This window comes from Eleutherodactylus coqui, chromosome 9, assembly GCF_035609145.1.
Source record: "Eleutherodactylus coqui strain aEleCoq1 chromosome 9, aEleCoq1.hap1, whole genome shotgun sequence".
Lineage (NCBI taxonomy): Eukaryota > Metazoa > Chordata > Amphibia > Anura > Eleutherodactylidae > Eleutherodactylus > Eleutherodactylus coqui.
In genome coordinates this window covers 73,548,743-73,668,052 of record NC_089845.1, presented here as the reverse complement: position 1 = coordinate 73,668,052, position 119,310 = coordinate 73,548,743, and the positions used below count along the sequence as shown (strand labels likewise).

The window sequence follows — 119,310 nt, the reverse complement described above, 5'->3', positions numbered from 1 at the left end:
GGTGGGTGGTCCCCCAAGCTCATCAAGAACATAGGTTCTTACACTCCTTCGAGTATACTTAATCCAATAGTTCCATGTTGTTGAGAACTTTTCCTGTGTGTCTTTGATCAATGCTGTAAGGTCCTCTATCTCCATAATCTCCTGTACCTTACAGAACCACATTGAAATAGAGGGAGGCGACGATTGTCGCCAAAGTTTCAGAATGCATGTCCTTGCTGCATCAACCAGATATCCCACCACAGAGTGCTTATGGAGTACGAGGGAATCTTGCTGAGATGTAGGAGAAAGAATGCAGGAGAATTTGTGAATGCGTACTCCATGAATTTGGAGGAGATATGCCATACTTCGGCCCAGAAACCTGCTAGCACCGCGCATTTCCAAAATACATGCAATATAATCTCTTGGCGTGTGCCGCACCTCCACAAGAGGGGGGGAAACAGCGGCTATCATTTTATGTAGTCGGGACGGCACACTCTACCAACGCAAGAGAATCTTGAAACCCGTTTCCTGAGTCTTACTTGAAATGGAGGATTTATGTGTAAAGGTATAGATTTTATTTAGCTGTTCTGGTGTAAATGATACTGACAAGTCCCTTTCCCAGGCAATAACACATGATGTTGGTGGAGTCTCAGTTTCCGTAGTTAATATCTTATAAACATGTGAAAGGGTATATCAGGAGGAGCCCATCTCACTACAGAGTTGCTCAAATGGAGTTTTTGTTCTTGGGAATCCCAAGGCGGGGGGGAGGGGAATGAAAGGAGGGAGCATCTAATTTGAAGGATTTGCCAGTATGTCAGGGGCGTGGGTTCTGTGATATTTGCTAGCGCATCTACAGATAACCAGTATCCATCTGATAGAAAGTGGGTTGCTCTACATCTCCCACTGCGGATCCAAAGATGGAGCCCACCTCCCTCTAAACTAGATGGAAAGGCTGGGTTCCCCAAAATGGGAAACAGTGAAGGCCTGAGTGAAATGCCCTGATTTGATAAAATGCGGGAGAGGAAGCTGAGAGTAGGACCTATTGTAGGGTGCAAACTGGCCTCCAGGGAAATGTCGTCCTGTATCCAGGGTAAGGCGGACAGGGGTACAAAGGAAAACGTCTGTTCCAGCGAGACACACTGCTTAAACTCTGTGTGCCTATACCAGTCCACCGCACGCAGTAGATGGTAGGCTTGATGGTAGGCCGCAATATCTGGTAGGCCCAGACTCCCCCTCTCTTTAGGCCTCGTCAAGGCACAACGGGCTATGTGGGAAGGCTTGTCTGCCCAGACAAATCCTGAGAGTAGGGAATGTAAATGCTGGAAAAATTAGCTGGGGATGTGAATAAGCAAGGCTTGGAGAATGTACAATATTCTGGGCAGGACATTCATCTTAACTATTGAGCATCTCCCAAACCCAGAGCAAAGGTCTTTAGTCCATGATGTCAGATCCTTTTTGATGTTATTTAATAGGAGAGAGGGCTCTCTTCAGCTCTTTATAAACATGCATACATGTTTATTTAGATAAAAAGAGAAGAGTAAACAGTTGCCAGAACCCCTGGTGGAGACATATTGCACATGGGGAACAAAGGATATGACGTATTAAAAACCAACATGCTTAAATCTTTTCTCTCTCGACATCTGCTGTTGGAAAGAATTGGGAATGCTTTAAATACATGAGGTTGTCAATGAATCCTCATGAAATCAGTTTGTTCAACTAAGTTTTGTGCAAGATGCATGAGCAACCGTATGGCTGCCTGTCCACGGGCGCTTTTGTATTGTGTTCCCCGCGGCAATAATCCGGCCGCGGGGAATGCAGTGCATGCTTTCCATAGCTTTGCTATGGAAAGCGCAGCCTCCCTGTCCATGAGCGGAAAATCATAGCGATTCTCCGCTTGCGGGCGGCAAATCGCAGCATGCTGCAAATTGCCATGATTCTCTGCAGTGAGCCTATCAGGCTCACCGTGGAGATGCGTTTGCTGGCTCCTGCTCTCGGGTGGCGGCTCTGGCAGCGGAGATCTGCCGCAAGATTTCACAACGCCCGTGGACAGGCAGCCTATGGGGTATTCCTATCTGATAAAGTGATAGCATAATGATACACATGATTGGAATACAAGGCTTGAAGGATACAACTTACTTATAAGAAACAGACTTAATAAAAGGAGAGGATGTGTTGCATTGTATGTTAGGAAAGCATACATCTCCACAGAGATTCAAGCTTTGGAGAATAGTAGTTCTGTAGAAACTGTTTGGGTAAGAATACAAGACAGAACAACAGAAAGGACACCATTGTAGGCATTTACTATAGACCGCCTGGAGAAGCAGAAGATATTGATGAACTCTTTCTACATCAGATGGCCAAGCTCTCAAAATAGCATGACATAGTGATTATGGGAAATTTTAACTATCCAGACATTTGTTGGGAATCTCTTTCAGGCAAAAGTAATGTATCCAATAAATTCTTATCTATTCTTGCTGACAACGTTATCTTCCAAAAGCTGGAAGAGAAAACAAATGTGCTCTCTTGGACCTAATTCTTACCAACATGGAGGAAATGGTTGAGGAAGTAAGGGTGGCTCGAACCTTAAGAGGCAGTGATCATGTTATCCTTGAATTGAATAACAAAGGACGGAAGACCTGAGAAAACTCAGACTTCAAGGTTGGATTTCAGAAATGCAGATTTGAATGGAATGAGAAAGAGGATAGGAAGAATCCAATGGCTGGATGTTCTTAAGGACAGAAATGTCTAAGAGGGTTGGGAAATATTGCGAAATGAGATTCTCAAAGCAGAATTGTAAACAATCTCTAAAAGATGGAAGAGTGGGAAGCGCTTATAGAGACCAGGATGGATGAACACAGAACTTACACACATGCTAAAAAGGTCAAAAGAATTGTTTATCAAATAAAAAGAAGGGGTATATCTAAAGAAGAATTTAATGCAGTCTTCAGAAACTGTAGGGCAAGTATCACTTGGAGTACTGTATACAGTTTAAAAAAGAAATTGACAAGTGGTCCTGCCCAAGAGTCAAAAGACTCAGGATTAGGGGATATTTCCTCATTTATACAGTAACCAATCATTTGTTGTTTATTCGTTCGGTCGCTTCCAACTCTTTGTGACCTTGTGGACCAGCCCACGTGACCTTGTGGACGAGCCCACGATAGAGCTTCCTGTCAGCTGTCGCCATCCCCAACTTCACCAATCATATTTTCGTAAAATCCCATGGGAAGCCCTGGTGAAAAAACAGATTGAAAATATACCTCTAAGCTCTAGAAAGTTGATCTCCTTCTTCCTAGCCACAAAACAAACTACTCAATCCTGGCGAAAGGCCTCCTTGGACTTTTCTGAGGTTAAACGCCGAATGAACTGGTACTTGATCAACGAAAAACTAACATTGATAAATAACAGGTATGACAGATTTCTGAATATCTGGGCCCCCTAGAGAGATTACACTCTCCCTACAACGGAGACTGGCCTATCAACTTCTCTTTCAATACAATGCCCAAAATATAGCCTTGCAACTCCCCACACTCTTAGAACATCCCTTCCTCCGGTCCTGACCTGCAATTTGGCCCTGGCCAGGTCGCTGTTATTTGTGAACCATATATTTTCCTATTGTTATATTCTTCTATATAATGGAAAATTTTCAATAAAAATTATTGTTTAAAAAAAAAAGACATCGACAAACTGGAATAAGTTTAGAGAAGAGTTACCAGGATGGCAAGCAATCTGACCTACAAAGTATGGTGAAAGGATCTGTGAATGTTTAGCTTGCACAAAGGAAGGCTGAGAGGAGACTTAGGGTCGATTTAGATCGAAAGAATGTCAGGCAAATGATGCCTGACACTCGTGCCTGTGTGTCCTCGCTCTCGTGCTCTTGCACAGGATTTAGTAGTGCTGGCTTGCTCACAGAGCGGCCAGCAGGGGGGCGGTGCGGCTGCAGGAGATTTCACTCCTCGTGCTCCCCCATCCCTCTCCATTGAAATAATACTGAACGGACGCTATTTACATTGAATGATGAGCGATCAGCTCATCATCCATCGTTTATGCTGCATAAACAATGGACGATGAGCTGATCGCTCATTGTTCAGTGTAAATAGAAGCCGTTCAGTATTCAACAGCCGCTATGTTATGTCAATGGAGAGGGGCAGGGGAGCACGAGGAGAGAAATCTTCTGCAGCCTTCCCGCTGAGAGCTAATGATACTAGCTCCAGTGCAGCAGCACGAGAGCGAGTATGTGCAGGGACGACTGTTGGGCATCATTTGCCTGACATTTGTCCCATCTAAAAGGGCCTTTAATAGCTGTCTGCAAGAGTCTGAAGGGATGTCACAGTGCAGAGGGATCAGACCTATTCTCATTTCTACAAGGAAAGACTAGAAAAAATGGGATAAAACTGAAAGGGGGGGGGGTGGAGATTAGATATTAGAAAAAACTTTTTGACAATGAGGGTGATCAATGAGTGGAACAGGTTGCCATGGGAGGTGGTGAGTTCTCCTTCAATGGAAGTCTTTAAACAGAGGCTGGACAGACATCTGTCTGGGATAATTTAGTGAATACTGCATTGAGCAAGAGGATGGACCTGATGACGCTGGAGGTCCCTTCCAACTCTATGATTCTATGGCATGCACCTAGGACATGCTATCACTTAATGAATGTGGGCATAACACTTCTGAACCCTTCCGATTCTGCAAATGTTTATTTCTGTACAGTAGTGGCTTGCCACCCATTGTGCAGAGAACTGCGGTGTGGTCCCATTCCATTTCACTTTACAGTGTGTATTTTGGCCATATCAGCCTGAACCCTTCTACTGAGATCACAGTAGAGTTCTATTCTGATCTATTGTTCTATAGAACCATAGAGGGTCTGGGTGCTACAGCCAAAATGTTAGGGTTGAGTGCAGAGGAAGGACATATGACTGAGCTGTGGATTTATTTAATCTAGAATGCCATCAGCTCTGCTTGCTGTCTCCTAGTTGGACTGATTAACAATGAAAATGATGATTATATAGACATATCCTTTCACGATTTTCTCAGTAAAGAGATGCTTCCGGTTTAATACGTGAACAGTATGTGTGCTGCTTTGCCAATTGGGAAGTACAGATTTACTATGAACACACATTGTTTCAAGAAGGAAGAAACTCTGAAAGATTGAGAGTTTAAAATCTGATCAATTATTCTTTCAGTAAACCCCAATCTATCCCTCCTTTCTCTGTCTGTCATCATTGCATGGAGTCTGATCTCAGCTGTGTCTTTATGACTCAGACGAGCTGATGAAAGTTTCTCTTCTGTTTTGTGATCTTCATCGTGCCAAAAATTCTCCAGACTATGCAGTCAAACTCCACCAAAGTTTTGCTCTGTGTCTCCTATTATAAAGACTACACTTATTACGGCACAAGGACATACCAGGCCCTCTGTGATCTATAAGCCATTTGAAAAGCTGTCATATAAGACTACATATTGTAGGGAAATCTGAGACCAACAGAAACCAGAGATGATATCTAAATAGAAGTGTGTTTTTCTCATTCAACTTTCTTTCACTGCATGCAAATACTTTGAACAAGACAGTATAGCTTGTTACCCCTCGCTCACCTCACTACCCAGCACCTGGGGCACATGCCCCATTAGCCACCCCCTACAGCTACAATCTAGAATCAATTCTTTAATCAATAGAAACTATAGACAGAGGCTATTTTACCCAAGACATATGTTACGGATTACGGAATGTGGATCCACTGGACCAACCAACCAAGCCTAGAGAGGTCCTGGTGTGGTTGGCAGCTGACTTCTTAGATAGAGGGACTGTTGCCAGGAAAAGGTAGACTGACCTTTGGCTGCAGAGGGAATGGACGACCCCCTACCTAAAGAAAGGTGATCACCCTGATAAGGGCGGCCCTGCGCTCAAACCTCGGGTCTTTTCCTGATGGGATAGCGAATGTAGGAACTGGCAGCAGACAAAAGAGCACACAAATGCAGGACAGTGCAAGGGCAAACCATAGACAGGAATGGGAACTGACAGAAAACAAACGTACAGACAGATGCAGAGCTCAGACAGCATAAACAGAATCCAGACACAAACTAAGGGATACAGACAAGACTCAGACTGCATACACAGACAGAAGTAGGTGACCAGAGTAAGCTAAGTGTAAGAACACACACCAACACACAACAATTTTGAGGCTATGGGGAGGTGCCACAGCTCAGCTTCAATAGCGGAGTAATGCCTATTTAACCCCACAGGTGAGCTGAGAGCCAGAGAGCTGGTTAACCCTCTAAGTGCTGGACAAAAGCAGACAGGGAGAGCAGATCGGAGCTTGCAGCTGCCCAGAATCGCATGAGAGCAGCAGATACAAGTAGCTACCTTACAATATAAGTCTTCAACAGAGCAGTGTGCAGGTTAAACCTAACCAGGTTCATGTTGTAATATTGGAAAGGGGATATACTTGGCTAGAGAGCCATATTATGAAATCAGTTATGCACCTTGTATAGTAACAGTGATAGGAGGTACACTTTAAATAAGCGGTAAAATAGCTTGATAGCATAGACAAACAGTAGAATGCAGGACAAATGGTTTTTCTAGGAACATATTTTATGAAAGGGGATACAAAATAAAAGTGTATGTTATAATCATAAATACACAATGTGAACACCACTGTCATTGCTACTATGTTAAACTTTGGAAATAGTCTTTTGGATGTATATTTAATACTCTTGGCATAATGTAATGCAGCTTTTGTTTTTCCAGTGCAGATTATGAAATGAATGAAATAATCCAATTAGTTGCAATTAATTTTTATATTTGAGGCCTTTTTGGTATAAAGAAGGGAAAGCAAGGTTAATAATGTGATGGTGGTTTGGCCACTGATGAAGAATGAGATACCTTTCTGAAGAGATGCCATAAAGGTTAGATGATATTTTGGAGTAAAACGTGCCACAATGGATGCAAATACAGTAGTTTGAGAAATGTGGGCCTGTGTGTGCACTAATTAGTCCATGGAGACGCAGAATACATAAAAAGAAGATATCTGTGGAACCTATTTATTTTCAAAATGTATACTAGCGAGACAACAAGAAAATGATCTATAAGTAAGCTAATGATGATATTTTAGAGAACAGAAGAACACAATCAATCTAGACCAGGGAGTAACAGGATGTTACCCCATAATTGTGAAGAGAAGACGTTTATGAGTAAGTTTTGATATTACAACAATTATGCTGTTTTTACATGAATGTATCAAATTTTTATGAAAAAAATAAGACTATGCAAGTATGATAATTACTGCTCCTTTGTGAGCACTGGACTATGTACTATAAACAATGACTACTCCTGTTTAAGGCTGATACCCTGGTTAAAAACTCACTGAACAATTCTGGGACATAATGAGAACATTATACTGGAAGAGCTTCTGCCTAGGGAAGGAGTTTCACTAGTGGGTGTACATGACATCATGAGCCGTGTAATTACAGACAACTATGAATGGCATTATTATTAATAACCCGCCTCCTATTCTCTCCTTACATTGTTTGCATGAAATGTAAGCACCATAAAACACAAGTTTTTTGTTGGCGTGACAGTGAACAGAGGGCAAACATAATATTGACCCACATGTTTCAGGGTGTGAAATATCTGCAGCACCACATTTTATATTATCATAGGGTTGTATATAATTTAATAGGGTGGAAACCAGACAGGGTTTGTCTAGTTCTTCGCTGAAAAACAAATACCACTCATCTTAATCAAATGCATTGATACAATCTAATATTACAATGTAGAACGTCCATAGCAGTAATTTGAGAGCCGAAATTATGTTCTTAGTGTCTTTAGTTTAATTGTATCATGTCAGTAGAAAGACACATAGAAACCATATGTGAGGAATGGTTGTTAAAAGTACTTTGAAAAGAAAAGAGAAGCAGTTGTCCAACACAACCAATTAGTTTATACTTTCTTGATTGCTATGCTTTTCCCATGCACTAATTTTAATAAATCTCCTCTATTGTTGCTACTGTGGGCAGCTGTTTTGCTCCCTGAGATGAAAAGAAAAATGGTGCTCATGTGGTGAACCATACAGGAATGGAGGTATATCTGGTCCTGTATTTAGGGGTCACAACAAGAACCAGGACATGGGGTAGGCAGTAGAGGAGGCTGTCTAGGGCAACACAGTATCCTGGCTTGTTGAAGTTATTGCTTACCTAGAACTCCTGGTTATGACGTAGTAACTGTACCATACTTATGCTATGGGTGTAAAAGTGCCCATACAACTTAGCTTGTGGTATTCCATTCGACATTCCCATACATGCGCACTCGACACAGCCGAACAGGCAAGTATTTTCTATGAGTAGAGGAGAACGAAAAATATTCCAAGTTAGAATCCAACACGTCTGATCATTCTTTCCCCTTACATTTGCTGTAGGAGGACACTCAGGACAAACCCATGCACATTCAATAGTCTGCCGGTAGTGTTGAGCGAACTTTTGAAAAGTTTAGTTCAGCTAGTTTGTCGAACTTTTGCAAAAAGTTCAGTTTATTCCAAATTAGGTTGAAGCAAACCGGAACTTTACAATACCCCTATAATCCTGTCTAAGAGCCATAGAACTCCTCCTCCCCCTTAGCTCAGTGGTTAGCACTGTGTTACCATACAGCGCGGCACGGGGTCCCGCGGTCGGTGCGCGTCGCTCCGGCGGCCTGGAGCCCTGTGTCGAGGTTATCCCAGCAGCTTGGGGCGGCCGGTGGGCGGCGGCGTGGGCGTGTCCGCCCGTAGGGTGCCGCCCGCACTCCTCCGTTCTTCTTATACAGCAGTGGGTGGAGTTGCCTCCTCCCACTCTCCGCCCCTGGGCGGAACCTTGTGGTTAAAAGACTGGCAGTGAAGTGAGCTCACTGCCAGTTATTGGTTTTGCATGCACCTAGCCAGTCTGTCTGCGGTTATCCTCAGCCAGTCCCTAGTTGCCGGTCAGCTCCTTCTGGTTCCCTATTGTTCTGTTTGTTCTTGTTAGTTCGTTTAGCCTCTAGTCTAGTCTGGCCCAGTCAGCACTAGTTGCTATCCAGCATCCTTCCAGTTTTCCTGTGAGCTCCATCTCCAGCCTTGTAAGTTTTGTTGGTCTGATCCATCTGCCTCCCCTGTCGGCACTCTGTTCCCCCCATTAGGTAGCTTTCTTCTTGTCAGCCGCCAGGTCCCTAGCCAGGGCAGGGACCGCCGTCCAGTTGTCCGCCTGGGGTTAGCCAGGGCCGAGGCAAGTAGGCAGGGACAGTGGGGTGCGGGAAGATCAGGGCACCCCACTTGGCGCTCGGGGGGCAGAGTACTGTAACACACTGTTGCCTAGCAGCATTTGGATCCTAGTCTCCTGAACATACGACACCAGTAGTGCAAGGCAATGGTGCTAACCACTGAGCCACTGTGCTTCTGCCGCTTCCTCTTTCTGCCTCTGGAAGAGGAAGAGAAGATCTTCCCGTGGAAGAAAGAACACAGTGGCTCAGTGGTTAACACTGTTGGAGGAGGAGAAAGAGGAATTTTAGTGGGTTCAAAGTGCCAAGGTTCGAGTTTGCAATAAACTGAACTTTTAGAAAAGTTTGACATGAAACAAGGCTTGACAATTCAGGTTCGCTCAACAATAGTTGAGATCATAAGTCTATGAAAAACTGGTTAACAAAAGTGATACAAAAGAAAATTAAGCAGATAACTAACATAGGTAAAGCAAGTCCTTATATATAACAGAAAGAGCTGTTGGAAGATGTAAGTCACTTTCTATGTAGAAGACAGGAATTTACTTGGGGTCATTTACAGTATACACAGTATGAGTGAAAAATAATGTGGAGCCGCTTCACCTGGTGGCCAAAGGAGCAGTTCAATCCTGCACAGAACATGTAGTACTACACAGTACTGTAGAGAGACGCTACTGTAGCGCCAATTAGCCAATCATTGCACACACTTCAGTAGCATATGAGTTTTACCCATGAAATCGCCCAAGCTGATTGGCTGAATTTTCCAGCAAAATATACATGTCTGTTTCATTGTATGCTGAATCTGTTTTTTTGGAATCGGGAAAGACGATTGTATAGTAAATTCCAAACATATTTCAAAGCTATTCCCGCGTATAACCACTCTTTAATTTACCAATGTTATTAGATGTATTAAAGAGGTTGTCCAGTTGCCAGCTGATTTGTATTTTTAATTATAGGCACATGTGTTAAAATAACAATCAATGGTGGGTACTTGTTCTCAGCCCTGGGGATCCAGCACTGCAGCCCCTTGGTTCTTCTGTTCTTTGTTGTGTAACGGCTACCACCTGACCTCTGCAGTCAATTAGAGGCCGCAGAGGTCAGATGCCATTCTCATGGCTTCATGGCTCCCAGCATCTGAGCAGTGAAGCAAGGAGAAGGCATGTGTGGATCAAGTATGCATGCCTCTTCAGATCCATTTCATTATGCTTTGATGAAGGACTCGGAGTAGGTCCAAAAGCTTGCATTAACATCATATATTTTTGTTAGCCATGAAAACGTATCATATCTACAAGATTACTTGGTTTCTCTTGCTGGGAACAATCACATTTTCCTCTACTGGCTAACACAGTAATAAACTTTTTTCATTGGATCAAGTTAAAATGACAAGTAAATGAATCTCAGACAAGAGATGGTTATTGTTAAAATCTCACTCTTGTTGCTGTCAGGGCTCAGTGTGGAATCCTAGAATGGTAGAGTTGGAAGGGACCTCCAGGTTCATCGGGTCCAACCCCCTGCTCAGTGCAGGATTCACTAAATCATCCCAGACAGATGTCTGTCCAGCCTTTGTTTGAACACTTCCATTGAAGGAGAACTCATCACCTCCCGTGGTAATCTGTTCCACTCGTTGATCAACCTCACTGTCTAATATCTAATTTGTGTCTCCTCCCTTCCTTTTACATCCCATTGCTTCTAGTCTTTCCTTGTACAAATGATAATATGGCTGATCCCTCTGCACTGTGACAGCCTTTCAGATATTTGCAGACAGCTATTAAGTCTCCTCTCAGCCTTCTTTACAAGCTAAACCTTCCCTGATCCTTTAACCGTTCCTCATAGGACATGATTTGCTGACCGCTCATCATCTTGGTAACTATTCTCTGAACTTGCATTATAGGTGTACAACAAATTGTAAAGAGAACCTTAAGCCTTATTGAGTAAATAGTCAACCATACAAGCTGGATGCGTAGTGTATGTAGTCTATAAAGCGCAACGCATTCTGAGCAGAAATGTAAATTGTTCATTTTTCCTTGCCACGTATATTGTAATAAGATGTCTATTGTATTGGAGAATTACCTTTGTAATCCTGATGCAGCTTAGAAGGAAGAAGAAAAAATATTCAGTGTATAAAATCTATTATGTGTGCAATACAGAGGCAAGGGAATGCAAGATTTCTAAGAAGAAGGACCAACATATGGCGAAGGAGGAGGAAAGAATTTTTGTGGGTTAGGTCAAGACAAACCGCCCAAAGTTTAGATTTGCACTGAACTGAACTTTTAGTAAAGTTTCAACCTGAAACAGGGTTCGACTGTTTCAGTTCGCTCAACGCTATCAGCTGGTCTCACTGAAATCAAGAGTTTGGCCAACTTTCAGCTAATATGTAGGAGCAACTTTAGAGTACCTATAAGTGATAACTGCTCATATCTCCATCAGAGCAGGAATAGGAAATATCTGTTACCAGTCTATCCATATCAGAGCAAGTCAGTAGGTAGAAGACGACCAGAAACTGGGCAAACCACCACAGAATGTAAAACACATATTTGCACCATTATGCACTAATTTATATGAAATGTTTTAAAAATTACATTCTTCTAGGGAAATGCTAAACTACCTACATGTGCATTATAAATACATTATATTAACTGCAGCTTATACAGGAATAAAAAGTAATGCTGGAACAGTCTTGTGTCTCCACCTGTGCAATGTTAGAAGACCAGGGGCGAACTCTCCTAAAGATTCCCTGTAAGAGTAGAAGGTAAGATTTGGAATATACCAAATGCAATAGATATTGTGCAGAAAAGAACAAATATCTTGATTATAGGGGTTTTGAGACTCAGCACATAATCAGCCCCCGCTCTGTACCACCGAGGCAACTGTCCCTCTCCAATTACTGCTCTGGAAGAAATGTCATTCCTCGCTGCTCCATCTGGTCTTAGTACAAGCATTGTAGAGAAGGCCTCGGCTTTTGGCCTGACTGCAGCCTATTTTTATATGTAAGGCAACAAAAGACCTGTGTGATTTAGAGCCGTGTCAGAATGTTATCCTGATCTCATATAAACAGCTGAGGTGACCGTTCAGTATATGAGATGACTTCCAGGCATTTTCTAGTACACATTTGTGTTTTTGTCAAAGGACTGAAGTTCATTTGATTGAAAAGATCAGTATGAAAAAAAAACTTTTAATGTTTGTAGGGCTGCAGTTTATGCGGATCTGGTTTATGTACAGAAGTAGAAATTGTTTTCCCTGTCCTGCTTTGTCACATGAAAAATAATGTTTACAGTTAAATCTAACCCATAATTATACACGTTTTGTATTTAAACTTATTAAAAAAATGTTTCTATTTCAATGTGGTTCCTCATGATCTGTGAGATGATGGAGATGAGGACCTCATGGCATCCATTAAAGACTCACAGGACAAGTTCACCAAAGCTTGGCACCACTGGATTAAGTTCCTAAACTCACAGGAGTACAAAAATCTACAAGGTCAATTACTTCCCTGATCAATTATTGGGGACTCATGTACAGGTTGAATAGATCTTTCACTCACACACCCCTCCCCCCAAGAGGGTTAGGTCTGTGGGATTGTCTTAGTTTCCCATTCCCCCCCCCCCTACCTTTTTTTCCCTTCTTTCTCCCTCTTCTTCTTCTTTCCATCAACCCTCCTCGGGTTCGAGTAGACCAACAGTCAACTACCAGAATGTAGGAATTCCGGACTCAACATTCCTGTTGGAGCATGGGTTCCAAATTCTCTTAACCTCTACAACAATGTAACCCATCTCTCACATGTAATTAGTAGCTTTTTATGGCTCATTTACATGGGTTTATGCACTCGTATGTGTGCATATTTGTTGCGTATGTGATTTTTTTTTTTGGGGACTGCGGCACTATTTTTTTCTGGTAGAATGTAGTAACATTTGTACAGAACTGGATGCAACCCATGATAGATAATGGGTTTTGTCACATGCCGCTGGGTTCTGTCATTTTGACAGATATGGCGGCTGTTTTATTTTCGTTACTCTGCTCATTAATGGAAAAAAGAACTGAAACATGAAAAGAATCTTAGGCCTCCCTCACACAGGGGCTGCTGAAAGTGCCATGCTTTAGTTTAGTTTTCGGACGCAGTGATACTATGACCAACACCAGCTTTTAGCACTCCTTATCATTGATGAGGAGCACTAGAGGCCTCAAAATAAAACAGACTCCACTCAAAAATCGAATGGGAGAGGGAGGGAGAGAGGGAGAGAACCAAAAAAAAAAAGCTCGGCACCCGGTGGGCCCCATACAAAATCTGGAAGAAGTGGTGGGCGGTCATGTGCCATACATTGTGTATGTGACCACTCAGCCACTCATAGGCTTAAGTGGCCATAGAAGAATCACTGCTGAAGCTTGTGAGTAGCTGAGCGGTCACATGCGCAATGAATGGACCCTTTCTCCTGGTTCCGTGCAGTGGGCATCGGGTCTGCAGCACTGGATGACGATAGGCAAGTATTCAATTTTTCTTTGTTATGTCACAGAAAACCCTCTTAAAGGCACAATGCCTCCCACATACGGCCGGCAAAACGTTCCTGCCTCCGACTGCAGGATTTACCGCACCACATCATTGTGCATTAAACACGGTAAAATAGAGCAGACAGCATTCAAGAATTGCGGTGTTAGAAAACCGCATTATGGAGCGCCTGTCTGTGATACCCCATTGAAATCAATAGGAGCGTTATACCACAATTACCTGGTTCAAAATACCTCGGTAATCACTGTAAAAAGCGCATTTGTGAGAGTGGCCTTACTCTCTAATGAAAGAGATTTAAACACGTTTTAAAATAAAACATACAGGAAGAGTAAATATTAAGGCTGCTCTCAAACGGCCCGCTTTTTACAGCGCTATCCGTGGTACAACGCTCCCATTGATTTCAATAGGGCTTTGCAGACCGACGCTCGAACGTGGTGCTTCTGACACTGCGATTTTAAAGCATTGTCTGCTCTATTTTCGCATGTTTTAGTGCTTTTTAACGCACCTCATCACCCATCACAATGATTGGGTACGTTAAAAAACGCTGTAACAAGCATTAGAAAATGCAGTAAAAGACCACAGTTTCGGATGCTGCGTTTTGTGAACGCATGTATGAGAGCAGCCTTAATCTGATGACTCTTTTTACTTTTCTTCTCCATTCAGCCTAGATCATCGTGGCAATTTCTCCTGAACACTGCACAGTTTGCTGAAAAGTCTTTGTCCAGAAACATATCTAGCAGTTGCTCCTGGGCCCTGAAGCCAGATGGCTCCAAACAGGAGCGTAGCTAAAGGCTCATGGGCCCAGGTGCAAAAGTTTATCTTGGGCCCTACCAACTTATCTTAACCCCTTAACACAGATACGTAACTTGAAGCTCCTGGGCCCTAATGCAAAACTTGTACCAGGGCCCACAATTATAATGCTTTGTTCATAGTAATGGGCTCTCAAATGGAGAAGAGAGGCCTTATGGGCCCCCTAAGGCTTCTGGACCTAGGTGCAACCGCATCCCCTGCATCCCCTATACACACCAGTGGGTCCAAAGGCCTCTATGTCAGATCAGAACCCATAATTAAAAGACACTCAGACACTCCAAGCCAGATCAGAGCCCATAGTTAAGAGACCCCAGATCAGACCCCATAACGAATATAGCTTCAAACCCCTTTCAAACCTCAGACTGACCAAAACAAAAAAAGAATTACTCACCTCTCCTCACCCCTTACTGGGTGCCACTCCTACTGCTCTGTGCATGCTTTGTATGCCACTGCTGATTTCACCCCAGTTCTCTGCAGCCTCCTATGTTGTAGGCATTGTGCAGTGTCCTGACACTGAAGCACAATATGTCCTGGTGTGGCTGGCATCGGGACTCAGTGCAGCGTCAGCACCCAAAGCAGAGGAGGACCAGTTGGGAGCAAGGAGTGGTAAGCAATACGAACCATGCTCACCACTCCTCCAGAACTCCTATAGCAATAAGTGCTTTCATCTCTGGTGGACGTACTCATTGTATAGAATATCAAGTGTCAAAAAGAATTTTTGGTACTTGTGGATTATCTGTCACCACTTTTTAAATTAATTTCACAAATGTTTCACCAATACATATGCGTAAAAAAAGACACTTTTTTATTAAACTCTTTTTACTTCTCCAAAACATAAATATTTATATTATTTGGGTGGTATAAATGCAGCAATAGTCTGTAAGATAGCAATAAAGGGTATATATTAAAAAAGTGGTGACAGATAACCCACAAGTACCATATTTTTTTACCAATAAAACAGTGATCCCCCCCTCTCTCTAGTGACGAGGAGGCACCATAGGCAGTCATTTACCCTTGCCTACCCTTCATCCTGGCTCTGATGGTAGGTACCCGTCAATAGATTTCATCATACGCCTTCATATAGCCAAATGTCCATGTTTGTGGGAGAATACACACTCCTGTTTTATGTTTATGACCAGCCTATGCAGTACTGTACAAACATTTTAGGTAGGTGTGGAAACAATGTTGCAAAGTAAGAATGGTTTCAACAAGAGAAGGCTTCTGATCGGCTCCAAATTTATTTTGCAGCAGGACAATCCCAAACATAAAGCCAATGTCATTAAGAACTATCTTCAGAGTAAGGGTGCATCCAGATGACCGTATATCGGCTGGGTATTCACGCCAGCCGATATACAGCGTCTCTATCTGCAGGGGGAGGAGGCTGGAAGAGCCGGGAGCAGTGCTCTGAGCTCCCGCCTCCTCTCCACCCCTCTGCACTATTTGCAATGAGAGGAGGCGGAACGGGGGCAGGGCTAAATGCTGTGAATTAGCTCCGCCTTCATCCCGTCTCTCCTCATTGAAAATAGTGCAGGGGGTGGAGAGGAGGCAGAGAGGGGCGGGAGCTCAGTGCACTGCTCCCGGCTCTTCCAGCCTCCTCCCCCTGCAGAGAAACGCCGTATATCGTCTGGGCTTGAAAACCCAGCCGATATACGGTCGTCTGAATGCGCCCTAAAGAAGAACAGGGGATCCTGGAAGTACTGATATGGCCCCCACAGAACCCTGATCCCAACATTATCAAGTCTATCTGGGCCTACATGACAAGACAGAAGGAATTGAGTAAGGGTGGTTTCACATCTACTAGGACATCTGGTCAGAGGTTCAGTCGCGGATCTGGCACAAAATACTGGAAGAAAAAGTATTTTTTTTCTTTAGGATAAAAAAAATGGGCAGCTGAGCGGAAGGTGAACGGGTCCAGTTGTAATCAATGAGGTGTGTTTGGCGCGGTTTAGTCATAGCAATTCCCCTTTTCTGTTCCCCGAAGGAAAGTTCAACCCAAAACAGGTGTGAAACCACCCTAAACCTACATCCACAGATCATCTGTGGTTAATTGTCCAAAATATTTGGAATAACCTCCCTGCCGAGTTCCTTCAAAGCCTCTGTGCGATTGTACTTAGAAAAATTTAGGCTGTTTCGAAGACAAAAGGTGGTCACACCAAATATTGATTTGATTTAGGCCGGACTCACACAAGCGTATGATTACCGCTAATTACGTGTGTGATGTATGTGCGTATGATACACAGTTCCGCTCACATTTTCAAGTAGAAATTGCGTAATACGTGAGTACAAAAAAAAATGCAGCATGTTCTATTTTGCAGCATATTATGCAAGAGAGAGCCCATTGTTCTCTATGGGCGTGTATACACGCCGTTGCGAAGCGACAGCACGGGAAATTAAATAAAAATGGTGGACTGTGCATGACAGCGTAGTACAGCCTAGTACAATAGGTATGGGACTCTAGTGGCTCCACAGTGGTAAAACGCTGTGTGGCTCACTCAGCATGTTACGCTTACGGCCGTGTGAGCCCGGCTAAAGACTTCTCTTTTGTTTTTTCAATTTCCACTTTGTTAACTGACAAAAATAAACTACTAAGCCCACCTGCAAGAAGCAGAGCTGGATTCTGCATGCGGGAGCCTGATGCGGCATCCGACTCTGACAGCAGCGGCGTCCGCGCCTACTTGTATTTTCACTTCTTCATCTGTACAACAGATAGACCCGGCCGCTCGCCATCGGACATATGCAGCACTGATTTTTTTTCTCTAAATTTTATTTTTCCCACGCCGTCGCTAGGCGATGAACGCAATCCGCAACCTGTCTGCGTCGACTTCAATGGAAGCTTTCCGTGCGGAGATGGAGCATGCTGCAATTTTTCCTACACTTGTGGAAACTGCAACTGGCTTCCGCAAATGTGCAGGAAAATGTGTTTTTCCACAGCATGCTATGGACGGTACTTGCTGCAGATCCGCAGTGCGGACACCGGTTGCGGATTCCGCACAAAAAAATCTGCTTGTGTGCAGGCGGCCTAACACTTCTACTTTGAAAACATTCTTTCTTTGCATTTTTTTTCCAAACCTGCCTAAAACTTTTGCACAGTACTGTGAGAAGTTAAATTAGTCAGGAGGGGTGAGAGGTTATGCCTGTTAGTCACAGTATACTAAGGCACTGTGTAGGTAAAAGACATATAAAGTATCTTCACTTCTTGTCTGTTAGTTTTCTGCCCTCTTCCAGAGTTTTCATGCACTTCCAGCCTGTTTGCTGCTCCTATGTAATAACTCAGGATCTGTTCCTAAAAGCTGACAAAGTTGGATCTGTTCATTTCCCTCTATGGAAAAGACTCTGCCCAAATCCCCACCCATTGTCCCGACTCTCCAGGGCTCCGGCTGTCAGATCCAGCCCTCTGTAGGCTGAGCCTCGGCCAGGGTGAGTGTGCAGCGGCGAGCGCGGAGGAGCAGTCATCCACAGCACAGCAGCGGAGTAACGGAACACAGACCGGACCCGGCAGACCATGAGGGAGATCGTCCACATCCAGGCCGGCCAGTGCGGCAACCAGATCGGCACCAAGGTAATCACCACTCCTCTACAATGCCCGGACGAGCCCTGTCAGCGCAGACGCTTCTATTCTGATTGCAGCAATCAGATCGATCGATATCATCTATTGCTAAGAAGTTGCTCTTAGCGCTGATGGGGGGCGCACACAGCGCTGGGATGGAGCACACAGAACTTTTACATTGGGCTGGGTGTGTCTGACTGCTGACAACTCCATTCCTACAGCCTCAAGTGTGTTTCCCCTTCCTGATCTAGAATAATGGGAATGAGCAGACTGTGTGAATCCATGGGTTTCTCTGAATCCTTGCACTGTGGAGGATGGGAGTGGGAATAGATAGGTTTTCATAGGTGATGCAGGGCGATCTTTTCTGCTGCAATTTCCCCGCATGTCCAATGCATTTTTGCATTAAAAACACACAATTTACATCAAATTTACTTGCCTTTTTGACATAAATGGTTCCAATTGTAAAACGCTAGAAAAACGCACTGCACTCTCATGCAAACTACATGGCACTTGGGTGTGATGCATTTTGTACAGGCTTCCATAGGAAATAAAGAGCTATTCTTTGAACAGAATCTCCCAAAAATAGCAAATGTTGCCATTTTTCGAGGACAGATTATCAATCCAAAAGACAAATCGCTCATGTATTAACCCATTGAAGTCAATGGGTTCTTTTCCTGTGCGATTTCTGTCTATATCACAATTGGATGGAACTTGCGTGGAAATATTGCCTGTGTCAATACAGCCTTGGGGTCTCTTTATGTCTTCACTTGACTGTCTGCAGTAACTTTGGCCAAACTTGTAATTAAGGGCATTTTTGACATATTGCTGGGTATGTATTTCTGCCATTACCTTCTTTTGATTCATTAGTGAGAAGGGTTATGGTAGAAAAATACTGGCAGCTAGATGGAAACTGTCAATTGTTTCTGGATCTCCCATGGAGAGTAATGGAGCGGTTTGACACTTCTCTTCTACGAACTGGATACAAGGTACCCCAGTCTTATGATCAGTGAGGTTATCAGTAGTTAGAGCCACACCAATTAAACATTGATGATCTGTCCAGTGCATATAGAAAGTTCATTCTAAATAGGGAGGAATGCAATGGCATGTTTCTTCCCCCATTCTGCACATGCACTGACAAGTAATTCCATAATATCAATGCTGAACTGCAACGCTGGTGATTTGGGCAGTACATGACTAAGAAGGTGTCAGAACAGCTTTGCTGGGACTTTTGTTAGAGGAGATCCATGTAGATGAGTCTCACAGGAACTCATTTTATAGTATATGTTTGATAACTTCCATAACTCTTTCGGGTTCATGTTTTAACTCAGTGTAACACTTGCGTAACTCCCATTTTAAAAGCTGAGCATCAGATATAAAATAAGCACAGATATCCTTGTGAATATGAAGCTGATTTTCAGCAAAAGCTGAAGTTAAAGGTCACATGATGTGGCTGAAGTGTAATATCCTGGCAAATGACTCACTAGTTTTTCAAAATCTGCTGCATCAAAAAAAAAAAACTAGAAGCTTATCATAGGTTACTTGTGTACTGCAGACTTCTAGTTATGGCTGCAGCTCACAGGAGGTGTCAAGGAAGTGTTCTTGTTCAGGGAAATGGCTCTCTCATCCTCTTGGAATTCTAAAAAGCCCCCACAATCTCTATCGGACAGCAGGGAGTGTCCTGGGTGCTTCTGATATGCCAGGAATGCCACCAGCTGCTGTGCACCCACATCACACTATCTGCCATGTTACAGCCGGCACATTTGTTGAGGTGATAGTGTATCATATTCATACAATGAGTAAGGCAAGACATAAATACTAGATGGCAAACTTTTAAGAACAGTGTTTTATTTTTGGATACTTTGTATTGTTAACTGGCTTTAAAACGTCACCGTCTATTATTGACCTTATACAAGTGAAGTCAATTATGAATCTACTGTAGTGTTGCTCACAATGACCAATCAAATTACATTCGGTAACCATTACCAGCAAAATAAGTTTTGGAATCTGGCTCATGAGTTGCATTACTGTTCTTGTGATATCATTTAGACATAACCCTCACTATGTATTATTAGGTTGGCCACTCATTGATTATGTTGGACGATGAATGGGGCTCCTGTACTGTTAGGACCCTTTTACATGGCTAGATAAGTTGGAGTGAGCATGCAACCAGCAGTGAGGTAGCAATCATATATTGTTTGCTGGATATGCATTTAGACTGAACAATAATTGGACAGGAAGTGTTCTGTGGGTAGTAAAATAACTTCCTCCTCAGTCATAAAGTTACCTCCAGATATATTTTTTGTTTCACTCTAGTAACTGTGAATGCAAACTTTATTCTATTCTTTTTAGAGACTTGTCTGTAAGTAATGTTGGAAGGGAAGTTCAGGTACTGATTGCCCCATCAATCTTTCAAGGGGACCCCACTTCATCTGGGAGCAATTCTGTAGCATTATTATAGTCCATGGGACACCTATGTTTCTCTATGTTGAGCCCAAATGGGCACAGAAGTCTTCAGAGCAACAAAGTTAACTAATTCTAGCGATAGTTGTTTAGTCATACCTGTGTCTGGAATAGTTGAGTGACCTTCATAGTCATTTTGCTTCCTTAGACAATTTTATGGCAAGTCTGACTAGTTATACGGCTATTCATAGTTATATATCAACATAAACTTGGCTTTCAGGACTCCAGAAAAGCTAGGTAGAAGGAATAATGCTATTTAACGGATCTCTATATTTTAGTGGCTCAGACTGAACACAGTATTGATTATTTCCCAATTTGGCATTTTGAAATGTATTATGATAATTTAAGTACAGTGAAACGTCATGAGCTTCTGAAATGATATAATTGTTTGCTGTAGAAGTTGTTTGTTCATGTTCTAATCGGGATTCTTCCCATCTCTTTTTGTTTTTATTGTTCTTCATTCCAAGTTTTGGGAGGTGATCAGCGATGAGCATGGCATTGATCCAGCAGGAAGCTATGTCGGTGATTCAGCCCTACAGCTTGAGAGGATTAACGTGTACTACAATGAATCATCTTGTGAGTGCATCAGAAACCGTACCAGGATAAGTCAGGATGTCAGCTGTACTGTACAGTGCCTTTCTGACATTCTACATACATCAAAAAGTCATTTAGCACTAGGTGTGATACAGTAGAGTGTTCCAAGTAGGCAACGTGTGGGAATCATTTAGAGTATGCTCATACATACAGTAAATGCTGCGGATTCCGGTAAGATGTTAACAAATCTCAGGCTATGTTCAGATCTGTGCTAGAAGCCCAGTTTGTGCCTCCAACATAAAATGCCAGACTAAATGCTGGAAGGCATGTAGGAAGCCTGATGGACCCCATTATAATCAATAGTAACCAGAAAAAGATTACCAGTTCAACCAGTCTCACTGTTTTTCTCCCATTAAGTAGATAGACACATGAAGCTGCTGTTTGAGCACCATGAGAAAGGAAGGAGTTGCAGCCCCTCAGAAATGTGAAAATATTTTATTCTGTATGCATAATCGTAAAGTAAAAACTGGGCATAGGGTATAACAAGACTACATGTTTCGAGCAGAGCTCGAGCATATGCCATAATTAAAAGTTATGCTCAAAACATGTAGGACTGTCATATTCCTTGCAAAGTTTTTACTCTATGATTATGCACATGGACTAAAGTTGGATTTGGCACTTCCACTTTTACTGTTGTTCACTCCCATGTCCGAGCCAAACCAAAAGGACCTCAGGAGCACCAGTGTGAACCAAGACTCATTCACATGATTTGGAAAAGTATTTGTGCAGAATCTGCAGCAACATTGTCATACATTGTTGATTTTTTTTGTTGTTGCGGATTTCACTGTTTGTAATGACGGTAGAATTCCTAAAAGCTTAGAAATTCGGGAATGATTGCAGATAATCCCAATATTCCATTTATTGCTGTATTGGTCCAGGAAGCAGAGATAGGAGATGTTTGGTTGTCTCTTTAAGGCCGCTCTCGCATGGCCATGAATCTCACGCAAGCATGAACCCCATCCTTTTGAATGGAGTCATATATATGAGTAATTTTTTTCCCCTCACTTTGCAGTGCAGGAAAAAATCGTGGCATGTCCTATCTTTGGGCTTTCCTTCAGAATGCATCGCATATTGTTCTCAATAGGGCTGAAAAACACATTGCACGGAGTGCGATGCGAGGTTTCTTATTGAAAACAACGGGAAATGCTTGCTGCTCCTCCAGCATGGCTGAAAGCTGCGCAGGACGATTACAACTGCACAGAAGTCATGGGAGGCGTTTTTGAAACAAAAACACCTCGCATCCACTGGGCCATCACATGAGTGTGATATCGAGCCAAGTTTCACTGCCTAGTATCACACTCGGAGGTGTCAAACTAGCCTAACGGAGACACATGAACCGCTTCGGTAGTGTGTGGACCCTGCGGTTATTTTTTAACTATTAGGTTTTAGGGTTCCTGCACACGGAAAAAGCTGGATTGCACATGCGGAATCCCGCAGCAAAATCCGGGCCTGTGAGCAATGGTGTCCACGACAGTGTCACTTTCGTTTTCATCTGTACTACGGATGGCCTGCACGGCGCGCTGTCGCACATGTGCAGTACAGTTTTTTTTGTTTTTTTTTTAAACAACTGGTTTTCCCACAGAATCGCCTAGCGACGACACTGAATCCACGATCTTTTCGCAATGTCATTGTGGAAGGGCTGCAGAACGGGCGGCTTCCATTGACTTCAATGGAAGCCGTGCCAGCGGAATCTGTGGAAAAATAAAGCATGCTGCGTTTTTTATTTTTTTCCCTCCGCTTGCGGAAACCGCAATTGGTTTCCACAAGTGTGGAGGAAGAATCGATTTCCAATAGCATTCTGTGGGCGCTATTTGGTGCGGACGACCGCTGCGGATTTAGCAGTGGATTCTGCAGCAAATATCCATCCGTAGGGCAGGAGCCGTTAGGGAGACTTAGAAGTTATATTGTGTGCATCTGCTTTAATAAATAGTTACATGTTAAATCGGTTGTACCAGAATTGACCTTTATCACCTATCCACAGGATAAGTGATAAGCGTCTGATCAGTGAGGGTCAAGCATACACACTGCCACTCCATTCATTTCAATACTACTGCCTCCTAAACTCTTATCTCCAGTAGTCCGCAGGCTCTACAATCCCTCCATTGAAGCTCCTCCTCACTGCAGTGATACAGTGCATAGGAGAGGGAGACACAGAACCCCCATTTTCGGGATTGACCGAGACCTCCACTGATCAGACTTTCATGTGTGGATAGGTGATACGAGTCAATTCCGGTACAACCCCTTTAAAGTCTAAGAGATAAAATAGTCTAAACTTTTACACATCCTCTACATCAGGGGTCCCCAACTCCAGTCCTCAAGGACCACCAACAGGTCATGTTTTCAGGATCTCCTATAGTAAGCAAACCTGTGGCAATGTGTGAGGCACTGACAATAATTACATCACCTGTGCAATACTGAGGAAATCCTGAAAACATGACCTGTTGGTGGTCCCTGAGGACTGGAGGTGGGGAACACTGCTCTACATAACCAGGGTCCACTGCACGGATCAACAGCTGTATGCTAACAGGGTTATCGTATTGCTACATGATGCGCTTCTAATTCTCCTTGTGTAGTCATAGCTGTCTCCTCAGATGTGTGCTGTCTTCTCAGATATGTAAGGCTTCTGAACGCAGCATCTATTTCTCATAACTAAGCAGGATGCAGCCATGAAAGCTGTTTACATGTGTAGTAACTGTTCATTCAAACTGCAAGCAGCTATAATTCCTTTATAGGATGAATTTTCAAAAAATGCTGCGCCTCTTGTACTCGTCTCCAAGTAAATGTAGTTCCACTCAGCAATATTTAGGTTGGCTGCGCTCCCGCTGGCGCAGCTCGGAGCTCTGCTGTCTTGGCATACTTCCTTCTCTCATCTGCTCTATGTGAGACACAGCTTTCTGCATATATCAGTTAGAGTTCTAACGGCGCATTTCAGACCTCGATGAACTTTTATTTAAAAAAAAAAATGACCACAATCTGCTTACGGCTTATACTAAAATAAATCGTGGGTGGTTGTCCGGAACTGGCTAACATTTGTGATGCTAAGAATTCAAAGAAACCGCTCCAGTTCTGTAATGCCGCTAGAAGCCCAGCAGTTGTGTAAGCTGTGGCTGTAACGATGTGTACCTGCTATCAGTGGCCTGATATATTCTCCTTGTTACACTTGGAATGCCCGCTGGTTAGGGATCGCACCAGATACGTGCCATGACGTCAACAAATTTTTCCATAGAAAATTGTATACCATATTGCCATGTGGCTTACACAATTTGTTTTCTGATTACAGCCAGGGTCGTATTCCACGATGCGATTGGAACGAGTGAACAAGTCGTTTGCTTTCATTTGATTTCATGTGCAGATAATCAGTTACAATATTTTTTTTTTACAAAGAGTATTTTCTGAGCATAAGGCTGGGTTCACACGGGGCGGATTTGCCGCGGAGTTTCGTTGCGGCAAATCCGCATGCGGCCGCTAATCCCGGGATTAGCCAGCCATGTGAACGAGATTTCTCAGAAATCTCGTCCACACGAGACGGCAAATACGCTGCGGCTAAGCCGGCAGCAGATTTGCCGACCGCAGCATGTCCATTTTTTTTTTTCTGCTGCGGCCGCGCTCTCCTCTATGGGACCGCCAGCCGCAGCGGAAGAGCGAGCGGCCGGGCCGCTTCAAAGCCGCCATGGGTTTTGCAGCAGCGGTTCTCCTTTTCGCTGCAGCCAAACCGCGAGATTTCCACTGAGAATCCGCCCTGTGAGAACCCAGCCTTAGTGTATTCCTGTAATGTCTCTGGGAGTCTAATGTATCCTACTAGTTAATAATCATCATCTCTGATGGTCTAGGACTATGGTGGCGAGTCTATGGCACACGGTCAGCCGTGCAAATAACTGCACACGCGGACATCACCTCTACGCGATAATCGTCCTGCGTAAATGGCCGTATTGGCACTTTGTGATAAAGAAGTGGGTTTTGGGTTGCAGTTTCGGCACTCCGTCACTAAACGTTTGGCCATCACTGGCCTAGGATGGTAAAAGGTTGATATTAACATCCATGGATGGTTATAGGTTAGGATTAAATAGACCTGAAAGTATAGGGTGGTTTAATGGTTAATATATAATTATAGTGCTGTGAAATTGTGGCATTCTACAGCATTTACTGTGGGTATAAATGGCGTCTACTTTTAATTTTGTGTAGCGCCACAATTACAGTTATACACTGTTTATATAGTTTTTATATGCCTACAGTTTGTGCCACCATATTCTGGGAGCCATAGCTCGTTTTTTTGTAGGACGACCTTATGCTGTCATTAGTGCTATTTTGGGGTAAGGTGACTTTTTATTGTGCTTGAGAGCTGAAAATAAAACAAAAAAAAAACAACTCTGACATTGATTTATTTTTTTTTTTTTGTACATGCTCTTCATCGTGATGTATAATTGACTTGTTTTGTGGGTCAGAACAATTATGGGGATACTACTTTTTTTTCTCAAGGTTTATAACTCTTAGATTACTACCTCTGCACAGTAAAAGCATTTATCATACATCTCCAGATGTAGAGACATTACTTTTTTTCTTCCTTTCTTTAATAAATTCTTTGTTTTAAAGGTTTTTCTCTCCCCCCCCCCCCCCCCCAAAATATCATGTAAAACTGTTATAGCGCATATAAGGGTAATAACTATAGATGAGCGAGTATACTCGCTAAAGGCAATTGCTCGAGCGAGCATTGCCTTTAGTGAGTATCTCCCCCGCTCAAGACTGCGGGTTCGGGTGCCGGCAGCTGGCACGGAGCTGCAGGGCGGAACATGGGGGAGATCTCTCTTTCTCCTCTCCCCCCCCCCCCCCCGCTGACAGCCGCTACTCGCCAGCACCTGAACCTTCTGTCTCGAGCGGGGAGATACTCGCTATACTCACTAAAGGCAATGCTCGCTCGAGCAATTGCCTTTAGCGAGTATACTCGCTCATCTCTAGTAATAACCAATCAAAACAAACTTGGGCCCATCTAGTTCTCGATCATGGAACTAGTCGGATGGAAAATATAGTAATGTGGGGGTGAAGTAAGGCCCCAGCAGGGACCGGTTTTAAGTAATGAAAAGGTGATCCCCCAGAAAAGAAAATCCACACTGCACTGGTTCCTACCTATAGTTGACTTTAACCTACCTAAAAACTAAAACTCTCCCCTTCTGTGGGACAACTGTCCTTATTTTCTACGTATTTCTGGGGGTGGGAATGCTCATATGCTTAAAAAATGTCAGATTTTTGACTAAGGCCATAATAGAACTAAGGAGAACAGAACCCATTGATTTCAATGGCATCATTCATATGCACTATTTCCCTGTGCATTTGTGCACCAAAAATTCCCATAGAAGTCAATGGGAATGTGCAAATGCATGCAAAATACGCTAGGATATCCATGAAACGCTGCGTAATTGCACTGGAATAAGAACAGATCTGGAAGTCATTAGACTAATTAGCCATTTAAATTGGCGCATATTTTTTTTTTTTTCAAATGCACATGCCTTGCGTGTGGAAAACGGAAACATTGTTCTACAAAAACTCCAGAAGTGGGTTGTGTGCTGTACACCAGGCGCACAGTGAAACTGAAAAATTAAGACCGCCAGCCGTTATAAGGGGTATATGAAAAAATAAATCTTGCTTTAAAAAAAAAAAAAAAAAAAAAATCTACAGTTCAGAATGGATATCTGAATATGGCAAATGTGCTCAGGAGTAGATATATGTATGTATGCTTCCTTTCATCGACCACATTTGCTGGCGCTTTATGAAAAGGCGGCCAGAGTAACCAACCCATTTTTTTCCGTCAATGTTTAGCTCAAGCAACGACAATTCCCAAATAGGTTAGACCAATGCAACATAACATTAAAGGGAGAATTCTGTAATTCCGCATTTGTGTGAGATGTTTAGCATAAATAGACAGCGGGAGCCCAATATTGGTCCTGAAATACAGGAAACCATAGTTATCATATTTCCATACGTGGACGTCATATGAAGTCTGTTGACTTTATATTGATGGCAGCCTAAATGGGTTTTGTGTACATAAAGCACAGTATAATGAAACGTTCTGTAACTTTCTAATACATGTTGTCTTTTCCTTTTTCCCCATTTCCAAGATCTCTGCTGTAGGTAGATAGGAACATTCTTGTTTAGATCTGTAACTTGTCAGCTTCTGGTGATAGACTTGTTCCCTGCTAAGAAGTAGACAAGATTTTATCCAGTCTAGACAATCCTCTGTGAGCTAAACACATCGGCTGCAGCACAAATTCTCTGTCCTAATAGTTTGCCAGAATACATCAATCAGTTTACTCCGTTACAATATACTCCTTGGTCACACACAGGTTTTTCATTTGTATTTTTTCCAGATAGCAAAGTCTTTGGGAAAATACCTTAAAGGGGTTGTCTCGCGGCAGCAAGTGGGTCTATACACTTCTGTATGGCCATATTAATGCACTTTGTAATGTACATCGTGCATTAATTATGAGCCATACAGAAGTTATTCACTTACCTGCTCCGTTGCTAGCGTCCCCGTCTCCATGGATCCGTCTGATTCTGATGTCTTCGTGCTTTTTTAGACGCGCTTGCGCTGTGCGGTCTTCTTCCTGGTGAATGGGACCGCTCGTGCCGGAGAGCTGGTCCTCGTAGCTCCGCCCCGTCACGTGTGCCGATTCCAGCCAATCAGGAGGCTGGAATCGGCAATGGACCGCACAGAGCCCACGGTGCACCATGGGAGAAGACCCGCGGTGCATCGTGGGTGAAGATCCCGGCAGCCATCTTGGTGAAGGAAGAAGACGTCGCAGAGCGGGGATTCGGGTAAGTAATAAAAATTTTTTTTTTAACACATCCTTTGGGGTTGTCCTGCGCCAAACGGGGGGCCTATGGAAAAAAAACAAAAACATTTTGGCGCGAGACAACCCCTTTAAAAAAAATAAATAAATCAGGTTCGGATCATGCTGGAGTTTAGAAAAAATGCAACGCATCCAAAAACACCTCTAAAAAATGCAATGTTGGTAGGGTTTTTCATATTTTACTATTGCCCTACAGCTAACATGTGGATGTTAGCTGTAGGGCAATAGTTTAATAAACGGTCAATTATATGAAATGACAACATGGTGAATATAGCAAAAGTCACACGTACAACTGTGAGAACTAGTAAGCAGTCGGAGGCTGTGTTTCCACTAGTGTTTTTAAGTTTCTGGCAGGAGTACCAGTATTTATATATAATATGTGAAATTATATATATATATATATATATATATATATATATATATATATATATATATATATATATATATATATATATATATATATATATATAAAATGGCAAAGTAGTCTGTAGCTCTATTCCTGCTTTCAAACACGGGAACCTCCAATAGAAACTTTATAGATCCCTTTAAGGGTCAATCAGATCCAGTCGAAAACTGATCCAGCATGGCTGTTGTCTGCGTTGTGTTATGTACTGAACAATGACTGCAGGAATCATTATGCTTTTCTGTATCAGGAACCAAAAGGTATTGTATTTACGTAGTAATGCTAATGTGAAAAGAACCCTGGGTTCTGAATGGTAGCAGTGAAAGGAATACCTAAGTGGGAAAGGATACTAAGAAATACAATCTAATTGTGTTCTCTCTTTCCAAACAGCCCAGAAATATGTGCCAAGAGCAGTGCTAGTCGATCTGGAACCAGGTACCATGGATAGTGTCAGGTCTGGCCCATTTGGACAACTCTTCAGACCCGATAATTTTATTTTCGGTGAGTATTAATTAATTTAGGTTCATAATGTACAGTCACATCTGATGCTTAATCCCTCAACTGGATATGATACCATATTCACAAAAACCTTTGAGAAAGATAAGTGGGATTGTACATTGCTTGATATGGCCTGCAAGCCGCATCTATATATATATATATATAAAGCTGGAAGGACTGACTGAAGGACTGACTGAAGGACTGACTGAAGGACTGACTGAAGGACTGACTGAAGGACTGACTGAAGGACTGACTGAAGGACTGACTGAAGGACTGACTGAAGGACTGACTGAAGGACTGACTGAAGGACTGACTGAAGGACTGACTGAAGGACTGACTGAAGGACTGACTGAAGGACTGACTGAAGGACTGACTGAAGGACTGACTGAAGGACTGACTGAAGGACTGACTGAAGGACTGACTGAAGGACTGACTGAAGGACTGACTGAAGGACTGACTGAAGGACTGACTGAAGGACTGACTGAAGGACTGACTGAAGGACTGACTGAAGGACTGACTGAAGGACTGACTGAAGGACTGACTGAAGGACTGACTGAAGGACTGACTGAAGGACTGACTGAAGGACTGACTGAAGGACTGACTGAAGGACTGACTGAAGGACTGACTGACTGGCCAAAAGTTCTCCAACTTCCTGATGTCGTAGAAACATGAAATTTGGCGCAAGCATAGATTATCTCCAAAATAGGAAAAGAAATTGGGTCCCAACTCGATTATTCAATTCTAGCGCAAAAGAATTGGCGTCGAAATTTTACGTACATAATCTAAATCTCTCACTTCCCAATGTCCTAGAAACGTGAAATTTGGCAGGAGCATTGATTATGTCATAAATAGGAAAAGTTAATATGTCCCAACTCGATTGTTCAATTCTATGCGCAAAAGAATTAGCGTCCAAATTTTACATGCGGAATGTAATTTTCTCACTTTCCGGTGTCATAGAAACAGGAAATTTGGCACGAGCATTGATTATGTTATAAATAGGAAAAGTTAATAGGTCCCAACTCCATTATTAATTCTAGCGCAAAAGAATTGGCGTCGAAATTTTACGTGCGGAATGTAATTTCTTCACTTTCCAGTGTCATAGAAACAGGAAATTTGGCACAAGCATTGATTAGTCATAAATAGTAAAAGCTAATGGGTCCCAACTCCATTATTCAATTCTAGCGCAAAAGAATTGGCGTCGAAATTTTACGTGCGGAATGTAATTTTCTCACTTTCCGGTGTCATAGAAACAGGAAATTTGGCACGAGCATTGATTATGTCATAAATAGGAAAATTTAATAGGTCCCAATTCGATTATTCAATTCTAGCGCAAAAGAATTGGCGTCGAAATTTTACGTGCGGAATGTAATTTTTTCACTTTCCGGTGTCATAGAAACAGGAAATTTGGCACGAGCATTGATTATGTCATAAATAGGAAACGCTAATGGGTCCCAACTCCATTATTCAATTCTATGCGCAAAAGAATTAGCGTCCAAATTTTACGTGCGGAATGTAATTTTCTCACTTTCCGGTGTCATAGAAACAGGAAATTTGGCACGAGCATTGATTATGTCATAAATAGGAAAATTTAATAGGTCCCAATTCGATTATTCAATTCTAGCGCAAAAGAATTGGCGTCGAAATTTTACGTGCGGAATGTAATTTTCTCACTTTCCGGTGTCATAGAAACAGGAAATTTGGCACGAGCATTGATTATGTCATAAATAGGAAAATTTAATAGGTCCCAATTCGATTATTCAATTCTAGCGCAAAAGAATTGGCGTCGAAATTTTACGTGCGGAATGTAATTTTCTCACTTTCCGGTGTCATAGAAACAGGAAATTTGGCACGAGCATTGATTATGTCATAAATAGGAAAATTTAATAGGTCCCAATTCGATTATTCAATTCTAGCGCAAAAGAATTGGCGGCGAAATTTTACGTGCGGAATGTAATTTTTTCACTTTCCGGTGTCATAGAAACAGGAAATTTGGCACGAGCATTGATTGTCATAAATAGTAAAAGCTAATGGGTCCCAACTCCATTATTCAATTCTATGCGCAAAAGAATTAGCGTCGAAATTTTACGTACGGAATCTAATTTTCTCACTTTCCGGTGTCCTAGAAACGGGAAATTTGGCACGAGCATTGATTATGTCATAAGTAGGAAAAGCTAATGGGTCCCAACTCGATTATTCAATTCTATGTGCAAAATAATTAGCGTCCAAATTTTACGTGCGGAATGTAATTTTCTCACTTTCCGGTGTCATAGAAACGGGAAATTTGGCACAAGCATTGATTATATCATAAATAGGGAAAGCTAATGGGTCCCAACTCCATTATTCAATTCTATGCGCAAAAGAATTAGCGTCCAAATTTTACGTGCATAATCCAAATCTCTCACTTCCCAATGTCATAGAAACATGAAATTTGGCACAAGCAAATAAATATGAAAAGTTAATAGGTCCCAACTGGATTATTCAATTCTAAGCGCAAAAGAATTAGCATCCAAATTTTATGTAGGTAATCTAATTCTTTCACTTCCTGATGTCATTTTATATAAAGGAAACGTTGCATGGTTACCTTCACGTGGTGTTTCCTGGGTAACGCAGAGAACTATGCAAAATGGTGAACATATGTTTTTCCTCAGTATCTCTAAAGTAACCACGACTTCATAAGACTTTCCGTGTGAACACCAGATAAACACCAGTACCAAATTAACTCGGGCGAAGCCGGGTATATCAGCTAGTTCTTATATATACACTTATGAATAGGGATACTATTAGAAATCATTATAAAAGTTTGTCAATCGGCTACATAAATGTGTGCATCTGAGGAGACTGCAGTACTGTACACCAAATTTACTGTTTTCGGTGCTTTGTGTACAAGTAGACTATGTGAACAAAAAGTTTTCAAAAACAAGTGTTCATCGTAGGATAAGTTTCTTTGTGATTCTACATGTCTTTGGGAGTTCTTCATTAAAAGTTTACTTTGGTTACAGGACAAACGGGAGCAGGGAATAACTGGGCCAAGGGACATTATACAGAAGGTGCAGAGCTGGTAGATTCTGTTCTGGATATAGTCAGAAAGGAATGTGAACATTGTGACTGTCTGCAAGGATTTCAGCTCACGCATTCTCTTGGAGGAGGAACGGGCTCCGGCATGGGCACACTGCTCATAAGCAAGATAAGAGAAGAATATCCTGATAGGATAATGAACACATTCAGTGTCATGCCCTCACCCAAAGTATCGGACACAGTCGTAGAGCCGTATAACGCCACCTTGTCTGTGCACCAACTGGTTGAGAACACAGATGAAACCTATTGTATTGACAATGAAGCCTTGTATGACATTTGCTTCCGCACCTTGAAACTAACTACACCCACCTATGGCGATCTCAATCATCTAGTGTCTGCCACTATGAGTGGTGTAACCACCTCATTACGTTTCCCAGGTCAGCTCAATGCAGATCTTCGAAAGTTAGCTGTAAACATGGTCCCATTCCCACGTCTTCACTTCTTCATGCCTGGCTTTGCACCCCTGACAGCTAGAGGAAGCCAACAATATCGAGCACTCACCGTACCGGAACTTACCCAGCAGATGTTTGATGCCAAGAACATGATGGCAGCTTGTGATCCCCGCCATGGTCGGTATCTAACTGTGGCTACAGTCTTTAGGGGGCCAATGTCTATGAAGGAGGTAGATGAACAAATGCTAGCAGTCCAAAACAAAAACAGTAGTTACTTCGTAGAATGGATTCCAAACAACGTGAAGGTGGCTGTGTGTGACATTCCACCCAGAGGGCTTAAGATGGCCTCCACATTCATTGGGAACAGCACCGCAATCCAAGAATTATTTAAGAGGATCTCAGAACAGTTTTCTGCCATGTTTAGGAGAAAGGCCTTCCTACACTGGTTCACTGGTGAAGGGATGGATGAAATGGAATTCACAGAGGCGGAGAGCAACATGAATGATCTAGTCTCGGAGTACCAACAGTATCAAGAAGCTACAGCCAACGATGCCGAGGAAGCATTTGAGGAAGACGAGGAAGAAATCCATGAATGAAACAATCTATTCCGGTGATCTTATTGAGTCTAGGAATAGCATATTTGCCTAGTTTCCATGTACTGTGAAAGATGGCTGCCTCTGTGCACTGAAGTTGCAGAGTAACTCATTTGTATGGACAAGATCTTACTATTGGACAAGTACCGGGAAAAGATTTGGCACTGTGTTTTTATATTCTTAGAAATGTTTGTATAGATTTCCTCAACTTCTGTATTTTAATACAGTCAAATTTATCTGCTCTGCAAGTAATCTGGTTTAATAAAAAAAAATAATGCCAGCATGCCAGGCGTGAATTCTGATTCAAATCCACATTCACAAAACTTCAATGCCTCTGGTCAACCTTAAAAATCATTTTACTCTTATTTTGTTTATACATTAAAATAATCTTCTGGTTTCGGGACAAAATTCCGTCCAGAGGGGGCAGGTGGAATATTACCTGCACTTGTTCTCTACCGGTCATCGGACCTGCCGCTTTCAGGTCCCATTTTCAGGGATGCATTGGTAAGGTTTGACTACCAATCTATTTATACCTGCTCTCTTACTGGGCAGTGCTGCTCATGTGATCAGCAGAAGAAGAAGTGCATGTACTATATCCCCTGGTTCATCAGGTGTCGGGATATAATTTTCTCCCAAAACCAGAAGGCCACTTTAAAGGGTAGTCCGTCCCCTAATGTTTTGGACACAATATACTGTTATGAGGAATCCATTGTTACCTTTATTTGTTTTCAGTGTTTTTGCACTCTGCAGATATTGCATCTTAAGTTTGTTGCACACCATATGCAAATCAGCAGTGGACAGACCCATGGGCGATTCACCTCTGCCTGCGGACCAGGCTTTCTCCCTTCCTCCTGACTGTATATGTATGGTCTGTAGCTTATTTAGGTGAATATTGAAGGTAATCATAATTAAACTGTGCCCCCCAGCAGGCAAAAATGGTATACTCTCAGCTAATGCTGTGCTGATGCATCATGGGATAGATGTGAAACTGAAAAAAAAAATCTCACTTTCAAGGTGGTATTTGACAAGCATCAGACAGGCAGCTGCACTCCAAGGAAGTAGCTACAATACACAGGAGATCTCCAGAGTGTGACAGGTAAGGTGTGCACAGCTAGAAGAAAAAAAAAATTATACAGATTTTTTTTTTTTTTTTTGCTGGAGTGGCCCTTTAAAGTTAGTGACTGCTGAGAAAATAATGGACTCTCTACTACCTGTTGCATCCCCTGCCGCTTTGGTCCCCACTCACTTCCAGGTACAGCTGGTCACCTGACAACTAAGTGTGTAAAAAGCAAACCCCCCAAAAATTTACAATGTCCCCCATACAGAATAAAAAAAATGCATTTAATTTACTGTATAGCTCATTATGGGTGCAACAATACTAGATGGGTATGTTGTAATTTTTCTGATTACAAAAGTTTTTTTCTCACTGGAATATTTTTACAATGTTTTTTCTTAGCCTCTATTGGGAACATGAATGTTGGTTCCCGACCACAGCGCCATCGAACTGGTAAAGCTGACATCACTATGTTAGAGCTGCAAGAAGGGCTCAAATGAATCTTCTACTAAACGGTCTCTACAGAGCAATGGATTACAGATCCTTCAGCAGCTTCAAGCGGATGCAATTAGGAACAATAAGGTTTATGGCAGGATAGTCAAACAGGCTTTTTAGTTTATAGAATCCAAGTGATCTATGGTAGCAGCTAGAGAGGAGGTAAAAACCCAAGGTAGCTTATATATAAACATTAAATCCACCAATCAAAACAATAGGATAAGATTGATTACGTTTTGGCAATGAAACACTTCCACAGTCGTAGCCTTTCCACATACAAACTAGCCACTTGGATTCTATTGCAATTGGAGTGGAATTAATGCCTCTTGCGTGGGCAGACCTATATACCTCTCCATCCAGTTTTTCCTTTTTTTATACTCTGTTACACATATCCCATTTTTCTGTTTTATCATTTTAAGTTTACCTTAACCCCTTACTGATGTCCAATTTTTTTGGGCCGCCCTCACTAATGGGGTTTAAACCTACACCTCCTCTTAAGGATCCATTCACACGAGCGTGTGCTAGTTCGTACATAGGTGCGCAGGTCCATGCAGCATTGCTTTCAATGAGGCCGTGGCTGCTGCCGGCGGCCCAATTGAGTGCAATGGGCTACCAGCACCCCTGCAGTGATTTTCAGGGAAAGGGCTTTAAATATAAGCCCTTTCCTGAAAACCTTTTCTATCTGGTGTAAATACTCACCTCTCCGACCGAGTCCCAGCACTGTAATGAAAGTTCTTTCAGCAAAAAGGGCAACTGATTGGCTGAGCGCTCAGCCAATCACAGGCAGTGCTCGGCCATTCATTCAATTCAGCCTGTGATTGATTGGGTGAACGCTCAGCCAGACGCAGCCCTTCAAGAACTTCATTATAGTGACGGGACCCAAGCAGCTAGACGTGCCTGAGCCCCGGCAGTGGTGGAGAGGTGAGTATTTTTTTACACCAGATAGGAATGATTTTCAAGGAAGGTCTTCTATTTAAAGCCCTTCTCTGAAAATCACTGCAGGGGTGCCGGCAGCAGCGGCAACCCCATTCAATGCAATGGGAGAACATCAAGATCCTCTGTCACAGCTGTGGCAGGGGATTCTTTATTCCCCGTGGGAAGTCCCCCTTCTCACTAAACACTGACAAGGAGACTCCCCGCTGGGCAATATTGACACACCCCACGGACCGATGGTGCACGCATGTCCTATGTTTTGCAAGTATGTGCGTTTGTGCGCCTGTAAAACACGGACATGTGAACACACCATAGGGAACCAATGGTTCTAGTAGATGCGTGGTTATGTGTGCACGTATGTACGCACATAAACATGCTCATCTGAATGCACCCTAAGGCAGTGTGGCTTGGCGGACTTCTGCCAGACAGGCTCCTGCTCTAACCACGAGGAGGGGAAAACTCTTGCTCCTGGCAGTTTAACCTTTCACATGCCACAATCAATAGCAACGGCAGCATGTAAAATAGTTCAATAAAATGTTTAAAGATGAAAAAAAAAAAATCATAAAAAAAAAACAAAACACTTTACTGTGCATTCACACCTAGCAGAAATGCTACGGATGCGCACCAAAATCTGCAGCATTTCTGCATAATAAAAAAAAAACAAACACACATCCGCAGCACTGGTGCAGATTGTTACGTGGATTCAACTGCGGATTCGCAGGTAACTAATTGCTGCAGCTGAAAGTCTGATGCCAACTGCGAATCCATGCCACAATCTGTACCACTGGTAGAGATTGTGACATATCAGCCACTCAGCTGCAGCAATTACAAAGCCTCCGCTCACTGTTTTCACAAAGAGCGCCGCTGACTGCCTGCACCCGGAACAGCTACTAAGCGCACTTCCACATCACGCGTTTTTGGTCAGATGATGCACAAGTGCCATCAGGTGTCATGGTACTCTAAGTATCTATACTTGCTGCTGACATCAGACTTTCAGCTGCAGCATTTAGTAAATAGCAGCAAGAAGAGATACTTAAACAAGTACTTTCACTTTCCATCTGCAGCGCTTTTACTTAGTCGGCCATTTTAGGCTCCTCTCGGCAGCTGAAGACGGCCACATATAGCGTTCTATCGGGCAGTCTTCCGCTGCCGGGTGGAGCTTGAGCGCTGTAGACTGCAAGTCCAGGCACTCTAACAAATCACAGCTCACGGCCTGCACCCATCACAACTGGTGGCACTTATGCATCTGACCAAAAGCATGTGATTTTGGTCAGGTGATGTGGAAGTGCACTCAGCAGTGGGTCCGGGTGCGGGCAACTCACCCATAAAATGGATAAATTACGAATAAAAAAATTTTTTAGAAAGCAACACATAATGGTCATTACGAATGTGCCAATACCTACAGAGAATGAAAATATTGTATTTATCTCACTTGGTGAACACTAAAAATAAATGTAAAAGTAATGACTTTTCGCTAGGGTTGGAAAAACTTTTCAATAAAAAAAAAAAAAAAAAAATAGCAATTCTATCATTACTTTTTTTTTGTTCACCTCTCAAAAGATGCAATAAAAAGCAATCCAGAAGTCACATAGGTCTCAAAATGGTAGCAATAAAAACTACAGCTCTTCCTGCAAACAAGCATAGCTCCATTGCTGAAAAAATACAGTGATGCCGATTCAATTGGTTTTCTTCAAAAGTGTGTTTCCATTGTGCAAAAACAGTAAAAATAAAAAAATTCTATATAAACTTGGTATTGCAGTAATCGTGCTAATCAACATAAGTTATGTCATTTTTACCGAGTGGTGAATGCTGCAAAGACAACCCCCCACCCCACCCCAAAAAAACCAGCGGAATTTGTCCTACACCACATTATATGGACGCCAGAGTTGTGCCTTAATTTAAAAATACAACTCGGCCCACAAAGAAACAAGCCCTCATACGGCTATGGAAACGAATTATGGCTCTTGCAATGAGATGATGAAAACCGCTTGGTCCTTAATGGCGGCCTCACACTAGAGCATATACGCTCGTTATCACGGGACGTATATGCGTCATGCATGGCGTACGATTGTGTGCTATTGTGCTCGCATTGGCGCATTTTACTGTACTTTATTGCGCTGCAGGGACCGCTCACATCGCGCGTTGCCAGCAGCACCATGTTTGAGTAGACAGGGCAGCCTAAACTTAGTAAGCAGGTCAGCTGACCTACTAGGCCCAGGTGTTTTAGTTTAGGCCCGAGAAATTGCACAGTTCCCAATGCAATTTCACGCAGGCGGGGGCCTTCCGTGCGCAATTGTGCAGAAAAAAAGAGCATTTTTTTTGTTTTCCCCCCTGTGCTCAAAATGCGCACAGAAAGAAAACACGAAATGTGAAGGAACCCATTGAAATCATTAGATATTTGCTGCACATTGCAGGCGCAGATTTTGTGGCCACAAATGCGCTTATGAGGCCGCCCATGGCCAAAGAAAAAATACGCTCGTCACCAAGGTGTTAGAATGGGCAGTGTGAATAGTTTCACAGAGAAGGGGGGAGTATCTACACGTTCAATTTCCCAGATTAAAAATTGCACCAAGACATCAAATTCTAATTTTTATATGTTATCCTTTAGGGATTGTCCCATAATCAAAACGTCTTCATCTATCCACAGGACAGGTCCCTCACCGAGCACAAGAATAGGGATTCAGTGTCCCCCATTTGAGGGCGTGCAGATAGGTGATATGTTTAAATATTTGGAAAGTCTTTTAATGCCGCCATCTACTGCATGGTGTGATCTGCAGCGACTTCTTTGTGCATTAAATAAAAGCATCACCGTTATAAGCGGCCATCATGGAGGTTTTATCAGAAACACTCGGACAGCAGATTGTGTAAAACAAGGCAATTCGATTTTAGCAGTTTTATTAGTCCACATAAGCAACGTAGACCTCCGATATAACATTTGCCTCTAATCAGAACGACGATTAATAAAAATCAATGGTAACCCTCCCTTTATAGGATTTTATCTTTTGTTGCCTTTACAGAAGACCGTAGTCCAAACTTCGGATATTTCAATAAGGATGTAGTAGTTTTGCTTCTGCACCCGTCTTCCAAACCAATAAATAACAGTATGATTGCATTGATAAAGCTTTGCCTGCCCATGAGTAGGACAAAGTATAGTCATAGTAGGCAAATGTACTGTCTTCACTTTACTAGTTTTGAGGTGAACGATCTTAGACAGGATGTAAAGAAATTAAAGAGAAGAAAAATACCGTCCAAATTCTCTTAAAATCCAGGTATTGTAGAGTCAATCAAAACGGCATTCCTCCACTGATGTGGCGGGCTATCTGCTCATCATTCGTTTCCTCCTTATCCTTTTCCCGATCTCTGTTCCAGTCTTTTAGGCCTTCAGGAAGTGTAGTATCCTCTTCCATACTCCCAGTACCTTCTACAAATTCCTCATATGTGGATTTTTCTGCAAATGGCCTTGGCCCCAAAAGTTCAACCATATCACTCTTATCCAGCACCTCCTTCTCCAGAAGACGAAGAGCAATCTAAGAAAACAGGGGGTGGGGGTGGAAATCGGATGTTTGTTTCAAATTAGTCTGCAACTTAAAGAGAATAAAAATAAATACTTGCAATGTGGTACCTTACCTTCTCTATATCAGATTTCTTCTCTGTTAGCAGTTTCACAGTCCTTTCATATGCAGAGCTAATGAGTTTCCGAACTTCATCATCAATGAGTCTTGCAGTGGCCTCGCTGTAAGGTTTCTCCAACACCATTTCCCCTTGACGGGGAAGGTCAAATGAAACTTGGCCAACTTTATCACTCATACCAAATTGGACAACCTAAAATACAAATATGGACTTTTTGGAGGAAAATGTATTAAATGGATAAAATAATTGCACCAGGTATTAAGAAATGTACAAGATGTTAAGACACAACTGTATACAACAGCTAGAAAGATTTTAGCAGAAACTTAAAAAGGGGTTATTCTCTTTTAAACAAACTGCAGTAAAAGTTCTAAAAAAAAAATGCAAGTGCCAATGCTCCTCCCCAGTCTGTCTTGCAGCGATGACACTGCACACTGTCCAGGTGCTTGCTGCGGCCACTCACCGACTTCAGGGACCACATACTGTACAGGTTTATGTGAGCATCTCTGCTGAGGCTAATGATGGCTACAGAGGCTATATGGATGCAAGGCATGTCATTGCTGCAGGAAAGATAAACTAGAAGTTGGCGGAGACCACTGTAGTAGTGGCAGATTTAAAAGAGAATTACTTTTTAAAATTGCCCACAAAGTTAATTGACTTTTTAAAGTTTGTATTAAACATTTCTGCTTACTTTAAATAGTTATGGCATCTTGTGTTTAGGTGAAAGCCAGTATAATAACAAAAGTGCAAATCCCTTTATTTACCTAAAATCACTTTTTTGTGCTGATAAATTCCTCTAAAGTATTGGCCACCAGGGGTCTCCCTCCCTTCCAATTTGCTTGTCAAGAGAAGTTTCATGTTGCCTATAAAAGTCTATCGAGAGGAAGAGGGAAGGAGCAAGCTGTTGCAGGTAGAGAAACTGACACAAACATGGCTGCTGCAACTAATAGCGAGTGTCTACTGTGTCTGATAGTTCCTGGAATCACATCTACACTGCTCATTACTGCTGTACATTCTCCTTCATGATGCTGTTATTTCTATATGTGCTATGTGGAGCAGAAACTGCCGTTTTCTCGGTAGTTGCGTAAACAGCGTAGCTTTTGCAGTGCTATGCTGTTTTAGTAACTCCATTTATTTCTAGGTTATTAACATAAACAGCATTCAGTTCAGCAGTTTCCATAATCCGGGCCAACTCTGGTCACAGTGAAGGGGCTGGCATTTCCATCTCTGCCATCTGAGGATAGGAGTCTTAAAAAAAAAAAGGCAGAAACTGCTGAATACTTCAAAACAAGATTTTTTTTACTTGCTACAAAAGCTTTCTCATCTCGTTCATTGGGGGGTTGGGGGTGAGGGGTAAAGAGAGTCATAACTGTGGACCATGGGTGTAGCTACTGGCACTAGGAGGCAGTCACTAAGTAGAAAGAGTGTTAGCTCCTCTTATTAGCTATATCCTCCCTGCAAGCACCAAGCTAAGCAGGTTGTACACAAACAGTAGGAGCAGCCAAGTAGGATACAAAAAACAGTTAATATAACATGAATAAAACTATGAAAAGGTTAACCCGGAGTAGTATCATGTGCAAATGGAACCCTCCAACAAGTAGGAGTGTGTATGTGAAAGTACTAATTAACAGACTAGGTGGATGCAGTGTTCCCTAATGAACGAAACTAGAAAGCTTTTACAGTAAATATAAAAATCTTGTTTTCTAGATTGGGGAACACAGTTGAGGACCGTAGGACACTCCAGAGCAATCCCTTGGGATTGGGAAGATATAAAAGGAGGCATGTGGTCAGATTATAGCCTCCTGTAAAACTCTCCGATTGAGGGAGGCGTCCGCGGATGCAAAAGTATGTACTCGGTAAAACATTGAAAAAGTGTGCAAAGAGCGCCATGTAGCAGTCTTACACACCCGCATTGTGGAAGTCCCATTGCATACTGTCCACGAAACACCCACTGCCAAAGTAGAATGTGCTGCAATGCCATGGATGTGCTTTGCCTTGGCATGGTAGGCCTCTACCACAGTCGATTGGATCCAGCGAGAAATGCCGGCTTTGGAAACCGCAAGGGCCATCAGGGATTACGAACAGAGAGTCAGGGCATCTAAAAGATGCTGTCTAAGAAGATATGTCCACCAAGCTCGCACTAGATCCAGTTTGTTAAGGGCAAGCTCTGTCCGATAACTGGCGCGGGATAAAAAGAAGCCAGGACGATGTCCTCATTAAGGTGCAAAGCAGATACCACCTTAGATAGAAAGAAGGGGACAGGTTGTAGTGCTATCTTGTTCTGATGAAAGACGGTGAATGGAGGTTTGACATGCCTCCTTTTCTTCTGAGTTCAGGGCAGACAACAGAATGGTTAACTCCGTTCTGTTCACCCTCCTCGGTGGGATAACAGAGAGAGTCACGCTACCCTCTATTCCCTGAATCCAAGAGGTTCTGAAGACCAGCGATAAAAACAAGTCTGCCTCCTACAGACACTAAGCTAAAACTGGTTAGCTTGGTACATGCAGGAGTAGATATAGCTAGTAGGAGGAGCGAACACTTTTTCTGCTTAATGTCAGGCAGCATCAATGGTGCAAATTCATCACCTAGGGGGCCCGTCTGCCAGTAGCAGTAGCTCTACCTACGGTTCTCAGCTGTGTCCCCTAATGATACGGACGAGAAAACAGCTTTTTTCTGAGAAAAGGCATAATGAACCGAATTGGCGCAAACAGAATGAAGATACAAAAACTAATATGGCAATCAGCACAAGAAACTCTAATTGACAGATTTTTGCATATCTGTATGGAATGCTATATTGGTACCATGATCTAGTCATGTCCATAGGGCCAAAATGTAACCAGCAAACTATGGTACAGCCAGAATAAAATAATGCAAATGTGTTGTGCATGTTACCGTATCTATTATATATTAATACATACACAATGTATAATGATTACATATTATATTAAAATATGAATTCACTCATTTTTATTACACACATACAATAAATCACGCACCTGTGCATAGGCACTTTGGGTCACTTTCTTCAAATCATCCTGAGCTCCAGTTGTAATTCTCCCAAAAAAGATTTCCTCGGAGACACGTCCGCCGAGAGTCATGCACATCCTATCCAGCAGCTGCTCCTTTGTATATAGATACTGTTCTCTAGGCAAATACTGAGCGTATCCCAACCCTTTTCCCCGTGGGATGATCGAAACCTGGAAGAAAATTCAGAATTCCTGGGCAAAAGTCCAATACATAAAATAATTCAAATAGGCATAAATTCTAACAAAAAGTAATTGGGAAAACCACAATCACACCAGCAGAAGTGTGATCCTACATGTGTTTAGATTAGAGGCTACACTCTCAAGATGTCATCTATACACTGCAAAGGATTTATTTAGATTTACATGAAGCAAATAAATCAAGAGCGCTCCGTTAATGAACACTGTACGAACAAAGGAAAAAAGGTTTATTGTCCTGACTTACCCTCCTTATCTTCTAAACAGCAATAGGTCTGTATAAGCCATAAACCCAGTAAATCAGTAGATGTGCTACACTAGTTTAAGTAATTAGACAAGGGCTACACAGTAACTTGCATTTGCGGTCTTAATGTTGCTCAGCCACAAGTCCATATTCACTATGATTTGGGATGTAGCAGTCTGACACCGAGCTCTGATGTCGCACAGCCACTATTTGCTGTAGAGCCGTAGCCTAAAAGCCCTTCTACACGCAACGATTATCGCTCAAAAAGTCTGAAAATGAGCGATAATCATTACATGTAAACGCGGGCATCGAGCACTTTTTGTTTGAACTATTTTAGTTATATCACAGAAAACACTAATATAATCACAGAAAGGGAAATGTAAAATCTAATAATCACTGAAAACAGCCAGATACTTACTAATACAGGAGGGCAAATAAGTGCACCACCTCAGCATGCAGGCAGACAGTTACACCTCACTTTTTGAGGTGCAGGGCAGCCCGCCAAACGGATATGGCTTCATTAATAGGTTGCTAGTTAGCATGATGCACCACATGTATCAGAATGGTCTGGCACTTTGTATCTACTCTCTGCAGGAGTATACACCAAGCAGCCACCCCCTCTCTATATTAGGAGGCTATGTGAGTGGCTGTCTCATCGGTGTCCTCCACAGGTGTAACAGCATGCTGAGGTTTGTGCACATTTGCCCTCTTGTGTTAGTAATATATGGCTATTTTCAGCGATTATTTGTTTTTAGATTTCCCATTCTGTGATTATATTTGTATAGGGACTCACAAAACCGGAGGAGCCTTGATGACTGGCTTGTGAGCTCAAGTATTTTGGCCAAAATCCAACTAATACCTCGCATTTATTAGGTATTATTCACATGCAGTGCGGCTTTTAAATGCCAGGGAAGCCCAGGGTGACAGTACCAATGTGGTTCACGTTTTGAGGTGCAGGGCAGCTTGCCAAACTATTATGGCGTCATTAATAGGTTGCTAGTCTGCATGGTGCACTACATGTATCAGAATGGTCTGGCACTTTGTATCTACTCTGTGTGGGAGTATACACCAAGCAGCCACGCCCCTCTCTATTAGGAGGTTGTGTGTGAGTGGCAGTCTCATCGGTTTCCTCCACAGATGTAACTGGCTCCCTAATTGTGTCTGCATGCCGATATCAAGGCCAATCTTGTGTGATACATCTGCTGAGATGTCGTATCCAAACAGATCCTGTGCGATATGTCTGCTGAGCAGATGTATCTAAGCATATCCTGTGTGATACATCTACTCAGCTGATGTATCACACAGAATCTGCGTAGATACAGCATCTCAGCAGACGTATCACACAGGATCAGCTTAGATACGTCTGCTGAGACACTGCATCTAAGCCAGTCCTCTGTGGTACGCCTGCCGAGATGCTGTATCACACAGGATCGGCTTCGATAGAACAGCTCAGCAGACGTATAACACAGGATCGGCTTAGGTACATCTGCTAAAACGCTGCATCTAAGCTGATCCTGTGTGATTCAGTGTCTCAGCAGACGTATCACACAGGTCCGGCTTACAAACGATGCGTCTGCTGAGACGCTGTATCTAAGCTGGTTCTGTGTGATAAGTCTGCTGAGACGCTGTATCACATAGGATTGGCTTAGATACAGCATCTGCTTAGATAAGTCTGCTGAGATGTTGTATCTAAGCCGGTCCTGTGTGATACGTCTGCTCAGACAATGTATCAGGATTGGCTTAAATATAGAATCTCAGCATGGTGGCCCCTGGTATTAATACAGACCCCCTTAATAACTGCCCCAGCAGTGATGGTGCCCCCCTCCCCAATAACTGCCCCAGCAGTGATGGTGCCCCCCTCCCCAATAACTGCCCCAGCAGTGATGGTGCCCCCCTCCCCAATAACTGCCCCAGCAGTGATGGTGCCCCCCTCCCCAATAACTGCCCCAGCAGTGATGGTGCCCCCCTCCCCAATAACTGCCCCAGCAGTGATGGTGCCCCCCTCCCCAATAACTGCCCCAGCAGTGATGGTGCCCCCCTCCCCAATAACTGCCCCAGCAGTGATGGTGCCCCCCTCCCCAATAACTGCCCCAGCAGTGATAGTGCCCCCCTCCCCAATAACTGCCCCAGCAGTGATAGTGCCCCCCTCCCCAATAACTGCCCCAGCAGTGATAGTGCCCCCCTCCCCAATAACTGCCCCAGCAGTGATAGTGCCCCCCTCCCCAATAACTGCCCCAGCAGTGATAGTGCCCCCCTCCCCAATAACTGCCCCAGCAGTGATAGTGCCCCCCTCCCCAATAACTGCCCCAGCAGTGATAGTGCCCCCCTCCCCAATAACTGCCCCAGCAGTGATAGTGCCCCCCTCCCCAATAACTGCCCCAGCAGTGATAGTGCCCCCCTCCCCAATAACTGCCCCAGCAGTGATAGTGCCCCCCTCCCCAATAACTGCCCCAGCAGTGATAGTGCCCCCCTCCCCAATAACTGCCCCAGCAGTGATAGTGCCCCCCTCCCCAATAACTGCCCCAGCAGTGATAGTGCCCCCCTCCCCAATAACTGCCCCAGCAGTGATAGTGCCCCCCTCCCCAATAACTGCCCCAGCAGTGATAGTGCCCCCCTCCCCAATAACTGCCCCAGCAGTGATAGTGCCCCCCTCCCCAATAACTGCCCCAGCAGTGATAGTGCCCCCCTCCCCAATAACTGCCCCAGCAGTAATAGTGCCCCCCTCCCCAATAACTGCCCCAGCAGTAATAGTGCCCCCCTCCCCAATAACTGCCCCAGCAGTAATAGTGCCCCCCAATAGTTGCCCCAGCAGTACTAGTGACCCCCCCCAATAGTTGCCCCAGCAGTAATAGTGACCCCCCCCAATAGTTGCCTCAGCAGTAATAGTGACCCCCCCAATAGTTGCCCCAGCAGTATTAGTGATCCCCCCAGTAGTTGCCCCAACAGTAATAGTGATCCCCCCAGTAGTTGCCCCAACAGTAATAGTGATCCCCCCCAGTAGTTGCCCCAACAGTAATAGTGATCCCCCCAGCAGTTGCCCCAACAGTAATAGTGATCCCCCCCAGTAGTTGCCCCAACAGTAATAGTGATCCCCCCCAGTAGTTGCCCCAACAGTAATAGTGATCCCCCCAGCAGTTGCCCCAACAGTAATAGTGATCCCCCCAGTAGTTGCCCCAACAGTAATAGTGATCCCCCCAGTAGTTGCCCCAACAGTAATAGTGATCCCCCCAGTAGTTGCCCCAACAGTAATAGTGATCCCCCCAGTAGTTGCCCCAACAGTAATAGTGATCCCCCCAGTAGTTGCCCCAACAGTAATAGTGATCCCCCCAGTAGTTGCCCCAACAGTAATAGTGATCCCCCCAGTAGTTGCCCCAACAGTAATAGTGATCCCCCCGTAGTTGCCCCAACAGTAATAGTGAACTCCAGTAGTAATAGTGATCCCCCTCCCCCCTGTGGCACCACTAATAGGGACTGCCGATACTGCCCCCAGTAGTAATAGTGACCCCCCCCCCCACTTACCCTTCTGTCGGCCGGTGGACGCTGCTGTAGGATCGGCTTCAGCTCCGAGGGAGCAGGCAGACAATGCTGAAGCCGCGACTAGGACGTCAATGGACTGCGACTGCAAGTAGCAGGCGAGCGATACTGCGTGACATAAGAAGAAGACCGCCGCTGGATTTGTCGTAACCAAGGACGATGAAATGGTAAGCACAGAGCGGAGACCGGTGTTTTAGACGATCCCTGCTATTGCAATGGGAAGCTAGCTGTCCCTCACAGGTGGCTCCCACTGCAGATGGCAGGGGGCTCAGTCTCTGAACCTACTTCATCCATATGAGGTAAATGCACATCATCCTGCATGAACCCCTTCCACCCAGGATGTATGTATACAATCTAGGGCTGGAAAGGGTTAAAATCATCTTGTATTTTGCAAATTGATTTCAATGTTTTTTTTCTCTGTTGTGACAATTTCTAACTGACTGCGATCGGGGTCTCCTCATTGATGGACTCAGTATCCAAGGCTGCCAACAGCCTCTTCAATTTTTTCCAGACAACTGAACCAAAAATCATTGACAGCACAACATTTTTAGAATATGCACTCTGCCCCTTCTTACAGATCATGCCTCAACAATTCTCTTAACCCCTTAGTGACCAAGCCTGTTTGCGCCTTAATGACCAGGCCAAATTTTGCAAATCTGACATGTGTCACTTTAACATGGAAAAACACCAGAAAGGTTTTGCATATCCAAGCGATTCTGACATTGTTTTTTCGCCACATGTTGTGCTTCATTTAGGCGGAAAAAATAGACCGATAGAAATTGTGTTTATTTATTAAAAGCGCCAAAATTGGGAAAATTTTGAAAAAATCGTCATTTTTTCACATTTCCAACTGCAATATCTTAAATATGTGCAAACATAATATAGAAATTTTTGCTAAGATTTATATTTCCACCCGTTTACTTTATTTTGGGCGCACATTGGAAAAACTTTCGTTTTTTTTTAACTATTTAGGAGACGTACAAATTTAACATTACTTTTTAGCATTTTGAGGAACACTTTGTTTTCCTATACCAAGCCGAGATTGGAAAGGCTCATGAGTGTCAGAATAATAGATACCCCCCCAAATGACCTCATTTTAAAAACTACACCCCTTAATGTATTCACTGAGGGGTGTCATGAGTATTTTGACCCAACAGTTTTTTTTCAGGAATTAATTCAATTTAGAGGAGAAAAAGTAAAATTTCATATTTTTGCAAATCTGTCATTTTAAAGACATATTTTTTTCCTATAGTTTACATGAAAATCAGGATTTACACCCCAAAATGGATACCCCTATTTCTCCCGTGTCCAGAAATATACCCATTGTGGCCCTATTGTTATATCTGAGTCCACAACGGGGCCCAAAATGAAAGGAGTAGTCAGTGTCTTTCAAAACAGAAATTTTGCTTGAAGTCCTTTTAGGCCCCATAGCACACATGTAGAGTTCTTGAGCGCCCAAAACCATAGAAAACCCCCACAAATGACCCCATTTTGAAAACTAGACCCCTTAAGGAATTTATCTAGGGGTGTACTGCATATTTTGACCCCACAGTTTTTGAATGAATTCAAACCAAGCAAAAGGAAAAAATTGTGATTTTCGTTTTTTCGGCAATTCTGTCATTTTAAAAACAGCTTTTTTTGTACAGCACACATATGAAGGAAGACTTGCACCCAAAAATGGATACCCCTGTTTGTCCCGTGTTCAGAGACATACCCATTGTGGCCCTAATCTTATGTCTGGATACACAACGGAGCCCAAAATGAAAGGAGCGACCGGTGGCTTTCGGAACACAAATTTTGCTTGAAGTCCTTTTAGGCCCCATTGCCCACTTGTAGAGTTCTTGAGCGCCCAAAACCATAGAGAACCCCCACAAATGACCCCATTTTGAAAACTAGACTCCTTAACGAATTTATCTAGGGGTGTACTGCGCATTTTGACCCCATAGTTTTTGAATAAATTCAAGCAAAGCAAAAGGAAAAAATTTGGATTTTTGTTTTTTTGGCAATTCTGTCATTTTAAAAACAGCTTTTTTTGTACAGCACACATATGAAGGAAGACTTACACCCCAAAATGGATACCCCTGTTTGTGCTGTTTTCAGAAATATACCCATTGTGGCCCTAATCTTATGTCCGCATGCACAACGGGGCCCAAAATAAAAGGAGTAATTGGTGGCTTTCAGAACATAGATTTTGCTTGAAGTCCTTTTAGGCCCCATTGCCCACTTGTAGAGTTCTTGAGCGCCCAAAACCATATAGAACCCCCACAAATGACCCCATTTTGAAAACTAGACCCCTTAACGAATTTATCTAGGGATGTACTGCATATTTTGACCCCACAGTTTTTGAATAAATTTAAGCAAAGCAAAAGGAAAAAAATAGGATTTTCATTTTTTGGGCTATTGTGTCAATTTAAAAACAGTTTTTTTTGTACAGCACACATATAAATGAAGGCTTTCACCCCAAAATGGATACCCCTGTTTGTCCCGTGTTCAGAAACATACCCATTGTGGCCCTAATAGACTTACAGGACCCATGGCTAGGCCTACAATGAAAGGAATACCCGTTGGATTTCAGGGTACCACTGAATAAATTTCAGGCCCCATTGCCCACTTATAGAGCCATTGAGCGGCCAAAACTATAAAGAACCCCCTCAAATGACCCCATTTTGAAAACTAGACCCCTTAACGAATTCATCTAGGGGTGTACTGCATATTTTGACCCCACAGTATTTGAATGAATCTAAGCAAAGCAGAAGGAAAAAGTTACGATTTTCAATTTTTTTGGCAATTTTTTCAATTTAAAAACAGTTTTTTTGTACAGTGCACATAAGAATGAAGACGTTCACCCCAAAATGGATACCCCCGTTTGTCCCGAGTTCAGAAACATACCCATTGTGGCCCTAATCTACTTACAGGACGCATGGCAAGGCCTATAAAGGACGGAACACCTGTTGGATTTTAGGGCACAACTGAATAAATTCCAGGCCCCATTGCTTATTTGTACAGAATAAAGATTGACTCCCTTAAAATTCCCCCCCTCCCCCTCCGCGCCCTTTTTGGCGTTCGCAAATCTTAGATAAAAGTAAAAATGTGAACTGTGTAGTATTTCCGAAGACAGGGGTAATTACGGAGGCTGGTTGGAATGGGCCCATGGGGCAATAAAACCGGGTATCCCCCCCCCCCTCCTCTCATGCTTTTTGGGGGTATTTCATGACCTCAGTGGCGGGTATGGGGTGTAAAAAGTGGCGTTCCGTGAGTCTCCGTAAGCTTGATGAGGTGCGGCGGTCTCACACAGAAGGCGCTCAACAAGGTGCTCCTGGAACTGCAGGAAAGCGAGCGTTCCCGGGGCTTCTTGTAAAATACGTATCACAGGTAGCGGTCTGAATAACGCCAGGCTCACGCGGGTGCAGGCGGAATCAGCTTGCGGAGGCCCACAGCGGATCCCATCTGTGAGCCCGGCTGTGACCCTGCGTACGGCTGCGTAATGTACTGCGCATAACTGCGTACTCACACAGGCGGTCATGCACAGTACACCTTTGTTTGTATTTCCCGCACCATCGCTTAGCGATGACATGGGTACCCGCAGCCCGTATACAATGTAGTTGCGTATGGACTGCGGGTATATCCGCGACCATGGAGCACAATGGGCTCTATGTTGCCGATATCCGCAGTAAAATAGAACCTGCTGCGTTCTCTTTTCTGCGAGTGGATTACGCAATTCTGACCCGCTAATGTGAGCGGAATTGTGTAATCCAATGCGATTGATCTGCGTATTACCACGGATCAGACGCATGCGGAATCCGTCATTCCTATCTGGTCATGTGAGACCAGCCAAAGGTAGATCGCTACCTTTTTATCATGTGACCGAGGACCGTTCAACGAGGCCACCCGTCACTGCTCCAGGCTCTCGGCGACCGTTGGTCGCTGGGAGCAAGGAGGTTTTAAATTTCCTGGGCTCCCTGACTCCTGCGCATGTGTCCGGCTTTTTGCCGGCGGTCGCATGTGCAGAATCCTGGAAGGTCCACGGAGGAAGATCGCGTCGGGATTCAAATACGGAGGCCTCCGGTAAAAAGTTTCATCTCCTCTCACCGATCGCATCAGTGAGGGGAGATGAAACTTCAAATTTTTTTTTTTACTGTTACGTGATCGCCATTATTGGATAATGGCGAACACGTGACCAGGAACCGCTCACCGCGGACCCCCATTAAATCTCCATGCTCTTGGCTACGTTTTGTAGCCAGGAGCAGGGAGAATTTAAATTATCCTGGCAATCCACAGCTTTTGCGCATGCGCCCGCCATTCTGGCGACGGGCGCGTGTGCAGAAGCTGTGGTAAGGTCCGCGGATAAATCTGGGGGCCTTAGGTACGTACTTTCATCCTCCCTCACGGATATGATCCATGAGGGGAGATGAAACGTACGCTTTTTAAACTTTTAAAAACTTTTTTTTACTTTTTTTTTTTTTACTTTTTTACACTTTTTTCTCACTTTACATGATCACTGTCATCCATTGGATGACAGTGATCATGTCCCCGGTATAATCTCTCTGCTCCTAGCTACACATGGCAGCCAGGAGCAAAGGGATTTTAAATTTCCCGGGGCTCGAGCCCGTCTGTTCACGCGCCCGATGTCAATCATCGGGCGCGCATGCGCAGACGGGGATTCGGGTCCCGGGACATCGGGACACCGCTGAGGACTGGGGGTGAGTATTTTCACCTCCCCTCATGGATCCGATCCATGAGGGGAGGTGAAACTGACTTTTTTAAAACTTTTTTTTAACTTTTTCGCGATCGCCGCTAACCATTGGATAACGGCGATCGCGGTACCGGGGACCGCTCACCGCAGTCCCCGCTGACATCTCCTGCCTCCCGGCTACCTACAGGAGCCGGGAGCCAAGAGATTTTAAATCTCCCGCGCCGCCGGGCCTTCTGCGCATGCGGCTGACGTAATGCCGCCTGGCGCGCATGCGCAGAAGACCGGCTTCGGGCCCCGGAGCGGCAGGAGAGCGGGGAGCAGCGTGCCAGACCTCGGTGAGTAATTTCAGCTGCTCCGATGGATCCGATCCATCAGAGCAGCTGAATCTTTAACTTTTATGTAGTTTTATTTACTTTTTTTGCGATCGGCGCTATCCATTGCATAGCGCCGATCGCAATGCCGGGGGGGGGCTCCGAACAGCCCGGGATGACAGCTCCATGCTGTCAGCTACCTGCGGACACCGACAGCATGGAGCTGTCACGTCCACAGCCCGAGGGGCACTATTCTCTGCAGGAAGCATGTTTTTACGTCCTCAGAGAATAGAGCCCACTTCGGGAGGACGTAAAAACACTATGGGCTGGTCGTTAAGGGGTTAAATAAAAAGTCCCGAAAATTAAAGGGTGTTGTCTAGAAGTATAAAAATAAATCTAGCAGCAACATGTGAAAAAAAACCATCGCCTGCTTCATCTTCCACTGCGCCAGTGACAAAGAGATGGTGTGCTATACTTACTAGCAACTTTGGTGCTGCCATGTGCACAAAGACCGGCGGGGAATGACAAGAATATAAGTAGTTCAGCATTGGGGGATTTAACAGGTTTAATTTCTTTGAAACCCGGGAAAATTCCTGTAACAAACCCCTCCTTCAGGCCCCAAAATTCAGGCAATCCCAGCCTGTCATAGAAATCTATCATTACTCCCATACCTGCTGTGAAGAATGCCTATCCCTGGTCTATTCTCCTTTGGGTCCAACCCCCTGCTCAGTGCAGGATTCACCAAATCACCCCAGACAGATATGTGACCAGATTTTGTTTGAACACTTCCATTGAAGGAGAACTCACCACCTCCCGTGGTAACCTGTTCCACTCATTGATCACCCTCACTGTCAGAAAGTTTTTTTCCAATCTGTGTCTCCTCCCTTTCAGTTTCATCCCATTGCTTCTAGTCTTTCCTTGTGCAAATGAGAATAGGGCTGATCCCTCTGCACTATGACAGCCCTTCAGATATTTGTAGACCGCTATTAAGTCTCCTCTCAGCCTTATGAGAGGAGACCCAAATACTGATGTTACATTGTTTATGTACCAATGCAGTTTCATCTGCTATACGTTTGTACTGCGGATCTTTATTACGGACATTTACTAATACTCTCAAGTGAAACAGGTCTAGATTGGAATATTGACACTAAAAAAACAAAACAAAACAAAAAAACTTAGTACATTATCTGCACTGATGGCAGGAAAGGCTCTACAAGGAGCACAATGGTTGCTTCACTAGATTATTGCTATAAAGCCCATGACATTTAGCAATAATCTATTGTGCAAGTCTACATGCAGAAACCATCTGACCGGAGCAGGTATGGACAGAAGTCAGCAGCGTCATACCCCATCTGCCCAGCGAGGCTCATGCCGCAGCACTGTCTGCTACTATTTGTCACTCTTGACATCAGGAGCAGAAACCTGAGCTCCCTTATCTGCACTCCATGTATAAAACTACATAACTAAATAAAATAAATCACAGCTAGAGTTTTCACCTGCCAGGCATTATAGACAGTAGAAAAAGTAAACTTTTTTTGTGTCGACTGTCTTTAAATTTACAGAGAGTTGTCAACCCTGCAGGACCCATAGGGGTTCAGCATACAAGAGCTAGGTGTGTAACTAACCTTTAAAAGAGGATCTGCATGTTCCAAGAACCACCCTGCCACAGCATGCCCGGCCTCGTGGTAAGCCACTGTCTTTTTTTCCTCTGGATGGAGAACTTGTGTCTTCTTTTCTAAGCCTGCAAAAAGAATTTTGAAAGAATCTGAGTAGTGCACCAAAAGAATAACAACAAGCAGGAAGAACACAGTAAAGAGTGAATAATTTACTTTTTTGCCATCTATCGAAATATAGAAAGCATGATGTAATTTGTATTTAGAGACTCAGGCATTACCTTATGCTGCTCTGTGAGGGCTGCAATAGATGGCGACAGTCGCCCTGATTGCAGGGTTATCTCTGCTGCGTAGGTCTGTGCAGCAAGTTTTGGAAAAGCTGGCTTTTAGTTAGTAACAGCCAGAGACTGAACTAGTCCTACAAATTCATGAGCTGCAGCCAAGCCACACCAACTCTGCCCTTCAACCTATGATTGGCAGCTCTCTCTCTATACACATTAGTAAGCAGTTCAATGGCTGAATGGCGGGAAGGGGGAAACTAGTTGCAGCTCATGAGTATCCAGGACTACTTTAAGTAGTCCTCTACACATGTGCTGCTACTGATAAAATGAAAGTTTCTCAAACTACTGCATAGATCACTGTAATCAGTGTGACCGTCACTACATTATGCTGTCCTCAGAGAGGGGTGCAAAAGGATGGTAACAGAGTCCCTTTAAGGCGCAAAAACACTCTGGAAGCAGAAAAGCAGCGGTAACTTTCAGCATCTGTGTTCATATAACCAAAAATTTTGAGCAAAGTTAGCAAAATACTCTTAAGCTAAGGATTAAAAGAGACTTGCTGCTTCTACAAGCACTGGCTATACTGGCAAGGCTTAAGAATTACAGATACAGTGAAATTCGTGACCTTAGCTCTTCTCAATGATGCAAGGCAACAGAGACCCCAAATCACACAAATTGCAGAAGATAACATAACTGCCTGAGCATTTGTAAAAAATGTCACTTTCCCCGTTTCTTACCCCCTATTACTCTCTCAATGGCTTGTTCAAAGTGCTTCTGGTTTATGGCATCAGAAAGGTGTCTGGCAGCGATGAGAGCGGCTTCATTGCACACGTTTGCAATATCTGCCCCTGCAGCCAAGAAAAAAAGAAATATACAGAAGTGAAACCAGAGAAGAAAAGCTTACATCATGAAGAAAACTGATATACAATCACACATAAGACGATGAGTAGAAAATATAATCATGACTATATATACCAAAGACTATTATACAAGCACAAGCTATAATCAAGTCTATATTACCCTTATATGCTTCTACAGCAAAACACCTCTTTTGGAAGGATACATTCTTAAAGGGGCTTAGTGGGACTTGGATACCGATCTCCTTCTCGTATGCTTAGGATAGGTCATCAGATATAGCAGTGGGGAGGCCAGCTCCCAACACCTCCACCACTCAGCTGATTGTGTATCAGGCACCTTGCCGTCCACTTCGTAACAGCAGTGCCCGGTATTGCAGCTCCTGTTCACTTGAATGGGATTTAGCTGCACAAACACCATGTTACCAATGAATGTGACACTGCAGGCTGAGGAAGAGGCTGTGGCACTCAGAGCACCGTTGCCTCTTCAAACTGCTGACTGGCAGAGGTGTCAGGAGTCAGCCCCCCCACCAATCTGATGTTGATGATCTAATCCTAGGGATAGATCATCAATATTTAAAGGGGGTTTCCAAGGAGACTACTACTGAAGACCCAGGAGAAGGTCATCACTAAATAGTTGGCTGGTGCTTGTAACTGCAGGCACAGCTCTCATTCATTTCAATGGGAGACGTGCCTGCAGTTACAAGTGCCGGCCACTACACGGAGGTCGGCGCGGAGGCTTTTACTGCTTCAGCTCCGAGCTCTGTGTATTTGCAGCGCTGACAGCATGCGCCTGAGGATAGGTCATCAATAGTATTCTCCCTGGAAGACTCAGTAAAGGGGTTGTCTCGCGAAAGCAAGTGGGGTTAAGCACTTCTGTATGGCCATATTAATGCACTTTGTAATATACATCGTGCATTAAATATGACGTGTGCCGATTCCAGCCAATCAGGAGGCTGGAATCGGCACATGTGACGGGGCAGAGCTACGCGATGATGCGTAGAAGGGGCGGAGCCAGAATGCCGCTGCTGCCGGACAGACCCGAAGGCAGAAGACCCTTCTGCGCAAGCGCGAGTAAATCGGGCGATTAGACGCTGAAGTTAGACGGAGCCATGGAGACAGGGACGCCAGCAACGTAGCAGGTAAGTGAATAACTTCTGCATGGCTCATATTTAATGCACGATGTATATTACAAAGTGCATTAATATGGCCATACAGAAGTGCTTAACCCCACTTGCTGCCGTGAGACAACCCCTTTAAGTTATAGAAGCCCCCTTTAATGTGAATATTTTTGTTGGTTGAAAGCAGCAATTATGACCTTGGCTGGTGCCAAGAGTTTGTCTTTCTCAGTCTTTGGCTCAAAAAACTGCCATAAAAACTGCATGAGTGATTCAGTCCAAGTCACAAGTGGATTCAGACAGAATGAGAACTATAAAGAAAGGAACTCAAAAATTTTCCTTCCGGTACTTTTCCGCTATTGATTTTGGAGCAAAAAAATACATCAAAGGTGGCATGTGTTGTTGGAGGCTTAAAGAGGTTTCCCAGTTTCATGTAAATAAAGGTTAATTGTTCTGCAACTTTGTATGTAATTTTGGAGGAATGAAAAAAAAATACAATCTGCCTGAAATAAATTCGGGTACATTTTCTAAACAAAATGTGACTGAATTCCGTCTCAATTTGCACAAACAAAAACTGCTGTACATGTCTTGCACCACTTATTATTTTTTTGACTTTTTAAAATGTTTTCAGTAGACAAGGAGTGACTTAGGCCTCCCGCCCACGGTAGTGTCGGACTCCGCCAGCTGAATATCACAGAAGAGTCTGTCACAGCGCCCCACAAAGACCCCGTACACTCACCTCTCCAGATCCGCCGTGAGCCAACGCGCATGCGCAGTGCATGACGCGCCAGCAGTGACGTGTATTCCTGCAATACTTTCGCTGTGCTCACAGCATAAGTATCGCGGGACAAACGGCTTCCATTGACTACAATGGAAGCCGGCCGTGCATTTTTCCACTGCAAATAGAACATGTTGCGTCTTTATTCACGCTGCGGAAATCTGCAATAAAATTCTGCACCATGAACATTGCAAGGCAGAAAGCCATTAAATTCAATAGAACCCAATAGCTGCGGAATAACTCTGCGGATTTCCACCTCGGCAGAAATCTGTCCGTGCGCATTAGCCCTTAGAGAAAAAAGTGCTTTGATTAGCAGGAAGAAACATGGCTGATAACGTGTGCAATAGTTATGGGGCATAATATTAGCGTAAAGTAAAGCTAAATAATATGTGGTGTAACATTAGAAAAAAAATGTCTGTCATTATGGACTGTCTGGTCCATGCTTATACTGCCTAATATTAGACAGGATTAGTAGGTCTGCCCCCTACTGCTGTTTTTCTATATAGAGAGCCTGAGAGCCCACATCTTGTCCAACCAACACGGCTGGTTAAGCCCATCATAGCGCTCTTGGAACGCTGTGTAAATTAGACATGATCAGGACAAGAATATTTTCACTCACTGACAGTAAGCAGAGATCTTGGAATGGCAATTTTATTATAAAATTAATAATGTATATTTACATAAAACTGGGAAAGCCATTAAACCTACATTGTTGTCAGCGGCATCTGCTACATTATAAGGTGTATGTGTGCTAGAGACTGTTCATGTAAATTGTCAGCAGGGCATTAAAGTCTTTTTAGCCAAACCCCCTTTAATTTGTCCCCATGGGCATAGGAGATGTTAGGAAGCAGTTCAGTTCAGTTCACTCCTCACAGACATAACAATGAGGGCTTGGAGAAGTCGCCTAATGTACATGAATATAGGAAAATTAGGAGAGTGCCCCGCCTGTAATGTACATGAATAGTTGTAGATCTATCAATGTTTGATGAAGTCATAAATGTGTTTTTTTGCTTCATTACCTTATTATTAAAAGACACATTCAGAGACCCAGTTTGATTCATTTCACACATTTCTATCATCTCTTCTTACCTGAAAATCCAGGTGTTAAAGCTGCCAGTTTCCTCGACAGGGATTCCTTATCTATACTACTATCCAACTTCAAGGGCCTTAAATGAACCTTAAATATAGATGCTCTGCCTTTTATGTCCGGAGGCCCTGTGTTTGGAAAGGACAGGTACATAGTGATTATTAGGATTACATGTGTGGGGGTATTTTCAACCAGTTTGATAATGTCTTACCTATAAAAATCTGCCTATCAAATCGGCCCGGCCTCATGAGAGCTGGATCCAAGATATCAGGTCTGTTTGTTCCAGCCAATACCACAACATTTGTTGTAGTGTTAAAACCTGTAACGACATAATCCAAAATTAAACATCCTTATATACCAGCGAGTCTCGGGACTACTGTCAGGGCGCACTCCCTGGAAATGGGTCGGACCCAACTTTGCCAGTGAGCAAAATTAGCAAGGTTTTGCTAGTGTGTATCAGTCATGGTGCCATAGCTAAATTTAGGCTACTTTCATGCTTTGTCAACGGCTTCTGTTGAACTTATGTTCGGGCGCATAAATTTAACGGAAAGGGAAGATGGGGAAAGTACCATGACAGATGCCACTGTTGGGTAAGTATTCAATTTTATCCTGTTAAAAAAAAAACAAAACCCAAAAAAACCCACAATCTGTTAGATGGAGGTCATTACAGTTTGAGTGATCAATGCCAAAACTAGGCATCTGTTTAATGCATCCATCTCCCATTGGCTATAATGATATCCATTTAAAGGGTACATCACGAAAAAGTCCTAACAAATTTTTTAAATTGATACAATTATACAAAATTTAGGAAATCTAGTCACATTTTTTTTTTTCTCCGTTTAACATGCAGCATACGGCGGGAACAGCTCCTAACAAAATAATAAAGCAGGCTGTAAAAAAATGCCAAAGAGTGGCATCTATTACCCATATTATGGTAGGAGTTTAACAAGTACATTTTGACTTTTTTCCCCCCATGATGTGCTATTCAATGTAATAAAAAAAAAAACAAAAAAAAAACAATACACAATATAAATTTGGCCTCTGGCTGAATAGAGGCCAAAAAGACTGCTGAAAGGAAAAAGACTGCCGAGAGGAGGGATCCATTTGAAACTTGTACTGAAAGTCATCCCAGCACGTGTAGAGCGCTCACATAAACGCGAAATTAGGGAATTAAGAAGCACAGATACAGATACATCTACGCAGTACATTACCATCCATTTCTACTAAGAGTTGATTCAGTGTGTTTTCTTGCTCATTTTGACCACCAAAGTTGCCACGTCCCCTCTTCCGTCCAACAGCATCAATCTCATCAATGAAGAGAATGCAAGGAGCATGCTTCCTAGCCATACTGAATAGATCCCGTACCTAGAAGGAGTAGAGGAAACCAAAGTGACTTGTCTGCATATCTCACATATTGACCAAACAGAAACTACATGTATGTAAGATATACTTAAAGTAGTTTTCCCATCTTAGACATTAAGGATATATCTACAGGATATATGACAGATGCCGGACCCACACCCATTGAAAGAATAGGGGTTTCCTAACTCTGCTCATCACTGGTGGTCAGACTTTTGGAACCTCCAATAGAAATGAATGCAGGCTACGAAAACAGTATAAACAGCCAGCTGGGCTGTTTTGAATGAGCTGAGATTTAAATAAGCTGAGATAGTAAAACTGGCCACTGGCAGGCCCAGGGTCTGACACAATAACTGGCTCCAGAGTTTAGCCAAAGATAACCCCATTTGAAGCCCATCACCGTTGGGGTCTATTTTTATGGGTTGATTCACAATTGACCAATGAGATCTGGATGATTTTAGGTTCTGCAAAAGCGATGACGGCGTTTACAAGGCAATAACATAACTCCTACTCATGTTTAATAGGTTGATTTCTTAATTACTAAATTTAATTAACCCCTTAAGGACATGGCCTATTTTGGGCATAAGGACGCAATAATTTTTGGCAGCTTTTTACCTCCATTTTTCAAAAGCTATAACTTTATTCTTCCGTCGACGCAGCCGTATAAGGGCTTGTTTATTGCATGGCGAACTGTATTTTATTATTTTTGTTGGTGCCACCTTTGGGTACATAAACTATATTGTAAAAAAAACATTTAAGTTTTTTATGATAGCAGGGAGAGAACACACATCAATTCTGCCATAGATTTTTTGGTTTTTGTTACAGTGTTAATCATGCAGCATAAGTGACAAATTGACAATACATTTTATTCTGCGGGTCGATACGTTTACGATACCAAAATTCTTTTTTTTTTTTTTAGGTTTTTTCACAATAAATATCCTATTTTTTCTAGATCGCTCCATTCAAAGTTCTATAACTTTTTAATGTTTTTATTTTTCCATGCACGGAGCTCTGTGAGGGCTTATTTTTTGCGACAGGAGCTGTAGTTTTTATTGGTACCATTTTTAGGTACATACGGCTTTTTTGATCACTTTTATTGCGTTTTTGTGAGGCAAAATGAAAATAAGCATTTTGCCTCCGTTTTTTAGGGGTTCTTTTTACGCTTTTTAGCCGTGCTGGATAAAAAACATGTTCAATTTATTGTACGCGTTGTTACAGATACAGCGATACCAAATATGTGGGATCTAAAAAATTTTTATTACATTTTTTATGCCAATATTGGAAAAAGGACAAAAAAAAAGGTTTTTTTACATTTTCATTGCGTTATTTTTATCTTCTTTTTACACTTTTTATGTCCCTGTGGGAGACTTGCACCATAGCACCTATGTTCGCTATGATAAGGCATTGCAGGTCGTCTGTCCTGCAATGCCTTATTGCTTGTTACAGCGATCATAGGCAATGGTAGAGCAGGACGCCTATATCTGGTGTCCTGTTGCCATGGCAACGCATCGGCTTTCTGCGATTTCATCGCGAGAGTTTGATGAGGTCACAGAGGGAGTGTTCTCCCTCTGTGAGCCCTTTACAAGTTGCGATCTACATAGATTTTTCAAATGAACTTTTTTTTGCAGTTTCCTTTGAAGGTCTTTTGTCATACTGTATACAATAGATGTAAGACGTCTACACACTTAAAATACCATGGTTTTTTTTGTCAAGTTAAAAAAGCCAACAAAAATGGATCAGATTTTTTTCCACCTTCAACGTGATCCATTATTTGTACAATTCCATAGAAAAACAGACTTAATTTAGGGTAAAAAAATAAAAATAAAATAATGTGGTTGCAAAAGTGTGAAAACCCTGTTCTACCAAGGAGGCCTACAGCAACAGTAAAGGAGCTGCAGGAATTTCTGACAAGTACTACCATAGTTGTGTAGTGCATGTGAAAACCATGTCCCACATTCTTCATATGTCTGGGCTGTGGAAGGGTAGGGGGAAAATGCGGAAGCCTTTTCTAAAAAATAAAACATCCAAGCCCGGCTACATTTTGCCAAAACCTACTTCAAGTCTGCCAAAAGCCAGCTGGAGAACATGCTATGGCTGATGAGGCACAAAACCTACAGGCCTCTACTATAAAGCTGAAGATGAAATTCCCCTTTCAGCATGAGAACGACCCACAGCATACCCCCAAATCAACAAAAGAATGGTTTCACCAGAAGATCAAAGTTTTTGAATGGTCAATCCAGAGCCCAAACCTGAATCCCATTGAAGATCTATGGGTTAACCCGAAGAGGGCGCTACACACAAAATACTCTTGCAATCTGACAGATTGGAGAGCTTTTGCAAAGAAGAGGGAGCAAAGATTGCCTTGTCAAGATGTGCCATGCTGATAGACACCCACCCAAAAAGACTGTTTTTCAATGGAGTTGTACAGATAATTGGTCACATGGAAGGTAGAAATAAATCCGAAATTATTCCCCTTTGTTGGATTTTTTTTTTTCTTAACATGAAAAACCTGTCATTATAACAGGGGTGTTTAGACTTCTATCCACTGTACACGAAGAGCATTAAGATGAGAATGAACACTTACTCTGGCAGGCCCGACACCAACAAACATCTCTAGGAACTCTGAGCCGTTCACAGTGATGAAAGGAACACTGGCTTCTCCAGCTGTGGCTTTCGCCAACAATGTTTTTCCTGTACCAGGAGGACCGGTGAGAATAGCACCCTAAAAAAGTGTATATGTCAATCCACAATTCTCTATTGGTCTACCATCAAAAGATCAAACAAATGGGGAGGAAGAGGTGGTGTTCATTCTAAATGCAAAAAAAAAAAAAATTGATAAAGTACATAAATAGATAAATATTTGACCCCAAATACTGCATATACTGCTCTTTGTAAAAAGGAGTTCATGAGGACTCCTGGTGGTCAAATATGGCACTGCATGAGTTATTTATTAGCTTTACGTTGGTTTGGCCAATGTCTTATCCATTGATAAACATTAGGTTTTATGGGACGTATTTTCTTATAGTTCCAGCTGTGCCTGGTACAACAGCTCAGCCCGCTTCACAATGATGTGGTGGTTATGTGCCTAGTATATAAAAAAAAAAACAAAAACAAAGCAAAAAACAGGACACTGCATTTTCTGAAGTGCCACAGCTCCTTTATAGGTTTTAAACATGTACAAAGAGCACAACTTCAAAAAATGGCATCCAATAAGTGATGCTCTTGCAGAAATATATCTATGCAACAAGATTTTTGTAATAACTGCAAAATCTCTCACCTTATTCATTGGGGGGGACATCTCAGACCATGGGTATACCCCTCCTGCGGGCACCAAGCTAATCAGTTTGTATGAAAGCATTAGGCGCAGCAGTACAGGATATGAGAAAGGTACAACAGGTAGTGCAAGTACAAAACATTAGCAACCCCTTCAGTGGCAGGTTTATTACTACCACGTCAGCGCTGCAAGCCCCGGAGATTTTCCTGAGGTAATTTGAAGTGGCAAACGTGTACAGTGGCACAATAACTGTGTGTCCTGGCCAGCATTTCAGCACTAGAGCTGTCCACGGAAATCTTCTGGGTTTAACTGCATGGTCAGTGCAGCAAGCCAGGGAGATTTTCTGGGTGTGCCACTAAAGGAGTTAAACCGTAACACAGTGAAAAGCCATGCATAAATCCAGAGAAATCGCTCTAACAAGGAGGTAGATATCAGACAAGTCTCAGTATAGAAACTTAGTGGGTGGGGCCTCCTCCAATGAATGGTAAGTACAAAAATCTTGTTTTCTTGTCATTGTTGTTGGGGGGACAAAGCTCAGACTGTGGGATGTTCTAGAGCAGCCCCTGGGGGTGGGAAAAATATGTAAGACGTCATAAAGGTCAATTATACGGCAGTCTGCGAAATGCATTGACCGCAAGGCATCAGTGTGAACCTTGTAAAATTTTGCAAAGGTGTGTAAAGAGGTCCACATGGCTGCTTTGCTGATCTGAATGCCGGAAGCACGGTTATGTGCTGCCCAAGAGGTGCTCACAGTCTGAGTTGAATATGCAGCAATATGGAAGGGAGGTTCTCTGCACTTTGCACGGTATGCCTCTACCACGGCTGACCTGATCCAATGGGAAATGACCATCTTGGAAACCGCAAGGTCCCTTATAGGACAGTCTGGAAAGGCGAGTCAGAGCCCCTGAAAGTGGAAGTTTGAGCCAAACTGATTCTCAAAACACAAACTAAATCGAGCTTATGGAGAGAGCGCACCCTCAGATTAGAGTCTGCAGGACAGAACGATGGTAGGACAATGTCCTCATTGATGAGCAATGACACCACCGCCGTCTGTAGAAAGGAGGGCACAAAACGGAGGACTACTTTGTCATGAAGTAATATTGGCCGAGAAGGCTGCAAGCTCTTGGGAATCAGTAAATGCATGTGACAGCCACCAAAAATTCCACCTTGTATGCCTAAAGATGAGCTGGGATATCTTACATAGGTTCAAAGGGACACAAGTGAAGTGTATCTAGAAGCAAGGAATGGAGAAGGATGGACAGGGCAGATATCTGTCCTTTCAGGGAGCTGGGGCCCAAGTCCATGTCTATACCAACCTGGAGAAAAGACAGTAATCAGGAAAGAGAAAAGTACATAAGTACATGGGGTGAAAACCATGCTGTTCGCACCAGAGGCAGAAAGCTTTCCACACCCAATGGTAAACCAGAGAGGATGACGATGTCCTAATTCTCCTGGGTCAACCTTCTCTCTGCTTATGAATTCAGTTATCCAGTTGGCTACACCTGTTATGTAGACCGCCGAGATCGCTGGGAGGTGTGCTTCCGCCTGTGCTAGGATTCTTTCTGCTTCCTTCATGACTCCTTAGCTGCGGGTTCCGTCTTGATAATTTATACTTGTGTCCGCAGTCACGCTGTCCGTATTGACATGGACAGGGAACCCAGAGAGATGTCATGCAAAATAACCAAAGCGACAGTAGCATGGCCCGAAGCTCAAACACATTTATTGGGAGGGACGACTCCTGTACTTTCCACGTCCCCAGCGCTGTAAAGTTGTGCAACGTTCTTCCCCATCTGGGTAGACTGGCGCTCGTGGTCAGCACCAACTACTGTAAGGTCAGAAAAGATCACCCCTGGTGAACTAGAGGGAATTACAGCCATCAGTTGAGAGAGTGACAAAGCGTCCAGGGAAGTCATTTTCTCAGATTTAGCAAGTGCACAGATTTGTCCCATCGAGAGAGGATTGTCCTCTGCAGAGTTCGGGCAAAAAAAAAAATTGATTCAGTTTCTTCAAGTCTAGAATAGGGCGGACTGACTTATCAGCCCAATGTCTACGGGCAGATCTGTATAGTGCAAATCAAGCAGCCCACAGGGATACAGACCTTTTGGTCCGGAAAAAATTAAGAATTAAAAAGATAAATAAATAAATAAATAAATAAAAATCGCAGCATGCTCCATTTCACTGCGGATCCCGCACGGACGGCTTCCATTGAATAGGGTACTGGCCACAAATTCCGCGGGAAAGCAGGAGGCAAAAAAAAAAAAGAAAAAAAACTCCACTGCGCATGTGCAGCGGCGCTTCCGCACACATCCACAGTGAAGGAGAGAAGACCCACATGCGAAATCGCAGCTTGTCCTATTCTAGTGCGAGCCTCACATGGACAGCTTCCATTGCAGTCAATGGAAGCCATCCATCCAGCGGCGAGTCGCTGCAAATCCGTGTCATTCTCTGCACTGCGCACGCGTAGCAGCACGCCAGCCGGCACATCCGCAGTACAGAGAAAGACAACTGACAGGTATGCGGGGGTCACCACCGGGGCACAGGGTCCGATTCCGCTGCGAGATCTCGCAGTGAGAATCCGACCCTGCAGTGTGCATCCAGCCTTACCTAGAGGACATGACCTCGCAGACACAGGTGTAAGAGACATCAGGAAAACCAGATGTCTCAGAAGCGGGAAAGTCGTCTCCCACGCTGAGTGACTGGGGTGGGGGCTGCTCTTCATGCAGAGGGTTTTGTGGCAGAGAACTTGGGAGCCTGTGGACAGGACGAAAGAAGGCAGGAGTCTAAAGGAAGACTTCTTCCTATGATGCTGCTTGGTTTTCTTGGCATCCGCAGTATGTGGACTGAAGCACCGCAAGGAATGAAACAGAGGGTGCTTATTCTGACTAGACCTCATTCAGCTAGAACTGTTCTGAGGTAGGTGGGAGCTCTTAACATCCGTGCCTTCTGAAATAATTTTGTCTAGCTGAGCACCAAAGAGTCAGGAACCTACAAAGGGAAGTCCAGTTAAGGACCTTTAAACGCTGCATCAAAGTCCCAGGATTTCAGTGAGGTCTTTCAAATTGCTATGGAGGCCGCCGAGGCCCGAGTCACTAGTCTGGTCACATCCAAGGAGGCCTCAGAGGTACAGTACTTGCCTGCCTGGCCAATTTGCTGTGAGGAAGAACCCAAAAGAATGCCGCGGTGCAATTGCTTGGCCCACTCAGAAGTGGCAGGCAGCAGAAAAACAGGGGTTGTAGGGCCAAGCCTACCGCCCTTAAAGGATGTTTTGGTCAAAGATTTCAGCTTCTTATCACAGGCATCCACAAAAGAAGAGACGCCCGACAAAGGTAGAGTTGCGTATTGTGCTAAGCACGACACTGGACTGTCTATCGCTCGAGATGATGTCCATTCTTTATGGACTCTTTCGAAGGGGGAGGGGGGGGGGCACGTAATATCGAAGCACTTCGGTTTAATGAAACGCATGTCAGGAAGATTCCATTTCCTGGTCAGGATGTCTTCAAAATTCTTTGTGGAAAGGAAAAACCTTAAGAGAGTGTTTTGGACATCTGAAAGAGACTTACCCTATAAATACTTCTAAAACCAGATCTTTCACCTGCAGGGTGTCCTTCACGGCAATCAAACATTCAACTATAGAGGATAGTTTGGACAATTGTTCCTCCTCCAGATTAGAATTATAGGGAGACTCCAACACCTCATCTTCCGATTGAGGGTCGTCCCTGAAGGAAAGCTCAGAGTGCATCCCGGTGGAGGGTGTAGAGCACAATGAGGCTGATGATTCAGAGAATCATCGCAAGTGAATTTATCTAGACCGCTTCTTGGGTCTTCAACGGGAGGAGCCTTAGGCTAAGGAGAAAAGAACCTGAGGGCAGACTTTAGCCCTGGGAAGCGCAGGAAAAGAACACCCAAAGCAGTGAATGGAGCATTCTCCAGGATGTATCTCCTCTCTGCAGAGCACCAGGATAGGCTGAAGAGAGCCTGTGAGCCCACCCATGTAAGAGCAGCCACCAATCAAGGTGACTAATGTAGCAGCCCACCCCCTGAAAAACATGGAAGCACCAGTGGAGGGGCCCTGAATTTGGGTAGGAGAGCACCCAAGTTGGTATGACAGGGGCTGTAGTAGACTGAGATAGTGGCCCTAGCGGGAGAGATAGGCAGACTCCCATCCAGTGGATGAGAGAGTGAGATGGGGAGTGGTAGGAGGGAGAGGACACGTACCCCACAATGAAGTATACTCACCCATCTGAAGAAGTGACTCCTATCCTATACTCTAGCAGTGTGCACCCCAGTGCTCCGCTACCCTTTGTAGAGGGAGTGCTCTCATTGGAGAGGGCATGCTGCCGTATGGATGTTGGGTCACAGCCAAACTGGTGATAGACTGTTCCTCCCGAGGGTCGGGCATACAATAGGGCAGTTGGCTCCACATGGTTAGCCCTCCTTGGTAGGTTAACAGGGAGAGTCTCATGCCTGCTCTGTGTTCCTGAAGGTAGTTGTAGAAAAAGCACCGAAGACTGGTAACAGAGTTCTGCCTCCTATGGACTCTAAACTGAAACTGTTTAGCTTGGTGCTTGCAGGAGGGGTATAGCTGGTAGGAGGAGCTATCATTTTTTTCTGCTTAGTGTCTGCCATCTAGTGGCAGTAGCTATACCCACGGTCCGAGCTGTGTCCCCCAATGACACAGGTGAGAAATAGTTCTATCATTATACGCCAAAACTTACAACAGATGTGACAACCTTACCTTTGGAATTTTTGCTCCTAAATCTTGGTATTGTTTTGGATTCTTTAGGAAGTTGACAAACTCCATGATCTCAAGTTTAGCCTCCTCACATCCAGCTACATCCTTAAACTTCACATCAATTTCATCCTTTAGTACTTTGGCAGTTGTCTCTCCAACACTGAAGAGCCCTCCCATACCACGGCCTGGTCTTCCTCCAGCAGGACCCCTCCTCAGAGTGTATGCAATGAAGGCAAGAATAAGGAATGTTGGAAGGATGTTCAGAAAAAAGGAGCTATGAACAGGATGAATACATTCAGGTTAGAGCAAAATCAATATTACTTCACAGCTTTCTGTAAGAAACATATTACATCAACTATAAGTCAGAAAAGGCATAATCACTCCTTAGGGAGAGCACCTAGAAGGTGAGTGAGGAGACTTATAAAGGCCATGCATGCTCCTCTGGGAAATATATGAAAATAAGAAAGATGGAACAATACATCTGCAGCGCCACCTATTGGATGGCAGCATTCCTTCAAATCAATGTCCGACCCTTTATACAGGTCTTAACAACAATGATTGTGAATTGAAAACCAAACCAGAGTTCATACACAGATAACCGTTTCAGTTTTTTTTTTACCCCTCAGTGTGCAGTACGGTTTCGCCTTGGCTAGTGAGAAGCCTATAGACATGGGTTGGGAGGGGTATCTTCTCTCCTTGAGGAGAGCACCTAGAAGGTGATTGAGTGGACTTATATGGCCATGCATGCTCCTCTGGGTAATATATGCAAATAAAGAAGATGGAACAATACCTCTGCAGCGCCACCTATTGGATGGTAGCATTCCTTCAAATCAATGTCCGACCCTTTATACGGGTCTTTATAACAATGATTGGGAATTGAAACCATATTTCCAAAAAATACATTAGAAACATTAAACAGCTGTCTGTGTATGGATTCTGGCTTGGTTTTTAATTCACAATCTGTTATAAAGACCCGTATAAAGGGTCGGACATTGATTTGAAGGAATGCTACCATCCAATAGGTGGCGTTGCAGAGGTATTGTTCCACCTTCCTTATTTGTATATCAATTGTGGCGCTACTCTCGCACATGCGCTAGGCAAAACGCTGCAATTTCTCCCCCAAAAGAATATTGAAGTGATTTCTACTTTGGCTGTCAGGTGGTACGGTGTTGCGGTAGAGCCTTATCCTAAGGGCCCTTTTACACGGATTATTGTAAAAATTAAAAAAACAAAAACGTTGGATCATGCAAATTTAAACAATCGCTCAGTGTAAACATGGTAAACAATTAAAGGACGAATGAGAATTTGTTAGTTCATTTTATGCAGGCATAAGATTAATTGTTCCAACGTCGTTGCGTGTGAGCGGTAATAGTTTAATCGTTCATATTCACAGGTGCAGTGAATGTGAATGACTGAATGACTTACAAGCCAACGATTTATCTGCATAAGTGAACTCTGTCATCCTTCGCTCGCGCGAACAATTAATCGCTCCACATAAAAGGAGCCTTGGTTACTGAATGGAATAGAAGTGAAGGAGTTCGTATTTGCCAGGTGTGTTATTTACAAAAATAAGCAAAACATGCTAAATGTAATGGATCCAATATGCCTTATGTACTTGTTTTTAGGAGTAAATCACAGGAATAGTAGGTGTATCATTCTTCTGGCGCATTTTGTAAGACGATGTGCCATACTGATTGATTTCTGAAAAAGTAACTTTGGAAGACCATTCCAAAAGCGTCAAGTGACTAAAACTCACCCATCACCCTCAACTGTATACACCACAGGCACTCTGTTCTCCGGCTCTATACCATACTCCTGCTGTGCCGTTTCCAAATTCCTCTCAAATGTGTCCACACTGCCAATATTAAACCAGATATATTTCTAAACATAAAAATAGAAAAAAATACAACCGATCACAAACTGAAGCTGATGAAATAGTGAACATAGCTGCATATATGGCCAACAAAAGTCTATTAAAGTCTTCAACACACATTAAAGCGGATCTGTCATCAGACTATGCTGCGCTGTGTATGAGTGGCATAGTATGGAGACCGGTCCACTCTTCTATTAGCAAACATGGCACAAGGGAAAAGAATGGTGCCATCTGGCCAATAGCAGCAATTAAACAATACAGGTGACACAGTTTGAATATTCAGTGTATTCATGAGGGGAGCACAATGCTGCCCCTCTCACCGGCGATTGATGTCTAACTAGTGCATATCAACTGATGCGAGTTGGAGGAGATTTAAATAGTCGCTAACTTTCAGTAAAGTTTGCACCAAATTTTGCAGTTTTGTATGAGAGTTTTAGATTGCTAACTTCTCCCATTAAAGTGGTGGATCCCAAATGCCACCAAATGGACCCAACTGACTAGAACAGTGTCCGGCCGACTTCTGGCAGTCGGGCCGAAATTTTTCTTCTCTAACCTGTATGGGTGTTTCCTATACAAGTAGATAAAGACTTTATATAGAGAATAGAATTCTTACCTAGGTGGATCCAGTGCACGATGTCAGGAATATCCAAAGGTTGGTTGGTCCTAGTGGTCACCTTCCTTGCATAGAAAGAATCTAAAGAGAATATTGTTGCAGATGCTCTGTATTGACATGGAACTATTTTAAATATATTTTTTCCTGTAGCTTCTCTCTCCGCCTATCAGGGTTTTTCCTTTTACTGCTTAGGCTACCTAAAGCAGTATATATTTTTAAATATATTTATTCTATTCCTCTATATAAAGTCTTTGTTACCTACTTGTATAGTAAACGCCCATACAGGTTGGAGAATATATGGTCAGAAAGTTCTTGATTTGTGCAGGGTCATTTTATTATGGGGGTCTCTTTTCCCCCATGGGAGAAAAGGATGGATGGGGGTTGGGGATTCAGCTGAATGAACTAACATACTTATGATTGTGACGTTCGGCTGGTCTTTGTTACTCTGGGTGGTTGGTCCTTCTGACATACTAGACAATGCTCTGCTGGATACTTCTAATAACCACTATAAGTATGATCATTATACAGCGTTGGCCAATAATACATTGTTTGGAAGCTTTACAATGAATGCTAATACCAAATACTGTGCCAAAAAGTTGCTTTATATTCTATGTTTTTAAAATACTGCACATAAAACATACAAACCTAAAAAAAAACAAAAAAAAAAACTCATTTCAGTCTAATGTATATAATAAAAGACATGAACTCTTACTTACCCCGTCCATACTTGACTTTCCAGGAATAAGAACGACCCTTACAAAACGTTTACTTACGACCTGCAGACGGTCTACCTAAGAAAGATGGATCAAACTAAATCAACACAATCGGGTTTGTTCAGGATGGCATTAAAATAAATAACATGTATGACTGATCTCAGCATCTTTAACCACCAAGAAGAAGGACTCTTGGGAAGACCTTGCAGCACTCCTGATAGGTCTGTTCTAGTAAATATATGTATTCCTCATGGCATAATAATACTGGAGCATCTTTAATTACTACTCAGCATTGTGTCATTCCTGCCAATTACTATATGAGTACAATTGGCAACTGGGTGTCACCATTCCTCTTGTCAATTGGATGTAGCTAGTATATGCATCATAGTTATGTATTTTTCTGATTAAAAAAAAAAAAAAATATATATATATATATATATATATACATACATACACTTTTTTTTTTTTTTTTTGAGTACTGCTGACATTTTTGGGTTTCTGCTTGAACTGTATGTCGCGGCCATGGTTTAATGTGTACCTATAGATTTCTATTTGGGAAGTGCTGACTTATTTTTTCTTTTAACTGTATGGCAAGTAGTGGCGGCTCTGCCTCGTCGAGCGATCCTATCCATCTACCTCCTGTCCCTTTAATTAGACCATCTACATTCGCAGCCTACTTTCCTTGGTTTTATCTGTAGGCTTAGGCCCAAGAGAGATGTATTCTTTAAGGTAGGAACCTATCTTAAAACTAAACCACTTGGTATTAGTGTTCGGACCCATCCAAAAGCTTGGGCACCTGGACGTTGGTGGATGGGCCAATATACTTTGATCAAATTATATACTAAGAACCTTACATTATTTAATCTAGCTAGTATATGCATCGTAGTGTGACAGCCCTGCGACATGGGGAATAACAACAACCAGTTGTATTCATACATTAGGAGATGAATTAGAGAAATAGCATGAGCTCTAAGAAAAAAACATTAGAGAATTGTCGAGAGCTAATAGGTCTTCTTTTATGTTTAGGGCAGATATGGTGAGCATACAGATTCAACAAGGATGTACCGTCTACATAGGTGCATGTGTGATTTATGTATACATCAGTGGTTGCACATTTTGATTACTATACATAAGAACCATTGTATAAATGTATAAGCAGCTACTGCATGTCCTTATGGGATACACATCCTAATGAGATGCACTGACATCATCTCCCGGGGAACTTAGACCCTCCAAACATCACATCTTGGAAGGGTGATCTGATGTATTGCATGAATGAAATATACTTCGTACTTCACAATATAAAGATATACCGTATATTCTCGGTTCTCTTCCCACTTACCATTCCTTGTGACAAGTAGTTGTTCACAAAATCTTTCCAAGTGATTTCTACAGAAACTTTCCTGAAGAAGATATAGTAAATTGCAGCAGACCAAAATCCTACAGACGTCAGAAAGTAGTATCGAAACTGGGTATCATCCCAAGGGAATTCACCCTGTGAGTCAGAAATTAAAAGGTCAAACAAATAGTGAATTCTACAAAGTGCTATACAAAAGAAGAGGAAAACTAAAAACTTAAAAGGGATCTTGTCACCAGCTATGTGCACCATGAACTATATTATAGCGCTCAGGGCAGGTGCCAAGGAGACTGGGGATGTCTTTTTTTTTTTTTTTTTTAAAGCTTACCTGGCTCCCCGTTCTTGCACTGTCACCTGCGGAGGTCAGCGTGCAGACAGTTCATCAGATTCACCTCTGCAGGCTGTGCGCATGCACTCCCATAAAGACCAATGTATGGGTGTATAGCCTGCAGAGAGGAGTCCGCTGCACTTTCAGTGCACCGACTTCCAGGGGTGACCGCATGGAAATGGGGAGTCGGAGAATTATAACTAAAATACATCCCTGGGCTTGTCGGCACCTTTTCTATGAGCACCATAACTTAGTTTATAGTGCATGAATGTAGTGACAGGTTCCCTTTGAGATGTTTAAAGAATTAAAGAAAATAATAAAAGTAAAAATACAAACAAGAAAGAAGAGAGTGTAAATTTTACTTATCATGTAGTCGTATTTTTAGCGATGGTCACAGAGAGGGTTTTTTTCCTTCCCATTCTGATGGCAACGTCTTTTTTTCACTAATACATCAACATGGCTTAACAAGACTTTGTTTTTTGTGAAATTAGCTCTCAATTCTTCTTACTAATTTTCAAATTGTCTGATTAATGTTAGTGAATAAAAATGTTCTTATATACACCCGGCCCTGATGGTAGCTCATTGCAGGAGAGGTCTGCATCACACAAATAGGACTACAACACTCATTTCTCAGGGGTGCTTTGTAACAAATAGCAGCAACCCAAATGGTTACTTTGGGCAACTGCTCCACTATTACTTGGCACTACTTTTAATAACTCTTAACCCAATGACACTGCTGTCCCTTTTAAAGGGGCATTCCAAAATATGGCAGAGGTGGAACTCCAGTTAGACTGCCAGAGCGCTTGTACCCAACAATTTCCTGTGGCTAGTGGATAACTTCAGAAGTTTAACTAAAGTGATGTTCAACAGAAAAGGCAGAGATTTCAAAAGCTAAATGAATTAAAGAAGAACTATCAGCATTAATATCATTTTAGGTGACCTCATCACAGGTCCTGCATCCTTGTGAAGATTACAGGCGGACTACAAACTCCCTGCGACCTCCGTTGCTATGGAATACTAACAAACACCTAGCCGGACAGCAGCCGTGTGCGTACAGGACCTGTGATGGCACAGTCATATCATTAAGGGCGGAGCATGCAACTCCCTCACTGGGGATGAAGGACCTTTAATGACGTCACAGTCATGTGATCAGGGGCAGAGCATGTAAGTCACTCCCAAACCCACTCATTCATGGACAGACAGGTCGTCGTTAGTATTTTGCTTAAACGTCTCACCTTTTGCATTCTTGACCACCAATCATCGGATTTACCACCTTTCTTTCCACCTCCCCCTGTCGCACCCCCTCCACCTGAGGAAGTCTTATTTTGTTTAGAACCTTGAGCTGATAGAAAAAAAAAAAAAGACACACAACACAATAGAAGAAATGATTACATTGTTAAGCATGACAGAAATTGTAGCAAATTATAGCACAAGTCTAAGTCTGCTCATAGCAGGTGTAGATTCCACTTTGTCATTGGAGCTGCCCACGATGCTACAAATTTAAGGATGCACCTATTGATAAATTTGGTGCATGTTATTCTAATACAGTTCAGTTTAAAACTGGCTTATGAGAGAACTTAGTCTTAACCCCTTAAGGACCAGGGTGTTTTGGTTCAAATGTTTTTAAGACTTTTTAAGGATTTTAGCCATGTGGTTGGTGGTTTTACGGCCTTATTTTTTTTTTCAGCTATCAAAAATATTTTTGCTGCTTTTTTTCTACGACATATAGGGCTTTTTTTATATATCTTTTTACTTACATTTTTTTGTTTCATTACGGGTAAAAAAAAAAAAAAAACAACGAATTTTGTTTTTTAAATGTACAATTATTTTTAAAATTTGTATATTTACGGTAAAATAAGAGTACAGGAAGGGGTTCCTCATTTCGTGTATGGCTTTTGTTCCATATTGGGTTAAAAAGTTTCCCCCACTGTATAAGACAAACTGAACACATTTTCAAGATGAACAGAATACGGACATTAGGCTCTGTTCACACGGATGCCACATCTGCTGCTGTTCCAGAACATTTTTCAGTCTACAGAGTAGCTGTTGAGTTTTGAGGTCCATATAAATTTGTATGCAAAACTTATACTTCATACTTCCCTGTACAAATTCTATTTCACCAGGCGTTGCAACAGCAGACTGTCCCAGTCCCTTTAGTCAGTAATCATACAATAAGGTTTGTGCTTCATCAGAGAAGAGCAAACTGCAATGTAGGATTAAATTTGCACTCCGTTTACATTAAGCGGCTTTTTCTACAAATCTCAGCTTTAGGTCCTGCACACGGCAGAATAACGTACTGCGTAGGACCGCGTACCCACGCAGGTGGTTATGCGCAGTGCACCTCTTTTTCGTGTGTATATTTCCTGTGCCGTCGCTTAGTGATGACGCGGGTACCCACAGCCCCTACACAATGTAATTGCTTATGGGCTGCGGGTATATCCACGACCATAGAGCACAATGGGACAAATGTCTTGGATATCCACAGTAAAATAGAACATGCTGCGTTCTGTTTTCTGCAAGTGGATTACACAATTCCGACTCACTAATGTGAGCAGAATTGTGAAGTCCAATACATTTGATTGAGCTCCGCATTACCGCAGATCAAACACTCATGGACGTTAACTTTCAGCTGGGGATGGAGAAAAGGCTTATCTACATATACCATAATGTACATCCATCTCATTCTCATTCCAGATATGGATAGAACCTATTGAAACAGAAAGGCCATGACAGAATGGGTGCATTTACCGTTTGTATCATTTGTTTTCTTGCCATTTTTGCTATTGGGGAAATATTTCTCAAAACCTGAAATAGACAAATAAAAGCTTAATCAATAATAAAAGTCAAGCAGAAAAGATGGAGAAATTATGGAGAACATAATTATTGTGGTCCCATCGACATTTACACAAACAAACCATACCTTTAGGGGGCTGAGAGCAGAGTCGTCGGTAGGCAGCGATAACATTGGTCAGGAAGTTCTTCTTGCCAACATCACCGGCTCGAGTCTGGATCTTATAGAGGGAAACCAAAAACCAACAGTTCATACGAATCCACATAGAGACTGACGATTACTTTGTATGAAAACAGACGGATACAGGTAAGAACCATATTGCACTGCAGCCCCAAGATGCAGTAACCACGTGGCCAAAAAGGTTACCCACCTTGTTGATAATACATTATCTGTAGTAACTGGGGTTCAAGCTGCATGCAGGTACCGCGTCCTGGGACCCCAGCTTTAGGGTGTTACTACACAAGCATGCCTAGACCTCGAAACAACTGCAAATCCAGGGGCAGCCCAAAAATTAATAGCAAGTAAAGCTCATGTAATAGCAGCCTAAAGCGCTGTTACAAGAGTGCCATTAATGCTTGTATAATGGTGCTAACTTCCACACTGAACCTGCAAGTGCAGCCAGGCAATTATGGGTGCAATGCATGCAGAAGGAACTAGCACCAGTGTACCAGCATCCCAATACTAGAGGAAATGTCAATTCATTGCAACATTACAATAAGTGATTTACATGCCAGGCATCAACACTACACTGACCGCCATCATACATTACACCGGCTTCTGTTACAAAAAGGTCTCAGTCTGAAAGTGTATATGTGTTCCCTATAGGCTGGAAGCTAGTACAGTACAGCTCTTACTGCTACCAGATGTCACACAGTGTCCTTTGTATCTCGTTATGACAGTGTGATATATACCATCACGAGCCAGTCTGTAGGATTACAGCATGCTGCTCCAATATGGTGCTGAAGCCGATGTTGCCACATAAAATCAGTAACAACATTTTTGGTAGAGAAAAATCAATATTTTACTAAAATGACATGTGCAGTAAAATTCCTTTAAAAAGGTAACAGTACTTTGTACAAGCTTCTAACATATCAGAGAGACAGGTTTTGATCAGTGGGGGTCCCATTGCTGAGACCCCCCCCCCCGCCCCCCCACTGATTACTCAAATGAGCATTGCGTCCCTTCAGCGGTCTTCGATGCTTGTTGGCTTCTCTTGACAGCTGAAGAGAGATGCCTAGATCTCCATAGAATTATATGTGTCAGAAGACAGCTAAAGGGGCACAGCACTTGTTTGAGTGCTGAAGCCCCTTCTTTTGAGTGATCAGCAGGGGTCTCAGCACCCAGATAACCATCGGTCAAAATTTTTGACATGTTTCTCTGACATGTCAAAAGTTTCTAAAAAGTGCAGTTACTCTTTAATCTGTCAAATGTGGGATTATCAGATGACTTGGATTATGAGAACCAGAATTCTCAGATATTCTCTGATTATCTGCTCAGTTCTCCGCTTCTGATATGGACTTTCACATCATATTGCAGTTTTGTGCTGGATTATAAATGTTGGACGAAAGGTGTTTTTATGTATATAAACTATCTTAGACATCCAGCCGATGCGTTAATGGAGAAATGGAATATGCGTCCTGCACCCCTTTCCTCGGCTGAAGGATATATATTCCCCTTGCTACACGTTTGTAACCAGTTAGTTACATAAAGCACATACTTAGCAACATAATGACAAGGGCAGCCGTCCCCTAACTGACGTTCATCCCTGTGAGGCCGTCACTGGTAAATAACTTATCTGCTGGGTATATTCTATCACTCAGCTATATACAGTAGATGATGTGCACTGCTGTCTAAAATGTCATATGTCCCATACTGAACGAAAACGGTTCCTTTAAAAGAAGCCTGTTGCCTCCGAACAGCCCCATAAACTAAGGTATGGTGTTCAGGTAAGTGGCGGGGAGCCATGAGGGGTGTAAAGGGGTACCTTCTTTTATTAATACTCCCCGCTGTCACTCTGAAGTCCGTGTGCGGTCTCTTTTCAGAATGTTGCGTGCGAGCGCTCCTATAGACTTCTACGGGAGAGTGAAAACACAGGTCTGAAAAAGTCAAGCTTTCAGCTTGCATGTGAGCTTCACCGTGTGACAGCAGGGGAGTATTAAAAAAAAAGGCATCCCCAACTTCCTGTCACCTCCCTGAGCATCATAACTTAGTTTGTGGTGACCGGTTCCCTTTAACACACAAGATTAGCAGAAATGAGAACAATTCCAGAATAAAGGGGTATCTCAGCTCTAAATAACGGATCGCCGACCCTCCCGCTAGGTCATCTATGACTGATCAGCATGTCAGCACCCCAGCAGGTCAGTGCCGGGACAGCTCTGTGCATTGCGCAGGGGCCACACCGAGTATTGCAGGTGCAGCCCCCTAAAAAGTGGAACTGCTATGGGCCAACATTTCTGACATGTCATAGGGAAGAGTACTGATTGGTGGTGGAGAGGAGCCCCCACAATCCCTGGGGGGAAGCAGCAGAAGTGCTCCTCCAACAGGTGCCCAGCTTGCTAGATGGCCTCCATAGAAAGCCTATGAGCTGCCTGCACGCTGGGGGATGACATCCACTAATAGTGGCCGACAGTGAACTACCCCCCACTAGTGCAGCAGCAGAAAGTAAGGAGAAAGTGATGACAGCACATTCCAGTAGGGGGCGCGAAACTCATGCATCAGGCTCTTCCCAGTACTGAACACTCGCACGGCAGCACACGGTGTACAGCAGGCCTCACCCTTCTCAGGCAGCAGCTGTGCGGCACGGCGGGGAGCAGTGCCCCCGTGAGAGGCCGGCAGAGCCTGTGCACCAGCAGGCAGCGGTGAGCCATGAGGCAACGCGGTCCGCAGACTCCTATGTCAGGACCATCACACCTCCCACTGCAACTTCCAGTACGACCTCCACAGGCTCCTGCTGGAACTGACAATTGACGTCACTGCTCCCCGCCAATCAGAAAGCCAGTCCGCTGTCGCTACCTGATGACGTTTAAATGTGGGCGTGTCCTCTAGTGACAGTCTGGCTATGTGATGTCTCCGAAGCGTGACGTCACCAATACTATAAACATTGGCAAAAACAGCTATATGCTGCGACGGTCAGTAGGTGGCGCTAATTGTAATGTTATGCGACGATCTGTAGAAGTGCTGTGTGATAGACTATATATAACGCTGACTACACAGCGCTGAGTCAGGGGGACCGCGGACTGCAGAGTCATAGTGACACTGCTGAGCCCTGCCTGCTATGTATCAGCCGGGGGATGACACAACTGCCAGGGAGAAGCATGCTCACATGATACAAGCCATACTGATGTGTCCGGGGGACTTTATAGTGACGCTGCACAGTTATGGAATATGGGCCCAAATGGAGAATAAAGACATTATGGAATATACCATGTGGCCGCTCCAGACAAACGTATTCACATAGTAATATGTAATATGTGTTACACTTAAGAAACACATCCAGGTCCCTCTAAAACCCTTCTATCGGATTCTCCATCACCACATCCTCAGGCAGAGAGCTCCACAGTCTCACTGCTCTTACAGTAAAGAACCCTCTTCTATGTCGGTGTTGAAACCTTCTTTCCTCAAGATGTAGAGGGTGTCCCCTTGTTACAGTCACAGTCCTGGGTATAAACCGATCATGGGAGAGATCTCTGTATTGTCCCCTTATATTATACCTAGTTATTAGGTCGCCCCTTAGCCGTCTTTTTTCTAAACTAAATAACCCCACTTTTGATGCCTCTCTGGGTATTGTAGTCCGCCCATTCCATTAATTACTTTAGTTGTCTGCCTTTATACCCGCTAAGCTCTAGTTAAGCTTACAATTAACTAAGATCCCCAAGTCCATTTCTATGTCAGTTTTGCCCATTTAGTGTGTAAGGCCTCGTTCACGCGAGCGCTGTGGGCTCACAGTATAGGCGCGCACAGAAAGCGCTTCTATAGGAACCAATGGTTTCCTATAGAAGCATTCAGATGAAAGAATGTTAGACGCGCTAACAAAGATAGGACATGGACTGCAAGGTTGCATCTAAGCTCCGCGGTGGAAACCAAGATAAGACCTGACCTATCTGGTGTGTGCTTTCCATAGATTCGTATGGGAGCTGAAAATCACATGCCTCCGATCGTGTGAGCGGGCTAATTCAAGTAGCTGCAATTAACCCGTTCACATGATCTTTAGTGCAGTATAACCGCAATTTTTGCACGTAGCTATACTGCACACCCGCAGCGCTCAGGTGCACGAGCCCTAATGCTGGCATGTATTTCCTCTGCCCGTGTGCAGAAGCTTACATTTATCAGTCTTAAACCTCATTTGCCACTTTTCTGCCCCCAACTTATCCAGATCCTCCTGCAATCACATTCTGTCCTCTTGTGTTAATTACTAGAGATGAGCGAACGTACTCGGATAGGCACTACTCGTCCGAGTAATGTGACTTATCCGAGTACCGCTGTGTTCGTGCTGAAAGATTCGGGGCGCTCCGCTGCTGACAGGTGAGTCGCAGCGGGGAGCGGGGCAGAGCGGCCGGGAGAGAAGGAGAGAAAGATCTCCCCTCCGTTCCTCCCCGCTCTCCCCTGCAGCTCCCCGCTCCGCAGCGCGTGCCGAATCTTTCAGCACGAGTACAGCGGTACTCGGATAAGGCACATTACTCGGACGAGTAGTGCCTATCCGAGTACGTTCGCTCATCTCTATTAATTACTTTACATAGGTTTCTTTCATCTGTAAATATTGCTATTCCGATGAATACACACGGGCAGATTTGAATTGCAAAATCCAGAGCGGGCGTCCACCTCCGGATTCCGCAGCAAATACCGCCCATAGCATGCTACACAAAAGTGATTCTGCATGCACACGAGCGGAAACCAAGTGTGGTTTCCGCTCGCAAATGAAAAATCTCAGCATGCTCTATTTTTGCACTGATTCTGGATTGCATGGTTTTCAATGGGAGCCGTGGCTGCAGTTACAAGCACCGGCCAGTACAAGGAGGTCGGCGTGGAGACTTCTGCTGCTTCTGCTTTGACCTGTGTTTATTTGCGGTGGTGACAGCCTGCGCCCCTCAGCTGATCGGCCGGGCCCAGAGTGACGGACCCCAGACGATCAACTATTGATGACCGATCCTGAGGATAGGTCATCTGTAGTATTCTCACTGGGAAACCCCTTTGGGCATTGGTGGGAATATATTTAGGGGCACTGTTCTGGGGTCTGCTATTAATATAAGGGGTGTGAATACATTTAGGGGGTGCGGAGTCTGAAATTAAATTACGGCAGGAGAGATGTCAGGTTACGCTTTCCACATGTTCCAGGGGTGACATATACGGGTCCTGTCCTTGGGTGTCGCAGTTGGTTAGGACATAACTAGTAGAGTGACAGCGAGGAACGTGACTCAGAGCAGACTGCAAGACATTCCCGAGACATTATGGGATTCCCCACTGAAGAGTCTTGTTCTGTGAGGCAGAGCAAGAGATAAGTAAGTAAAACCAGCATTACTCAAGGAACCTTAGTCCACATGTGTAGAGAGATCCACGCTGGGACTATGCTTCTTGTCCTTGGTGGTGCTTGCAGCAATAGTCCATACCAGGCTATCAATACATAGAAGAATCCACAGTATTTCACTCTACAGGTATACATGTGAGGACATCAGTAGGGTTGTCACCTTTGTCACCAAAAAATACCGGCCAATGTAAAAAGGGGCATGGTCATGAAATGTGGCTTATCACAATATATGGTTTTACCTCCGTTATTCCAGTGTCCCCTCTCAGTGGCCCCTATGGTGATCGTATCCTCTCCCAGTGGTTGTACTGCACGTCCTCTCAGTGGCCCCAGTAGTAATAGTGTCCTTGTTAGTGGCCCCAATAGGAATAGTGCTCTTGTTAGTGGCCCCAATAGTAATAGTGCTCCTGTTAGTGGCCCCAATAGTTATAGTGCCCTTGTTAGTGGCCCAAATAGTAATAGTGCCCTTGTTAGTGGCCCCAATAGTAATAGTGCCCTTGTTAGTGGCCCAAATAGTAATAGTGCCCTTGTTAGTGGCCCCAATAGGAATAGTGCTCTTGTTAGTGGCCCCAATAGTAATAGTGCTCTTGTTAGTGGCCCCAATAGTTATAGTGCCCTTGTTAGTGGCCCCAATAGTAATAGTGCCCTTGTTAGTGGCCCCAATAGTAATAGTGCCCTTGTTAGTGGCCCCAATAGTAATAGTGCCCTTGTTAGTGGCCCAAAGAGTAATAGTGCCCTAGTTAGTGGGCCCAGTAGTAATAGTGCCCTTGTTAGTGGCCCAAATAGTAGTAGCACCCTTGTTAATGACCCCAGTAGAAATAGTGCTCTCGTTAGTGGGTGACCGCAATAGTAATAGTGCCCCATTGGTGGCTTCAATGGTAATAGTGTGCCCTCCTCACTCCTGAATAACAACCATGGCAGCAAGTAGTTTACTTCCTGAAGCAGACCCGGTCTGGCTGCCACGGCTGCTGTACGCATAGACCCTGCTTCCTTCCCCGACGGTGGAGGAAGCAGCTGCCCTGTTTACAACAGCCGTGGCAGCCGGACCGGACCTGCGTCAGTGAGTAAACTACTTGCTGCCATGGTTGTCGCCCAGCCGGAGTTGCTCACAGGGAGCAGTTATTTAAACACTGGCACCGGCCTTGGAACTTAATTACTAGCCAGCCTGGGGGGCTTACCAGCCAGGTGGTAAACTTGGACACAAGCCGATTCTGAGTCCGTGTCCTCATGTGTATACCTGCTGCAGCACTCTAAAATAAAGCTGCCCTTAGTTCCAGTAGAGGGACGTGCCGTGGATTCTTCTGTGTATCGCTTGATTACCTTCCACCCATACCAACTACCTGGCATCTGGAAGAGACGGGTCAGTTCTGTGAAGCATCACCATCTGCTCAAAAATAATCTGAAAAGTTTAGTTGGAGGACGATTACTGATAATGAAATCCTCAGATCAAACAGCAACATCTCATGTGCCTTCACTCCTAACTCATTGTGCCCATCTTGGTAAGATATTCATGGGTCCATGGAACAATGTCATGTTAGATCAGAATGGGAGGGCACTGCAGAGAATGAGGAATCCTGTTGTGTTTTAGTTTGTATTTCACTCTTGCACCGTCCTGAGACTTCCGTTACCGCAGGCCGCCGGAGGAACATCTGTGCCTTCTGCCCCCTGTGTATTATCACTATAGGAACCCGACTCCTATGCTAATTGTGCACAGACACTGCCGTGTGTATTATTGCCAGAGTCTAGTTATATCAAGCATAGATGTATGATAAACTTCTCCTCCCTGCATTCAAAAACTAACATTTTTATTTTTTGTCAACGTAACCCGTTTCTGGGAGCGCTTTATCTTTATGGCATATATGGTGTGGTAAAAATGACATGTTAACCTTCTTCTGTGGATCAGTACGATTATGACGATAGCAAATTTATATAGTTTCTTTTTTACTGTACTATTTAAAAAAATGTAATAAAATCTCATAAAAAAATTACTTTCTGTCGCCATCTTCAGGCCGCCATAACTTTTTTTTTTTCTCCATAGATAGCGTTGTGTGATAGCTTCTGTCTTGTGGGACAAACTGTAGTTTCTATTGGTTCCATTTTGAGGTACAGGCAACATTTTGATCGATTTTTAATACATTTTTTTCTTGGAGATGGGGGTGACCAAAAAAAAAAGCATCTTTTCTTCCGCCAGTGTTCACCATGCTGGATAAATAATGCATTCTTTTCATAGACTTTTACAGACACAGAAATACCAAATGGGTTTGTTTTGATTTTTTTGATATTAAAAATGCGAAAAGATTTTTTTATAAAACTTTTATTTTTTGTAATAATTTGAAAAAGGTTTTAACTTATTTTAAAAGGGGAATTCCGAGATATTTTTTAAAAAATAAGCCACTGTATGTGAGACTAAAACATTACATAAAGCTATGGGCGATTAAAACCAGCATCACCTATGGCTCCAAAGTAGCTCATAAGCCGACCATGCAAATCAGTTTTTGTCATTTTTTTGCAATATGTATAACAGACGTTCTTGGCTCATCTATTTGTAGACCACGAGAGTAACCTCCTGGAGATAAATATCCTTCTATAATCAACAAAGACACACTATTAATCTACAAATAATCGTGTTATCCACAGCCTAAAATGGTCTGAAAGCTAACTAAATCTGCAGCTCCTAGGAAACTTACAGATTCTTTACCCTTCTGCTCCTCATGCTTTCCAGTGGAGATGCGGATTCTTATAATCACAGCTCAGAACCGGAACAAACAGCAGCGACTTCTCAGGAACAAAGTTTTCCATCATGACGTTCCTCTACCGGGTCCTCCTCGTCTGAGAAAGCAGAACAAAGTCCTGGTTCCTCAGAGGTCACTGAAAGAGGTATTCCGACTCCCTACAGGCCTCCCCAAACTCTAAAGGCCCTTCTTCCAAAAAATAAACTAATTCTACCACTGCAGATTCATCTAAACATGGAGAACCTCTCCTGTAATTAACAGTCTTATCCAGGTATGGATAATCCTTGAACCACTAATACTTTGAAGAAAATGAGAGGAAAAGGAGTGATCGAGGGCTCACAGGGTAAACTGTAACTAAGTGTCTGATGGAAAGGCACTTACGCGTATAGGAGGTCTCACACCTGGAGACCCCCATGGATCTGCTGGGATCTGTTGTTCTACAGGTTTCCCCAGCAGCTCAGCTTCACAGGTGTGGTTGATTATGCTGGCTGGGTGTGGTGTGCTCCAGTGAGCCAATCTCTCAGGTCTGTTGCTTTGTCAGTGTCTGCTGGTTTTCCTCTGTGCTGGGTCTGTTTAAGGTCTTCTGATCCATCTGTGCTGGTATTGTCGCCTGCTCTGATTCTGTATCTTTATATGTGTGCATGTATACCTGTACTGCTTGGATATAGGGCTAGTTAAGTCCTTTCGTTCCAGTGCAGGGCCGTCCCTATCAGGGTGATCGACCTGCTTGCAGGCAGGTATCCTAGGGTTAGTTGAGTTGTCTCGTTAGAGTAGGAACCGCAAGACAACGAGGACTCTTGAAGTGGGCTCACGGCTTAAGTGACTTGGCCAATCCACAAACTAATTCCTCGTACTTATTATAGAAATTCCATCAGTTTATTCGTGCGGGTATGCTAGTGAGTATTTTGGGTGTTTCACAGTCTGTCTTGCCTCTGTCTGTCTGCGAGTATGTAGTCCGTCTCTCTGTTCTGAGTTCCTGAGCCTGTGTTCCTAAGTCTGTTCCGTAGTTCTGTCTATGCCTTCTCAGTTCTGTTTTGCCCTCTGAGTTCTGTCTCGATTCCTGTATCTAAGTTCTGTATTTATTCCTGAATCTGAGTTCATTCTGAATACCTGACAGCAGTCCCTCTATTTGAAGAGTCAGCTGCCAACCACTACAGGACAGATCTCAGCCTGGTTGGCTGGTCCAGTGGATCCACAATCCGTAAGAGTATGCTGAGGCCATAGATCCCGCTGATCTCCTCGGGTGTGAAAGACGTAACACATACCTTATCTAGGTATTCATTTAATAATCCCTAGCTCCTATACATTCACCAAAAATTATTTGCCTATGCCTAATTACATTCCACAACTCCTAAATAACTTCTGTAAACCCTTTATCTCCTGAGCATGAAGGATAGCAGCGATTAAAATGATGGTTTTGCCACGCATTCTATATATTTTTAGAAAGGTAGTGATTTCTATCCAAGACTCCTTCACTAAACTACAGGCTATTCTATTTCATTTGGGGAGGCACACATGCTAGAATTACATTTTCCACTTTTGCTTAGCCCAATGAATTGGGTGGTATAAAAGCCCCTGACAACAAACATTATTTTCACGCAGCAATTTTGGACCAAATCGAACATTGGTGGCCATCTTCTTGGAATAATAGGTGGTTATCCATTGAGTCCACTGTCTTAGGAGATCCTCCGATTTCTCTTTTGGGGGTTAAATCCCCCCTTTATCGTCTCACTCCTTACGGAGCTTGTTAACCTCGGACCATTTCTGGCAGCCTTATGTTTCCTCATCAGTATCTCTGGTTCTGATCTTGGTTCTTCCTTTACGTTTTTTATCCTCCATCCTCCCAGACTTTGAATTTGGAGCTTGGGAATCTCTAGGTATAAGGAAAATTCGTTATTTATAGGAAAATAGTTCTAAATAAGATTTTCCTACACTTTGTCTTTTCCAATACCTAATAGTATGTTTTTTGCATTTCTAAGGTTGCAACACACTCTTTGATCCCTAGGTGTTCATAAGCCTACTTTCCGCAAGTCCGCTTTTATTTTTTATCCTTTGGCAACTCAGGAATCCAATGGCATTTTTATCTTTTATGATGTTTTTTCCCCCTAGCTTCTCAACTATGGGAACAAGACTCTAAACAATCAATTCCAACTAGAGGAATGGAGGATGGCTCTGCCTTGGACTTAAAACGTTACACATGGAACACTGGGAATCCTCACAAAAATAGTTATGCACTGGCATCTAACTTCTGCTAGATTTGCCAAAATGAACAATTCTATCCCTGAAACATGTTGGTCAGCATGTTGCCTCAAGGATACCTACTTCTACATGTGGTGGTCTTGCCATCTCATTCATTCTTTTTGGGAAGTTTTTTTCATTTTGCTTATACTGTATCACGCTATTTTGTGATCACTAAGTGGGAGATATTGAAATGATCATTTATCATGTGATCATCAAGTAGGAGGTATTTTAATTCGCAGGGAGCCATACGCGTATCATGGCAGCCAGGGGCCTTCTGAATGGCCCCAGGGCTGCCTTAGCAGACTGCCTATCAAGCCGTCCCCGTGGGGTGGCTTGATAGACTGTCTATCAGATTGCAGTATGATGTAATGCCATGGCATTACATCATACAGCAGGAGTGATCAAAGCATCGCATGTTGTGATCCTCCAGGGGGGCTAAAAAAAAGTAAAAATAGGATCAATAAAGTCTTATTAATTGTAAAAAATAAATAAATAAATAAAAGTTTAAATCACCCCCCCTTTGCCATATCTATAATAAAAAATCTAAACCATAAAACGAAAATACATATTTGGTATCGCCGCGTCCACAAAAGTCCGAACTAGCAAAGTAATGCATTATTTTCCCCACACGGTGAACGTCATCCGAAAAAAAAGAAAGAGCGCCAAAAATGCACTTTTTCAGTCACCCTGTCTCCCAGAAAAAAATGCAATAAAAAGCGATCAAAAAGCTGTATGTATTCCGAAATGGTACCCATGTGAACTACAGGACATGAAAAAATGAGCCCTCGCACAACTATGTCGACAGAAAAATAAAAAAGTTATTGCGCACAGAAGATGGCGGCAGAAAATAATTTCAAAAAATGAAATGTCTTTGAAAAAAAATAAAAGTAGTAGTACAGCACAAAAAAACTATACGAGTTTGGTATTGTAGTAATCGTACTGACCCGTAGAATAAAGTTATTGGGTCATTTTTGTTGTATTTTGTGCGCCGTAGGAACAAGACGCACTGAAAGATGGCGGAATGTCGTTTCTTTTTCATTTTACTCCACTTAGGGCTCATGTCCACGGGCAAAATATGATTTAGGATCCGCAGCGGATCTCCCGCACGCGGATCCGCACCCCATAGGGATGCATTGACCACCCGCGGGTAGATAAATACCCGCGGATCTTCAATAAAAGGGATTTTAAAAAAAATGGAGCATGAAAAAATCTGGACCATGCTCCATTTTCGTGCGGGTCTCCTAAAATAGGAATTTCAAGGATTTACTCACCCGCAGCGGGCCGCGAAGCTCTTCTCTTCCTCACGGCCGCATCTCCCTTGCTTCGGCTTGGCGGATGTGCCCGGCGCATGCGTGCGGCACGTCGACGACGTGCCGCCGGCGTGTGGAATTCATCTGCCGGCCGAAAAAGAAGATCCGGCCGTGAGGAAGAGCAGAGCTTCGCCGCCCGCTACGGATAGGTAAATTCTTATTTATTTGTATTTTCAGCGCTCATGTCCGCGGGGCAGGAGGGACCCGCTGCAGATTCTACATGTAGAATCCGTAGCGGGCCCGATTTTCCCCGTGGACATGAGGCCTTAGGATTTTCTTTAAAGTTTTTCAGTACATTATATGGTACATTAAATAGTACCATTGAAATCCACCTGCCGGCTCCTGCTCAGGGGAGATTCACTGCGGGATTTTGCAACGCCCGTGGACAGGCAGCCTAACCCCTTAAACCAGATGCACACCAGCCATGAATGTGAGCGGTGCCAAGGAGGGGGTCAGGTACAGCCCACATTGGACAGCAGTACTGTCCGGTTTACACGGAGGTGGCACGTTGACATGCATTGACAGGCCCTACTTGCCGTCCATAAGAGGGACAGGGATAGGACATTCCATAAGTGTTTTCACGTGGCCCATTGGTACTCATGACAATACGTCACTGCATAGCCTCATAGACCTATCATGGGGTCTTGTGTGTCTGTGGATTAACACAATGTCCCAAATACATGGGTGTCCAGGGGGCCGTAAAAGGGGTTATTCAGCTTTTACAAATTGATGGCCTATCCTTACCATATGGCGATTTGAGTAGAAATAAGATTGTAGTCGCATGTAAACCAGTAGAATGTATTGGAAAACTTGGATTCATTTTTTTGGAGGGCAGGAGAGAAAACACATCAATTCAGTTGTTTTTTTAATTGTTAATAATGCAGCATAAATGACAGGAAACATTATTTCTGCAGGCTGGTACGATTACGGCGCTACCAAAATTATTTTTTTTTTTACATTTTTCCACTTTTAAACAATAAAAACCCTTTTTTGGGGGAAATTATTTTTTTTACATTGTTGCATTTAAAGTCCCATAACTTATTTTTCCCACGGACGGAGCCTCGTGAGGACCTGTTCTTTGTGTGATGAGCTGCAGTTTTTCTTGGTACTCTTTTGGTGTGCATGTGGCTTTTTTGATAACTTTAATGGCAATTGTTTGGGAGGCAAAATGAATAAAATAAGCATTTTGCCTACGTTTTTTAGGGGGGGGGGGGTTTAAATGATTTTTGCTGTGCAGGATAAATAGTGTGTTCAATCAATTGTAAAGGTCGTTATGGATACAATGATACCAAATATGTGGGATTATTAACATTTTTTATATAAATGGGAAAGTGCACAAAACAGTTTTTTTTGTTAATTTTTATATTTTGTTTACGCTATTTTTATTTTTTTTGTACATTTTGTATGTCCCTGTAGGGGACTTAAACCATACGGAGGGCCGACGACATCACTGAGGAAGCGCATGTAGGGAGTTAACAGCAGGGATCACTGTACTCATCGATCCCCGCTGTTGTAGCGGGACGCCGCCTATCAGTCACAGTCAGCTCCCGCTGTAGGAATGTGCGGCTCCTGAGCCCTGCCCTCCACAGGACATAAATGTACATCCTGTTGCATTAAGGGGTTAACTATATTGGGGTCCGTCCGACTCCCATCTTGCCCCATAGCATCCAAATAGCGCAGTACGCACTTATAATCCAGCAAGTTGCGCTATTTCATAGGGAGCGGTTCTCTGGGGCCATGTATGAGTCTATGACTACTGCCCCCCAGCAGACTAGCAGCCCCTCTACTGCTGATGTCTAGGGGGCCTCAGCTGCCATCAGTGTTGGCGCTGACCATAGTAGCCACCATGCACTATACATCACCCACGTCTGCGCTGCGCCCTGGTTGGCCGGGCCCCTGTGTGTAGATGCCCGCTGCCATGTTATCAGCAGCCTGCATGCGGGCCAGGCACGCCGCCTGCAAGGGCTGCCCAGGAGACAATGGCCGGCGGCAGCCCTCCGTGTGGTGACGTCCTGGGTTGCTGCTGATGCGGCACGTTGGAGGAGGGAGCATCCTCGGCTGCCGGTACCCAGGGAGACAGCAGCCCAGCCGGCAGACCATCCCCCGGCCATGCAGACATGCCGTGCACTCGGCTGAGCACCCCGTCCTCCATGCTGCACTGAGAGCGCATCTTCTCCGCACAGTACAGGGAGGCGGCGGACATGAAGATCTGGAGCTCGGAGCATGTGTTCAGGTACCCGCGGCTCCCGGCCGGCCGCCTCCTCCATCATCCGTGGTGGCACTGACCTACCTGACGGCCCGACAGTCACACTGACCTAGCGATAGGTCACACGGTCACACGACTGCGGGCATCTGGCATCCACCATATATATACATGGTGGCAGATATATATCTCACTGCCCACCATTTATATACAGCGTGTGCTATACATCTAGCTGCCCACCATTTATATACAGTATGTGAAATACATCTAGCTGCCCACCATTTATATACAGCGTGTGATATACATCTAGCTGCCCACCATTTATATACAGCGTGTGATATACATCTAACTGCCCACCATTTATATACAGCGTGTGATATACATCTAACTGCCTACCATTTATATACAGCGTGTGATATACATCTAACTGTCCACCATTTATATACAGCGTGTGATATACATCTAACTGTCCACCATTTATATACAGCGTGTGATATACATCTAACTGCCCACCATTTATATACAGCGTGTGATATACATCTAACTGTCCACCATTTATATACAGCGTGTGATATACATCTAACTGCCTACCATTTATATACAGCGTGTGATATACATCTAACTGTCCACCATTTATATACAGCGTGTGATATACATCTAACTGTCCACCATTTATATACAGCGTGTGATATACATCTAACTGCCCACCATTTACATACAGCGTGTGATATACATCTAACTGTCCACCATTTATATACAGCGTGTGATATACATCTAACTGCCCACCATTTATATACAGCATGTGAAATACATCTAGCTGCGGAATATGTTGGCGCTATACAAATAAAGTTTATTATTATTATTAGCTGCCCACCATTTATATACAGCGTGTAATGAAAACAAAGATCTGGTACCGTGTTAGCCAGTACAGCAAAATGTGATTGTTCTCAGTAAGAGAAACGACGTAGTCTTGTAGATATCATATCTACAAGACTACGTCGTTTCTCTTACTGAGAACAATCACATTATACAGCGTGTGATATACATCTAACTGTCCACCATTTATATACAGCGTGTGCTATACATCTAACTGTCCACCATTTATATACAGCGTGTGCTATACATCTAACTGTCCACCATTTACATACAGCGTGTGATATACATCTAACTGTCCACCATTTACATACAGCGTGTGATATACATCTAACTGTCCACCATTTACATACAGCGTGTGATATACATCTAACTGTCCACCATTTACATACAGCGTGTGATATACATCTAACTGCCCACCATTTACATACAGCATGTGATATACATCTAACTGCCCACCATTTATATACAGCATGTGATACAGGCAGATATACACCTGACCGCGTACCATTTATATACAGCGTGTGATATACATCTAACTGCCTACCATTTATATACAGCGTGTGATATAGGCAGATATACATCTAACTGCCCACCATTTATATACAGCGTGTGATATACATCTAACTGCCCACCATTTATATACAGCGTGTGATATACATCTAACTGCCCACCATTTACATACATCGTGTGATATAGGCAGATATACACCTAACTGCCTACCATTTATATACAGCGTGTGATACAGGCAGATATACACCTAACTGCCCACCATTTATATACAGCGTGTGATATTTGCAGATATACACCTAACTGCCCACCATTTATGTACAGCGTGTGATATAGGCAGATATACACCTAACTGCCCACCATTTATGTACAGCATGTGATATACATCTAACTGCCCACCATTTATATACAGCGTGTGATACAGGCAGATATACACCTAACTGCCCACCGTTTATATACAGCGTGTGATATTTGCAGATATACACCTAACTGCCCACCATTTATATACAGCGTGTGATACAGGCAGATATACACCTAACTGCCTACCATTTATATACAGCGTGTGATATTTGCAGATATACACCTAACTGCTTACCATTTAGATACAGCATGTGGTATTTGCAGATATACACCTAACTGCCTACCATTTAGATACAGCATGTGATATTTGCAGATATACACCCAACTGCCCACCATTTATATACAGCGTGTGATATAGGCAGATATACACCTAACTGCCCACCATTTATGTACAGCATGTGATATACATCTAACTGCCCACCATTTATATACAGTGTGTGATACAGGCAGATATACACCTAACTGCCCACCGTTTATATACAGCGTGTGATATTTGCAGATATATACCTAACTGCCCACCATTTATATACAGCGTGTGATACAGGCAGATATACACCTGACCGCGTACCGTTTATATACAGTGTGTGATACAGGCAGATATACATCTAACTGCCCATCATTTATATACAGCGCGTGATACGGGCAGATATACACCTAACTGCCCACCAATTATATGCAGCGTGTGATATAGACAGATATACATGTAACTGCCCACCATTTATACTATGTGTGATATAGGAGACTGTATACACCTGACTACCTAAATATATACTATGTGTGTGATATAGGTGACTGTATACACCTGACTGCCTGAATACATACTATGTGTGTGATATAGGTGACTGTATACACCTGACTGTCCGAATACATACTATATGTGTGATATAGGTGACTGTATACACCTGACTACCCGAATACATACTATGTGTGTGATATAGGTGGCTGTATACACCTGAGTGCTAGAATACATACTATGTGTGTGATATAGGTGACTCTATACACCTGACTGCCCGAATACATACTATGTGTGTGATATAGGTGACTATACACCTGATGCCAGAATACATACTATGTTTGATATCGGTGACTGTATACACCTGATGCCAGAATACATACTATGTTTGATATAGGTGACTGTATACACCTGACTACCCAAATACATACTATGTGTGTAATAGAGGTGGCTGTATACACCTGAGTGCTAGAATACATACTATGCGTGTGATATAGGTGACTCTATATACCTGACTGCCCGAATACATACTATGTGTGTGATATAGGTGACTGTATACACCTGATGCCAGAATACATACTATATGTGATATAGGTGACTATACACCTGATGCCAGAATACATACTATATGTGATATAGGTGACAGTATACACCTGGCTGCTCGAATACATACTATGTGTGATATAGGTGACTATACACCTGATGCCAGAATACATACTATGTGTGATATAGGTGACTGTATACACCTGATGCCAGAATACATACTCTGTGTGATATAGGTGACTGTATACACCTGATGCCAGAATACATACTCTGTGTGATATAGGTGACTGTATACACCTGATGCCAGAATACATACTATGTTTGATATAGGTGACTGTATACACCTGACGCCAGAATACATATTATGTGTGATATAGGTGACTGTATACACCTGATGCCAGAATACATACTATGTTTGATATAGGTGACTGTATACACCTGACGCCAGAATACATACTATGTGTGATATAGGTGACTGTATACATCTGATGCCAGAATACATACTATGTGTGATATAGGTGACTGTATACATCTGATGCCAGAATACATACTATGTGTGATATAGGTGACTGTATACATCTGATGCCAGAATACATACTATGTGTGATATAGGTGACTGTATACATCTGATGCCAGAATACATACTATGTGTGATATAGGTGACTGTATACATCTGATGCCAGAATACATACTATGTTTGCTATAGGTGACTGTATACAACTGACTGCCAAAATACATACTATGTGTGATATAGGTGACTGTATACATCTGATGCCAGAATACATACTATGTGTGATATAGGTGACTGTATACATCTGATGCCAGAATACATACTATGTGTGATATAGGTGACTGTATACATCTGATGCCAGAATACATACTATGTTTGATATAGGTGACTGTATACAACTGACTGCCAAAATACATACAATGTGTGATATAGGTGACTGTATACATCTGATGCCAGAATACATACTATGTGTGATATAGGTGACTGTATACAGCTGACTATCTGAATACTTACTGAGTGTATGATACAGGTGACTTATACATCTGACTGCCCATCATTTATACTTATCTTGTGATATATGTGACTGTAAGAATCTGACGGCCTGAATACGTACTAAGAGCGCCTTCACATTGGCGATAAAACCAAGCGATTTTTGAGTGATGCGACAGTGATTGAAAACGCAGAATTATGAAACTAGTGATTTTCAATGGCTTCCATGCCGTATCTTTCTGCGTTTTTTTTTTTTTTTTTAAATCTCCCATGTTTCTCTATGGAGTGTCCTTTTTATCGCATAACAAAGCACAAACTTGCGTTTTTTGTGCGATGCAATGCGTTTTTAACACAAGAAAATCCTATTGACTTTCGCGTTCAGAAATCGCTGCAAAATCTTGTGAAAAAAACGCGAGAGAAAATCGCAAGCGTTGGCAATCTTTTGCAAGAAAAAGCACAGCTGACCCTCAAACATCTCATGAGCAAAATTGTGATTTCGTCGCGATTTTTTCATAGCGATATCGCGTTCGCCAGTGTGAAGGAGCCTTATGTGTGTGATATAGGTGACTTATACATCCAACTGCCCACCATTTATACTTAGCTTGTGATATAGGTGACTTATACGCCTGACTGCCCGCAGTTCACACTAAGCTTGTAATATACTGTAAATAGAGATGAGCGAACGTACTCGTTACGAGTACTTACGCACCCGAATACCGCGCTTTGCGAGTACTTCAGTACTCGCGCGCAAATATTCGGGGGGCGCCGGGGGGCGGGGAGAGGCGTGGCGGTGCGGGGGGTAGCAGTGGGGAACAGGGGGGAGCCCTCTCTCTCTCCCTCTCCCCCCCACTCCCCACTGCTACCCCCCGTGCCGCCACGGCGCCCCCCGACCTTATTCGCCCGAGTACGGAAGTACTCGGAGTTCGCGGTATTCGGGCGAAAAAGGGGCGTGGCCGAACACGTTCGCTCATCTCTAACTGTAAATGACGTACGGAAAACTGATTTCTGCTGATTCATACTGAGGGTAGTTTTTATATATGGACTATGTAGGTGATTGTCCAATTGCTAATTTTGTCTGTTGTACCGACTAAGAGATTGAAGTCTTACTTTTTCAGTTGTTGCAGAAACAAGAAGGGCGGCTATTTTAAAGAGGTATTCCTCTATCGGCAAGTTCTTCCCTATCGATAGGATGGGAGATAATGAGCTGATCACTGGGTGGTCGACCACTTTGGCAGGATCCATTGAAGTGAATGGCAAGGTGGTACACATGCACAGCCATCATTGTCAAACTTTCGGGATGGCTAGAGGCAATTTCTCTGGATATATGGGATTGCTAGCCGTCGGACCCCCACCGATCGGCAAGTTATTCCCTATCCTGTGGATAGAGAATAACTTGTTGAAATTGGAATACCCTTTAACATCTAAGAACCGATGACCAAGGGCCCCTTCACACCTGCATTTACTGTTCTTCTCTATCCATTTATGTGCTCTTTAATAAGTAGTTTGTAGAGTATCTGAATGTGTCTTGTCAGAATATTCCTCCTAGTGATTGGAGTGTACAAGCAGTTATTGTGTGTACTACATCTGATGAAACTCTTTGCATCAGTGTCAAGAACCAGGCCTTCTGACGAGGGTGCGACTGTAAGTGGCAGACCTACTTCCACTACCTCAGTCCTGCACTCATTGTAAGATGGAGCATGGATCTCACTACAACACTCTCCAAAAATACAAACTGCCACCACGTACGATTTTATTGTAAGGCAGGTCAGATGCCGAAATTTGGTAACAGGTACTTACTGCACGCCAGCAGTCAAAGTTAACACTCTTATCAGAGGCCATAAACTTTAATAGAGCAACAAGGACTGGGCTTATTAAGGTTTAAAGCAATGCTTATAAAAAGTTTCAGAAAGATAATATAAAAAAGACATAGAAAAACAATACATACAAAAAAGTTAAAAAATAAAAATGAATTAAAGTAGAATAACAGACCTTCACTGATTGGATTGGCTAAATCAGGTTGTGAGGAGACAGGCAAAGTACAGGCAGTATTATAGGAGTATAAATAGTATTTTTCCACGTATGAGACGCGTTTTTTTGACAATTTTTTCGTCAAAAAATCCCCCCGTGTCTTATACACAGGATGCCGACATTATAGTGTAAGTCTTCATTGGAAGCGATACAGCGAAAATTTACACTAACATGCCAACACAGTACAGAGCAGCAGCGGGGAGAAGGAGAGCAGCAGCTAGGTGAGTATGCCTGATGCCATCCCACACACACTACATACACACTACACAGCACAATACACAGCACACACACCCACACATAGAACCACTGTATGCTCATCAGCCATGTCCTGTCAGTGCTGGCCGGCCGAGTCTGCATTCTCCTGCGCTTGGTCCCCATAGCAACCTGTAAACAGGAAGTGAAGGGAGAGAGCTGCAGAGAACCTGCTGGCAGCGATGAGAGGACGGCTGGGGAGTATAAACAGGGACTTTTAGTGATATTTAAACATAGAACAGCACTAAACAAGTGTACTATTCTATGTTTTACATCTTTTTTTCTGAGTTTTGGGAGGGAAAACTAGGGGGGTGTCTTATACAGGGGTGCATCTTATACACGGGAAAATATGGTAATCTGGAGTCTAACAATATCCCTTTTCTTGGACCACACTTTTAACAGCTATGGAAACCTTTGTGCATAAATAATCAATGCACACATATTTTACCAAGTCCTTGCAGAAAAAATGATGCAATTATCTGTTTTACTTTCATTGAGTTTTCCTTCTTATATATTTGGAAAGCCTCATACTTGGTCCCCTAACCCTTTCCTCTTTGAGAGGCTGTGTAGCAGAATCACACCCACTCAATACTACATAGCTATTTCTCCATCCTTTCTCCGAGTAGCTGCTGGTTCATTCTCCCTCACTGCTGATAAGAGGAGGAAGCTCACCAGGAGTGAATTATAGCCCTCTGTAATAGTAGCTTTCTCTGTTCTGCTCTCCTCCACTATTTCCCGGCATTGTCATAGGGCCCTCTATAATAGCTCAGTGGAAAGGCAGTGAATGCACGCTCATAACAGGGGAGCAGGCTAGCGGAGAAGTTGTCAGTTTACTCTTACTGAAAGAATTTGCTATGATTTCAGTCGTCCAATCTGCAGTGCCGTGGAAAACAATACAAGCCCAGAAATCAAACAATCAGAAATTTTTAATGAAAGCCAATTACAAAAATTCTTCATTTCCAAATATACATTGATTAAATATACATTGATGTATATGACCCCATTCAAATCTTGCACAATTTTTATAGCCGTGTGAAAGTGGCCTGACCCTGTGATTGGGGAGGAGAGAGTTAAAGAATTTGATTTGTATAGCCTGGAGAAAAGAAGGGAGAGGCAGGACATGATCGAAAACGTTAACTATGTTTATGGTATAAGTAAGGTTTAGGAGGGAAGTGTTTTATTAGGAGGCGAAACACTAGAACAAGGGGTGCAATCTGAGATTAGTTGGGGGAAAAATCAGAAACAATGTCAGAAAATACTATTTTACAGAAAGAGTAGCAGATGCTTGGACCAAACTTCCAGCAGACGTGGTTGGAAAATCAATGATGAATGCATTCAAGCCTGGGATAAGCATAAATCTATCCTAAGAGAGAGAGAATGAAAGATCAGACTAGATGGACTGTGTCGTCTTTTACTGCTGTTAATTTTCTATACTTCTACAGAACATGCAAAAACTTTAGTACAGTGTTAGCCAGTAGAGCAAAATGTGATTGTTCTCAGCAAGAGAAACCAAGTAATCTTGTAGATATGACATCTTTTAATGTCCAACAAAAAGACATTATGTTATTGCAAGCTTTCCAACCTACTTTGGGTACTTCTTCAGGCTAATTTCCATAAGCCTGAGGAAGAACCCAAAGTAGATTGGAAAGCTTGCAATAACATCATGTATTTTTGTTAGCCATTAAAATGTATCATATCTACAAGACCACATGGTTTCTCTCACTGAGAACAATCCCATTTTACAGAACATGCAGGATCACACTTTCGCTGACATATGTATTTATAGTATCTATATGTATTTATAGCAACTCTTTGACTCTAAGCTTGGGGGTCATACCTTACTTGGGCAGGTAGATACTGAGTTTGGGGGTTCCTGATGTCCTCTGACTTTGTCATTCACAACATAGGAATCGTCTGGATTCCTGAGTACAATCATATCATTGGCGTTCCCCAAAAGATGAATTGTACCAGGGAAATCTTAAATTGTGGCATTTCTTTTGTAGTCCAATTACTTCTGTGCAGACCTACCGTGATATTGCAGCTGCCGCCATGTCCACGTACATGTTAATTACTGATTCTTTTCATTACCATTGGGTAGGTCTGAGTGATTTGGCCTAAAATTAAAAACTCTAAATTTTTTCATGACTCTTGATTTTCTTATTTATTTTCTTAATAAACGTAAAGAAGTCCCAAATGTATTTTTCACATAAGGGAATTGCATGCAGGGTAATTCCTTCATATATTCCGGTTATCAGTATATATTAAAGTGAACCTTTCAGCACCTTCAGGGCCACTAAGCCACCAGCATGTTGATATTTCCAGCAGCATTGGCACGTACAGTGAAGCAGCATTTATTGTCCTCCGCTTCATATGTGTATGCGGCCGATACTGGCGAAGAAGAGGCTTATCTCCGGTAAGTTATTACTCCCTTTGCTAGACAATGCTGAAACAGCTGCTGGTCACAGGAGCATCTTTAGAGAGTTAATCCCTGCTGTATGACTGCATGCTGATGGGTTACTGGCCCCAAAGGTGCTGACAGGTTCCCTTTAAGGAATTACTTTGTAAGCACGGAACTTGCTGTGTGCAAAAACAAATTAGTTCAAAGTAATATATACAGAAAGAATGGGGCTTCCACAATCCCCCACACTATAATAATATACTCCACATTCCCCCTTGAAATTATATACTCCACAACCCTCCTCCTGTAATATACTCCACAACAGCACCCTGTAATAATATACTCCACCAAAAGCCTCCCTTATAATAATATACTCCACAGCCCCCCACCCCCTGTAATAATATACTCTGCACCCCCCTTGAAATTGTATGCTCCCCAACCCTCCTCCTGTAATATACTCCACCACAGCCCCCCCCGTAATAATATATTCATCACCCCTCCATAATAATATACTCCATAATCTCCCACACTGTAATAATATACTCCACAACCCCCTTCCTTTAATATACTCCCCCACAGCCCCCCATAATAATATACTCCACCAAAGCCCTCCCTTATAATAATATACTCCACACCCCCCCTTGAAAGTATATACTCCATAACCCTCCTCCTGTAATATACTCCACCACAGCCCCCCTTAACAATCAACAACCCCCTTCCTGTAATATACTCCACCACAGCCCCCCATAATAATATACTTCACAGCCCCCCTTATCAACAACCCCCTTCCTGTAATATATTCCACCACAGCCCCCACCGCAATAATATATTCATCACCCCTCCATAATAATGTACTCCACAGCCCCTTATTTATTCCACAACCCCTAATATACTCTACCACAGCCCCCCATAATAATATACTCCATAGCCCCCACTGTAATAATATACTCCACAGCCCCCTCCCCTGTTTCTATGTCCTCTGCAGTGCCCCTGTGCCCGTACTATGCTCTTCAGTAGGCACACATACTACTCATGCCTGGTGGTTCAGCAGTCCTGCACTGGTGAGCCGGGCATCGTGCAGTAGATAAACCCATCGAACTGATTTGATGAATCGCCCAGCCCTAGTTTTGAACAAAGATCACACACATTGTCTTAGGTCCAGCAGCTCATACAGGATTTGCACATCTCGTTATATAATTGAGGACAGGCAGAATTGGCCATATCTTCTAGCACATGTAATATTGCACTCATTAATAACATCCAGGCAGACGGATGCTACTGCCCTGGATTAGTTTACTACATTGTTCCTGTGTTGACTTGGACCTTTTCAATTTCTTTCTCACTTTGTGCTCTAATTAAAAATTGATACCTGGTCTAGCTGAATGGGTTTTTTGTTCCTCGTTTTATATTCTATCTGTAATAGCTGGTAGTCTGAAAGAAGGACATAGAATTCAAGAGAGGTAGAAATCACACATGGCCTCATGGCATTTTTTCATATCTATTTGTATTAATAAACAAGACAGAAAGAAAAGCGCACATAATTGTGCAACGGCAAAGATAACCGTGTCGTTCAGAGGAATTGTCACCATTGTGCAAATATAAGAGAGATCTGTAGAATGTAGAATAAGGCCGCCTTCACACAACCGGGTTCCTATTGCGGAATCTGCGGTTGGCAGCCGGCATTGAAAGGTATGTACTTACACTTTCTCCTTTACACTTGTGGAAACGAATTGCAGAGGAAAAATCGTAGCATGCTCTATTTTGCTGCAGATTCTGCACAGATGGCCTCCATTGAAGTCAATGGAGGCCATCCGACCCGCAGCCGTTCTGCAATTAACATTGCGTATGGGCCGCAGGTACCCGCTACATGCTTTTTCTTGCACCACACTTTGCCCCCTTTGCTTTAACTCTGGTGTATGAGGTTGGTGTCTTTGGATGGCACACATGCTCACCGGTGCCGTAAAATCATCAAATGTGAGTTTAATACATTCAGGGATCTGTCAGGCGGGTTGAAAGTTATAATGTTAAGTCTATGGGCGGCGCTGCTGTGCTTCAGGCATGTGCTGGTATGAGTGAAGCGTTGCTAAGCAATGCAGCATACACTGCTAAGCAGCACCATACACTGCCCAACCAAGAGCGACAGTGAGAGATAGAGAGAGAGAGAGACAGACAGAGAGGCAGCAATAGAGAGACAGAGTGAGATTGATAGAAACAGAAAGAAAGCGATAGAGAGACAGAGAGATAGATAGTGAGATAGAGAGAGAGCAATAGAGAGACAGTGATAGAGAGACAGACAGATGTAGAGAGAGCAATAAAGAGACACACAGAAAGAGAGCAATAGAGAAACAGACAGAGAGAGAGCGATAGAGAAACAGACAGAGGGAGAGCGATAGAGAAACAGACTGAGGGAGAGTGATAGGGAAACAGAGAGAGCAATAGAGAGACAGACAGAAAGAGAGAACGATAGAGAAACAGATAGCGATAGAGAGACAGACAGAGAGAGAGCAATAGAGAGACAGAGAAACACAGAGAGAGCGTAAAGAGACAGAGAGTGATAGATAAATAGCAATAGAGAGTAACAGACAGAGAGATCGATAGAAAGACAGAGAGCGATAGACAACGACAGCGATAAACAGACAAAACAAGAGCAATAGACAGACAGAGAGCAATAGAAAGACAGAGAGAGAGTGATAGAAAGACAGAGAGAGACATAGAAAGAGCGACAGACAGCATAGAGAGAGAGTGATAGAGAGACAGGGAGAGCGAGAAACAAAGAAAGAGATAAACAGACACACACAGAGAGAGGCAGACAAAGAGAGAGACAAACTGACAAACAGAGAGACGGACAATGAGAGAGACAGAGAGAGAGACAGAGACAGGCAAACAGAGAGAAATACAGACAAACAGAGAGAGATCTGTAGGTTTTTTTATATTAGATATCTGCTCCAAATACAAAGTGACACTCCAAATAATCACCTAACGAAGCAGATTTAGAAGTTCACAAACACCACTTTTGAAACATTTTATGTTCGAGTAGCGAACATCGGGTCAATGTAGTATTTAGAAAATCTGTACTGCGCATAACAGAAGGCAAGCCTCCATGGTCATCCGCAATACAGAAACAGCAGATACACGGGGTTGCCGGCCCGGGGTCACAGCTGAATTCCTGCATGTGGAATCCGGCTCTGCATGTGCAGCTGGCCCGAAGAGTAAGAAAAAACTTTTTAACCAAAAGCCAAAAGTTTCCCACTATCCAATGATCATAACATTAAACCACTGACAGGTTAAGGGAATAACCTTGATTATCTCATGACGGTGGCACCTGTCAAGGGTCAGGATATCGTATGCAGCAAATAAACAGTCAACTCTTGAAGTTGGAAGCAGGAAACATGGGTAAAGACTGTTAGACACAAATATTTTTGCTCAAAAATCACTTGAAGCCATCTTTTGAGCGATAATCGTTGTGTCTAACTGCACTAACATTATGCAGTTTTCGTTAAGCCGTCGCTGATCTTTCTGCGGGACACCCCGCTTGTCTTCTGCATCCTCCACTCGGAGCGCTCAGCTGTATAATAGCCGGGCGCTTCATGCAAAAAAAACAGCTGGATGCAGAAGACAGGCAGGGCCACCGCACTTCATCCTCCGCTAGGAGCGCAAGGTGATCACTCAACGTTTGAGCAATCACCTTGTGCTGTAAAAAGCACACAACGATTATCGCTCAAAAATCTCTCAAAAGATTTTTGAGCAATAATCGTTGTGTCTAAACCAGCCGTAAGTGTCAGGATATGGGCGACTTTGACAAAGGCTAAATTGTGATGTCCAGAAGAATGGGTCAGAGCATTACAAAGCGAGCAGCTCTTGTAGGGTTTTCCTGACATGCAGTGGTTAATACTCTACCTACGAAATCTGGTCCATGGCCACCCAAGACTCATTGATTGAGCAGAGACTAGACTATGTGGTCTAATGCCACAGCAGAGTTACTCTAATACAAACTACTTGGATATCTACTGCTGGCTCTGATAGGTGTCAGAACACACGGCGCACCACAGCTTGCTGTGTATTGGGCTGCAGAGCAGTAAGAGTGCCCATGCTGACAGCTGCCCACTTCCAAATACTGTGTGTTGTTGACCTGGGGAAGAGATGGCACCAGAATGCACTATAATAATAATAATTTTTATTTATATAACGCCAACATATTCCGCAGCGCTTACATTACAGGGGGAAATAACACGAGACAACGGTTACATGAAGTAATCAATTAATGGAAACAGTAGGGGTGAGGGTCCAACGAGCTTACATACTACAGATAATGGAGTGATACAGAAGGTAAAGGGGCAGGAGATGTGCACGGTATGGCAAGATGGAGAGTGAGGGATGCTATACACACAGATAAAGGTCAGGCCGTATAGTGGCAGAATTGGGATGACTGCAGGTGCCAGTTGATTACAGCTAGCAGTGATTGCAGTCTGTGGGACAGGGAGCATGTTATCAGGCGGAGTACTGAGGGGTTTGGTTTGGGGGATATGGTATGCCTCTCTGAAGAGGTGCGTTTTTAGAGCACGCCTGAAGTTTAGTGTGTCAGTGATTGGCTGGATATTTTTTGGTAGCACGTTCCAGAGGACTGGTGCTGCTCTTGAGAAGTCTTGGAGGCGAGAATGAGAGGTTCGAATTAAAGGGGCACTCAGTCTGATTTCATTAACTCAGCGGAGGGCGTGGGCTGGGTGGTGAATTGAGATGAGGGAAGCAATGTAGGGCGGGGGCGGTGCTGTGGAGAGCTTTGTGGATGAAGGTAGTGAGTTTAAATTGTATTCTGTATTTGACGGGCAGCCAGTGCAGTGACCGGCACAGGGCAGAGGCGTCCGAGTAGCGGCTGGACAGGAAGATGAACCTAGCTGCCGCATTCAGGATGGATTAGAGAGGGTAGAGTCTGGAGCAGGGGAGGCCTATCAGCAGCGAGTTGCAATAATCGAACCGAGAGTGGATGAGGGCAACAATAAGCGTTTTTAGCGTGTCCACGGTGAGAAAAGGGCGTATTCTAGTGATGTTCTTGTGGTGCAGCTGACAGGTTCGGGCGAGAGATTGGATGTAGGGGGTAAAGGAGATGAATAGGAAGAATACAAGCTGGTGAAGGCAGTTGTGTCAATTTGAGTTTGACTGTGCCTTTGGTCTTCTTTGACTCAGATGGGTGTGTCAACTGTCCTTTTTACCCTGTGTTGTGAGACTGGACCATGCCCCCCGCCAAGCTAAATCCAGTCAGACATCCTCACTTCATAGCTTTGAGAAACATTCAATTCTTTTCAAAGGTAAGCATCTTCAGGTTGCATTTATACAGGAAACCCACTATAGTTTGGCAAAACTGTTTAAGCTAGCTAATTCTTGGTTCCCTACTTCTTATCACAGTTCTTCTCCTGATTCCAAGTCTGTGGTGTGAGCATCCTGATCTCCCGGGGTCTCTCTTGAGAATTCCTGGAGTCTTATGTTGACAGAGAAGGCCACATGCTGTCGATCAATGCTGTCATATTTCCTCACAAATCTTTACCTTCAATAAGCGTTACCTTGTGAGGGGCCAATGACAATCTCTTTTGTGATATTTGGCGTCTCAAAAATTTCGCTGAAGGTACTGTGATTTTAGGGGGAGACTTTATTGTCGGAGTCTTCCCTGGGCAAGTCTAAAGGTCAATCTTATCCCCTTCTCACCTCTGTTGTATCAAGCACATTTTCCATGACCATCAATTTATTGACTTGTGGCTCCTCCTACACCCCTCTGATAAAGATTACTCTTACTATTCTTCAGCACACAATGTGTATTCTAATTTGGATCATTTCTTCCTTAAACACTGCGACTTACATCTTCTTCTTATAGCCTCTATTGACCATATCACTTTTTCAGATCATGCTCTTAGTGCCCTGCATTTTTCCTGTTCTTCTCCCCTTAAAATACTTCTTTACTACATGATGTAGTTGTCTTGCAAGATATTCACCTGACTCTTATTGAGTATCCCACCATGGATAGTACCAATGATGTAGACCCCTGCACTGTCTGGAATGCGTATGAATGTGTGATTGGGGAGTCTTAGTAAAACATGGTCCATGGCTTAGACATGAACTTTCCAGGCAATCTCTTGATTTCTTGGGGAAATTTCTGTTTTAGAATCCTCTCACAAATAATCGCCTCTCTGTAGACATTCTGGTGTCTCCTACCCAAAAACAAGAGGCCCTTTGTTCCTTTTTGCTTAATAACTATAAAGCTATGTTGGCTAAGTGCCGCTGTCACTTTTATGAAAATAGCAACAAATGTAGTCTTTCTCTTGCTAGAGCTCTTCGGACGTAGCAGACTCGCACATATGTCCTCAGGATTTACACAGCACCCCAGAGATTGTGGCTGCTTTCAAAGATTATTACTCAGCTCTTTACTCAGTTGATGGTACGAACCCTGTTGCAAATTCAGGAGCATATACGATCTAGTGGCCTTAGAGTGATGTAGCAGAAGCTCTAGGAGGTCCCTACCTCTAAAGAGGAGTTCCGAGAGGCTGTTAAAAATTCCCAATCAGGAAAGGCTCCCAGGCCAGATGTTTTTTCTCTCCCCTACTGTAAATTGTTTATTAATACCATGAGGCCTCAGATTCTTTCCTGTTTTATTTCTCTCATTAAGGGTTCTTGTTTCCTGAAAGACTCCCTCCGAGCCCACATCTCTGTCATCCATAAATCTCTCAAGGACACCTCCCAATGTGCTAGCTACAGGTCCATCTTGTTAATTAATGTCGATGTAAAGTTACTTGCCAAAATTATCTAATTTAGGTTGGTTCCGCTTTTGGTAGACATCATTCGTCCAGACCAAGCTGGGTTTATGACAGGTTGGGAAGCTCATGACAATATCACCAAGGCCCTTAACTTTCACTCCCAGGTATGGAATGAAATATGGCATCATTAATAGGTTGTAAGGTTGTATTTCCAATTTTAAAATGATCTTCTCTAGGAAATCAGATTTTCACACTACTATGACTTTAGCTAGGGGGTGTCATTGCTGTACAGCACTCTCGAAGGGGAGCCATCAAGTGACACTGACTGAAACGGCTCTAAACTACGTTCTAAAAACACTTTTCTTAGTATGGGAAAAAAAACTTGGGGATAATCCATTACCTATGGTTAATCCCTTTTTATGAACAATATTGCAACCCTCCCGTAAAACGTCATATCACTTAATATCATCATATAATAAGGGCAGATGCTTTAAAACCATGCGTTTACTCCCATAAAACTGTCTGCTATTGCAAAATCCAAATTATTGTTTTTTTTTATTATTAATCCTATCCTCTTGAAAATTATTCTTCCATGTACACAAGAGTGAAGGTTGTGTTGTATTCAACACAATCCTATTAGCCTTGTACAACATCCAATTAGGATATCCCTGTTTTTTCAAAAGGGTGATTTAATTCCCATTTAAAATCTGAACTATGTGAACAGTTCTGGCCGGCCGTAATGCATTCACCCACTGGTTTAGCCCTGATGGTTTGTTTAGGGTGGGCAGTATTTGCATGTAGAATGTAATTGCCAGAGGTAGGTTTGCAATAAGAGGATGTTGAGATTACGCAATCTGGTTTCCCCATAAATGTGAGGTCCAGAAGACCGATATCCGTCTCATGATCTGTATGAGTAAATACCAAAATTAAAAACATTCTGACTAACGTAATTCAAAAAGGGTGATATGGTAGACACATAACCTCGCCATATAAATAGGTCGTCAATGTATCCACCATACCAGTCAATACACTCAAGAAAAGGCTCGGTAGAACTGTAAACGTAAGTCTCCTACCAATATGCCATAACGAGATTGTTGACCGATGGCGAGTGTCTGGCTCCCATAGGGCATCTTGTGTTTGTAAAAATATTTGCTATTAACCCTTTGCAATCCACTGTCTGACCTCTGAAGACATTATGATTTAAGGCTGTACAGCTCTGATGTTGGAAGACGTCGGTCGGGGTTCTCTTACTGTATATTGCCAGCCTCTCTGCTGTCGGAGCCTATCCAACATGTCACTTCATGCAGTACTGGCTTTAGCCAGCAGATAGCGCTGTTGTATAACGGCAAAAAAAGAGTAAGCCCCCTAGGAAAACCAGGATACAAATTGGATTGGAAAGGGTTAAATATGAAGAAATTATGAGTTACTAGTGTCAACTTGGATCATGTATTTCCTAAGTTCCATTGTATAAAGACAATAATTTCTTAAGTGATTTTGCAAGGCTTAACAACGATATGTGTAGAAATAGATGTATAAAAGGTAAGACATCACAAGTTAACCATGAAAATTCCCTTTTCCGTGTTAAATGTTCAGGCTGTTTCAAAACATCCGAACTGTCCTGTGTATATCCCGGGATTTTTTCAACGCTTGCAATAAATAGTCAAGCCATCCCGACAGTTTCTCATTAAGTGTCCGAAATAATTGGAAGCATAGGTGGTACTTGATTGATTTTATGTATTTTTGGTAGCGCATACATAATTGGCACAATGGGATCAGTCACATATAAACATTCTTATTGTCATTGTGTTAATACACCTAATAATCTAGTAGATTATTCAATTGTTTCTGTATCTCTGCGGTACGATCATTACTTCTATATAGTTCAGAATCCATCAACAATAATTCCACCCGCTGGCCATAAAAATCACGATCTATAACAATTATTGCCCCTTATCAGCCATCTTTATTATTAAGTTAGCAGGATTTTAAAGTTCCCTAAGGGCTTTTTCCAGAACAATATTGATATTGGAAGAGACCTGTTTAACATCATTTTTAGTATCATCATAAAGACTTTTCAACTCCTTATAAACAGGATCCTGAAACCTATCCATAGATTAAGTTTTGGATTCTAACGAATAGAATGAAAATCTTGAGCATATGACACATCCTGTATTGGAGGCCAAGAATTGTAAAAGTTTATGACAGATCAGGCCCAGAAAATCAAGATTAACGAATTCAATGGTAATAATACTTCCCCTGCAACTCATGATTATTCAAAAAATGTTTTGACAGCCAAAGACCTAATTAGTTTATTAATAATTAGAGATGAGAGAGTATACTCGCTAAAGGCAATTGCTCGAGCGAGCATTGCCTTTATAGAGTACCTGCAGGTTTGGGTGCCGGCGCAGGGGAGCGGTGAGTAGCGGCTGTCAGCAGGAGAGATCGGGGGGGAGAGAGGGAGAGAGAGATCTCCCCTCCGTTCCGCCCCGCTCTCCCCCGCAACTAACTGCCCACGGCCGGCACCCGAACCTTCCGTCTCGAGCGGGGAGATACTCACTAAAGGCAATGCTCGCTCGCTCATCTCTATTAATAATTAAAATAATTAAAGTCTTAGGGATAAAACTTCAATCTGTTTGGGTGACAACAGATTTATAGCATCCAAATTATTTAGTGTCTTTTGTTCGAACATGTAACCACCATTACTGATTTTTCAGTGCTTCCTACCCGACCTCCTTCGTTTTTTGATACAAAAAATGGCCTTTAGGCCTCCTGTACACGGGCGGATATTTGCTGCGGAATCCACAGTCGGCATCCGCACCGCGAATCCGCTGCAAATACCACCCATTTTTTTCGTTGCTTCCTATACACAAATCAATTGCAATTTCCGCTTGTGGAGGAAAAATCGCAGCATGCTCCATTTTCATGTGTGCTCCGCACGGATGGCTTCCATTGAAGTCAATGGAAGCCATCAGACCCACGGCCCGTCTGCAATAAACATTGCAGTCAGGTTGCGGATTCCGCCTTGTTGCCTAGCAACGGCGCGGGAAAAAAACAAAACTGTACTGCACATGTGCAACGGCGAGCTGTCGGGTCTATACGCAGTACAGAAAAGACGGCGACAGCAAGTAAACGCGGCCACCGCTGCTGCCAGGGACGGATTCCGCATGCAGATTCCGGCTCTGCCGTGTGCAGGAGGCCTTAGGGTTGCCGGGGGTTGTGAATGACAAAACGGCTAACACCACCACCACCTAATTGTGTGAACCTTAAACGAGATCTAATGTCTTATTATTGACTTGGTTCTGTACAGTGGTATTATTTGTTGCATGTCATGTTTATTTGATATTGTCTTGTTTTACTTAAATATTTTAATAGTTTAATGTTTTGCATGATGTCATATTTTTGCTTAGTTGTCTATATATTAAATGGTGTGGCACATTTCCTGTTTGGAATTAATAACAATCCATTCTCCATTCTCCCTGACTGCCAGAGCCTGTAGTCCTCTATTATGGAAACAGACGAATGCTCCCACCGTGTCACTTTGGTTTGCCAAAATAAACAATGTCATGAATATGGAGGATCTGACTTCTTCCTTACATGACTCACAAGACAAGTTCCAAAAACCCTGGCTTTACTAGGTGGAGTTCCAGCAATCCCCCAAGGACAGGGATTTCCTTTGTAGTACTTCCCGAACCAGCCTTCTGAGCTTTGTCTCTTGGCCAGTGGGCCACCAGTCTTGCCTCGCTCGTCTTCCCAGTGCCATCCCTCATCCTTGCCTCCCTTTTTTTCTCTCTCTTCTTCACTTTCACATTCTTCTGATCTATTCTCTTTTAATTCCTACATAATGTTTCTTTCTTGTTTACCTGTTATATGGAAAACCTTGGGGTGGAGCACGGGTCAGGTTCCCCACCTGCCCACCTGTTGTGATATTACCTTTGCAGTGGTTACATTATTCCTTTTGGTCTTCATTATAATGCTACTTGGGTTTACATAATCTGTGGTTTGGGGACGTTCCCCTCCATGTCTCTACCCTTTGTTATAAATAAAGAGTTTAAAAGAAAAAGTGTCAGAACAAATTTTCCGAATAGACAGCAAGAACCTAAATCCCATAACCAGCGTCGCGGTAGCTTATAAACTTGTTGTTGCCTAACTCTTTGGATTGTTTTGTATTGATGTCTATCTAATTACTAGAAAAATTTCTGAAAGTGGCGTAATAGATCCGTCCTATCATGATGCAGCTAACTGGTGGACTGATGACCTCAGGTACGGCATTCATGCTGCCTCCACACGGGAAGTTCGAAGCGCCTCAGTTTTAGAAAACACAAGAGAGTAAACCATTTCAAGAGATGTGAAGTAGCACCGCATCCAGCTTACCCTAATGATGTTGTATGGTGCTGAGAAGGGGTATATGCAGAGAACCTCAACTTCTCAATGTCTCCCCCTTCATAGTAGCCACTTCCACCTCGCCTGCATGTATGTGATACTTGGGGTGCATTCACATAAATAAGTGCAATATCGGTCTGAGAAACTTGCACTTACAAACCTGCGATTTTTGCTGTGAGTGCGTTGCATTTTATGAGAAAGATGCGTCACATCGTATAACATGCGATTTCACACACATGAAAATTGCATATTGTTTTAATGTGAAAAAGAGAAAAATCACATTGCACTCGCATTAAAATCTCATCTACATGCAATTTTGATGCAAATTTTTTTTGGCCATAGGAAATAATGGGGGATTCTGAAATAGAATCGCCCAGAAATAGGACATGCATCACTCATGTGAATAAACACATGGCAAGTAATGTGTTCTTTTCACACGAGATATCTGACCATATCTCAGTCTGTCAGATATTGTGCATTAAATTGCCCTTGTGAATGTACCCTCACAAGCAGTTGATAAGTAACCATTAGAAGCAGTAAAATTGGTGCCCATATGCTGACAGCGGTGGATGAGAAATGTGGGCTTGTGTCCCCGAACTTACAGCATGATGTATGATTGATACAGAACAGCAAGATTCTAAGAGCTCGTTCTCATTTGTAGTAGAGAATATTGTCCCTCCAAACAGTAATGTCCTTCACAATTCACCGCCGCCGTCTAGCGGTTCTCACCTACTTTTCCCCAGTATCGGGGTTTAGATAATCTCCTATATCCCTGTTCAGTATTTACTGTTTCTCTCGGCGGCCTTGGAACAGTATGGATATTGTTTGGACTGAATGTTGCTGCGTCTTGAATATAAAACAGCTTAGGCCAGAACTTCTTTTATGCGTTGCACATGGCTTTGTACTTCTGGAATGAGAAAGGAATGGTTCTTATCCTATTTGAATGGCAGTGTCTGGCCCACAGAAGAATGTATTTTGTTACATTGCTTCACATGATGATGCATCTGATTTGCTACTTATACCAACAGTGTTGCTAATCCTTTTATCATACACCTGTGTTACAGTAACAGCGTCTACAAGGCCTAAAGATCCACAAATCAAGCTGCCCATAGGGATACATGGGCAATCACAAGTGAATTAAAGCATGCAGATTTGATTTGCGGACCTTTTGGTCCGGAAAATAAATCGCAACATGCTCCGTTTCACTGCGAATCAAAGTGAAATGAAGCCATCCGATCCACGACCCAGCTGCATTTGAATTGCAGACATATATGGGATAGCAGGAGTTAAAAAAAAACAAAACTCCACTGCGCATGTGTTGTGGCACGCCGGCCGCTGCTTCCGCACACGTCCGCAGTGAAGAAAAGAGAAGACCCAGACGGGTATGTAGAAGACCTGCAGTGTACTCGGCCACGGGCAAGGTCGGATTCCACTGCGGGCTCCCGCATGCGGAATCTAATCTGCCCATGAACATGAGGCCTAAGGCACCTGATCCTTAGAATCCTGGGGTGTGGTTTAAAGATTGCGGCCACCATGGAAGGTAAAGGTACATTTACACAGGACAACTATCAGCTGCATAAGTGCCTGCCAGCCATTCCAACGGACATCGCTCCTGTGCTTCCACATGTCGTTCAGTGAATGAAGGCGGAGATCTTTTTCACCCGCCGGCCTCCATTTAATGCAAACAGGCAATCGTTCATAGATGAACGACTGCCTATTTATACGAGCCACTAGTTGTTTGGTTTCTTAGGCAAGTTAAAAACCAAGCAATGCTGACAAGGGAGCGAATTCTTGCTCAGCTTCCTCTCAGGGGTCATGAATACACAGGACGAATATCGCCGAAAATCACTATTTACACCAATTAGTCGGACGATAATCGCCCCGTGTAAAGGTAGTAAACCTTTCTAGTAAGACCTCAAAGTGCCACATATCTGGGGTTACTTAATCAAGAGGAAAGGTCACCACCAATCTGTAGATAGTGAAAATGGTGGGAATGACACCCTTAAAACCAGCACTGTATAAATTGTTTGGGGTGAATGAGTGGCAGGAATTGGTGGACCTCGATCTATTGTTATAGCCTCTTGTTGCATGGTATGTTTTGGTGACCGTTGACCCTAAAAGTCATTTTTCTTAGCACCCAGTAAGACTTAAAACAGTTGTGCATGTCTTTAAGCAGGAATTACTACACTGCAATACTTATGATTTAAGTATCTTGTGTATTTATATTTACAGTCACCCATGGGACACAGTAATTAAGGCAGCCATGAGGAAATACCCTAATCCTATGAATCCTTGTGTGGTAGGTGTGGATGTGGTTGATCGGAGTCTGGATAACCGAGGAAGGTTACACAGCTATCGCCTTCTCAGCACGGAGTGGAGGCTGCCGGCTCTTGTCAGGGCAGTAAGTACAAGTTGCTAGAAACTATTTCAACAAAAAAAACTCGAACCACTAATTCAGAGTCAAATTCTTTCATTGTCCATCTGAGATTTTACTAATATGTAATGCGGCCAGCGCCAATATTGGGTCAGGTGTTTAAGATTCCTAGAGGTAAATGTCCCAAAATACAAAAAAATGGATTATACCTACCTGATAATCAGGTTTCCAGGAGTCTCCACGACAGCACCAATTGAGATTGCCTCCTCCTGATAGGACAGGAACACACTGAGAGGTTAAAAGCTCCCCCCCTTCCCCACTTTCCTCAGTGGATTCTAACGAATTGCCGGGGTAGGAGCTCAACTTAAATTTTTTCCCTTAACCGGGGTTTTTTTCTTTAAAATAAAATTCTATTATATATATGTTTTTTTATATTATATAGTTTCTTTTCTATCAATTTAGGGGGGGAAGGTACGGGTGCTGTCGTGGAGACTCCTGGAAACCTGATTATCAGGTAGGTATAATCCATTTTTTCCCCAGTCGTCTCCACGACAGCACCAATTGAGACGTACCAACTAAAGTTTATTAGGGTGGGATTGCTGCCGAGAGGACTTTGCGGCCGAAGGCCATGTCCTCATCCTGCTGCACTTTTACCCTATAGTGTTTAACAAACGTGTGGGGTTTCTTCCAGACTGCGGCTTTGCATATCTGCTCGACCGAAGCTGAGCTATGTTCGGCCCATGAGGATGCTACTGCCCTTGTAGAATGGGCTTTAAGAGCTAAAGGGAGTTCCTTCCCGAGGGCCTTATAGGACTCTATGATGGCCAGGCGGATCCACCTGGCTATGGAGCTTTTCGCTGCTTTGTTCCCTTTATTTAGGCCACTGAACTGGACGAACAAGTTGTCGTCCCGCCTCCAGTGGCTTGTCGCCTCTATGTAGCCTAGGACTGCTCTCCTAATGTCCAGGCAGCTTAGGGTTTTTTCTTCGCTAACCCGTCTTGCGGAGGATATGGCTACTAAGAAAATGGTCTTAATAGTAAGCATTTTTATGGGTAGTGCTTCGATCGGCTCGAATGGTACCGTTGTCATGGCCCTTAGGGCCCAATTAAGGTTCCAGTCTGGAAAAAGATTTACGGGCCTAGGCCGTAATCTAGTTGCTGCTGCTAGGAACCTGTTGACCCATCTGTTGTCTGCGAACTTTGTGTTGCTGGACACTTCACGCTGGACACGTGATGCGGCACCCCGCCCCCCCGCTGTCGAAGGGCTTCCTGGAGCACCGCGCTCTAACTTCTGCAGGGAGGACGAGGGGGACTGAGGCTCCCGCTTTGTACCCCCCATGGGCCGCCGCGGGAGGAACCTGGCCCGGGGGTTACCACCCCATGTGGCGTCCCGGGAGTCGTCTGGCTTGGAAGAGAGGACAGGCTGACCCACTGCCCTCCGATCCGCCTGTAAGTAATCCTGGCTGGCTTCTCCACCAGCTCCTCTCAGAGATCCTGCCTCCTGGCAGGACAGGAAGACACTGAGGAAAGTGGGGAAGGGGGGGGGGGGGGAGCTTTTAACCTCTCAGTGTGTTCCTGTCCTATCAGGAGGAGGCAATCTCAATTGGTGCTGTCGTGGAGACGACTGGGGAAATTGTAGTTTACAGGTGGTACAACCCATGAATTAGATTACTTGGTTTTATGCGCTGTGACTATATTTGATAAGATTTACCTTTGAAGAGGATCTCCTGTGATTCATTTTAGATTCTTGGAACTGGCAGAACTTTGACATATATTAAGGAGCATTCTGTAGTGGATCCAATAAAAAAGAAGATGGTCTTATGTTCAACAAATGTGAGTGTCATTTCAATGTGTTATTCTGTACTAATTACTTGCTGAAACAGTAGGAGAGGAGAAGTGATACTGAAGGTGGGTGTCAAAGTCATTTAGATGGAACTACAAGTAAGTTTCCCTTTAGGATATGTTCACATGCAGCGGGAATGCTGTGGATCTTCCAAAGCGGAAAATTCTGCTGCAAAATCTGCAGCATTTCAGCATCACAAACCATTGGTATCCGCAGCTGATTTCAGCTTTTCAGGAGCTCCGCTCACCTCAGTGCCAACGCATCAAGAGCTCAGCCCATTATTCAGATTTTTTTGGCTGCATGCATTCGTTTGGGGGGGGGGGGCGATATGATGCCTAAGGGCCAATGATACTTCATAGGAGTTAGAGGAAGGAGAGTACCTGGAGACATTGAGGGGTGATACCTCGGGGGTGGGAGTGATTATACCTGGGAGAGAAAGGCGTATTAATACATGGGGAGGAAGATAGAGGATACCTGGGATGGAGGGAGGGAGAGAAGAAAAGACAGTTTGGGTTATGGAGACTATTATTAGACAATACTAAGGAAGGGAAAATGACTAGAGATGAGCGAACGTACTTGGCCACACCCCTTTTTCGCCCGAGTACCACGATTTTCGAGTACTTCCGTACTCGGGCGAAAAGATTCGGGGGGCGTCATGGGTGAGTGGGGGGTTGCAGCGGGGAGTGGGGGGGGGAGAGAGAGAGAGAGGGCTCCCCCCTGTTCCCCGCTGCTACCCCCGCGCCGCCACGCCTCCCAGCGCCCCCCGAATCCTTTTACCCGAGTACTGAAGTACTCGAAAATCGCGGTGCTCGATCGAGTAATTACTCGAAACGAGTACGTTCGCTCATCTCTAAAAATGACCCTTAGATGATACTGTGGGGGAAAGTCAATCCTCATTCGGTTAGCAATAAGTAAAGGACATAGGGAAGGGAAACTGCAGGATCAAATTATGTAGGAATTGTCTGTAGTCTATTACCATGGCAATGCATAGCTCTGTTTAGGGGCTGTACATAAAAAAACTACAGAAAGGAAGAAGATTATTTACATAACTGCTTATTATTTCATTTTAGATTAATTGAAAAAAAATGTTTTAAAAGGCATTTGGTTTCCTTCTATGGTGATTGTGGACGAGAGAGGTGAGAGGCAAGATAGTGTTGCACAGGGAGCCAGCTAATCAAAGGCCAGCGCTGATCTATTATAGGAGGTTCTTATTTCGACCTGTGATGAGAGTGACTCTGGATGGGGGATTAATGACAATAGTAATAGCCGTACATCGTCTACAGGCCTGATGATCTCCCAGCAACAATGGCAGTCTACTCAGGATGATGGAGATCCTTCGGGGACACCTTGTCCACAGACTGCGGCCATGCAAAGGCCTAGCCAAGTAGTGCAGACAACGAAGGGTTCCCTGTAGTCTGATCAGAACTAATTGTGTGACCTGATTGGCTGTTATGGCGTACCGCTGAATTTTTGTGCGGAGTAGTTTTTATACATGGGGCCTATTAAATCTCTAATTGTTGTGCCCAATTTAATAGCATTATAATAACAAAGTATTTTTTTTATTTTTCCACTATAGATTTCACTTACAAATTTGGTGTCTGTGGATGAAAGGCTTGTTTACACCCCACATCCGGGAAATCCAGAAGAGTAAGTGGACCAAAATGCTAAATTGTTTTTAGACGCACAAACCTTGCACAAATATGAACACCATTCTTTTGAATGGAGTCATAAACTTGCGGTTTCTCATTCTAGGACAGTCCTGACACAAGAAGCCATAATTACGGTAAAAGGAGTCAGCTTAAGCAGTTACCTGGAAGGACTAATGGCGAGCACCATCTCCTCAAATGCAAGAAAGGTATGAAAAATACCGTTAGTTTGGAGGAAATACTAGAAGAAAAAAAAAGCTGCACTGATCCATTGAGGGCGACTTCACACAAGCGTATGAAACACTCGCCTCAGTGGACGGGGTTGGATGAGGTAGGCTTGTGTGCATATCAGCACACTGTACTTTTTGTACATGCAGGGCTGGTTCACACACCCGCGTGACACCCTTCTGTGGTTTAAAAGGCTATTTAGCCTAATGAGGTCTGGATGTGTTCTTTTTGCAGAATTTCGCAGTGTATTATGCACCTCCTATTGACTTCTGTGGGGCTGCTGGTGCACGAATGCGCACAAAAATAGAGCACACTGTGTATTTTTTGGTGCACATTTTTTGCTAAAAGGGTTAATGTCAGTGAACCTACCGAAATCAATGGTTTCTATTCTCTGTGTATTGTGCATGCAAAATTTGAAGGGAGAGTGATACATACCGGGTTGTGCGCGTATGTTTGTTTTTTCGTGACCAGCGGAATAGGGAATACTCTGGACCTTTATAAATATGTCAACAGAGCTTTATGCTGAAATTGCCTTAGTCTTTAGAAGCTGTTGGGTAAAAGTCTGCAGATTGTTGCTCTTCCCACAGACAGACAAGTGCAGCCAAACTACCCACCGCCGGTCCCAGTCCCATTCTTCCTTCTAGTTGTAAGCTGCTACCATATGACTTTTCAACAACTATCCAGCAGCTGTACTTAAAGGGATTGTCCCACAAAAATTATGTTTCTATGGTAGGTAGGGCCGGCTGCACATGGGCATATTTGCATTGCGGAATCCAGAGCGGCGACCGACTCCACATTCCGCAGCAAACACCGCCCATACCATGCTATGGAAAAACGCTTTTTCCTGCGCACAAACGGAAATCAATTGCGATTTTCCACTCACAGGGGAAGAAAATCTCAGCATGTTCTATTTTTGTGCGGGCTCCGCACGCACGGCTTCCATTGAAGGAAAAAAAAATGTCAGACCGCAAATTCCACATCATCACTTGGTGATGACACAGGAAAAGCAGGGGTTTAAAAAAAATCTGTACTGTGCATGTCCAACAGCTTGCCGTGCGGACTGTCTGCGGTATAGAAAAGCCGAAGATATGAGACGTCCACGTGGATGCCGGCCGGGCACAGGGTCGGATTCCGCTCCCGCTTGCAGAATCCGACCTGGTAGTGTGCAGGCGGCCCTAAACTAGTCCATAATTATATACATTTTTTGTATTTACACTTATTAAATGTTTCTATCCCCAGATCTTCCAGGACTAATGTTCGAACAGCGCCACCTGCTGTTTCTATTGTGTCCAGATCAGTAAGTCTTCTAAGGTGGTCACTAGAGATGAGCGAGTATACTCGCTAAGGCACTACTCGCTTGAGTAATGTGCCTTAGACGAGTATCTCCCCGCTCGTCCCGAAAGATTCGAGTGCCGCCGCGGGGCGGGGAGCTGCGGGGGAGAGCAGGGAGGAACGGAGGGGAGATCTTTCTCTCCCTCTCTCCCGCCCGCTCTGCCCCGCTCCCTGCCGCAACTCACCTGTCAGCTGCGGCGGCCCCCGAATCTTTCGGGACGAGCGGGGAGATACTCGGCTAAGGCACATTACTCGAGCGAGTAGTGCCTTAGCGAGTATACTCGCTCATCCCTAGTGGTCACACATACTCAGTCTTGCTTCTCTGAGGTAACTTTGTCCCACTCTCTTATCACTTGCTCAACATCTTTTCAGACATCAGAGAAGACGCAGCAACTTCAGAAGCAGCCGCTGATCACTAGAGTTCCCTCCACTTACCAGGGGAGCAGAGAGGGAAGCAGGACTGGGCATGTGTGACTATATAGTGCAAATACCACTCCACCCCTCAGTATCCTTTCCCCTTGTAGAGGGAAGCTGCCTTACCCATTGGTTGGCACTGCACACTTGTAGTGTAGTACTGTACTTTATACAGCAGGAGGGGCCACAGCTCCTCCCTACAGCTCACATCTCCTCTGCTTTCTAACATGTTAGCCCAGTGCCTCTCTGGGTACAAAGCTCAGGGACTGTGAGCATTATGGTGAAGAGATGCTTCCTGCTGTAACGCGTACATTACAAAGCTGTAACACCCCTCAAAGGCCGGCGCTGACCCTGTAATTGATCTGAGGGCGCCTTCTACAAATTTGCTATGTGGTTCAGCATTTTCTAGTTTCACCCATTGAGAATCGGAACAAACACCTGCCCATGTATATATTTTAGTTTCACATGGCGGAGTGACATTTGGTTAACTACGAGTTTTAAGCGGAGCTTTTTAAGTAAGAAAATGTATATTAAAATACTGCATTTTCCTTATTGTTGTAGCGCACATTGTAGTTGAGTTTAAATGGCGCTGTACGGAAAACATTAGTTGTGCTTGTTGATTACACCATGATCTGACCTATAAAAAGTCTGAGTTAATTTCATAGTGAGAATTTGTTTTGTTTTTTTGCCCCTACCTCATAATATGCAGAATTAGATTACAAATATCTGTTTAAGTTGTTGGATTGATTCTTTATTATGTATTCTGTTCTATTATATAATTCACTATCTCCCTACGTGGGGCATCAGCGGCAGATTAGTACCCACATTTTTATGTTCTACAATCTAATAAATACCTTGGAAACATAAAAATAATAATAAAAGAAGCCATACTCACATGTGTTCTTCCACCAGGAAACAGCAAAACCGTGACTCTCCCTGTCTGACAGCAGAAGTGATGTGACCACTGCAGCCAATAATAGGCCGCAGTATCACCATTCCGAACTGGTATCATGGTGCCCAGTATGAGTGCTAGTGCCAGGGGAATGATACTGTAGCCTCTGATTGGCTGCCGCGGTCACCTGACTTCCATTGTCAGTACAAACTAGCGCCGGAGTTGTTTTACTGTTGCCTGAGGGCAAAAGACAGGCGAGTATTGTTTCTTTTATTATATGACCAGCTGTTAGAAAAATGTTTTTTTTTAAGGGTCCTTTCACACGGGAGAGAATGGTCCACAGGACTGCATTTTTAATTGCTGTTTGCGTTCTGCATAATGTCTTGCAGAATTTGTTGCGTTTTTTTTTCTACACAGACTGTATTAGCAGAATTTCACGTCCTGCGTGTTAGAAATCCACAACAGCAATTCTGCAAGACGTCCTTAATTCCGCAAAGAGCTTTTACGCTGCAGAATTTAATCTTGCGGTTTTGAAGTAAAGACGTGCGGATTATAACAAGTGCGGAATTTAAATCCCATAGGATAACATTGTGATGCAGAAATGTCTGCATGGACTAATTCTGTCCCGTGTGAAGGGTCCATTATAGTCAGACAACCCCTGTAATGCTTACGGTATATTGTATACTATATTGACTTGTTTTCTGTGTTATTCTAGGGGTGGGATGCAATTGAATGGATCATTCAGAATACCGAGAGCACAGTAAGCTAACAGTGACTGTCTCCACTGCTTGTACTAACAAGGGTAATTATATAAACTCTTCTATACATCTTACTTGCATGGCCTGGGAATCGAGCATGAACAATACACATCTTGTGGTTCTAAGATTAAACATAGAAACTTTCCTTTTGCCTATTATAGCTAAAATGATAGCTCTGGTTTGGCCAGTATATTCTGCTTTGCACCTTTATACTCTTGAGATAATGTCCAAGCAAAAGGTTTAATAGATGGCCATTAAAAACCACCAAAAGGGATTCATCGACTCTACACACACCTGTAACAGGAACTTGATCCATTCACAGTTTTGGCATGAAAAAGCATTGATATGCCAAGTGGCTTATCTAATTTTTACCCCAAAAATATCCAACAGAAGGTGTGCGGTGGCCCCATAGACAAGCATTCGTTTGCAGATCTCACTGACAGCATTCTAGAGGGGAGTTACCTGTAAATTATTTCAAGGGCATTTCCAATGATCTTGCTAAAAAAAAAGAAAACATAAAAAAAACCACAATCTGTACAGAAAGAGCGAGACATCATCCAGTCAGATGTATAAAATAGTTCAGGTCTCTATTTCTGCAAAATGAAAAAAAAGGTGTAAAGTTTCGACCCATGCCCCGCGATCTCTCTTTATAATACTCCGATGCTGCAGGGCGTAAATGTATGTCCTATAGCGGGAAGGGGTTAAAAGTAATCATGTCTACAAGATTACTTGGTTTCTCTTACTGAGAACAAATCACATATACCCAAAAATGATGCCATTAGAAAATATAACTTTTCCCAGAAAGAACAAGCCCACGTATGACTGTCGACAGAAAAGTCAAAAAAGGTCTGCCTTCCGGCATGCGACAATTAAAAATTAGTTGACCATTAAGGCGCAAACAGGCTTCGTCACTAAGGGGTTAAACGTCATGCAAGTATAAATTTTGCTGTTTATTTTGTACCATTAATGAAAAATTCTACATCTGTGAGAAATATTAGGCTACAATTTACAGTCTGTCTTTCTCTTCTGCTTCGATTCAGGAACAGTTGTTGACATACTACTGACATCGCGAATGTAGCTTCAAGAAAAAAGATCATATCTACTGTATGATCGCCATTACGGACCAATGACTCTTCTTCCATCAAAATTAGCTTCTAATATTTTGTATAAATATTTTTTAAAAGCTCATCAATTAATTGGATGCAATAAACCAGCATTACTTATTCACATTTTCATATCCATGATTCAGATGTATATCGGTTAGTTTGTTGTATTTCATTGCATTAGTAGCTGTAACTTTCAAGAGCAAGCTTGGCTTAGGCAACCAATTATAGTTATCAGCATGATCTCCCAACAAGAGGACTGCTAACAACTTGTGAAGGTTAACTAATGCTCTTTGGTTAGGTCGATTACAATCTGTGTGGCTCAGGGCTCTTTCACACAGGCGTATGTTGGTCGCTGTTTTTACGGCGGCCGATATATGCTACGATCTGATGCATTGGATTCCAATGCATCAGATCACATGGCCATAGTCCCATGGAGTAAAAGTGCCTGGCCAAGCGAATATAGCGCCGGGCGCTTTTACGCCAGGCCAGAAAGACAGTCCTGGAACTATCTTTCCAGCCGGAATACGTTGGCCACTGCATGGGCTCCTATGGGAGCCAATGACAGCGGCCGGAGAAGGGAGGGAGTTTAGCAGCCTGACTGCTAAACTCCCTCCCTCTTCTCTCCTCCTCTCTGGCTGTTTGCAATAAGAGGGAGCGGGATGGGGGCTCTGCCCCGTGCCTCCCATTACTAGCTGCAGACAATGGGCGGTCATTCAAACGGGCAAAAGTGAGTGATAATTGACCAGTTTAAATGCAGCCAACGACTGCAGGCATGAAAATCATCGTTGGTTCGTCCGCTTATTGCTTGGTTTAAACAGCAATTGGTCAGTCCCTCTCATTCGCTTATACAGGAACTGACCAATTTCGTATGACTCTCGTTGAAACGAGCCAACGATGCATTTGTCTCTTCTAAAAGGACCCCAGCAATTATAAGGTTGAAAACCATCACAGACAATAACTGTGCAGACAGTTTTCAATATCATCTGGTGTGTCATTGCAGGTATCATCAGTAGTTACCATTTAGTGGAGACTTTTACAACCTCCGGGACAAAAACATTGTGGTTCACTACTGAATTTCTTTGTCTTTAGTCTACATAATTTTGAGATATTGG

At 43.3% G+C, this 119,310-nt stretch overlaps 3 protein-coding genes across 3 annotated transcripts; 2 read left to right on the top strand and 1 right to left on the bottom strand.

Annotated features, from left to right (window-relative positions):
* Window positions 1-17,886: 17,886 nt before the first annotated feature.
* TUBB6 (tubulin beta 6 class V) lies at window positions 17,887-33,188 on the top strand. Its single transcript, XM_066579525.1, has 4 exons — window positions 17,887-18,060; window positions 20,976-21,084; window positions 28,738-28,848; window positions 31,845-33,188. Exons 1-4 carry the CDS (start codon window positions 18,004-18,006, stop codon window positions 32,906-32,908), a joined length of 1,341 nt encoding a protein of 446 aa, XP_066435622.1. The 5' UTR covers window positions 17,887-18,003; the 3' UTR covers window positions 32,909-33,188.
* Window positions 33,189-38,265: 5,077 nt separating this feature from the next.
* Window positions 38,266-76,761, bottom strand: AFG3L2 (AFG3 like matrix AAA peptidase subunit 2). The gene is made up of 17 exons (XM_066579524.1): window positions 76,560-76,761; window positions 73,915-74,005; window positions 73,743-73,799; window positions 72,230-72,336; window positions 70,652-70,804; window positions 69,313-69,387; window positions 67,867-67,991; window positions 66,114-66,384; window positions 60,689-60,826; window positions 57,957-58,110; window positions 56,957-57,064; window positions 56,748-56,873; window positions 53,646-53,756; window positions 52,643-52,758; window positions 42,011-42,211; window positions 39,015-39,209; window positions 38,266-38,914 (listed from the first exon to the last, which is right to left on the bottom strand). Exons 1-17 carry the CDS (start codon window positions 76,650-76,652, stop codon window positions 38,672-38,674), a joined length of 2,364 nt encoding a protein of 787 aa, XP_066435621.1. The 5' UTR covers window positions 76,653-76,761; the 3' UTR covers window positions 38,266-38,671.
* A 10,899-nt stretch (window positions 76,762-87,660) lies between these two features.
* Window positions 87,661-118,276, top strand: PRELID3A (PRELI domain containing 3A). Its single transcript, XM_066578965.1, has 7 exons — window positions 87,661-87,819; window positions 109,839-110,007; window positions 111,723-111,812; window positions 113,399-113,469; window positions 113,575-113,677; window positions 117,050-117,136; window positions 118,133-118,276. The coding sequence occupies exons 1-6, from the start codon at window positions 87,788-87,790 to the stop codon at window positions 117,101-117,103; spliced, it is 519 nt and encodes a 172-aa protein (XP_066435062.1). The 5' UTR covers window positions 87,661-87,787; the 3' UTR covers window positions 117,104-117,136; window positions 118,133-118,276.
* The last annotated feature ends 1,034 nt before the right edge of the window (window positions 118,277-119,310 follow it).

Bases quoted from the DNA above. Each gene is read 5' to 3' on its own strand.
- PRELID3A (XM_066578965.1), top strand. From the start codon at position 87,788: ATGAAGATCTGGAGCTCGGAGCATGTGTTCAG. The intron at 110,008-111,722 runs GTAAGTACAAGT...GATTCATTTTAG, and splicing joins TGCCGGCTCTTGTCAGGGCA to ATTCTTGGAACTGGCAGAAC. The intron at 113,678-117,049 runs GTATGAAAAATA...GTGTTATTCTAG, and splicing joins TCTCCTCAAATGCAAGAAAG to GGGTGGGATGCAATTGAATG.
- TUBB6 (XM_066579525.1), top strand. From the start codon at position 18,004: ATGAGGGAGATCGTCCACATCCAGGCCGGCCAGTGCGGCAACCAGATC. The intron at 18,061-20,975 runs GTAATCACCACT...CTTCATTCCAAG, and splicing joins GCAACCAGATCGGCACCAAG to TTTTGGGAGGTGATCAGCGA. The intron at 28,849-31,844 runs GTGAGTATTAAT...CTTTGGTTACAG, and splicing joins ACCCGATAATTTTATTTTCG to GACAAACGGGAGCAGGGAAT.
- AFG3L2 (XM_066579524.1), bottom strand. From the start codon at position 76,652: ATGGCTCACCGCTGCCTGCTGGTGCACAGGCTCTGCCGGCCTCTCACG. The intron at 73,800-73,914 runs GTATGGTTTGTT...TGTCTATTTCAG, and splicing joins CTGCTCTCAGCCCCCTAAAG to GTTTTGAGAAATATTTCCCC. The intron at 42,212-52,642 runs GTTAGTTACACA...ATTTTCTTCCAG, and splicing joins ATGCAGATCCTCTTTTAAAG to GTTTCGATCATCCCACGGGG.